The sequence below is a fragment of the Phacochoerus africanus genome, chromosome 3, assembly GCF_016906955.1.
Source record: "Phacochoerus africanus isolate WHEZ1 chromosome 3, ROS_Pafr_v1, whole genome shotgun sequence".
Taxonomy (NCBI): Eukaryota; Metazoa; Chordata; class Mammalia; order Artiodactyla; family Suidae; genus Phacochoerus; species Phacochoerus africanus.
In genome coordinates this window covers 110309428-110448613 of record NC_062546.1, presented here as the reverse complement: position 1 = coordinate 110448613, position 139186 = coordinate 110309428, and the positions used below count along the sequence as shown (strand labels likewise).

The 139186-nt window shown below is 41.0% G+C and overlaps 2 protein-coding genes across 3 annotated transcripts; one reads left to right on the top strand and one right to left on the bottom strand.

Moving 5' to 3' along the window:
* Window positions 1-26898: 26898 nt before the first annotated feature.
* TRAPPC11 (trafficking protein particle complex subunit 11) lies at window positions 26899-76832 on the bottom strand. Its single transcript, XM_047772319.1, is given in 31 exon segments — window positions 26899-27886; window positions 32034-32201; window positions 33915-34048; window positions 35592-35612; window positions 35615-35682; window positions 39684-39795; window positions 40901-41057; window positions 41166-41231; window positions 44468-44587; window positions 45422-45543; window positions 46225-46373; window positions 46483-46670; window positions 48408-48563; window positions 50081-50211; window positions 50792-50924; window positions 51017-51078; window positions 51488-51633; window positions 52236-52290; window positions 52381-52459; window positions 52555-52634; window positions 53721-53814; window positions 56211-56358; window positions 57000-57133; window positions 57672-57768; window positions 59910-59983; window positions 60596-60695; window positions 70006-70120; window positions 71197-71267; window positions 72100-72269; window positions 74643-74867; window positions 76726-76832. Coding segments are annotated over 31 exon segments (3474 nt in total). The 5' UTR covers window positions 76780-76832; the 3' UTR covers window positions 26899-27841.
* Window positions 76833-78043: 1211 nt separating this feature from the next.
* Window positions 78044-90871, top strand: RWDD4 (RWD domain containing 4). 2 transcript variants are annotated; one of them, XM_047772320.1, is made up of 8 exons: window positions 78044-78324; window positions 81252-81332; window positions 84507-84616; window positions 84707-84854; window positions 86040-86157; window positions 89181-89230; window positions 89367-89369; window positions 90009-90871. In XM_047772320.1, exons 1-8 carry the CDS (start codon window positions 78301-78303, stop codon window positions 90039-90041), a joined length of 567 nt encoding a protein of 188 aa, XP_047628276.1. In that variant the 5' UTR covers window positions 78044-78300; the 3' UTR covers window positions 90042-90871. The 2 variants fall into 2 exon arrangements, with proteins under 2 accessions (XP_047628276.1, XP_047628277.1); XM_047772321.1 differs by lacking the exon at window positions 78044-78324 and having other exon boundaries at window positions 84511-84616.
* Window positions 90872-139186: the final 48315 nt, after the last annotated feature.

Here is a 139186-nt window from a genome sequence, read left to right as displayed (position 1 = left end):
TAGCCCTGAGACTGTAAAGGCAATTAAGACACAATTTCAGCCCTCCTGACGTATGTGTTCCAGCAGAGGAAACAAATAGATAAAGAGGAACTTACAACCCAGAGTAAAAAGGTAACCCAAGAAATAAGCCCTGGGGGGAGGGGTGGAGGTGGGGTGGTGTAGAGGCTGGGGTGGTGGGGAGGGGCTCCTAACCCAGTTGAAAAGATGGGAAGAAGAGTATTTTAGAAAGAGGAAAAGCCTGTGAGGACCTAGAGCAGAAGGAGGTGACTGAAACCTAGTGTCAGCCATCAAGCATTCCTCAAGTTTCCAGCATCGCACGGAGCCAGATAGGAAAGGTGGGTGCTGGCTAGCACCACTTCCTTTGTTTCCCCGATGAAGTGCTATGACCCTTCCTTAGGCGTTGACAGCCCCAGATTAATTTTTCCAGCTTGTCCCCTTAAGAATTCCCAAAGAACCTTTAGTATCGGCAATGGAAAGATCACGATGCATCTTTTGAGCTTAACACCTGGAAAATACTCTGCTTTCAGGACATGTCATCTCCCTTTCCCTGTGATTTTCTTCTTTGCTTTACACTGGGTGTAATGACACTGAAAATACCATGCAATAATATGCATTATGTGAAAGTAACCTGAACCCTCAAAAGCGTGATCAAAGGGCTGGCGATGAATCATCATAATTAATGACAGTATGCGTTGTCCAGTGGCGAGAGCAGAGTCTGAATGAAACCTTGGGTGTAGTCCCTCCTTTCTGACTCTGTGACCTGGAGTAATTTCAACACCTCTCTTGCATCTTGCCATTTTTCTCTGTCTTGTGCTCCATATTCTTTAGTATTTTATTTTGTTTATTTATTTATTTTTGGCTTTTTGCCTTTTCAGGGCCATACCCGTGGCATATGGAGGTTCCCAGGCTAGGGGTTTAATTGGAGCTGTAGCTGCCAGCTTAGGTCACAGCCACAACAACACCAGATCTGAGCCACGTCTGCTACCTACATCACAGCTCATGGTAATGCTGGATCCTAAACCCACTGAGTGAGGCCAGGGATTGAACCCACAACCTCATGGTTCCTAGTCAGATTCGCTTCCGCTGGGCCATGACGGGAACTCCAATGCTCCATGTTCTTAAAGAAATGTTCATTCCACAGTACAACACACACGTACACAGAGAAAGATGATGCAAATGTGGGGATAAGTTAAAATTCTTTCATATAAATGGCAGTCATCTCGGTGAACAGTCTACTATTCTTTTAATTTTTAATGTATGTTGGAAAAAATTTATAATACAAAATTTGAAAACAACATTTTTATCTTTTAGCCAGTCTTTCATCTGTGGTCTAGGACTTTCCCTTCATTCAAGGCTCCCTTGGGCTCCCTTGCAATTTCACGCCACCTCTTGCTCAGGAACAGATAGCCCTGTGTTATCACATGACCTTATGCTAATGTCTTGCCTTTTTAAAGAGCAGTCCTATTTTATCTCCAACAGTGACATAAAGGTTTTGTGACCTCATCCATGGAATTCCTGACGAACAAATAAGAGAAGAAGGGGGGACATGGGGACTGTCTTCCCAGAGCCCAGAAAGCATTTCACAGAGGCCCGTCTACCTGTTTGCACCTATGCTGACAAGCACGGTGTCCCTCTTTAAGCCACACATCTGAAAGTAGAGTCTGAGTTAAACTGGCTGCTGTTCTGAGTCCCATTAGCTCTCTAGATCACGCACCGCTCCTTTGGGAAGTAAAGCCCTTTATACCAGCTGGGGATAGAACTAACTCTTCTAGGCTGCAGGTTAAGGTATGAATTCCTTTTTTTTTTTTTTTTTTTTTTCAATCTTTTTAGGACTGCACCTGCAGCATACGGAGGTTCCCAGGCTAAGGGTCGAATTGGAGCTGTAGCTGCCAGCCTACACCACAGCCACAGCAATGCAGGATTAGAACCACATCTGTGACCTACGCCACAGCTCACAGCAATGCCAGATCCCTAACCCACTGAGTGAGGCCAGGGATGGAACCCTCATCCTCATGGATGCTAGTCAGGTTCGTTAACCACTGAGCCACAACGGGAACTCCAAGGTGTGGATTCCTGGCTCACACGCCCTGCTGCACGGGGTCAGCGACACCAGAAACACTGGACTGGGTGACCTCCAGGACTCCCTTGAGCTGTTGATATCAAAGGGTAGTATCCTCAGAGGAAGGCATCCCCCGTCCCAAGCCCCCTTCTCTCCCTCTGCGCCCCCCCCCAAGTCCATCATCAGAGTGTGGACCCCATCCTAGCATTCCAGAGCAGTGGCCTTCCTGGACTCCACAGATGTGCGAGCCTGAAACAAGGAAGTTCAAAAGAAAGGAGAATCAAGGCAGATATTCTAAAATCCAGAAACATTTTTTGAGCCATTTTTGAAAATAAAACAAAATTGCTCATCCCTCTCTCTCACGACATTAAAATATATTTTATAAGCCAAACCACCTTAACTATGGCTTGAGGTGTTTTCCATTGTTCAGAACTCTTTTTTATGTTTTTTTTTTTTTTTGAGAAGAGCTTTGTCAAAGCATATTTCAGTCTAAAAATATAAATACTTTCCTTTAGGAAGTCACCGCTCCCTTCCCCTTACATATTTGAGGAAATAGGGCAGATCTAGTCATGATGTTTAAAAAAAAGAAAAAAGGAAACCCAACCACAAAACAAATCCCTTCCCAGTGTTTTCATGGGAGCCAGTAACAGTTAATGCCAAAATGATGGGAGGTGGGTGGGGGCCTTTTTCTCCTCCTCCACCTTCCATTTTCTGTGGGCTGAATATTAACTAAATCTCAATGAGAGTTAAGAGCAGTCCTTTTCATGCTGGGGGCATACAAAAATGCAGGATTCCGGCCTGAAGTTTCAAGTCTCTTCGACTTTCCCCTGGCTGAATGAACTATAGGAATTCATGTAATAATCCTCTGGAATGAGCCTTCTTCAGAGCAGAGGTAAATGTCGGGCACCATCTGACTAGCTCCAGCACTGACCTCTCCTCTTCCTTCCCTGACTGTCCCCTGCCCTGACTTGTCTGGGTTATGTGATTATCACGAGACCAACTCCCCCCCTCCCCCCACCCCGAATCCGTGCAGGCACCCTGACTGCTTTCTCTTTGCTTCAGCAAGAAACGGACAAAAGCAATTGAGAAACAGTTTCTTTGCGACTGTGTGCTGCTTGGGCCACAGGTCCACGCACCTCGTTCTGACTGTCAGAGGCATCGAGTCAGCGCAAATAGAGGTTCCCAGATGCCAGCTGAATGGGCATGACTGGCACTGAGATGAGCCTGTACACACATAAATTCATATCATGAATTAGAGCGTCTTAGATCCAGTTGGAGGAGATAATTACCATAAGAACAACACAGGTGAGGGGCAAAAGAGTGTGAATGCCATGAAATACTAAAATCTGTGCTATCACTTGAAAGGAGTGTTCAGTTTGAAGTGGGCATTTGGGGGAGGGCTTTATGCAGAATAAACAAAGCAGAGGAGCAGTTCCTGCCTTCAGCTTGTCCAGAGCATTTATTAGCTGTGGGACCCAAGGCAAAATACTTAACTGATTTCTTTTTTGTCTTTTTTTTTTTTTTTTTTTTACCTTTTCTAGGGCCACTCCCCCCAGCATATGGAGGTTCCCAGGCTAGGGGTCTAATCGGAGCTGTAACTGCCAGCCTACACCACAGCCACAGCAACACGGGATCTGAGCTGCGTCTGCAACTTACACCACAGCTCATGGCAACGCCAGATCCTTAACCTACTGAGCAAGGCCAGGGATTGAACCCACAACCTCATGGTTACTAATCAGATTCATTAACCACTGAGCCACGACGGGAACTCCACTTAAGTGATTTCTACCTTAGTTTCCTTACCTGTAAAATGGAGCTAATCCACAAGTACTTATCTCAGAAGGCTGTCATAAGGAATGTACACACACACACATTTATACATACCTATGTGTGTGTGTGTGTGTGTATTTTAATGTATTTCCTCATTAGAAAGTAAGCTCCATGACAACAGGGAATACTGATCATTTGCTGTACAGTACAGTAGTGACTGTACTGTATAAATCTAGGCAGGTTGCAACTGCATCCCCAGCATTCTCTTCCCTGCATGCTTCTGGGGTCAGCTTGACCATAGGAGAAGTTTGCACAATATGTGGAAATCAAAAGTGAATTCTTTGCCATATTTTTAGGCTCTGAGAATCAGTGCCTCAGGCAGTGCATCAGCTCACACATGCTGTCACCTATCTGCTGGCACGCTGGGTACAGGGAGCCATGGCCAGGCTCAGGCTTCCCCACTTCCCACCAGATCTCTGAGTCCTGGGCCAGGCATGTGTCTGTCTATGGTGAAGACCACCAGCAGGTTACCTGTGTTATCAGGGTCAGGGCCAGTAGAGACAGGTTCTGGTTTGTTCTCGTGGTCACACTCTGCCTGTGCTGATCCCATTCCTGTCTAGCTTTCCTGCCCCACCCACCCCTGCTGTTGGTAACCTAGGTTACCCAGGTAACCTGTAAAGACTGCAGGTTCATCACCAGATATAGAGGCAATAGCTTCGCATAGACTCCCCCACTAGCAGCTCCCACTCTTCTGTAAGGTCTAGTTCCTAAAATACATCCATTACTTTGAGTCATTTATAGCGACTGTGCTTCTCTGAATAAACCCAGATTATATGGAAATTAGTACCAGAAACAGTTCCAGGGGATGTGTTCTTGGAGCCTGTTGTAGACTATCTGAAACTGGATCTCTGACCTGATTCAATTTAAAGGGACTGATGATCCAAGATCATTAAAAATGACTAATAATGGTAGTCCATGAGATGAGGTGGCAAAATTACTTTAATTATTACCTGCAATCAAAATGTCCAGAGAAAACAAGGCTTTGGATGACTAAGTGGTTTCTTCCATAAAAAGAACTTTATATACAATGGGCTTGTTCGACTACAGTCTATGGAACTTGGGGAAAGAAAAACGATGAGCTCAGAGCTTTAAATTTCCAGCTCAAGTTCTGGCTACAGGATGAGAAATCTTCTATGACTGCCCTAAAAACAAACACCCTTTATCTTTTAGCTACAGGGCCAAGATTTCTAAAAACCAAACCCAAAGTCCAGCTCAGTTGATTTCCCAACCTTACAGGCTCTCTGTTGCTAAAATTAAGACAATGATTAGAAAGGAACGAGACCCTAAAATTTGAGAAGGAGTCCTAGAAAGCATAGTCAGTGCAGCTGGGGGCCTTGAGTTCTTAGATTCTGCCGTCTTCCACACCAGTAGAAGAAATTCTTTCTCCCACGTCCTTATGCCAGAAGATCATGCAATGGTCATTTCCAAGGTCCTACAAAGGACTGATGACCCTTCGCAGGATGAACCCATTGGTTCTAGACCAGACTCAAGTTCCAGCATGTCCTAACAGTACAAAATAAGACATATAAAGTTGCAATGACACCAGAAGAACTATAAGGTTTTACCAATTTATATCAATAGAATTTGGGGGACATGTGCGGGAATCCAATAAGGGTGTTGGATCATAGTGGAAGGAATACGATGTTGAATTGGAATGAATTGATTTACATAAATATATAATAATGTGTTATGTAATACAATTTGAAATAGAGATTCACTTGTTCTTGATTCAGTGTGTTAGATCAAGTGGCTGGGAGTGGCTCTGACAGTTTCCTTATCTGGTTGACGAAAACCTGGACCCAAAGGTAGCAACACTGAAGCCTTAAAGAAATAGCAAAGAGGGACTTCTGGAAGAGAATGAACAGAAGATGGGAAAAGGTAATACCAGTTTCAGACACATTTAGTAGCTATCTTCTCACCCATGTCTAAGAGAGTCAGCCCTTGTGAAGTTTGTCTCTGCTTTTGACACTAATTCCAAGTCAGAACATTGTGGATCATTTTTGCCCAGCTGTATGTCCCATTTGCAACTTAACAAATACACTTGCATGCTAAAGTCTGGGAGACATGGTTAATTTTAATGAGATTCTAATTAAATCATTTTGCCATTCAAGCACAAAACCCTCTCTCTCTTTTTGCTTTTTACAGCCGCACCTGCAGCACATGGAAGTTCCCAGGCTATTGGAGCTGCAGCTGCCAGCCTACACCACACCCGCAGCAAGACGGGATCTGAGTGGCATCTGCGACCTTCACTACAGCTCACGGCAATACTGTATCCTTAACCCACTGAGTGAGGCCAGGAATCCAACCCGAATCCTCATGGATACTAGCTGGGTTTGTAACTCGCTGAGCCATGACAGGAACTCCCAAACCCTACCTCTCTTTTCAGCTGTCCTTTCTCCCATGGAACTAGCCCCTTTGGTTGAGTCCATTGGGCAAGTTCAGCCCCAAGAGCTATGGGACCCACAAGTTTGTGGTTTTCAGTTATGAATCCAAATTTCCTCTCTCTGGGTTCAGAAAATGTGAACCTCTTCATGTCTATGGTGGCTTTAATTAGCGGGCCTGGGGCCAAAATCCAATAGATCACATGAGCTGACACTAGACCAGGAAGAGAAAGGAGGGGCTTGGATTCAATGCCAGCTCTGGGGGCTTCAGCGTGTTCCTGGCTCCTGTCCCTAGAAACACTCCAGTCCTCAAGAGCTGCTGCAGAAAGTCTAAGAAATAAAGTTAACTGCCTGAATTTTTCTTCTTTTAAGCAGATTCAGTTCCCACCTGCTCTTTGTACTTTTAATTGTTTCTAATTTTTTTTAAAAAAGGTACATACTACCTCTTTTTGACAACTCTTTCTTATATAAAGGTCTTAGCCTTTTGAAGAATCTTTTAAAATGGAGACCAGTTATGCAATAGCCCATAGGAATCTAAATTTCAATGTGTGAGAATAATAATGACTAATTTTTTTTTAACCCTAGGTGTAAACAGAAAGATGAAAGTGTTCTGAAAAATCATTGCCCAACGTTGACATCACTTATACCAGTCATCATTTTTTTTTTAAGGCCACACCTTCGGCATATGGAAGTTCCCAGGATAGGGGCTGAATGGGATTTGCCACTGCCGGCCTACACCACAGTTTGCAGCAATACTGGATGCTTAACCCACTGAGCAAGGCCAGGGATTGAACCCACAACCTCATGGAGACTATGTCGGGTTCCTAACCTATTGAAACCCAATGGGAACACCCCATCCATCATTTTTATGTTATGTTAACATCACTTATGTCCCTTGAAATTATTCAAGGGGAGACATATGGTCTTTTTCCCTCAATTTATATGGAATTTACCAATTTAATTTCACTTTAATTTTTAATCTATAATTATTTATTTAGGAAAATTTATTGTTTATCAACCACCTATAATGGAAAATCTGGGCCATTACCATTTAAGGGGTTAATTCAACATCCATTATTCACTCAAAGTATTTAATTAAAGACCTATGGTTTGGTTAAATGCTGCATCACAGAACTCAACATATTCTAATCCCAATTTATCAAATTATTAAATTCAGAAAAATTTATGACAGTCTTATGTTTTCCCAATTGTAAAATAAGAAAACTAATACTGACTGCTATTACCACTGTATTAAGAGAGCATTGAACAGAGCTTTGCAGGCACCACCTGCTAATAATTGCTAAATAATCCTGCATTGATTTATGCCACTGTGGCAATTTTATGCTGGATTTTCCGGTATCAAAGCAGGGGTGTGGTCCTTCTGCAAAGATGAGCATTATGCAAGTGCAAACTTAAAGAATTCTGCTTACCAGAATTTGCAAACTGAGACAGCTCCTTAAAACAAATACAAGATCACCACTTGAAAGTGCCCTAATTTCTTCCATAAAGCATGAGAATCTTATAATAATCTTACAATCTTTACCTTATGATAAATCTCATTGTATAACAATCATTATGTAGTAAATATTTTATAAAAATTTCTCTTCTACTTGAACAAGTCAAAAAAATTTTTTTGGCTGCACTCACAGCATATGGAAGTTCCTGGGCCAGGGATTGAATCTGAGCCATAGCCACAACCTAAGCCACAGCTGCACAACGCCAGATCCTTAACCAACTGCGCAGAGTGGGGGATTGAACCTGCACTGCTGCAGAGACAATGCTGGAAATTTAACCACTGCACCATAGTGGAAACGCCCAGAGTCAAAATTTTTAAGATCTACACTCGTGAACTCCCCCCAGAATATTACTAATTCAATGGCAAAATTTATAAAATGTAAAGATTAGAAGGCTCTTATGAAATATCTACCTCTTGTCTCTTCTAAACATTTTCTATCATTTGGGGAAATTATTAATAATATGATTTAAAGGTTATTTATTTTCTTTCTGGATCCCTTTGCTTTGGGAGCTACAATAGATTTTTTTAAAGAAATGATTATCATTAAATCAAGAAGTCCTTGGTTTTGGTTAGTCGTTAAGCATTTTGATGCCAAAATCATGTAGATGTCCTCTTAAATCTCATTTAAATGACATCTAATGAACTATTTCTTCTTTCTTTTGCTGTCGATTGGTGGTTTCTCTGACATTTAACTGTAAGTAGAGTTGACAAAATATAAGACATCCAGTTAAATTTGAATTCCAAATAATAGTGAAAATATTTTTGATATAAATATATCCAAAATATGGCATCAGATATACTTACACTAAGTTTTTTCATGGTTTATCTGAAATTCAAATTTAACTTGGCATCCTAGGTTTTTGAAAATAGCTTTATTGAGATATGCATGTATCATAAAATTCTACCACTTTGTGTGCAATTCAATAACTTTTATTCACAGCATCGTGCAACCACTATTACAATCTATTTTTAAAACATTTTATTACCCCCAAAAGAAACCCTGTATCCATTATCAGTTACTCCCTTCCCTGCCTTTTGATTCCATAGGCATAGGTAACCACTCATTTAACTTCGGTCTTTATAGATTTTCCCATTTTGGACATTTCACATATATGGGCTCATAAAATATGTGGCCTTTTGTGACTGGTTTCTTTCACAGCATGATTTCAAAGTTTATCCATGTTGCAGCATGTAACAGTGTATCTCTGTTTTTATTTGCTAAATCAGGCAATCCTTATCATGAGGCTATATAAAATAAAGCCACTTGAACTGCTGAAAGGCCAACAACTGTCCTTTACTACCAGAATCAGGTCTGAACTGATCCCTGGAGCTATTCTTTCCAACTCTTACATCCTCTTTATATGTACTCTCAGACTTTGTCCTTCTGTCTTGGAGACCTGGCATCAGAACTGTCCTTAGGGCAACAGGATTGGGGCAGTTAGGGGAGAAGTTGCCCGGAGTCAGAGGTAAAGGATAGAGAAAGAGCTGGTGCTCAGGTGGTAGTAAAAACAAACAAACAAACAAACAAACAAACAAAAAACCTGAAAGAGCCTGAAATAAGCAAGTACACAAAACACATAAATACCAGGGGAGGCTGGAGCTGGATGTCTGCCTTTCACAACTCCAGGGCTTTTAGGATGTCTTCCGCTCTGTTCTTTCCTTTGAGATCTCCCCTTGATGTTGGTTCTCACCAGATTTTCCCTCTGTGAAATGTTGGAAATAACACAGAGGGGTTAACCCACCACCTAAAATTCCAGCTAGCCTTACTAGTGGTCCTGGGAGAGGAGGGTGGGATTCAAAGAAACAACATCGTTTTGCTGCACGGAATCTGAAGAGTTTGATCTCACATCTGCCAGCATTGCTCTTGCTCCCATCCCAACCCCAGTCCCAGCCTTGCTCACCCCACTGCTCTTTCCCTATTCACTCTGGCTGCCCCCAAGGACCGGGTGATTTAGGACCCAAGGCCCTGCTTTGACCCTCTAATCCATTCTGCTCGGGGCCTTAGAGAACCACTGCTCTAGTTGCTCCAAGATTTTCCTATCAGATTATGAAGGAGAGAGCTTTAAAACCTCAGTCAACTTAGTCAAATGACTTTCCTTCCTTCCTTTCTTTCTTTCTTTCTTTTTCTTTCTTTCTTTCTTTCTTTCTTTCTTTCTTTCTTTCGTCTTTCTTTCTTCTTTCTCTCTCTCTCTCTCTCTCTCTCTCTCTCTCTCTCTCTCTCTTTCTTTCTTTCTTTCTTTCTTCTCTCTCTCTCTCTTTCTTCTTCCTTCCTTCTTTCCTTCCTTTTTCTCTCTCTCTCTCTCTGTCTCTGAGCAACTTTATTCTTGGCCTTCCCCAGATTTAGAGAGTTGACTGATCTTTGTTTGGACAGGTCTTAGAGGAAGCTATATGACTTTGCTCCTGAGGGTGGGTGGTAGGATCTCTCCTCACCAGGGGTCTGAGGGGTAAGCTCAACCCCCCTCTCTGCCTTGCGTGACAGGATGCTCTGTGCATGCCTGATGGAATCCAGGACACCATCCCATGCCCTCCACTTGTAAAATATGTATTTCAAACTCAATGTATCTTTCAGCTTAAGCCTTCATCAAAGCTGTATCCAGCATCAAGAACTCTCCCAGAGGGCCTCACTCTAACACTTCTCTCTCCCACAGAGAAGGTAACCTGCTGTCACCCCACAGTATATGCTCAGCTGGCAGACTGAATCTTAATGATGTTAAAAGGAAAAAAAAGAAAAAGGAAACACTAACTATGATTCTCCAGAAACCCTTACAAAAAGGTCAGCTATGATGCAATGCCTGCCAAAAGCATTTCGAGGAATCTGGGGCTTGGCTGGCTTGTTCCCCAACTCTAGTTTAAGGTTTGGGTCTTTTTTTTTTCTTTTTTCTTTTGTTTCCAACCCACTTCAAATTCCAAATATTTATGGTTCCCTGAGAGTGGGCTGTTGTAATTTGCGATATGGCAACCCCAAGGCAGCATTTTCCCTGTCGGGATTCCAGAGGGAGAATGATAAATAGAGTTCACTGTGGGTGGGTTTTGTCTAAAGCAAGTATTGTTCCATTCGTGCCGTGGGACCCATGTCTGTGAGTCATGGGGTGCACAGGACCAAAGATGCCTCATAGCTCAGAAAGGTGCTGCCCCCCCAGCCCTCAGCTCCTCGCAGCCTCTGCACTGCCCACCTCCACCCCACTCCTGACCAGCTGAACAGAGAAAGTATCAGCATTTCCCAAAATAGATTTCATCGTGTTCACTAGTTATCAACAGCAAAACATACTGAGACTAAGTGCACATTGTATGTGTAAAAACTAAATGATAGGACCCTTAAAATGAGAAATGCATGAAGAACACAAAGCCACGGAATAATCTAAGAGATTGACATTCTAGCCCCCCAACCCAGTAATTTCAAAACCTATTTCCCTCCCTCAAGAGAGCATTGGTGAGTTCCCACTGTGGCTCAGCAGGTTAAGAACCCGACAAAGTGTTTGTGAGGGTGTCGGTTTGATCTCTGGCCTTGCTCAGTGGGTTAAGGATTCAGCATTGCTGTGTGGCTGTGGTGTAGGCTGCCAGCTGTAACTCTCTTTTGACTCCTGGCGCCAGAACTTTCATATGTTGAGGGTGCAGCCCTAAAAAGAAAAACAAAAAATACCACATGCTTAAAAAATGCTATCCATCATCTGAGCCTTTAGCAACTCATAGTCATTTTGCAATAGCAACGTCAAATATCACTGATCACAACAAATATTAATAATGAAAAAGAAATATTGTGAGAATTATCAAAATATAACACAGAGACAAGAAGTGAGCAAACGTTGTTGGAAAAATGGCACCCATAGTCTTGCTCTTTGTGGGGTGGCCACAAACCTTCAATTTGTTAAAACAAAACAACCCCCCCCAATATCTGCAAAGCACAATAATGTGAAGTGCAACAAAATAAGATATTCCTGAATATCCTCTATCCTACACTGAACTAAAATTAATCCATCAAAATTATCTCTAGAGGCCTTTCAGCTTGAAAATTCCAGGGCTCTGTGTTGTTTCAGCCCTGAGGGAACAGAACACAGGACAGGCCCTCGCTTTGCAATATGGGGGGGTCTGAAGCAGGAGGAACCCTCAAAGGGAATGAGTGCCAGGGGGGCCTTGGGAAGAGAAAGGACTGTCAAATAGGGGGAGGAATCAGGTGGGGGTTGTGAAGGCAGCAAAGTGAAAGTTGGCCATGACCATGGTTTTACCCTGAGCACCTGCAAAACTGGATTTAATGGCAAAGTGTCTAAAAATATGCTCAGTGAAAACAGCCTACTGACCCTCTTCTCAAAAGAAATGATTGCAGGACACAACGGGGTCAGTATCTGAGCCTTCGTTTTAATGCCTAGAAGAATCTGCATTTACACAGTCAATTTCCTCCTACGCCGCAATGCAACTTTTGACTTCTCTTTTGTTGAATCCTGGCAGAAAAAGGGCCGGAGGTTAATGGACTTAAGAATCCGAGGCTCAGTAATATAAGAACTGTACATTCCATTATCACTTAAGCTTCTACATATTATCAAACTAAGTAAGTATACTAACACCCCACTCATCTTACCACCCAACTACAGAGCAAATGCATAAGTGGGAATCGAGAAAGCAGAAAAGAGGCCTCAAGATAGTGTGGAGATTACAGACATTGGGAAAACAGTGCTTGGGTTAGAGAAAGAAGGAAAGAGAAACAGACAGATGGGGACAGAGCATTGGGTAGCCATTCCCGTTAACACGCAAAGGCAGCCCACATTTTGTAGAGTGTGTTGGAGGGAAGCAAAGTCCTCTGAAGAAATCAATTAGTGAAACTTGCATGCTCCAAGACCTTGCTTTGAACGAGTGTATAGAGCTGTGATTAGTGATATGAGCCTTAAAGAAAAAGAAAGGATTAGCTAGAGAAATGAAGAGCCAACAGTACAGACATAATGCAAAAAGGTCAGGCTCACGGCGACGCCACATACTTAACGCACTGACCGGGGCCCGGGATCAAACCCCCATCCTCATGGATACTAGTCAGGTTCATTATCACTAAGCCACAGTGGGAACTCCAATGTGACCTAATTTTGAAATAGGGTATTTGCAGGTGTAACCAGGTGAAGATGAGGTCATGCTGGATGAGGGTGGCTCTAATCCAATGATTGCCATCCATATAAGAAGGGGGACATTTGGAAACAAAGTCATGGAGGAAAGAAGACCACATGAAGACAAAGGCTGAGATTGGAGTTATGCTCTCACAAGCCAAAGAGCCCCAAGAATGGCTAGCAACCACTGGAAGCTGGGAGGAAGCAGACAGGGTCTTCCGCCAGAGATGTCAAAGAGGGCCTGGCTCTGCCGACACTTTGATTGCAAACTTCTAGTCCCCAAAACTGTGGGAGAACACATTTCTGTTGTTTAAAGCCACCCACTTTGTGACACTTAGTTTTGGCAGCCCCAGGAAACTAAAACAACGTCCCTGGTTCATGCCACTAATTCAGACAGTTGTTTTTTGAAATAAACAAACATCGTCAGTTGAGTGATAACCATTTTCCAGACACCATTCTAAGCAATTTGCATGGGTCAACTCATTTGATCTTTACAATAAACCTTTGAAGTGGTCTTGTTATTATGAGAACAATTCTCATAATATTTTGAAGCTCTGCTATTTTGAAGCTCTGCTATTACAGATAAGAAAATGAGACACCAAAAAATTAAAGGAACTTGCTCAAGTCCACTCAGCTAAGAGAATGTTGAAATAAGGATTGGACTCATGGAGTTCCCGTCGTGGCTCAGTGGTTAATGAATCCGACTAGGAACCATGAGGTTGCGGGTTCGATCCCTGCCCTTGCTCAGTGGGTTAAGGATCTGGCGTTGCCATCAACTGTGGTGTAGGTCGCAGACGTGGCTCAGATCCCACATTGCTGTGGCTCTGGCATAGGCCAGTGGCTACAGCTCCAATTAGACCCCCTAGCCTGGGAACCTCCATGTGCCGCAGGAGCGGCCCAAGAAACGGCAAAAAGACAAAAAAAAAAAAAGAGAGAGAGAGATTGGACTCAGGCAAACTGGTTCTAGAATCGTGCTCTACTGCCCACATAACACGCTTTGGAGCTAAACCAGATAATTCACTTAGCTTCATTGTGAGTAAGTCAGGTCAAAAGTTGGCAAAATAGGGAGTTTCTGTTGCGGTACAGTGGAAACAAATCCAACTGGTATCCATGAGGATGCAGGTTTGATCCCTCACCTCACTCAGTGGGTTAAGGACCTGGCGTTGCCGTGAGCTGTGGTGTAGGTCAGAGATGTGGCTTGGATCCGGCATTGCAGTGGCTGTGGTGTAGGCGGCAGCTGAAGCTCCAATTTCATCCCTAGGCTGGGAACTTCCATATGCCACGGGTGCAGCCCCAAAAAGAAAAAAAAAAGGGAAAAAAAAAAAAAGAAAATTTGGCAAAATAAAATACAGTGAATTTTGTGGCTGATTTCTGTCTCTCATCATCTACTCTATCAACATGGTGCTTGCTTGTCATTTATTCACTGATCCTGTCATGCTGTTCCTTTGCCATAGTTATTCCTACTTCCTGGAATGTTCTTCCCAGCTTTGGCACATTTGAAATTGCATCTTATGTTTCAAGTCACAGCTCACATGCAAGGATGTGGTTGAACAAATATGCATCTAACAACAGAGCTTCAAAATATGGGAAGCAAAAACTGACAGAACTTAAAGGCTACTTGAACAAATGTGTAATTTTAGTTGGAGACTTTAATACTCCTCTCTCAGTAATGAAGAGAACCAATAGAAAATCAGCAAGGATTTAGAAGAATTCAATAACACCATCAGTCAGCTGTGCCCAACTTGACAAATGTCAAGCATAAATATAGAACGCTCCACTGAACAACAATAAAATAAACATTCTTTTTACCTGCACATCAAGTATTTACCAGCAGAGACTATATCCTGGGTCGTTAAACAAGCCTTTATAATTCAACATAATTGAAAACATACAAAATATGTTCGTGGACCGTGATGGAATTCAATGTTAAGGCATAAGGAGAAATGGGTAGGGTACCTTCATCAGCAGTACACTGATAAACATATTTACTCTGAGAATAAATATCAAATGAGACAAATACTTAATACATTGCTAGGCCAACAAAAATGTTAGCCTAGAGTAGTAGGTATATCACAGATTTTAGAGTTAACCCGCCTTGGGTTCAGGTATAATCTCTTCTCTTTACCTGCTTTGTGACTGTGAAAAAATTACCCAACTTCTCTGAGCTTCAGTTCCTTCCTTTATTAAAGAGTATAATTCATAAGATTGATGTGGAGAATAAATAAGAATGTACCTGGCACATAGTCATCTCTAGGAAAGAAGAAATTTATGTCCCTTCCCCTCTCCTGGCTTTAAGCCAAGGCAGTAAATTATGGAATTTCAGGCACCAGTGAACCAGGAGGAATTTGTTGGGAACATGAGGGAAAGGGAAGACAACAACCATTCTGATATCCCTGAAATACACGTGGGGGAACAGGAAAGAGGCAGAGCAAAGAGCCCTGCTTCCCCTTTGAAGCTTGAGTGCCCAGGATGAGGCAGTACCATTTCCAGAAGTGGGGAAACTAGAGAGTCCACGGTTCAGTACAAGAATGACAAATTAAGAATTCAGTCAGGAGTTCTCATCGTGGCTCAGTGGTTAATGAATCGGACTTGGAACTATAAGGTTTTGGGTTCGCTCCCTGGCCTTGCTCAGTGGGTTAAGGATCCGGCGTTGCCGTGAGCTGTAGTGTGGGTCGCAGACACGGCTTGGATCCTTGCATTGCAGTGGCTATGGTGTAGGCCGGTGGTGACAGCTCCTATTCAACCCCTAGCCAGGGAACCTTCAGCCCTAGAAAAGACAAAAAAAAAAAAAAGAATTCAGTCAAATACTTGGATATTTAATCCACAAGAGGCCAAAGACGTGAACATTGTCCTGTATTTTGACGAGATATTAGGTAAACTTAAGAATTTTTAGCAAATGCATTTATTCTGTAATATAGATCACTAGATTTGAGTTAGAAAACCCACGTTCAGGAGTTCCCATTGTGGCTCAGCAGTTTAAGAACCTGACTAGTTGTGAGCATTCAAGTTCGATCCCTGGCCTCGCCCAGTGGGTTAACGATATCTGCACTGCCGTGAACTGTGGTATAGGTTGCAGATGTGGCTCAGATCTGGCTTTACTGTGGCTGTGGTGTAGGCCAGCAGCTGTAGCTCCAGCCCTTAGCCTGGGAACTTCCATATGCTGCAGGTACAGTCATTAAAAAAAAAGAAAAGAAAAAGGAAATCCAGGTTAAAATACTGAAACTGTATTGAATAAATATTTGTTGAATAGTTGGTATTGAGCAAGTACTGGTTGAATAAATAAAAAATCCTGCAAGATAACTACTATTACTCTCATGTTTCAGATGAGAAAACTGGGACTTAAAAAGGTTAAGTAATATGCAAAGGTCACACAACTTATATGAGGAAAAAAGTCAGGATCAGTGGTCACAAAGTCTGCTATTAATAGTAATGTCACAGTCTACAAAAATGCTAGCTAATTTCCAGTAAACCAATGTGAATACCCTTTACTGTAGTACCCCCTCTTTCACTGCTGAGTGTCTCTTGATGAATCTCATGCTATTCTTTTTTTTTTTTTTTTGGTCTTTTTTGTCTTTTTAAGGCCGCTCCCGAGGCATATGGAGGTTCCTAGGCTAGGAGTCTAATCGGAGCTATAGCTGCCAGCCACAGCCACAGCCACAGCCACAGCAATGCCAGATCCAAGCCACGTCTGCAAACTACACCACAGCTCATGGCAACGCTGGATCCTTAACCCACTGAGTGAGGCCAGGGATCAAACCCAAAACCTCATGGTTCCTAGTTGGATTTGTTTCCACTTGACCATGATGGGAACTCCCTCATGACTATTCTTACTTATAGAGATGCTTCCTCAGCCCTCTTCTATCCCTAATTCTTCTCTGAGCATCTTTGTGAGAGATTATTATTAGTGCCACTGCATGTGAAGGGGAAATGAGACTAGTTTACACGCGTTCAGAAAATCAACCAATGGGTAGATCATTTCCTTTTTCTTTTCCTTTTTTTTTTTCCTTCTTTTTCTTTTTAGGGCTGCACTTGCAGCATATGGAAGTCCCCAGGGTAGGGGTTGAATCAGAGCTGCAGCTGCCAGCCACAGTCATAGCCACAGCCAGGCCAGATTTGAGCTGTGTCTTCGACCTACACCACAGCTTACGGCAACACGAGATCCTTAACCCAATGAGCAAGGCCAGGGATTGAACCCACGTCCTCATGGATACTAGTCAGGTTCGTTACTGCTGAGCCACTGTGGGAACTCCCTGAGTTGAGCATTTTTAAAGCCTGCTAGATCCTCTGGGAATTTCCATTAATTTCTGAGAACCCACTTAGGAATCACCTTATGAATTTATATTTTTTTAAGTTGGCCACAGAAAACTCTGCAAATGGATCCACTGAGATCCAACGGCATGAGAAATAATTTGAAAGCCATAGATCTGGCTGCTTGGGGGCAAGAATATTTAGAAAACAAACTCCCTGAATGTGAAGAATAAAAACTGGAAACAAATTCTCCAGGATGTTCAAGGTCTTTATCACTAAGGAATGAGATTATGAGTTCTTTTTATTTTCCTCTCTTTATTTTTCTGCATCTTCCAAGTTGTCTGCTCTGCATGTATATTTTTAAAATAATATAGTAAAAATAAGAAAATGAACAGTCTAAGTAAAATTTTTACAACTTTTTTTATTTTTTTAAAAAGGAGATATTCTGGAATAAACCTATCTTAGCCCAGGTACTCTAGAAATCGGGATGGAGGATGATGTGTTTGTGCTAACACTTCATAGGAAGAGCAATGGTGAGACAGAGGGAGAACAAATATAAGAGCAGTACTGGGGGAGTTCCCTGGTGGTGCATCGGGTTAAGGATCCTGCATTGTCACTGCTGGAGCTGGGGTCACTGCTCTGGAGCAGGTTGTATCCCTGGCAGGGGAACTTCCACGTGCTTCAGGTATAGCAGAAAAGAAAAAAAAGAGAGCAGTACCAAGCCGGTCAGAAGCACAGCTTACTGGAGATATTCAAAGAGGCTGAGTAAACTAGACATCTTGAAACAGTCCGTGCGGGAAGGAAGATAGAAGAATTTATTCATCGACTACCATTTAATGCCTGCCAAAGTTTACCCCAGAGGATGTCAACTCCTCATCTTTGTTTGCTGTTGTTGTCATTTGGTTTTTTGGGGGGTGGGGTGGGGGAGGGAGTGGTTATCTCCAAGTAGCCACTGGGAAACCAGACACCAAGAGAGCAGTGGCATCCTCCCCTCCCCCTCCAACACCCCTGCCACTTGCAGCCATCAACCTCCAGGGCCCGGCCAGGGAGACAGTGAGTGTGGGCTCAAAGAGGCCCCTGGGGTGCCCTGGCTCCGAGGCAGTAGGAGGCCAAGGAGCGGGAGCGCCCCAAGCACCACCAAGGCGCACTGCAAGCAGGTAGCCCCCACCTGACACTGCTGTCAGCACGAGGAGGCGGCAGAGCTCAACAAGCTGCCTCCACCAAAGACTTGCTCTCTGGGGAGGCAGGAGGGGTAGAAGCAGGGGAGGGCCAGCCCCTCCCTCAGAGTACCCGGAGTGGGCTGTCACTACATGCTCTCCACAACCATGCTTCTCTGGGGCTTCAAAGTGGAAAATATCAGAGAGAGAGAAGTTCCCTTTCTATGTTTCTCTGACTCATCCTTCTGCCTTGATTTTGATGAGAAAAAATTTCAAAATCACCCTACGCTGCTGCATAAATAATAAGAGAGCAAACTCTTGCACTGAGATAGAGAAATGACTCTTGACCAGCAAGCTGTCTCAGGGTGCTGCTCAGATTCACTGGTGCCAGCCTCTCTCCTTCTAGTGCTTTCGCAGTGCTTGGCTCTAGGGACCAGCAGTCCCAAAATTCCATGTGGACGGAGCTGGGCAACATGGCAGCCCCATCAGGCTGCTCACCATTCCTTATATCCACAGGGAGGAGACCAGGACTTCAAACTCAGGAAATACAATTTTCTTACAGATTGGTTGCTGGTTCTGAAGACACCAGCAAAAGAACCACAGGAAGGAGTTCTGGCTGTGGAACAGTGGGTTAAGGACCTGGTATTGTCTCTAAGGCAGCACAGGTTCAATCCCCAGCCCAGGAACTGCCACATGTTGAAGGTGTGGCCAAAAATGAAAAATGAAAAAAAAAAAAAAGAATCGCAGAAGGGAGGGGGGTAAGTGACACTGGTAACAGCCTCTGTCCAGCTTCTACTAAGACTGTGCTGCTTTATGCAGCCCTCAGGCAGGTGATTCCATTCTTATTTTTGTGATGATGAAAATGCCATACAAATTTTTGAAGAAATTTCTAAAAAATTAAATAGCATTACTATCTGCATCAAATTTCACCTTACTAGCTTTTTCTAGAGCTTTCATTGGGTCACAGGACACAGAAACACAGCCTGTGGAGAGACAAAATGCTTTTGCAGAGGGAAATAGGATCCTTGCCTGTGGCATCTGAATTACATAAATGACCCTGGTCTCTCAGCCTGCAATTTCTGGTAAATCTTCTCCTTCTCACCTTTAGACAAAAATCTTTGGTGTCCCTAAGGTGTGTAATTGATGTTCTGGTCATTCTCACATTTACGCTGACCTAGAAATGACAATGAATGACACAGCTGGAATCATCTGGGTTTTGGTGTCTGCTCTTCCATGCCTCAAGACTTCCTTGTGATGGGACTTGAAAGCTTCCAGGGATCAGGCATGGCCGTGGCCTGTGGTTTTCGTTGTCATTCACATTGGTCCCTTTTTTAGTGAATGCCTGGATTGGTAGTGGGCAAATGACAAATGTGTATGGGGTGAGTATGGAAGGAAGTTCTCAGGTGAGTACGGAAGGAAGTTCTCCTTTATAAATGTAAAAGCAGAGTTCCTGTCATGGCTCAGTGGTTAATGAACTGGAGTAGGAAACATAAGGTTGCAGGTTTGATCCCTGGCTTTGCTCAGTGGGTTAAGGATCCGGCGTTGCCATCAACTGTGGTGTAGGATGCAGACACGGCTCGGATCCCACATTGCTGTGGCTCTAGCTCAGGCCGGTGGCTACAGCTCTGATTAGACCCCTAGCCTGGGAACCTCCATATGCTGCAGGAGTGGCCCTAGAAAAGGCAAAAAAAGACAAATAGAAAATAAAAAAATGTAAAAGGGAGAAAAAAAGAAGAAGAGGAAGAAAGGGCAAGAAATAAGAGAGAACAGGAAAGAGAAATCTGATACAAATTTCCAAAGAATAAGTCTGTAGTTTATCAATATACGCCAGGAATATTTACCAGTCCCTCCTAATGTGTCAGGAATGGTTCTAGGAGCTGGAGACAGATTGGTGAGTAAAACACATCTTTGGGGCACTTACATTCTCGTGGTTCTGTTGGAAGGCCCATTTAGGACAATGTGGCAAGAAGGAAGCCACTGGGTCTTATATAGTCAAGACCTGGAAGCTCTTTGGGTCCCTTTGACATCATCCTTGAGGTCAGAGATCTAAATCTAGACCTGCCTCCTACAGTCTAAAAGTTGAGACATGACAGAGCATCTGCTATGAGAATCCCCTGCCCCATAAAGGACGGGAGACTGGAAGAGAACCAACTCAGTGGACATGTTGCCAAGCAACAGATCAGAGTCACCAACATCCTCAGGAAACTTCTGGGTGAGAGAAAAGCACCATGATTATCACTGCAGTGGTGGCTCCTTTCTTGAGTGGCCTTGGGGCAGGAGCAGATCTCTATCTTTAGCAGGGCAGAATCTCTCTGGGAATCCACACGGGTAGGTACATTGATGCATCCACCCATGAATTTTCTTCTCACTGGTGCTATGGTACTGGTTTTTTGTCATTATTTTTGTTTCTTTTGTTTGTTTTTTTCCAACCACACCTGCAGCATCTGCAATCTACACCAAAGTTTGTGGCAACTCAGGATCCTTAACCCACTGATGGAGGTCAGGATTGAACCCGTGTCCTCAGGGAGACAATGACGGCTCCTTAAACCACTGAGACACAATGGGAACTCCACGATACTGCTTTTTTTTTTTTTTTAAAATAACATTTGTCATTTTTTTTTTTAGAAAAAAATCCACTTATTGTCGAAAACACTTTAGAACAGACAATATGAAGAAAATGAAAATTACCTATAATCTAATGATTAAAAAAAAGAATTTGGTGCATATACTTCTGGCCTTTTTCCTTTACATAATATATGAGCTTTTGCAGTGTTTGTTCTGCTTTGTCTTACATAACAAGATCATACCACACAGTTTTGTAACTTGCTTTTTTCCCCCATGATATATAGCGACCGTTTTCCATGTCATTAAGTATTTCTCTTTGACCAGACCTACATAACCGGATAAAGGTGATTTCTCCGGGGAGGAGGGCCCTTCTTACAAAGAAAGGTCTGTCTGTGGGGGTTCAGGCCCCACTGAGAGCTCTATGTCCTGCCAAACCAAACAGAAAGAAAAGAATAAAGCAGCGCTGGCCTAAGCAAGGCAGGCCCCTCTCCCTTCGGGGAGGGGACATTCCAAAGGTACCCGAGTTTGCCAGGAGGCCACCAGCCCGCTGCTGCTCTCACCACCCCCTGGCCTCCCTTTCAGATACTAGCTGAGTCTTTGGGAGGTGGAGAGCTTCTCCACTCTTCAGCTCGGTCTCTGTGGTGGGTGGTCGCAGGGGGTGGGGATGGGGGAAGACCAGGGTGTTAGGACATGAAGTGAGGTCCATGCAGTCCCCGCACACCTGCGGGTGGCCCAGAAGTTCAAGGCTAGACACAGCCTCTCTCTTTTTGGGCCGTGCCTCCTTCTGGGAAGGAAAGATAAATTTGATACTGCTTCACCTCCTGGGTGGGCTTCGCAGAGCCCTTAGCAGAAGTTTTGCATTCTGCTTTGCCTACGCCCAGGGTGCCTGTGACAGCTGTGCCCGCTTTCTGGAAGTGGCTGCACCGTGTTTTAGCCAGAGGCCATCGCAGCAGGGTGATCGGCCACCTCAGAGATGCCAGAGGGCTGTGACCTCGCCCGGGCTCAGCCCCGCCGCGGAGACACCGCATCATCGCCCGCGTCGCCGCAGCGAGCGTCCCCCGGATGCGGGGATTCGCACCAGGGAGCGTGCGTGCGAGTCCCGGGCTCAGCCACCCCGCCTGGGTTTCTGCAGGTCAATCCAACAGGTACAAGAAAACCTTTTCGCTCGCTCGTCGTCACAGCTGGGTTCCGGATTTTAAAACATAAAGGCTTCTTGTCATGAAGCCACCCAGCCTGTCTAACCACTTTAGAAATTTCTTTCCGCTTCGCAGCACCCAGAGGCAGTCACCCGACATTGTCCTGGGTAGTGAGTGAGCAGGGATTATTCCTGCACCAGCCTCTCAGAAGGTGCAGCCCTGGTTTAATTTTCTCTGAGGGAGAGGGAAGCAACACTTGAAAGGTTCAACTTGCCCAGCGCGCTCAGACAGACTTGACTTTGGGAATAGTAAACACCCTACTGCCTAATAGAGGAGAAGGAATGATTAATCCGAAAAAGAAATTATTGTGGTTAATGGTTGTAAAGTGTGTATTGACAGACTCTCCTTTGACCAAATCAAGGTTCCTCTGAGCAATTCTGCTCAACCAGGCTTGAGCTTCTCTTCCCATTTTTGGAGAATCATGTTAAGCAAGAATCCTGCTAGATCAGGGAGTTGCCTTCCTGGCTCAGCGGCTTAACTAACCTGACTAGGATCCATGAGGATGTGGGTTCGATCCCTGACCTTGCTCAGTGGGTTAAGTTCCAGCATTGCTGTGGCTGTGGTGTGCCGGTGGCCACAGCTCCAAGTAGACCACTAGCCTGGGAACCTCCATGTGCTGGGGGCAAGGCCCTAAAAAAAAAAAAAAATCTTTCCTTCATCTCAGGCTCTTGCACTGATTCCCCCAAGGGATGTCAGAAAACCTTTACACCAACCTGACATTCCTGTTCTCCAGCCTTTCATTTACATTTCATGAAAGGGGACAAAAGAGTGGACCAGCAAACCAAAACAAAAACCAGAGCTCTTGAACAACCAGGGAATTAGTGAAGGCACCAGTCATTATCCTGCAAATTATAAAGAGAAAGCATCAAGTTATTAAAAATTCTTTCATTCCTATAGGAACTCTATTTTAGGGTAATTAAGAAGACCTTGTGGAATGGTTGGGGAAGCTTCTAAACAGCATAATTCCAGGCAATAAATGCAGGACAGTATTTTAAAATTACCTTTTGCAACTTCTAATTAAGTAACTGATTCAGACAATTGCCACTGATGGATGTTTAGCTGAACCTTATAATAAAGGGATTAGGCTGTCATCCCCTAAACACACTGATCAATCTTAGCATCACTACCAGTGAGGCAGTTAGACCTTGTGACAACAGGATGTGTAGCATATCATCTGTGAGATATTCTTATAGGAAAAAAAAAAAAAAAAAAAAGCTGGGGCAGGTTGTGGGGGTGGTTAGAAAAGGCAGGTGGAAGGGGACTTAGGCAAGGTTTGAACTCTCACTCCCAGTCCACAGGAAATCCAGGAGACAGAGAAACAAGCTAAATGTCACCCTGGGGAAGCAATCAGCCAACACCAGGATGTGGAATATTTTACAAGGCAACTGACTCTATTTCTTCACCAGGTCAATGATAAGAGATAAAAAGAGGAAAGAGACTGTTCTACATTAAACTCAAAAAAGACTTGAGACATAATTAAATATAATGACGTGCCTTGTTTGGATGCGGAATCAAACCAGCCAACTATAAAAAGACTGCTTAGTCAGGGAAAATTGAATATATATTGTGTATCAGGCAACATTTAAGGGATTATTGGTAATTTATCAGATGTAGTAATTCATTGTGGTTATGTTTTTTAAAACATCCTTTTATTTATGGGTGAAACTGTATAAGAGGGGAACAGATGTGGGTATAAGACTATGTAGGTGGTAGGTGGCAGAGTATTAATGGCTATAGAGCTGAGTATAAGCATGGAAGTGTGTTATAGTTTCTACTTTTATGTATGCTTGGAAATTTTCATGATAATAAAGGATGGCAATCATAAGTGAAGAAAATATTGTAAATGTAGTCTGAACAACTGGTGGGCACTTAGCTCCTCTGAGAAAAGCATGAGGTATCAGAGTTCCTCCTGCCCTGTGTTTAAATCATTCAATATTTATACACATCTTGACTGTAAAGGCTTCTTATTGTTTCCTCTTAAACTTGACATTTGGGATTCAGTCCTTTGTCGAGACAATGGTTTCTGATTATCCCTTAGGGTTAAACATTCTTCAAGCTACGGTTTTTCAATAATCTGATGAGCATTATACAACTAAAAAGAAGACAAGCTTTGTTCAAAATCCTTGAATTCAAACAGAAAAGGCCCAGCTCTCCAGAAGCAGCAAGGTGGTGACAGCAGCTGGCATTCTTTTGGTTTTAAGTGAGTTCCATTCCTTCCCTGATTCTCTTATCACTGAATGTGAACCTGTCAGGTAGGAAAATTCAAAGCTAGCTTTACTCAGCCGTGGACAAGTCTGTCTGCACTAAGAACGTCTGGCGAGCCAGGGGCCAGCAGGGATGGACGCCAGCCAGCATCCCTTTATCACCTGCCAAGCTCTTCCTTGATCTGTTTATTTTACAAACTTTTATGTGTCCTCAAAAGCCAGCTCGCCTAATATTTTCTGTTCAAGGATGATGGAAATGCATTTCCATACAAGAAAAACAGAGAACAATTGCATCAGGAATCTGAAAGCAACCCCAATGTCACTCCTGGAGGAAATGGAACCTCTCTGTTGCTTCCTCGCTCACATCCTACAGTCACCTCCACTGGGTTCCATTCTACTTTTATCTTTTGTGACTTCTTTATCACGGAAATTTTCAGACACATCCCCTATCTGGGCACCCTCTGCCCACCTTAAATGGTTTTCCAATCTTGTTTCATGCACTTCTCCCTGACCTGGTTTGGTTTTTATTTTCTGGAGCATTTTAAAGCAATTTCCACACATGCCAACAGTTGAGCAGTCTTGTACCCATTTCTATTGCCTTAATCACACTGTAGTGGGCATTGCTACACTATTGCTGGGCCGATGGTCTTCAGGAATAGGATTCCTTTATGCTTTAGCAACCAGCATAGAAACTGGTCCGTGGCAGGAACTCAGTAAATACTTGGAATTCAACATGAGATTAAGGGCGTCAGTTTTTACTGCCATTGACTTGAGAACAGGGCTTAAAGTCTAGATCACCCAGACTGGAGCTCTGAGCTGCTGTGTCAGCACCCAACTACTCTGAGACCGCTGTGTGGTCAGGAAGCCCAAAGACCACATGCAAAGGTCCTGAGACTAAAAGGAGAGATGCCTGGCTAGCCCCATGTTGCTCCAGCTCCCTCGTTCTTACAATCCCCACTACCCTAACTCTAGCTACTGTCAGACTAGCAACTGCATGTGTGACCCCAAACCAGGACTGCCCAACCAAGCCCTTCCTGAATTTCTGACCCACTGAAACCATTTAAAAAAAAAAAAAAAAAAAGTTGTTGTTTTAGGCCATCAAGTATAGGGATGATTTGTTGTGCAGCAATAACCAAAACATTGGGGCAAGTTACTTAACTCTCTGTTAAGGAGTTTGCACATCTTTAAAATGGGACAATAACACTACCTACACCGCACTGGGCACTTACAAGTGTTAAATGAATTCAGACATGGCATACTGTAGCCCTTGGTAAATGCCAACAGCAATCATTTGGGAAACATGCATGGTGTAGAGATCCTGACCAACCTAATAAAGATACTCCTTGTAAGTTATATGCTAAGCAGGCTGATACATTCAGGTGTTTTCCTATAAATGAAAAACCACCTTCAAGGTGGCTTTGAGTTTTACCACCTTTCAGTGATGGGGGAGAAAAAAGAATTTAAAACATGGCTTGACCCATAACTTGCACGGTGTATATCACCTGAGATGCAGGTGTGCCTGGCAGGTTTGACTTTGGTTCTGAGCCCTGTCTGGTAAAACAGGCACAAAAGACCCACTGATCGCTTTCTCTTTTGTTCTCAGGCACAAGTAAATTGAGTGGAAGGGAAAGTTTCCCACAAATTTGACCTTTGAAGAGAACCTGAATATACTTAAACTAGGAATTTCTCTTCTCTTGCATAAAAACATGGGGTTCTCTACTGATTTAGTCAATTGTACACAGTTCTTTAGCAGCTGCACTCTCTGCTAAAATTAAAGGAAGATGGTTATGGAGCTCTCCAAAAAATAGCCTGAGCATCCCTTGTTAGAAATGTTTCAAGACAAATCCACAATCTAGAGAAAGTGCACATTTCTATTTGGTATCATGTTTGTTCAACAATCTAATCATTAATGTCACACTGAGCTGCTTCTTGGAAATTAGTCATTACTATTTCTCCAACCATTAAATAATACAACCCATCTCTACATATTTTTTACACTAGGAGTTGGGACACTTTGGGTGTCTTTCCTGGGTTTTAGGTCAAGAGGGGGAGCTTCAGAAAGGTGTGTGTTGGGACCAGGTGCATCCTCCCCATTAGAAGAGTGGGCTTGACTTTTCCACTTGTTTTTTCCTTAGAAGCACTCCCTCTCTCACTGCAATGCCAGTGCGGAAATTACAGCTCAGAATTCTTAACTACAGTTAGGGACAGTAGCAAGAGAGAGACTTTTAGTATTCTGGCTGGAGGTATTAACGGGCCATGAAAGAAATGACTGAGTTTTATTTCAGCAAACTTTTGTTTACAGTTCCTCTCATATGTTTCATTTTTATCAGCCTCCTAAGAAGCCTGTGAGATAGTATTATTAGCATCTACATCTTATGGGTAAGAACCCGGAGACACACAGAGGGTGAGTAACATGAACAAAGTCACTAACATGACCGACCCTAGACAACCTGCCAAGCTCCCATGGCCTCCACCTGAAGAGCCATGATGACAAAGAACTCATGACCTCCCAATCCAGCCCATCACTGCACCAGCCTCCCCAAGGGTGAGCAGAGCCAGCTCCAGTCCTACACTCCTTACCAGACCCTGTAACAGCTGTTCCATGAAGCTGAAATCAGAGAAGCTCAAAATAACTAAAAGATACATACAAGCATATTTGAAAGAGAACATTTTTATTTACAGCACTCATTTCCTTTTTACAACTCCTACACTTTTAAATAATAAAAATTTCCAGGAAATGGGGTCATTTTAAATTAAGATATTTTAACAAAGAGGATTTTCACAATGATACTTATTTACATGAATTTTCAAAAGTTTTAGATAGGTCTTTTCAAACTGCACGACATAAATGAAAGCTCTTATTTAGATCTTCCATCTTCCTCACAAATTTTTGTTTAGGAAATAATGCTTATAAGCAGAGCCTTGTGGTAGATCCTGACAGATGTAGAGCTTGTTAATGCACTTGTACATACAAACCTGCTTCATAAATGAACCCATGTTGGCTGCAGGCTGAACCCATTTGACACAACATGATGGTAAACAAAGGTATTTTTGAGACATCTTAAATTGCTCTGATTAGAACTTTCTGGAAGTTTTCTGAATCAGTCACGCAACTGCTTTCCACTTCCTGAGTTTGTACTCTGAGCTCACATTAAATTCAGGAGGATGGATTTATCTCCAGTTTAGCCAACTCTGAAAGAGACTCATGGGGATTCTGAACTTCACAGGGGCAGATGCTGGTGCATTTCCCCTTGTCCAGTCCTATTTCAGATGCTGAATTCTCCTCTGCTATTGCACTTGCAAATCACTTACTGTGAAAAGACTGGACTATTCATATATTGACTTTCAACAATAACAATGGGCTGACATCCTTTCATGAAAGTCACACTGACAGATTTCAAATATTTATTAGAGAAACTGGAAGAGAGGATAGATTTTCCTAATATTTTAAGCATGAGTTCCTCTGAAGAGTTGGTATAACATCCATTAAAAAATAGAAAAGATTTAACTTTCACCATGATCAAGCTGCAGTTCACTATGAAAAGCTTAGAGTTCCATCCGATGTCTCTGTAAGAACAGCCGAGGCCCGTCCTGAACGTCACGCAGCGGCAATGGAGGTGTCATCCATGAGTCGACCCTGTGGCTTTCAAGTGGGAAACAAAATGGGTTTATGAAATGACAATGACAACAGAAGGGCTCTTAAGTCAAGAGATTTTTCAAAATTCCTGGTCCAGATTTTTCCTGGAACTGTTTCACAAAAACAGAATAAACGTGTGCAAGTATCCAAACAAAATTTATCCTCCTTCTCTCCCCACCTTCCTTCCTCACTCGAGCCTGGCGATGGTGACCGCGTGGCCTCCCTCTGTGCCACCTGCTCCCCGTCACCAGTGGCAGACGTCACCAGCTGATCACATCCTCCACCACTGGGATCTCCCTTGTCACAACCTTCCTCTGAATGAACCTTGTGTTCTGGCAGCTACCGCCAATCTAAACTGGGGCGTGTAAAGGGAACCTACCACCATTCCTGTACTAGTGGTAAAGTTTACTCTCCCTTTTGCTTAGCAAGTGTCCCAAGCTTTAAGCAGGCCACAAACCTGGGCAGACAGACAAGTTCCTTGGGATTCAGTGTCTCCCAAACTCCTGTTTGAGAAAAAGTGACTCACAATGAACTCCAGTGCATTAACAACAAATACTACAAGGAGTGAACTAGCAGAGAAAAACAAAATGTCCCTTTCTTGAAGGCTGCTGATTTAAAAAAATGGAAAACATCAGAAGAAGAAAAGCTAAGTGTGAATAACAAGTATCAAGGGGTAAAATTTTTAGGTTTTTCTTTTTCTTAGGTGTAAAATTTATGACAGGTCACCAACTCTCAAGAGAGTCATGGAGTTAACTAAAAGAGTGAAATTCTTGTGAATAATTTTATTACACTGATGTACTTTAGCAGACCTTTGTGGGAAAAGATGAGAGATGTTTAGGACATTAAATAGATCAGTGTTACAACTTTAGCACCAGAAGCTGATTGCTGTGCTTCAGGCAGAATTATTCCAATGGGTTCCCTGAGGCAGTGAAGGGGGCCTCCTGCTTTATTCTGTGGCTGGGTATGTATATATTCCTGCATGTATATATGTATGTAAGTATAGATTCATGCATGAATGTGTGAGTCAGGCATCTGATGACCAGAGCAGGAATGGAATGAATGAAAGAACACGTTCCTGATCTTCCACACTTCATGTAATTTTTAGGACTGACAGAAGACGTTCAGTTTTAGAAACAGAATAAATGGCTCGACCAGGTCAAATCCTTACCAAACACAGCTTTACGACAGGGGCAGAGGACAAGGGAATCACAGATCAGAAAATAAATTATTTTTCTTTCTTTCTTTCTTTTTTTATTTTATTTTTTTATTTTTTGCTTTTTAGGGCCGCACCCGAGGCATATGGAGGTTCCCAGGCTAGGGGTCTAATCAGAGCTACAACTGCCAGCCCACACCAGTCACAGCAATGCAGGATCAGAGCCTCGTCTGTGACCTTCACCACAGCTCACGGCAATGCTGGATCCTTAACCCACTAAGTGAGGCCAGGGATTGAACCCCCAACCTCATGGTTCCTAGTCAGATGTTTCTGCTGCACCACAACAGGAACTCCAGAAAACAAACTATTTTTCAAAGGAAGAAAAATATGGATCCAAACCTGCTCTAGGACAGCACCGTCCAACACAACTCTCCACAAGGACGGGAATCCTGCACATCAGTGCTGCCAATATAGCGGCCACTAGTCACATGCCACTGAGCACTGAAGTGTGGCTAGTGCAACTGATAATTAAATTTTAAATTACGGTGTAATTAATTTTAATCTCAAAATGCATGTATGTGGCTCATGGCCACCATATTGGAATAGCACAGCTCTAAAGTCTAATAAAGGTATGAAGGGATGTAAAACTTTAGTCAGTGATTGTTCACAAGTGGGGAAAGGGTAATCCTTAGTGCGACAGGGAAAAACACTTTAATTATTGAGTTTCCCCAATGATAGAGCAGCTGGCTCTGAGAAATCCAGTCAACACATTTAGGTAGTCAAGTTACTAGTTGATGATTCTTATATTTAGAAAAAAGATCATGGCAGCTAGAAAAGGGTGTGTTAATTAGGTTAAAACTTATGAATGTTTACTTTTCTGGAACCTTTCTTTATGAATTTAAACACTACTCAGAAGAGGTTTACTGTGAAAGAATATCAGAAGGTGGAACCAGCCAGCTTAGCTAGGATTAGGTCTGGTGTACTGAGCAGCTTCAGGGAAAGGTATGAAAGAGATTAACTGATGGGAAGGAAATGCTGGTTTCTTAACAAGATCAATGCTTACATCTCAAACAAGCTATGTTTGTGTGGCTGGAATAGGATCAGGACTGTATATTGATAAACACTTTCACACTTATTAAAGCCATACTTCGGAGCTTAGGAAGAGCAAACTTTCGGAAGGTCAAACAGCTAACAGGACTTCAGAGACCACTTATCCCCACCCGTCATGACTTTCCCCTTGCAGGGCGACGACCTCAGACATGACAGTGAGAAACGGCAATGGAAATGTGTTTAGTGTGTGACCAGGTGGAAGTGTTTTAAAAAGTCACTGTTGGTGGAGACAGGGGAGGCGAGTATGGGAAATCTCGAATTTCCCTTTCAATTTTGCTATGAACCTAAAATTGCTCTTAAAAAAAAAAAAAGAACTCTTAAAAGTCATTGTTTAAACACAGGAGATCTAAAATTATGAGATTTAAAAAAAATAATCTTAAAGTATGGTATAAAATAGGAGCTTATGAAGGGTTAATAAAATTATTTTTTTGCAGATGCAAAAAAATTTAAGTCTGGAAAGATAACAGGTAGGAAGATTATGACGGATACATGAACATAGGCTAACTGATAATTTACCAAATCCCAGATTATATAAACAGGTGGCAATTCCCCAAAGCTTAACAGATACAAAAAACAGAAATAGTAACCTGTCATTCCATAAACGGAGTATAAACTTAAAATGAAAAGAAGACACATAGGATTATATACAGTCATGTATCTCTGGTTACCAAGGTAATCAGAACTATCTGGATAAACAGCCTTAATTCAGGCATCCAGAGTGGCTTAACCTGGGGTGAGGCGCTGAGCTGCACCAGCCATGAGTGAGGCCCAATTCACTCTCCCACCCACAGACTACGACCATTCTAGAGTCCTCTACTGCGGGAACCTGGAATTGCCATCCATCATGGTAGAAAACTGAAACATTAAACCAGAGTATAGTTTCCAACTGGTGATCATTTTCAGAAAAGACCCAAATCCAGTAGTATTACATAGTTAGAAAAGTTCAAGGATTGTAATTACAAAGTTAATCCATTTTGATGAAAAAACTAGTTACACATTAACTACGATTTTAAAACATACTTTTAAGAGGTAAATTTTTAAAAAAGAAAAATGAAAATATACTTTATTAACCCAAAGAAAAAACAAGTTTAAGGATGCTATAAAGATAAATTTTTAGGAGTTCCCGTTGTGGCACAGTGGTTAACGAATCCAACTAGGAACCATGAGGTTGCAGGTTTGATCCCTGGCCTTGCTCAGTGGGTTAAGGATCTGACATTGCTGTGAGGTGTGGTGTGGGTTACAGATGCGGCTCGGATCCTGTGATGCTGTGGCTCTGACGTAGGCTGGCGGCTACAGCTCCGATTAGACCCCTAGCCTGGGAACCTCCATATGCCACAGGAGTGGCTCAAGTAAAAGGCAAAAAGACAAAAAAAAAAAAGATAAATTTTTATCTTTAAGGGAATAAAAATCTTTAAAATTACATCTAGGAGTTCCCGCCTTGGCTTAGAGGAAAAGAATCTGATTAGCATCCATGAGGTCGCCAGGTCGATCCTTGGCCTTGCTCAGTGGGTAAAAGGATGAGGCATTGCTGTGAGCTGTGGGTGGGTCACAGATGTGGCCTGGATCCCATGTGGCTGTGGCACAGGCCAGTGGCTAGAGCTCTAACTCAACCCTTACCTTTGGAACCTCCATATGCCACAGGTGCAGGCCTAAAAAAAAAAAGACAAAAAAAATTACATCCAAAAAAAAAAACCCTGTAAAATAGAAATCTAAAGAAAAATCCATAAATAACAAAAGAAATGAACAGCAATATTGCCAAAATTATAGAGTAACAGTCAAAACTATCACTGTTAGTCTCAAAATATTATTTAGTGAAATTTATAGGAAAGAGCATCTTTTATTTGTGTTCAAGACAGGAAATTTAAAAAGTAGCAAATTTCTAAGCCTCACCTTTACAAAAATGCTGGTGGGTATAAAACGCCTGAGCAGTTGATTTGTGAAGTGAGGAAACCTGAGCAAGTTGATGTTGAGAGACGGCAGCTGCTGGTATCCGGCCATTAGAGGGTAGAAATTATATAGCATTTCCTGTTCGGTGCCAGGAAGGATACGTAATCGAATCTAAATCACAGAAGTTACAGAGAAAGATAAGCAAATATACTTGCAACATGTGTATGTCATTTATCCCTACGTTACTGGCAAACAATCGGACACCTCAATCTTTCTGGTGAAATATTCATACCCTCTCCTATTCTACCACACAGATACCAAAATGTAGGGCTGAATTAGGATGAAGCCAGGACCATGCAGATAACAAATGTTTTAAAAATATGTGCGTGATTTCTCAGTTTCTACCAACAACTGAAAGGCAACTTGGACCTGCTTAACAATGAGACCACTAGATGGATCAATATTTTCTTTTTCTTTTCAGGACCGTACCTGTGGCCTATGGAAGTTCCTGGGTCAGGGGTTGAATCGGAGCTGTAGCTGTGACCTACACCATGGACATGGCAATACTAGATCCCAGCCGCATCTGGCAACCTATGCCACAGGTTGTGGCAACGCCAGATCCTTAACCCACTGAGCGAGGCCAGGGATCAAACCCGCATCCTCAAGGAGAAAACACCAGGTCCTTAACCCGCTGACACACAACAGGAACTCCTGGAACGATTTTCTGTGTCTTAGATCAGGCAGGTTTTCCAGGGACAGTGTGCTATGGGTAACTAGTAGGAATGCATGTTTGTAAACTCTATGTCAATATAACACAAACCAGCTGTCTCCTGTGTTTTGTCTTAGCAATTTTTACTGTAACTTCAGGGATAAAAAAAGATGTTTGTTCTTTAGGAAACAACAAACTGGTAAGATTTTTGGTATCTACATTATCTAATTATTTTTAAGTCAATATGTGAAAGAGATCAGAACAGTAGAAAAGCTCATTCATTTCCAAGAGTATGTACAGGGAGGTGATGTGTCAGAGATAATATATGCATGTGTACCACATATTATAGCTAATTGACTATATTTAATATCTATTATAAATCAGTGTAAGGACTTACAGTATACTTCATATGTCACTCTACTTTCACTTAGCAGCAACCCCAGCACTCAGAACACGCACAGCCAGATCCTAAATCAGCATGGATACTGCCAGGAGATATGACACATGTGCTCCTCTAATTACATCCTTGTTAATGAAAAGCATTTACTCCACTGAGGGCTGTCACTGTTGCCACTTAGAGGAGGAAGTATTCTCACTGAAACATGGTTTTGCCTGAGAGTGTATGTCCCAGCCAAAAATGTGATGAACTTTCCTACCTCTGATTTGAACAGATGAATCAAAACACCTGAATCATTTGTACAGATAAAATTGTGCCTAAATGTACCAAAGGTAAGTAAATTCTATGCAAGATCAAAATCTCTTTAAAAACCGCACAGACAGTTCAAAAAAATTAGACTTTGAATCTGTGAAGTGATGCCTCAAAGCCTTAAAAGTCACCCATGTGCATGCACACACAGACACACTCATTAGGAATAAAAGGGAAATCTAAAACTTTTAGGAATTCTATTATAATAGAACAAAAGAGAATCTGTAAACTCTTGTTTTATGACGAGAAAGAACCTATATGAGTGATCTCAATGAGAAAAGGGTTGCCCATTTAACCCATTTCTATAGCAAGTTGTAATTAATATTTGAAAGTGACTGAAGACTCACCACTATCAAAACAATAGGACACAGCTTTATCAATTCATTTATAAAATCTAAAGGTACAGTGCTCCACTTCCTGGCCACACTTCTGTGTCTTCATAGGCAACCCAACGAGCTATGACCTGTACCTGTTTAAGACCCGAGAACATGAACGCATCACTGGGCTCCACAGAAATCTCCACATCTTGGACCAGGTTAGTCTTATTCTGGAGGTGGTACCTGACAGGTAACGACTCTCTGACACGCCCAAAAGATGGCAGATCTGCAGAGAAAGATGACACATTTCTCTTGGTCAAAAAAAAAAAAAGGCAGCTCACCATTTATGGGTCCTTTCTGTAAATAAATCGTTTTCTATAAGACATGGGACTCTTTAAATTAATGACAGCACTGCACTCTTGCTAAATAAGAACATTCTTTGGACAACAGCCACAGGACTATGATAAAATAGGCTAAGAAGAATCAAAGCGCTTTCTGCAACTGATGTGACTTAGAAAGGGTCTTGGCTATCACCAAGTCAATTATATTTTAGGAGTGATTTTTTTTTTTGTCTTTTCTAGGGCCACTCCCCCGGCATATGGAGGTTCCCAGGCTAGGGGTCGAATCAGAGCTGTAGCTGCCGGCCTACACCACAGCCACAGCAACGCGGGATCTGAGCCGCATCTGTGATCTGTACCACAGCTCTCGGCAACGCCGGATCCTTAACCCACTGAGCAAGGCCAGGGATGGAACCTGCAACCTCATGGTTTCCAGTCAGATTCAGTTAACCCACTGGCCACGACGGGAACTCCCCAGGAGTGATTTTTTAAATCTACAAAACACTTCCGTAAATATCAGTAATGGCCCAAGATGGAATGACAGACATTATTTGCCACTTGATGGGAGCACATACCATTAACTATGGTGTATTCTTGCCAAAAACTTTTAACCTAAATCTGATCCAGCCTACAGATCTAACCACTAATTTATAGGGACAGAGAAACATTTAATAATGATATAATGCAATCAGCAAAATCTAGATTATAGGTAGATCTACAGGACAAAGGACTCAAGTTTCTTCAACGAACTAATACCAATGAGGAGAGGGAGGGGATGGGGGTGGAAGAGGAGGGGATGGAAGAGGTGGCAGTGGAGTGGGGGAGGGGAGGTCTGTCTGCCTACAGATTTTTTTTTTTTTTTTTTTAAGGCCGCTCCCGCAGCTTAAGGAGATTCCCAGGATAGGCGTCTAATCGGAGCTACAGCTGCCAGCTTTCAGCACAGCCACAACAACATGGGATCCGAGCTGCATCTGCGACCTCACAGCAACACTGGATTGTTAACCCACTGAGTGAGGCCAGGAATCGAACCCACAACCTCATGGTTCCTAGTCGGATTCGTTTCCACTGCGCCACGACAGGAACATCTGCCTACAGATTTCTAAAGGATAGAGATCCTTCAGCGGCAACACACAGACCTTAAAGTAAAGAACACTAAGAGTCAGCTAAAGAAAGGCCAACACTAGAACTGGATAATATTAAAAATTACTGCTAATTTTTGAAGTTATGATAATGAGACTGTGATTATGTTTAGGAAAATAGCCAGTAGTATTAAAGATGCATACTGAAATCTTTATAGATGAAATAATATCTGGGATTTGCTCCAAAACGACAGGAGTGGAGGAGTGGGTAGAGATACAGATAAAACAAGACTGGTCACAATCTACTTGTAAATAGTGGGCATCTTTCAAAATAGAAAATTCCAAAAAAATTTTAGAAGCGAAAATAAATATTCTTAATTGGATCCTCATCAAATAAAGCTGAATGCCATACCTGCATTCACGTGGAGAGGATGTTTTCTACAATCACGTGTGGCAGCGTGATGACCGTGCTGATGACAGGGATGTCTTCCATGGCTGACGTCCTAGGGCAGAAAAGCGTACTTTAAATTCACATTTCATGTGAAAAGTTAACAAATCAAAAACAGGTAACATGTATAGTCACCAACTAATTATGGAAGAAATATAAATTATCCATTTTCTAAAAGTTTATTAATGGAGGGAGAGCTTTTCCAATCCCATTTTCAGTTTTGAGTGTTTCCAATGAACAAACGCAATTCAAGGTGGCTCTTTGGTCCCAGTGATGAAGTAAAGGATTGCGCCAGAGTGGACATCAACTGCACCATGAAGTGCATCATTGGACACGGTGTTCTCAATGTCGGCGGCAGTGCAGTGCCTGACACTATGACACAAACCCCTCTCCCACTCACAACCGAACCCAGATGAGCGCCAGACCACTCTCCATGGACTGCTGTAACCGCACCGTGGGCAAACAGCAGAAACCGAAGGGCTAACCATATTTTACCATCAATACACACAGTGGCACTCCATACTCCAACATTACTGACTTAAAGTGAGCAACATTGTGAAACTGTCAAATATTTTTTCCTACATTAACAGTTAGGGTGGGAACCACAGGGGCAGCTGGCAGCTATTGGCCTGCCAAGGCCAACCCGAAGGAATAGCCTGCATGCAGATGTGGAACGGCTTACACTACTACAATAGCACACACCATGCAGAGCAAATGCTCAAGGCAAGCACACCCAATGAGAAATACGTCTTTTCAAGTATTACAGTAACATGACAGAATAAGCGGTGCCTTCAAAATGCTGTTTTAATTTCTATATTTAGGGATTAAACTAAACATCAATATGGTAAAATCAAGACTGGAGAAAGGAAAAACTTTTTTTAAAAAATGAGACATTTTTCTTTTCTTTTCTTTCTTTCTTTTGTTTAATGGCTGCACCCGCAGCATATGGAAGTTTCCAGGGCAGGGACTGAGTCTGAGCTGCAGATGCTGGTCTATGCCGCAGTTGCAGCAATGCCAGATCCTTCAATCCACTGCACCAGGCCAGCGATCAAACTGGCACCACCACAGAGACAAGCTGGATCATTAGACTTCTGTGCCACAGCGGGAACTCCCTAAAATTACACTTTTCATTTCTCATTTTTAATATCTTATTCAGTGTTTTGAGATTTATAAAATAATTAAGCCATATCAAGAAAACACATGAAATACCATTTATCGATCTCCATGCCTAAGAGGACATAGCAACATAGCTGAATCTTCCTGTGAGCCCTTGCATGCTTGTACCCCCCACCCTCTGCTCCAGAAGTACATACTAGTCTGAATTTGGCATCTATCATTCCTATGTATTTCTTTACATTTTTCCACATTACATGTACAGCTGTAAGAAACCTATGTTTTCCAAGACTATATACATGCAATCGTCCTATTCTGAACATCTGCAGTTGCTTTGTTTCACTTAATATTAATAGGTTAATAGGTGTAGCTCTGGTTCCTTCATTTTCACTGATATATAATATTTCACTATATGGATGTGCCACAATTTACCCAACATCCTGTTGATGGACATTTAGTTTGTTTATAACTTTTTACTATTATATACCAGACCTACTATCAACATTTCCACACATGTGCCCTCCTGTATGTTTGAGACTTTTTCTGGGACTGCAGGGTATAGCCAATCATCAGCTTTATCTGATACTGCAAAAAGATTTCCAGAGCAATAGTTCTAATTTATACTCCCCCCTCCAGAGAAACTTTGTTTTTGTTTATTTGTTTTGTCTTTTCTAGGGTTGCACCTGCAGCATATAGGGGTTCCCAGGTTAGGAGTCTAATCAGAGCTGTAGCCATCGGCCTACACCAGAGCCACAGCAACGCAGGGTCCGAGCCACGTCTGCGACCTACACCACAGCTCACAGCAACACCAGAGCCTTAAGCCACTGAGCAAGGCCAGGGATCGAACCTGCAACCTTGTGGTTCCTAGTTGGATTCATTAACCACTGAGCCATGATGGGAACTCCAATTTTTTTTTGGGGGGGGGGCTTGCATTGTTAAACCTTTTCGTTTTTCCAAAGTAGGGGGAGTATATTTCCATCTCAGATTACTTGTAAGGGTGACCTTCTCTCCCTAGGTTTATGGGCCATCTGGATCCTTCTGTTCACTATGCTATGTACTCAAGCCTTTTTCTCAACTTTTGGTTACTAGACTTGTGTTTTCTTATGATTGGAAGAAATTTCTTGGTGTGAATTCTAATCCTTCATCAGTTTTATACACTGCAAATTGCTTTCCCCAGTTTGTATTCTGCCTTTTCAATTTCTATTTTCTTTCTTTTTTTTTTGTCTTTTTGCCTTTTCTAGGGCCGCTCCCGCGGCATATGGAGGTTCCCAGGCTAGGGATCTAATCAGAGCTACAGCCAAAGCAACGCAGGATCCGAGCCATGTCTGCAACCTACACCACAGCTCACGGCAACACCAGATCCTTAACCCACTGAGCAAGGCCAGGGATTGAACCCACACCCTCATGGTTCCTAGTCAGATTCGTTAACCACTGAGCCAAGATGGGAACTCCTGCCTTTTCAATTGCTTCATGGTGTTTTTCAATGACCTGAGAAACAATTTTAAGAAATCAAATTCATCAATTTTAGTGGCTTGTACTTTTAGGGTCTTATTTAAAGAAATTCTTCCTACCCCAAAGTCATAAAATGATTCTCTTATTTTTCTACTAAAAGTAATGAAATTTTGCTCTCTACAATTAGAACTCTAATAAACATGGAATCAATTTTGACATACAGTGTACAGAAGATATCCTGTTTTTCCCCAAGTTGATACCCAATTGTTTACCACCAGCTATAAAACAGTTAGTTCATCCTTCCCCCACAGATCTACAACACTACCTCTGTGGAATGTAATTTCCCTGTGGGAATCTGTGAAACTATTTCTAGACTTCCTCTTCTGTTCCACTGGTTTATTTATATCTCCCTGAGCCAATACCATGGTGATGACTAGTGTAGCTTTACAACAAGTCTTGGAATTCAGAGGGGCAAGTACCCTTGCCTAGTTATACTTCTGGAGTATTCTGACATTTTGCCTTTCCATATAAACTTCAAAATTGAGTATGTCAAGTTCCACAAAAACAAAACAAAACAAGCTGTTGAGATCTTGAAGGAAATTGCACTGAATCTAAAGAATAATTTACAGTATTAAATCTTATCCAAATCCTATCAGAGACTCTTTTGTATCTCTGACATTTACTTAGGTCTTTCGTTAATGTTTAACATTTTTTTTTTGTCTTTTGTCCTTTTAGAGCTGAACCCGTGGCACATGGAGGTTCCCAGGCTAGGGGTCTAATTGGAGCTGTTGCTGCCAGCCTACACCAGAGCCACAGCAACGCCAGATCCAAGCCACGATCTACACCACAGCTCAAGGCAACACCAGATCCTTAACCCATTGAGCGAGGCCAGGGATCGATCCCACAACCTCATGGTTCCTAGTCGGATTCCTTTCTGTTGTGCCATGATGGGAACTCCCTAATGTTTTAAATTTTTATAACTTTTTTCCATAAAGGTAATGCACATTTTCTATTAGATACATATTAGATACATTCCCACATATTTTTACATAAATACCTATTTTAAATAGGTATTTAAATAAATGCCTAGAGGTTTATTATGATATATAGAAACCCAGCTGATTTTTGTGTACTGATGTTATATCCAGCAACCTTGCTGAAACTCTCTATAATTCTAATAATTTGTTGACTCCCTTGAATTTTCTATGTAAATAATCCTATTGGACCGCAAATAAGGGAAGTTTCTCCTAATACTTTTAGTGGTCCTATCATCAGAATTAAGTTGGCTAAATCACAAATTAACAAACACAAATGAAAGTTTAATTATCCTTTTAAATCTCTGTGCATTTGACAAATGGTCAGTGACAGCCTGTGACTTCTAGTCTGCCCTCCAGGCTGTCAGAAGCTCTCAACTATTAAATGACAATGACGCATGATGAAGGCATTAGAATAACAGAAAATGAAAAAAAGACAGGGCTGATATAATTTTACCTCTTCCAGGAGATAACATAATGCCCAGTTGCTACTCCACCTTCAACATTTCCAACAGAGGGGCACCGAAGACAAAAGCACTCACTTGCGCTCTCTCCAGTCTGCAAGACAACTAAAAGAAAGAGTCTTCATAATCCTCATGCAATGACTTCATTCATGAAAAGAGAGCTTTACATCCAAGCAATGTAACAACAAAAAGAGAGTACCTTATCAATTATACATTATTTATAGAGACTTGGAATCTAAGGCTAAGAGATGGTTAATGACTTTTTCAAGGAGATAGATAAACAGAGCAAACAAAACAACTCATTTATATTTGGTCTTTAAGAATACATCATGAGAAACAGACTCACAGATTTTGGAAACAAACTTATGGTTACCAGAGGGGAAACGTGGTGGGGAGGGATAAATTAGGAGTTTGGAACTAACATTTACACACTACTATATATAAAATAGATAATCAATAAGGACCTACTGTATAGCATAGGGAACTCTACTCACTATTCTGTAATAACTTATATGGGAAAAGAATCTGAAAAAGAATGGATACGTGTATATGTATAACTGAATCACTTTGCTGGGTATACCTAAAACTAACACAAAGCAACTATACTCCAATAAAATAATATAATAAAAATAACAATACACAACTTTTTTTCCCCTTCCCAATATTTGCCCTTATAATCTATTTGAGAATAATTCTGCTTGGGTTAACCTTCAAACTAATTTTCATTCCCTCTAACAGCTTAAGAAATATACAAAAGCCCAAAGTATCCCGGACTGGAAAGGTAATATCTCTTCTATAAACTGTTTTAGTTGGATAACTTAAAGATCAATAATCTACTTTTCTATATTTTCCATAGTTTCTTTGATAAACATCTTTTCCCATTTCATATTATAAACAATAGTACATGTCAATTAAAAATTAATTAGAATTTTAATGAGAATGGACTTATCTACAAAAAAAACACACCAAATATGAAAACTTTTGTTTTCAAGTACATCTTTCAGAGTTAACTTTTTTTTTGAAAGAATCTGTTCTTTTAAAATTATCAGGGTATACTCAAGCAAATTGTAAGTGATGCTAATTCTACCTTAATTCTACATGTATTTGCTTTTGTGGGTATAAGTTTCAAGTTCCCTCCCTTAGCAACAAGCAAGGCTGGCCAGCACCGCCCCCCCCCAACTGCAAAAAACACAAGTGGGATGATCCACACCTTTGTCCACTTGGGATTCCAGCTGGTCCACAGGAGTCATGGAAGGAGCAAGCTGCAGCTCACTAGAGATGATGGTGAGGGCCCATGGGGAGGCACTCAACAGGTCTGTCATCAACAGGAATGGGATGTCAGCATAAACCCGTTCCAGGTGTTCAAACTGTGGCAGATGGAGACAAAGGTCTATCAGGAAGTACACTAATCCATTTTCTTTTTTCTGTTACTTTCTATAGCCTAGATGACTTCTAATAGGCTTCACGGAACATACCTTCGTAGAAACAAATTTCACTGCAACATCAAATGGAAAGACAGTTTCTATTGTTACAGTTTCATCCTGCAAGGCAATGTAAATGGCACATTCAATAGCTTTTCCTATCTTAAGAATAATACAGTTTTAAAAAGAGAAGGCATACAATACACAACTGATTACTGATCAATAAATAATTCCAATTTATACATCAAGAAGCTAGAATCTTTCTTTCCTTTAGATAGTATTTAGAAAAAATCTAGGTAGAGACCAGATTAATATTTCTAACAAGTTATCTATGGTTGTAAAACCATTTATATTGCAAAGTGCTTTCTCATCCATTATTTTTGTCAGGATCTAGTAAGAGCGGGCAGGGCAGGCACTGTCACCATTTTACAAATGAGGAGCCAGAGGTTAAGGAAGATAAGTGACCAGTTTTAAGCCATGAAGCTAGTGGAGTGAAGCCTAGAATCTGGGCCTTCTTTCTGTCTAAGTCTTTTACCTCGCTTCAACTCAAGACGACTAAAACAATGATAATGATAATAACAGTAATATTATAATTGACACAGCATCATAATCACTGGAGATGAAGTGGTCACAGAGCTAGTAGGGAACCAAGGCAGAAACTGAACCGAATCTGACCCTGGAGTCTGGTCTCTTAATCAACCTACTCCATCTCCTCTGCAAGAGTCTGTTGAAAAAATAGTGTGCTTCTTCTATCTTTAAACAAAAAGCAACACATCCTGTTGGTGAGAAACCTTTTAAAAAGATCATGTTAGTTAAAAATTCATGCTGTGAGACCAGATAGGTCTGGGTTTTAATCCTGGCTGGATACAAACCTTGAGAAGGTTATATGGTTGCTTTCAGTCTCAGTTTCATAAACCTCACAGGGATGTTACAATTAAATGAGATAATATACACAAAGCACTCAGTGAAATTCCTACATCATTTTCACTATTATTAAATGCTTCAAATTATTTCCTTTATCAATTATCAAGCTAACTTTTCTTTAAAAGTAGGAGACAGGATATACATCCTTACTCATTATAGTGACCGGAAAAAAGTGTGCCATGATTCTGTGAGCCTGAAACCTAGGACCTCCAGGTTTCCTCACAGAGATCAAGAAGCGACTCAATGATTAGCTCAGATATGGCCTACTTTTAATTTCCATACGGCCTACAGAGCAGATTCCCATGTAAGTAAAAAATGAAATTTAATCCACTGAAGGGGAAAGAATTTACATCTGAACTTCCAAAAGTCTTCCAAATAACACTATGACCTGTAAGATATTCCCTGAAAAAAACACTTCTTCGTAAAATAATTCTGAAACAGAATCACCACAGGCTTTTGTGAAGCTTCTCTATACACACGCAAATTAGATGCTGAAGAAAAATATCTTTTTAACACCTCTGAACCCAGTATTTTCCAAATGCATCTGACAAATTAATTTTTGTGTATGGAGTATTATTTCTACTTGTCAGAATCACATCTTAGGAATGAAGTGGTTGATAGAAGAGTCAATACATTCTTCTCTAAAAAAGCGGCAGACACCTGGATGATGTCCTGTGTTGAGGAGAAGAGCTGCTAAAAGATGTAGCAGCCTAGTTTGGGCCTGAGTCCAAGACAATTACTAGATATCAAACAATTATTTTAAAGTAGTTCCGAGTCTATCATCAGCTTCCTAATCAGAAGTAGAAATGACGTCCAAGACTTAGGACACTAAATCTGCACAGAAAGTTCACATTCCTATTTTATAGATAAGGATGCAGAGGCACGTGGAGGAACAGGGAGCTCCCTAGCTGCCCACATTCAGGACTCAGGAGATCTCCCTTCCTCCGAACTGGCACTATCAGCTCCCAATTCACCATCCAGGGTTCTTATCACATCAGGCTGGTGACATCTATTATGCTACAGGACATGCCTTCCTCCCTCCCACTTGGGAAATACTCCTAAACTCTCTTGGGATGGTTTTGCCTTCCAGGGACTTATAATACAGCCCACTGCCCAGACTCTGGGCAGTGGCCCTCCTATAAATCCCCAAATTCCTAGGTCTTCTTCTCTGCTGGCTTGTGGATGCCATTCCTGGGAAAAGGCTGAGACAGCACTGCTGCCAGGACTAAGAAGATATATCATAGATATACCATAGTCTTCCATTAGAAAGAGAGGATACGAGCACTACATACAATATGGTTAAATCTACATAAAAACACGACCCCTACCATCTCTAGAAACAGAAAAGAGCAATAAGAGATACATCAAAGAGTTAACAGGCACTGCCTCTGAGCTGCTGAACTACACCTTGATAGCTTTCCTACTTTCCCCTCTTTAATGTGCACTTACCAAAAACTATTTTTATAAGAATCCTTTTTTACTGATAGAAAAGATATTTCACAAAGGGAGATCTCCCTTCCTCCAAACCCTTCTGCATATAAGCCAACTTATATGTTATCTAATATGTGATTTTAAGAAGCAGGTAGTAGAGTTCCCATTGTGGCTCAGTGGGTTAAGAACCTGTCTATTATCCATGAGGATGCGGGTTTGATCACTGGCTTTGCTAGGTGGGTTACAGATCCACTGTTGCCGTGAGCTTCGGTGTAGGTCACAAATGTGACTTGGATCCAGTGCTTCTGTAGCTGTGGTGTAGGCCAGCAGCTGCAGGTCCAAACTGACCACTAGCCCAGGAATATGCCACAGGTATGGCCCTAAAAAGAAAAAAAAAAAAAAAGGAAAAGAAAAGAAAAAGGAAAGAAGCAGGAGTTCCCATCGTGGCGCAGTAGAAACAACTCCAACTAGGAACCATCAGGTTGTGGGTTCGATCCCTGGCCTCGTACAGTGGGCCAAGGATCTGGCATTGCCATGAGCTGTCGTATAGGTCACAGACACGGCTCGGATCCGTGCTGCAGTGGCTGTGGTGTAGGATGGCAGCAACAGCTCCGATTCGACCCCTAGCCTGGGAACCTCCATATGCCACGGTGTAGCCCTAAAAGGACAAAAGACCAAAAAAAAAAAGAAAAAAGAAAAAGAAAAGAAAAGAAAAGAAGCAGATAGGTTTAGAGTCTCCAAACTTTTTTTCAAAAGATCACAAACCTCTGGTTCTCTGTACAAAAAGCCATGTAGGCCAACTTCCTAATGTTTGAGCAATGAGTGCTGTTATTACACCATTTAAAATAAATACAAATGATTAAAAAAAAATTAGATGTCTAATTAAAAGTGCTAATGGACTATAAGCAGCTAAGCTGCTTATTTTAGTGGTCAACTAAAATAATACAAAAGAGGAAATAATCCACATATGATAGTTCTCAAAGAAGCTATGAAAAACATACCTTGTGACACTTGCAAACGATTTCTTTGTCTTCAATGGTTGTATTGATCAGGTAAGAAACATACACGAGAAACATTCTTGAACCCACTGTTCCACAGCGAACATATATCGTTTTTTCCAGCTGTAACAAAATAAAAATATATTAATTTCATTAATATTCCAAAATTTCCTCCTTATATTTTAGGATAACTCTCCCACCTTTTAGAGCTTACAATAGCAACTGCTAAAATCTTGAACAATTTTTACAGTTGTTCCTGCCACAGCATATGAGTGGGATCATATACTCCATCTTTTTTGTTTGTTTGTTTGTTTGTTTGTTTGTTTTTGTTTTTCGTCTTTTGTTGTTGTTGTTGTTGTTGCTATTTCTTGGGCCGCTCCTGCCGGCATATGGAGGTTCCCAGGCTAGGGGTTGAATCGGAGCTGTAGCCACCGGCCTATGCCAGAGCCACAGCAACGCGGGATCCGAGCCGTGTCTGCCACCTACACCACAGCTCACGGCAACGCTGGATCCTTAACCCACTGAGCAAGGGCAGGGACCGAACCCGCAACCTCATGGTTCCTAGTCGGATTCGTTAACCACTGCGCCACGACGGGAACTCCTTTTTTTTTAATCATTCTCAACTTCCCAAGAATTCTCTGTGCTTGGTTTGGAAATAAAAGTTGACTGAAAGGTTATTTCATTAAATTACAAATTTTGCATTATTTCGTTATTTTGGCAGGCAACTAAATTCTCCATCTTAGGATCTTGTTCTAAAAATCCTTTGTATAAAAACTGCTTAAGACACTTTACACATTTAATATGTGAAGTGTGTATAAAATGTGCATTAGTTACATCACTTTTTTAGTCTCAGCATATATATGCTGTGAAAATGCTCTAAAACTGTCTAAAACTCACTACATATTTAAAACCACAACCTAACTCATCTCCTCTCCAAGCAGGGTTGACCCTGTTCACCTGCTGCCCTGGGTGCAGGTCTCCAAGGGGAATGTCAGTGAGCAGCGCTGGGTAGGACTCATCACACAGCTCTGTTCCTCGAAGAGTCACATGCGTTTTCTGAGTTAGGTTGGCATCCTGTCCTAGAGTGGGAATGTTGGCATTTTAAAATACAGAAAATTCAAACATTACCTGAACAATTAAAGAGCACTATAGCATAACTTTTTTGGTTTGCTTTTTAGGGCTGCACACATGGCATATTGAAGTTCCCAGGCTAGGGGTCAAATTAGAGCTGGAGCTGCCAGCCTACACCACAGCCACAGCAACACGGGATCCGAAAAGAATCTGTGACCTACACCACAGCTCATGGCAATGCCAGATCCTTAACCCACTGGGCGGCACCAGGGACTGAACCTGTATTCTCATGGACACTAGTTGGGGTCGTTACTGCTGAGCCACAACAGGAACTCGTCATAACAATTTTTTTTTTTTTGGTCTTTTTAGCTATTTCTTGGGCCACTCCCGCTGCATATGGAGGTTCCCAGGCTAGGGGTCAAATCGGAGCTGTAGCCACCGGCCTACGCCAGAGCCACAGCAACGCGGGGTCCGAGCCGCATCTGCAACCTACACCACAGCTCACGGCAACGCCGGATCGTTAACCCACTGAGCAAGGGCAGGGACCGAACCCGCAACCTCATGGTTCCTAGTCGGATTCGTTAACCACTGCGCCACGACGGGAACTCCAATAACTATTTTTTAAACAAACTTCCTATGGTTGATACCAGTGACATTTACTTTCTGTTGGATTAATGAGGAATGTTTACCGGGTTTTAAACCAGCAGTGAGCTTCACGTCTCTGACTGGGGTCTTTTCGTTGGACTTAACAGTCACAACCAAACAGTACATTTCATTAGTAAGGGCAGGCGGATCATGTTGCAGATGGACAGAGATGTTTGGAACTCTGGAAATGATCCTTTGAGGAAAAAAACATTAGCTAAGTAACTGACTTTTTAAAAAAGAGAAGTATTCAAACTTTGAAAGAAGTAAGACGACCTTCCACAATCTGACCAGGGCCGACTTACATGGTACTGGCCTGGGTGGAGATGCTGTCCCAGTGAACCTCGCTGGCAGGGAGCTTGGGTCGTCTTCTGAAAGAACGCGAGGCCTGTAAGGCTTCTTGGGCAGAGGCAGCATCGCCCCCTCCTCCCTGCCAATTTAAAACCACACATCTTCCTGCCTCGTTGCCCAGAACCAGATCCACGGACGTAATCTAAAAGGAGGAGGTTGGTCAGAAATGCCACCTCATACCACACTGTCACCACCCCCTGCCAACACATCACAGGGAAGGCTGTGGGGCTACAGAGTTCCTCAGACCCAGGGTGTGACAGATCAGAATACCTCCTTGAGTCTGGTCCCGGCCACCTGTCAGCTGCGACACTGGCTAGCCATGTGCCAGGTTTCAACCACTTTACCTTTCCACAGAGATACACCTGACCTTCTAGCTCAGACACGCCGCACGGTACTGTTATTTCAGTACCTGGTGTAGGGCCCCAAGTAGCAAACACTCAATTAGTGCTTGTGGAGTAAAATAATCAAGTTTCTGATAACCACTGACATACTCAGAACCTAATTCCACACATATTTTTCCTGAAGACATCAACAGGATAAGCAACAGAAATCTTTACCAATTGAATGAATGTTCCTTTCAACTCAATCCATTAACAAAATATACTCAGAACAGTATTAATTATGATTTATGTCTAACAGTCTTTCATTAGGGATTCACTCAAAATCATAAAGACTTTTTAAAAAACGGATAAGCAAAAACTCTGGACATTGGTTAGTAATAATCAACAGGGTCAGAGAAGTGGTTATGGGAATATCGGGAGTATGGTCTTCTGCTTCTGTCTCAGAAATGGAACCAAGTGCAGACCACAGCCAACCATTCCCATTCAAGCCCCAGGAAACAAGCACTGCCAGAGACTCACCTTGTTCCAATTGCTACTCCAAGTCATTGACATTGACTGATTTATTCAGCACAAACACCAAGAGGTAGGTAGGTACTCTTATTATCCCCATTTTATAGATGAATAAAGAGACACAAAAAGGTCAAGGAACTGCCCTGGGGCCACAAGCTAGTAAGCAAGGGAGCTAGGAATTTAAACCCAGGTAGTTCGGCTCCAGAGTTTATGCCAATAAAAACATTACTTCCATACTTTCATCACATATTTTCTTTCTTTTTTCTTTTTTTTTAAGGCCGCACCCACAGCACATGAAGTTCCCAGGCTAGGGGTTGAATCGGAGTAGCTGCCAGCCTAGACCACAGCCACAGCAGCACAGGATCCGAGCCACATCTGCGACCTGCGCTACGGCTCATGGCAATGCTGGATCCTTAACCCACTGAGCGAGGCAAGGGATCAAACCTGCATCCTCATGGACACTTAGCAGTGTTTGTTACCACTGAGCCACAATGGGAACTCCCTCATCACATACTTCTCAAAGGGATTTTAATTACGAGTAAATGATTCCTTTAGAATATACACCTTAATTTTTCTCTTTAAAAATAGGCAATGAAAATGATACAGCTAATTTAGTCTGAATTACGTCATACCATGCAAAACATAACTGCTACATACAGTATATATTTATGTGTATATATATGTATGTGTGTGTATGTATATATATGTGTGTGTGTATATATATATGGGGGGGAGTTTAAAACTCCTCAATTGATTATGGAGGCATTAAAAATGAGGTTGATCTTTTGTATTAACAGGAAATGTCAAACATAACAGAATTAAGTGAAAAAAGCCAACTACTGAATATTATGTATAGCATATTCTACATGAAAGGAATTCTACCAAAAAACATAATGACTGGTTTTCCTTGAGAAGTCCAATTTTCATTTTTTATTTAATAAACTTCCACAGTATTGAAATTTCTTCTGACACACACACACTATTGCTTTTATCATTTAACTATTTTAAAAACAAATTTCATAACTGACCTCAATTTTCTTGCCCACATCTTCAGTTTTGGCAACAAATTTAAATAAAAACTTCCTTGTTCTACCAGGAACTAAGCACATCTTTCCCTGAGTCAAATTTTCTAAAACTTCACTTGCTTTGGATGCTTCTTCAATCACACAAAACTGGTTGTAGTCCTGAAAAAGAGGAGAGCAAGGTCACAGTTTAAGAACTCAAATGTCACATGTTAACACTAAAGACCAAATTATTTGGAGCTTATTTAGTTTAACTGCGCTAAAGCTGAAGCGTTATGGAGTGTTATTAATTTTCAAAAGTATTTTATACCAAACTGAAGCACCTATCCACTCACTCCTACCACAGGATAAAGACAGCTCATGACATACAAGCTGACTTCTGAAAACATCTAGCCACCCCTCTCCCTGGAGGGAGAAACAAAGATTTATTCTTTATTGCATAAGATGCTGTCCACCATCCCCTTCTTAAAAAGTTTTCTCTTTACTTGGCTTCCAGAACACTATAATATCTCTTGTTCCTCACCCCCCTTGACTGTTTCCCATTTTTCCCTCAAAGGTCTTTTTCCTTCTTTCTGTCGCCCCCTCAGACTTTCGTACCTGGACTCACATAAAGAGCCTCTGGCTGGCTCCTATACTATTATCTCTTTCCCTCTATGTTGCTACTGAATAAAGTTTCTTATACATACACTTCATGCTATTGCTTTAAAATTCTCAAACTAATTAGAAGGAATCCTTGCGTAATGGTTTGAAGTTGAATAAAAGAACCTGAAGTGACTCAGGTTCATTTAACTAATGCTATTACAGAGACACTGCTCAGTTCTTTAAAAACTATTATAACAGATAATACTCTTTCTTTACCACCATCCAATAGATAAACAAAATGAATAAATAAATCTTAAAAGACTTCTCCCTCCCAGCCTATCTCTGCTTACCTCTCCAAGTTCCCGAAGCCACCAGCCTTCCCTTCTACTAACCCCCATGACCCCTGTGCTCTGTGAGCCTGTCGTCTTCTCTCGCCCATAAACACAGAAGGTGCACTCCTGCCTCCATTCTGTTTTCTCATCACCATACATATTTTCTCCCTCTCATCTTTTTACACCCATCTTAATTTCACCTGCATTCTTATAACTTCCTCTCTTTTCTTTGGCCTGCTATAACTCTATTTCCAGCCTACATACATAATCTAGTCCTCATTACCTACCTATTTGGGAAATCTGTGAGTCTGTCCCGGCCTTGATCCCAAAGTGCTTTTATTTTAATGGGGCTGACATATGCTATACTTTTGCAGGTTCATCATGATGCTACAAATATTGTAACTCTCAACAAATGCTTGCTGGTTAATGGCTCAATATACTCTCAGGGTGACCAGGAAATTTTAAGAGCTCATAACTGAAACAGAATGTAACCAAGATCTTGACTATATCACACTACAAATAGGTTCAAATGTAGGAAATAAGAGTATGATCTCAATTTTGTAGATAAAAAAAAAAAGTTGCTTATATATGCATGCATGTAAGATGTCTAGACTATCCAAGAAGTTAACCGTGATGCCCCCTAGGAAAGGATTTGGAGACGCACGTTTACTATTCACTAAAATTCACTAAGCTAATTTTATCTAATTTAACCCAACCTACAATAAGAAACCCAGATGGTAAAAACACATTAAAAGGTGCCATTACCTGATTATTAAAGCTGACACAGAGCTTAGAAAACCTCATGGGATGTGGACAGTCAGCCTTCAGATAAATATCAAACTGCACGGGAACATCAACGTGAAAACTTGGGGCGTGGAACTTGGCTTTGCATTGCACTAGAAATGAAACACAAAGGGCTGAGTCACATACTACTAGACAAACATTATTCTCTGATCCAGGTCTGCTCTTCACAAAGGCAACATCTACACTGGATATTTTCTGCACTTGAAGCGTTGCAAAGGACATAAATGTAGCTCACTCTTCAAAAACAAGCCAAATTTAAATAAACTATAGCACCAAACCAAAACCTCTTTAATTTTAAAAACACAGCTGCTCCAGAAATGTAACTGACATAGGATTTTAAAGAAAAAAAAAGTCATTTTGTTATTTATTTCAAAATATCTGCCTAGATATTAAAGTATGAACCTTTTAAATAACTGTCTTCCTCAAAGCATTCCAAATAAATCTGAACTAAAATAAAGGAAATCAAGTAAACTTTAAGATTTAAACTACTTAAAATTTTGATCTTTATAAGCCAACAGGGAAAAAGTAAAAAAAAAAAAATCACAGTTTACCTAAAAAATGACCATATTTGGAAAATTCTTTGACTTTTATATTTACTATTCTGCATCTATTCACTTTGTAGAAACACGGATGATTTCTCTGAAAAAAATGCTGTAGATATTGGTTACCCACCAAATGGCACAAAGTCCTGTACGCCTATTGTGAAAACATTGCTGCCTGCAAGGGAGATCCGGTCCGCCCACAGCTTCTGAGCAGTTTTCACAGCTAAGATATCACAGTCAGGTTCAGGGTCAGGACTTTCATTCTGCACCAACATGGAGTGAAACATTTGTTCAGCTAGTTATTAAAAAATACCTATATCCAGATACAGATTTTATATAAAGAATTTCAACCTACCATTAAAACATTTATGAGGTTCTTTTCTATTCGAGATTTCTGGTCATCTTTCAGAGTTGAAGCTAATAGGAAGGAAGAAGGACAAAAATGAGAACTCTAAGATAGGCAAGTGAGCGCACTACCCCCAATTCAGGGTTTAAAATACCGCAGATAAATACCTTTCCTAAATGGCTAGGCACAACTCCGGAAAACTGACAGCACAGCTTTCTAAAAGTTAACCCCAGCACTTTATATATGTGCATTTGAATGCAACATGAAAAAAAAATTTTAGGCCGTATTTTTAAAAGGCAGAAGAAATTTGTTCTTCTCAAGTGTAGTAAGTATAAATTCCTTCACTCAGCAAGGGGATGTCCACGTGTTAAAAGTACTACCAGGTTACTGGAGGCCAAATTACTCTCCCAATTTTAAGAAGCTTAGAGATGCTACATAATTGTAAAGATTCAGAATTTTACTAAACAAACATCCAGTTACCTCTTCCAAGGAGTTCTAGGGAATAAGTGATATAATCTTTCAGTTGGGCCATGAGGTAGGAACACTTCAGAGCTGTGGTCAATATAGACGTGAGCAGCGTCCACCATCCTTCACTCCGATAATCACACATCACATAATCCAACAACCTAACAGAGGATAAAGTGTCAGATACACCGAGACAGCTTCTTGAGAAAGGGTTTGAAGAGTTCTTGGAGAAACTAAAACGAAGTGCTTTACTCATTTCATATGGAACTTCACAAAATCTTACTGAAATAGTTTTTTTTTTTTTTTGTCTTTTCTAGGGCCACACACTTGGCATATGGAGGTTCCCAGGCTAGGGGTTGAATCGGAGCTGTAGCCACCGGCCTACGCCACAGCCACAGCAACACCAGATCGAGCTGCGTCTTCAACCTACACCAGTTGACGGCAACGCCAGATCCTTAACCCACTGAGCAAGGCCAGGGATCAAACCTGCAACCTCAATGTTCCCAGTTGGATTCGTTAACCACTGAGCCACGATGGGAACTCCTTATTGAAATAGTTTTAACAGGTATTTTCACATTACATAAATGTGGGGTTTCCTAAGACTCTGAAAATGACTATACCAGCAAACAGTACTTTAAAAAATAACAGAAATGGAGTTTAATAGAAATATGGAAATGATAAATCCTTCAATACAGATTTCCATTCTAATTTTGCTGTAAGGCAATCAGAATACTTGTAAAAATAAATGGTGAACAGGACTCACTTCAAAGCTTTGGTATAATCCTTTGCATAATAATACTCTTCTCCCATCTGAACCACTAAAATGAAAAAAAAAAAAAAAGATTTTAGGGATTCAGTTTAAAACTACTCAAAGTTGCATGAAATTGTAGCATGTTCTGGATACATACTTAGATGACTTTTCATTCTTGGACACTTATATTTCTTAAATTGTGCAACAGCATTGCTCAGAAGAGTTATTATTATTTCCTGTTAGAAAAGACAAAGTGTGAAACACTCCAGTAAACATCATCTCGTGTTTTCCTTGAATACTGTAAACAAGTTTACAGTGGAAAAAAACTTACAGAGTGAACAACACTTCTCTCCTTCAGCTGAATGGCAAGAATCCCCACCTTCTCTTTCTCAGGATCGGAAAGATCAAAACCTGTGTAAGACAGAACACAACCCATTTTAGACAGCTCATTTAACATAAATCTTTCACACGGACACTGGATGTGAACAATCCCTGAATCCTTTAAATACGATGTACTTAAGATTCTTAAACATTCTAGAATTATAAGGATTCTAAGAAACAGCTTTATTAGCATGGCAACTTCTCTGTGATCTCTGTTCTGCAGGGAAGTTACTGAGCGCACTACTCTTTTGCCCAGTGGAGTCCTCAAGAATAATAGCATCATTCTCTAGATAAAATACATTTTCTGCAGATTAAAGTATATAATTTCTGAACACTTAAGGTTTAAAGGCCACAGAAATTGCTCAAAATAAGTGTATATAAAACAAAAAGCACATAATTTCTGAACACTTAAGGTTTAAAGGCCATAGAAACTGCTCAAAATAAGTGTGTATAAAACAAAAAGAGCAAAGAAATTATTTTTAACGATGTTTTAAAATGTAAAATAAAAATATCATTAAAGTTAACTGGAATTAAAATATTTAATAGACCATAATGGCTTACTAACTGTGTTATTTAAGACAACAGATATGCAAATGTTTTAATCACATTCACAATTTTAAGTTATTCTAAAATGCAGTGACATAAACTAAACATTCTAAAAAGTAAATGTTAAAAAAATGTTTAAAAAGTACATGTCCTGGAGTTCCTGTCATGGCGCAGTGGTTAATGAATCCAACTATGAACCATGAGGTTGTGGGTTCAATCCCTGCCGTTGCCCAGTGGGTTGAGGATCCGGCGTTGCCGTGAGCTGTGGTGGTGTAGGTCGCAGACGCAGCTCGGATCCCGAGTTGCTGTGCCTCTGGCGTAGGCTGGCAGCTACAGCTCCGATTGGACCCCTGGCCTGGGAACTTCCATATGCCGCGGGAGCAGCCCAAGAAATGGCAAAAAGACAAAAGAAAATTAATAATAAAAAATAAATAAATAAATAAATAAAAATAAAAAGTACATATCCTTTAACTCAATATAATTGGTTATACTAATGTAGTCAATGGAAAACTTATGATAACAATCTTTTGCTTTCAGAGATAGAAAGAAAAGGAGGAAAACGTTATTTACTTAGTACTCCTTGTCGCCATGATCGTTGTCCATAAAAGTCAAGAGCACCTGTTTGTGTTTCTAAGGGATCAGGATTAGGATACGTTATAGAAGCCTGTAAATTAAAACACAACCCTGAATAGGTTTACATAATCCATCACAAAGCAATTCTTCCTTAATCTTTGTTAAAATAAAAAGGCTTTCACAAATACAAATACCAAACACATTCAAATATCAAAGTTGGAAATATTTTAACATAAATTCTCACAAAATTAAACAAAAAAGTTTCCTTTAATATCAGTCCTATAAAAATTAAATTGAATAAGTCAACATATTCTGAGAAGTGACTTCACAGTAATTAACTTCGCTACATTTTAATTTATAAACCAGTAAAAATATACTACAAATTAAACTTGATAGTTACTCCATGTGTATAAGTACTTTTTTGCAAATAATGTTATACGGAGTTTTAAAAAAGAAGATACGGAGTTCCGTTGTGGCTCAGTGGTTAATGAATCCAACTACAAACCATGAGGTTGCGGGTTTGATCCCTGGCCTTGCTCAGTGGGTTAAGGATACGGCGTTGCCGTGAGCTGTGGTGTAGGTTGCAGACACAGCTCGGATCCCGCATTGCTGTGGCTCTGGTGTAGGCCAGTGGCCACAGCTCCGATTGGACCTCTAGCCTGGGAACCTCCATATGCCGCGGGAGTGGCCCAAGAAATGGCAAAAAGACAAAAAAAAAAAAAAGAAGATACTCTTTTCCTTTTTTATCACATGGATATTAAACCTTGGTATTGGTGGGGGAAGGATATTTTTGGCACTGGAATTTACAAATTTATGCTGCTTTATAATTTTTTTTAATAATTTCTTCCCTTAGAAACCAAAATGTAGTACAAATAATTGCTGAAAAATGCAGAAAACTTCCAAAAGGAAAAGGATAAAAGTTTAAATTACCTTCAAACCTACTACTGTGAGAAGTATATACATTATCCTTCTAGATTTTGTATGCAAACACTTGAATCATCAGCTGAAATAATTTTTCAACCTGCTTTTTACACTTAATACATTCTGCACATCACACCATATCATTAAATATTCTTCTAAAACACTTTTCATGGCTGCCTGCTGTTCCACATTCTAACAGATTCTCTATACTTGTTCACACTGTTACTTTTATTTTACATTACAATTACTAAGTCTGTCCAAACATCTTTAAAATAAATCTTAATACTTATTTCTTAGGATCTCTTATCTGCCTTAGGCTTCTTGAATAAGAAATTCTGGGTCATAATTTTGAGGCTTCTTAAATTATCATTGGACAGAAATATTATTGCACATTCCAGCCAATATTCATTAATGCCCATTTCTGCATATCCTTACAAGACCTAGTTTTTTAATCATCTTTTAAAATAATATGCTTAAATTATTACACGCCAAACTTTTAAAATACAAAACATTCAATAAAGTCATATATCATATACAAATAACATGGTAGAAAATAGTCTAGTTACATCATAATTTGAGGGGAGAAATATCCAAACATTTAAAGTACTTACTAATATGCAAACTGTTTTTCAAACAATTTTTAAGCAGTACCATTGTTAATATTAACCTATCTTCAGAATAGAAATCTGAAGTTTTAAGTGACAATAAACTGATATAACTATATGAATGTAAATCTAGCTTATCTGCATACACATATATATACACCATTTATTTTAAAGATGTTTATGGTATCTAAATATAATCATCCAACAGAAAGGCAAAATGACATGCCCAGTTTAAGAAACTAGACAATTAACATGCCTCAAATAAATTCTCAAATAGAGTTTTCCACAGAGGAAAAATCCCAGGAAGAAAAAGAGGTCCAAAGTTATCCTTTCCCGTAGGTCAAAATAAAGCACATCCCTTCAGCTTCTTTCCAACAGTGATCATAGAAACAAAACAATGGACTGGTGTGTGACATGGACTGAACTATGGCTTTTAATTTTCTCATCTATATTACTAACTTATTGCCAATCATAAATGAGTTCTTCAAAGAAAAACTTCTGGGAGTTTCCTTCACGGCTCAGCGAAAATGAATGTGACTAGCATCTGTGAGGAAACAGGTTCGATCCCTGGTCTCACTCACTGGGTAAGGATCTGGTGTCACCCTGAGCTATGGTGCAGGTCGCAGACATGGCTCGGATCTGGTGTTGCTGTGGCTGTGGCATAGGCCAGCGGCTACAGCTCCTGATTCGACCTCTGGCCTGGGAACCTCCACATGCTGTGAGTGTGGCCCTAAAAAGGAAAAGAAAAAAAAAAGAAAGAAAAACTTATGCTTAATTCACATGTGAAAAATAGAGTACTCAGGCTAAAACTGAATACGATCCTAATTCCTGAAAATGTTAAAGATAAATATTTATTACACACAAAGGCTTAGAAAAAATTTTCAACACCAGTCTTATCTTCTCTCAAGAGAAGATTCATAAATTTCCTAGATACCAGATAATACAGGAGTCAGTGACTTACTTCATGATTACAGAGGGTTTTTGCAAGCTGCTTGCGTTCCTGGGCATAGTATGCTGCCTGCTGGTAATAGAAACCAGGATTCTGAGTCTGTATAGCTGTCAACCCCAACTTAATAGCTTCATCAAATAAATCTCCAAAGGCCTGGAATCTTAAAGGAAAAAAAAAAATCAAGAAATAACAAAAAGAATGAGAAAGAAAAAAGAAAAAGCTTACTTCCAATATTTATTCATCATAGAACCATAACCTCAACAGACTATATCAAAATAATGCTACTGACGAATTGTGAATTGTGAGGATTTCTTTGTAAATTCTAATACACACTAAATGTAGTTACAGAAAATTTCTGTTTAAGTCAACTCTTCTGTGCCAGCAAATCTTTATAAATATAAACTAGATGTCAACACTGTTCCCACTACTCAAATACATCCATGGTTCTGAGGAAATTTTCCATTTTAGCAATTTTTAGTCATCAGACTCAGAGAGCAAGTTCCATGTCAACAGGTATGTTGCCCATTCACTGGTATATTCTCAGTATCTTGACACATGGCAGAAACTCAATAAATACATGTTGAATAAAAAAAAAAAGTACCATGAATTAGCTGACTGCCACTGAGGGACCGTATGAATCAATATCTACCATTACTAGAATCACACTTACGCTGGATCATTTTAATGATCCTAATGACAAAAATCTTAGTTCAATTAGATCCAAAAGTCCATGCTAATTCCATTCCTCCAAATCCCAAGATTTCATTTAAAAAAGATTCTAAAGTACGATGTAAAACATACTGTTTAGACATCCATGCAGCATGCTCAAAAGACAACTCTGCACTTCCGATTTTTTTCTTACACAAGTCAATGTGCTTTCGGAACTGAGCAATTGCATCCAGTGGGGTGTTGTGCTGAAAACACAGCCTACAGATCTGCAAAATGTAAAATCAAGTAAAGAGGAAAATCAAAGCCAAAAGGCATATTCATTTAAAAATAGGTAAAATTGAGACTAACTTTAAAAAGACTATGGAATTTATGGAACTTCCTTCTCTGAAGTGCAACAGAACTGACTTTCTCCATTAGAAAGGTTATGCTAAAAACAGAGGTTATGTCTTTTTGATAAATGAAATAAAGTTATTCACTATTTGTAACAAAATCTATTCTACAAAATTCAATACTATAGGCAGCTTTCTTCTCACTCCTGCCTGTGCCCACCTAAAAACAAACAAAAGAGCCTCAAAGACTTTTACAAAAATAAAGAGGCTCTAAATGAGACCCATTCAAAACCAAGCGTTACAAAAAGGCTGCTGGGAACCAGGGTGCTCTTTGAGATAAAGAATGTGAAAGAGCACAGCACAATTAATCAAATACTCACTTTTCAGAGCAACTGACTAATCTCGAATTTCAAATTTCAAAAAGATAATCCAATATTTAAAGCCAATTTTCTTTATTTGGAAGTAGAGCTATTACCTTGTAGTTTACAAATCCTGCCATGGTCTTAATTTCCAGAATATTAGTTTCATGGGCTCTCAGCTCATGTACAAGATTATATGCGGTCCTATAATTTCTAATATAAACATGAAAAAGTGGTTAATTATGATATAAACTGATTTTAAGAAAAGATTTCTAAGAGCAAAATTATTAGAAACAACAAAGATTATTTACTCAACAGTTCTTAGCACTCAGCAGCTCAATAATAATATACACATGGCAATCTCTCATTTCCTGAAAACTGATATATTGACTCATTACGTGTGGGAGGAACCAATGACTTTTCACTAAGAACAGAACCACTGCACACTGTTCTGTCATTAACATCTGTCTGTAGCTGACAGGAAATAAGTTGAAAAATCAAAGTGGAAAACTGTCCAGAGATAGGTGAAAAAAAAGTATCATTCTGTTTTTTTTATTACTCAATGAACTTTATTACATTTATATTTGTAACATTCTGTTTTTTTCTTAAAAAGTATTTTTTAAAAGCACCATTACAAGCTTCTCAAATAGAAACTGTATTAGCAAAGAAGGTGCTATTAGGACAGAGGTGGCTCAATAGCCTTAAACCAGTATCTGTACAAGTGAAGTGGGTGTCACTGTTCTTAGGTGTGGGCTGCAGTGAGGTGGCGAGTGCTGAGGAGAGAAGGATGTGAGAGTGGGAAGTCTGGTAGAAGGGGGAAGGTGGAGTTCCGTTAGTTGCTCAGCAGTAATGAACTCAACTAGCATCCATGAGGGCGGGAGTTTGATCCCTGGCCTCGCTCAGTGGGTTAAGAATCTGGCGTTGCTGTGAGCTGTGGTATAGGTCACAGATGCACCTGGGATCTAGCATTGCTATAACTGTGGCAAAGGCTGGCAGCTGCAGCTCTGATTCCACCCCTAGCCTATAAACTTCCATATGTAGCGGGTTTAGCTCCAAAAAGCAAAAACAAAAGAGAGGGGATGGTAATGAGAACGTGAGAAAGTCTGTCTTTTCCAAAAAAAACCCTGTGTGCTCCTAACTTCTCCAGTAACATTTTTCTCTCCAGAACTATTTCTGAACAGAACTGGAATTGAAGGCATTTTACTAATACCACAGATTTAAAAAAAACTACATTAAAACCAGCTATAACTATACGAAGTTGGTGGGATTTATAGATCACAATTTGGTGCTTATCGCCTCCTTAACAACAACAAAAAAGGACATTTCTGGAAAATTCCGCTCAATGACAGATTTATTTATTTCTCTATTTCCTTCCCCCTACTCCCCGTGTATGTTGCCTCTCCTCAATTTTAGGGTATATAGCTAGTTTTTATCCCTTTGCTACACTGCCACTGTCAATCTTAAAAAACTGAGTTAAAGCTACAAAGAGATGTTTTATTAAATTGTGCTTAGAAAAATAAAAACAAAGGGATAAAATGCTTAAGCACTGCCAATACATCTGCAACTATTCTTCAAAGCTCTAAACAGAGTCTTTGAATGAAAAATGATGCTACTGGCAGGTATTATAATTTAAAAAAAAAAATTAACTGGGAGTCCCCTTCACAGCTCAGAGGTTAACGATCCCAGATAGGATCTATGGGGATGCAGGCTCGATCCCTGGCCTCACTCAGTGGGTTAAACATTTGGTGTTGCCGTGAGCTGTGGTGTAGGTCGCAGACGAGGCTTGGATCCTGCATTGCTGTAGCTGTGGTGTAGGCCTGGAGCTATAGCTCCAATTAGACTCCTAGCCTGGGAACTTCCATATGCCATGACTATGGCCCCAAAAAGCAAAAAAAAAGAAAAAAAATATATATGTATATATGAAATAAAATCATAGTTGAATTGAATAAACGTACTATACACCTTACAAAATTCATAGTCTGACTCAAGTAATATTTAATATATATTAAACTCTGAAAACCAGTCTTAGCACAACAATTTTACTGATTACAAATAAGAGGTAGGCTACAGAATGAGAACAATTTTAATATTATGTTTCTGTGAATCATGAAATTTAATTAATTAGACCAGAAAGCTTTCTGACGCTATAAAATTTACTTCTGATCATGAAATTAGGTTAAAAAAAAAAAACCCAAATATTATATTCCATTTACCTCTGGACAAATTAAAGTGAATACTACAAACATGAATCTAACAAATATAAACATTTTAAAGTCTGGTTGTGGTTCAGAAATTGCCACTAATGTTATTGTTAACATAAAGAAAACTTAGTTTGATAACTGTTAGAAACTTACTTCAGAGCATTCTGTGTATCTTGTTTCAACTCACTGAAGAAAGCTATCTTGAACTGATGTCTAACAAATAAAAGCTGAAAAAAAAAGGAACAGAAAAAAGTTAAACATGTTCTCCTAAAATGTAAAATTATAATGTTTCTTAAGAGGAGATGTAAAAGCATGAAGGAAAATATTTAAAATTAAAGTTCAAGAATTATTCCATATAAACTAATTAAAGGTATAAAATCTACCTTTAAGAACATTAAAGGCAAAGAGGACAAAAGACAAATTTAGCTTTCTTTATGCTTTTGGGGCTTTTTTTTTTTTAACAGCCACACCTGCGGCATATGGAAGTTCCTGGGTCAAGGCCTGAGTCTGAGCTGCAGCTGTGACCTATGCCATAGCTGCAGAACACCAGACCCTTTAACCCACTGCACCTGGGCAGGGGATCAAACCCATGCCTCCACAGTGACCCAAGCCCTTACTGTCAGATTCTTAACTGACCAGAGTAGGAACTCTAAGACAAATTAGTTTTTGAGAGCTTTTAAAAGAAAAAAAAAAAAAGAAAGAAACTTTTTCAAGTACAGAAGCCATTTAAAAACATCCAAGTGTTTAAGACATTTAATAATCTCTTCTACAACAATCAATGATGAATCATCTGCTCCAGAATGCAGCTATTATTTCCTTCTTTAGGAAAAGACATGTACCTGGTGCGTTGTTTTATTCAAAAATTCTTTATGAGATTTCACTCTTCTGATCTCAGTGTAGTAATAAGTCTGTGCATGTTCATAAAAGGCATTTTCTAATCTGTTAAAAAAAAAACATTCAAACACTACAGTTATTTTAAACCAAAGTGTTTTCAAGAATTGTATTTATAAGACCTGAAAGTGAAATCCTGACAGAAGATTACTTCATTACTTCATGAAGTCTGGTTTACTTCATTAGATTAAGATAAAAAGTGATGCAAAATATAACCTGATTTTTTTAGGTAAAAAATCCTAAAGATAAGACCTTTCAAAAGTCATTTAAAATTATTTACAACCCAAGAAATAACTAATAAAAATAACTTTCTGGTAATCTGTATAAACTAGGTAATCTCGGAGTTCCCATCATGGCTCAGTGGAAACGAATTCAACTAGTATCCATGAGGTTACACGTTTGATCCCTGGCCTTGCTCCATAGGTTAAGGATCTGGCGTTGCTGTGAGCTGTGGCGTAGGTCACAGACAAGGCTCGGATCTGACATGGCTGTGGCTGTGGCGTAGGCTGGCAGCTGTAGCTCCAATTAGACCCCTAGCCTGGGAACCTCCATATGCCTTGGGTATGGCCCTAAAAGGCAAATAAATAAATAAATAAATAAGGTAATCTCCCACCCTTATTATTTAATAATTTTATAACTTCATAAAAAGCATGAAAGAGACAGATATCTAATAATCAAATTTGACCATTTTTTGTGACTTTAATATTTAGGGTCTAAAGAATAAGAAAACTTTTTTCCCATTATTATAATGGGAAAAGGATGAAAAATAAGAACTGGCAAAGGAAGTGAAAAATAATATTTATATAAACTGGAGTTCCCATCATGGCTCAGTGGTAATGAATCTGACTAGTATCCATGAGGATGCAGGTTCAATCCCTGGCCTCGATCAGTGGGTTAAGGATCCAACATTGCTGTAAGCTGTGGTGTAGGCCACAGATACAGCTTGGATCTGGCATTGCTGTGGCTGTGGTACAGGCCAGCGGCTACAGCTCCAATTCAACTCTGGGCCTAGGAACCTCCATATGCCACAGGCAAAGCCCTAAAAAGACCAAAAAAAAAAAAATTATAAATTAAATGCTGCTTCATTCAAAAACTATGAAATTACAGAGAAACCTAGAAAATATGACCAGAGATGGATAAACATCTCAAAGTCCCATTTGTAAAAAGAACTACATAATAGAAGTAACTTCCCAAGGGCATGAAAGAAAGCTGAATTCAAAGTCAGATAAATACTGGACTTCAATTAAAAAAAAAAGAAAGACTGAACTTCAAGGCTCTTCCTCCTTAGAATAAAATAGAATTTTGAAGCTGTATTCAAAGGGTTTAAACACATCTAAGGAAAATATGTAAGGGAAAAAAAATGGATTAGTCAAAACTTTAAAATTCAATATACTTCCTAGGTTAAGATTTTTAATTTTTAAAACTACATTTTTTTAAATGTTAAAATATGAAAATAATTAAAATCAAATTCTAACTTTGAATCACATAATGTTTGAAAGATTAAGCCGAACTGTAGAGTTCTACTAATAGGAAACAGAAAGTCTAACCTTTTGATAGTCAGAAATATGTCTATAAGTTATTCCGAATGACTAATATACAAAAACAAAAAATTCTTCTTAATGGAGAAATCTAGATTATGTCACTAAAGATGAAAGACAAATTTGGTTTTGGTTTTCAAGTTGGATGTGTATTTGGTGATAAAACACTTGTTGAACAGTTAATACACAGAACTGAGCACAATAGGCCTGATAAATCCTATTATTTTCTTTAAACTTAACACAAAATAAAATCCCTCCCTCCCTTTACATAAGAGGGTTGTTACAGAGATATCTCTGAATATAGGCTAAGTGCTCTAAGACTTTATAACTTAAATCAAACACTTCCGTTCTATTTGAGGGTAGCAGTTTTTTAGTTGTTTTTTTTTTTCATCTACACACACACACACACACACACACACACACACACACACGACTTGCTCAAAAAACAAAAAGGAATGACAATCTAATCAAGAAATGAGGAGGTTAGTAAAAAGGCCATTCTTTTAATGGATATCCCAAGATTATACTGTTAAGGTACCAGCAAAAAATTAAGAATGCTTTTCTGAGGAAGCAGACCTTGAGTTTGAGCTGTACAACCAGAAATCCAACTAGTTCAGTCTTCCCATTCAGTGATTTAAACTAGCTGAGTGTTAAGTATCCAGGCTTCTCCATGACATTCCTCTGCCTCCAAATAGCCACAACTTCCCTCCCACTAACCTACACCTTCACAGCATAGCTGTGGACCTTCCTGGACCACATCTGTCCATGTGTTCCCTGAAACCCTAGAGGACTGACAAGCTTGATCATGATTTCACGGTGCAATGCTTTCTGGTATTTAGCATGGGTGTTTTCACTCTCACCAACTAAATTTAGTTCCTCCATGAAGGGAGGAACCTACTCAACTTGTTCAGAACCGGACAAGATATTCCCACACTCACCACACGTGGATATATACATATACACATGTATAAAATGCATACAGACACTTGCATTTTTAATTTATTATCTGACCTGCCTCAAAAGAGAACTGATTCTACCAGGTATCTTTTTTTTTTTTGGCTTTTTTTTTAGGGCCTCACCTGCAGCACATGGAGGTTCCCAGGCTAGGGGTTGAATTGGAGCTATGGCTGCTGACCACAGCCACAGCAACACAAGATCCGAGCCGCATTTGCCACCTGTACCACAGTTCACGGCAATGCTAAATCCTTAACCCACTGAGCAAGGCCAGGGATCAGACCTGCGTCCTCATGGATGCTAGTCAGATTCATTAACCACTGAGCCACAACAGGAACTCCTCTACCAGATATCTTAGATTAAAATTTTCAGAAATAGCAACAACAACAACAACAAAAAAGACAAAAGACAAAAAAAAAATGGAGTTCCCGTCGTGGCGCAGTGGTTAACGAATCCGACTAGGAACCATGAGGTTGCGGGTTCGGTCCCCGCCCTTGCTCAGTGGGTTAACGATCTGGCGTTGCCGTGAGCTGTGGTGTATGTTGCAGATGCGGCTCTGATCCCGCGTTGCTGTGGCTCTGGCGTAGGTCGGTGGCTACAGCTCCGATTCAACCCCTAGCCTGGGAACCTCCATATGCCGCGGGAGCGGCCCAAGAAATAGCAACAACAACAACAACAAAAAAGACAAAAGACAAAAAAAAAATTTGATTACAGGGAATTCCCTGGTGGCTCAGCAGGTTAAGGATCTGGCATTGTCACTGCTATGGCTCTGGTCGCAGCTGTGGCACATGTTTGATCCCTGGCCTGGGCACAGCTGGGGGAAAAAAGTAGAAAAAATTTTTGATTACAAGCAGTTCCCTACTCTAGTGACTTATCAGAGAATACGTGGTATTCATCTCAGCCAAATTAGTACAAAGGTACCATAATCTGCTGCCACTGCCCTAGCACATCAATTAGGCACAGTTTTTAGAGGATGCAAACACACCTTAGCCGCTACAGCTGAACTCTGAAAAGCTCTCACTAACTAACACTCAAGAAACAGAGCTATCAGTTTTCATGTGAAGGACATTCAAGCTTCCAAACTACAGATGCAGGAGTTCCCCTCGTGGCTCACGAAAATGAATCCAACTAGGAACCATGAGGTTTCGGGTTTGATCCCTGGCCTTGCTCAGTGGGTTAAGGACCTGGTGTTGCTGTGAGCTGTGGTGTAGGTCAGAGGCGGCTTGGATCTAGCGTTGCTGTGGCTCTGGCGTAAGCTGGCAGCAACAGCTCTGATTCGACCCCTAGCCTGGGAACCTCCACGTGCTGCAGGTGCAGCCCTAAAAGACAAGGGGGGAAAAAAAACCTATAGATGCAGATTTAAGTCCAAAAGAAAAGATGCTTTCCTGAATTTTGCCAGCCATGTAATAGGCAAAAATATCCCCACAACTCTGGGGGACAGAGGAAGGAACTCCTGAATACTTAAAAGGAAGTTACTACTGAAGTTAGGTCGTGGGCTAAAAGCTGAACATACTGAGGATAAGTGGAGCAGAAGCAAATGTATCATCCCTCCCTCTTTCGCCCTTTAGCGGGAAGGGGAGTACGGGGGAGAGTCACGTCCTGCTTCAATACCATTCCACCCATCACTGCCCACAGCAGTCCCAATTCCTACCTCATGGAAAGGCAAACAGATCAGAGATCCCAAATCCAACTGTATGGATCTGTGTACATGTGTGTACGCTATTTCATCTTTTTAACGAGTTCAGACCCATTTAAACTTTGTCTGAAATAGTTTTAAGCTAGTTAGAAAATTCTTTCCAATGTATCCAAGAGTGTAGCTGATGATAATGATGACAGCAAATACTCATAGGGACCACATATTTAAATCAATCTCAGGGAAAAAAAAAAAACCCACATAATGATGAAATACTTCATTTTCAGCACATTCTCTATAGCACAACTTTCCCCTGAAAAGCAATCACTTTCTTACTTGTTAATTAAAATGTCACCTTTATTTTGAAAGGCAAAGAATGATTAAAAAAAAAAAAATCTGCTGGTTAGCATGACATTGACAGCCTAATATCCCAAGAGGAAAGTTCTGAGAATGTTCAACACTTGCCTTTTTATAAAAGAAAATTGCTTAACTCATGTCAAGTTTGACATTGTTTGAAGTATTTTGCCTTGCAGTTATCAGTGAACCTCTGAAGTACAAGAGTCTCACAATAACTCAACACATTACAAAAGTTTTAAAACCATTCTAGCACTTCAACACTTCCAAAAAGAATTTAACCAAATCGCTGACATCTTTGTAGCTCGTACACTTAATACATCAAAATGTCCCAAAAGCACGTGACTGGTGCCCCCGGCAGCCCTGCTGATTCCCCCAGATCAGATGCTGAATGTGAAAATTTACTGCTACTCAGCTTTCCTCTCTCTCTTAGGATAAACTACAAATACGAAGAAAGGATCTAATAATGCCTTCCCTCTTCCCAGTGGACTGTCTCACGCGCCCCTGGTGCTCACATCCGTACTTTGGAGGTCTGGGATCCAGAGCCCTTGCTTTTCACGTCAGTCATTTTGACTCTACATGCCTTATTTCAATGTTTCATTATCCCCAATAAGATCTGAGTGGTTGCATTTCTGTTTCTCTTGTATCTGTCATAGAACTAAATGTGAAAGCTGAAGAGGGTGGGACCACTAAGAGTTAAGGAAGGACTGCTCAACCTCAGCACCACAGGTATTCTAGACCAGGGAATTCCTTGCTGTGTGGGGCTGACCCGTTCACTGCAGGATACACAGCAGCATCCATGGCCTCTCCCCAGTAGCAGCCAGCAGAGGAAGCCCTGGGTCATGATGATTGTAAATATCTTGGGGCATTACCACATGTTTCCTGGGGGGCAAAACCACCCCAGTTAGGAAGCCCTTGGATTAAGGAATGGGATAGAGGACAACCACTTTTTAAAGAAGACTGCCTGTGTACTAAACCTTAAAGGTTGAGTATGAGAGATGGGCGTTCCCTGATGGTCTGGTGGTCAGGATCTGGCACTGTCACCACTACAGCAGGTTCAATCCCCAGTCTAGGAACTGAGATCCAACATTCCCACCTCAAATTGCTGCACACCATATTTAAAACAAAGTTAAGTGTGAGAGAGCCCAGAAAGGGGAGCTGGAAGACAGGAGGTACCATGAAAGCCCACTGATGAGAGAGAGCATTGTGAACAAAATGCAGAGTTACCAGGAGGAATTATCAAATCTGGAGACATAGCCCAAAGCCAGCCGTGAGGCCAGGTGGGGGGGGGGAGGGGAGCCGAGGTAGAGGAGAGGGAAGAACACTCGTGGGGCAACCAGTCACCTAAAAGCAGCCCCTCCCCTCTGGGCTCCTGTGGGCTATACGCTCACACTTAACAAAACAAAGCTCCCTGTCCCTTTCCTCTGCATTCTGGGCCATCGGCTCAATTTTACCCTCAGCATGACCCATGTGACTTTCTGTGGTGTCACTGCTACTGATGACCACTATTTTGCTAACTGCACTGAAGCTGTCTGCGGTTCGTCTTTCCCTCTGACCGTCTTGCTACTCCAAGCTCTCTCCTCAGAAGCCAGGTCACTTATGCACCAATGAGAATGCCAGGCACCTTCCTGGGACAGATCACTGTCAGCAGTTGGCTTCTGAGACATAGGAGCAAACGCAAGAGAAACAATAATCAAAGATGAACTACACTATTCTTGACTTGAAGAAAGATACATATGCAGAATAAAAAGGAAAACCATTTTATAATTAAAATCAGTAAAAAATATTCATGTTGAAATACATACTAGTCAGAAATTTAATACTGTAAAACTTCTCTGCAGAACTGAATGCTAGAGTGGGCACAGAGGTAACCTACCTCAACATAATAAAGGCTGCATATGACAAACCCAAAGCGAACATCATTCTCAATGGTGAAAAGTTGAAAGAATTCCCACTGAGATCAGGAACAAGACAAGGATGTCCTCTCTCACCACTACTCTTCAACATACTTTTGGAAGTCCTAGCCACAGCAATCAGAGAAGTAAAAGAGATAAAAGGAATCCAAATTAGAAAGGAAGAAGTAAAACTATCACTATTTGCAGATGGCATGATATTATACCTAGAGAATCCTAAAGACTCTACCAGAAAACTATTAGAGCTCATCCATGAATTTGGCAAAGTCACAGGATAGAAAATTAATACACAGAAATTGACTGCTTTTCTATATACTAACAATGAAAGATCAGAAAGGGAAAATAGGGAAGCAATTCCATTTACCATGGCATCCAAAAGAATAAAATACTTAGGAATAAACCTACCTAAAGAGACAAAAGACCTGTACTCCGAAAACTGTAAGACACTGATGAAAGAAATCAAAGATGACACAAACTGATGGAAAGACATACCATGCTCTTGGATTGGAAGAGTTAATATTATCAAAATGACTGTACTACTTAAGGCAATCTACAGATTCAATGCAATCCCTATCAAATTACCAAGGACATTCTTCATAAAACTCGAACATAAATATTTTAAAGTTTGTTTGGAAGCACAAAAGACCCAGAATAGCCAAAGACATCCTGAAAAAGAAAAATGGAGCTGGAGGAATCAGGCTCCCAGGCTTCAGACTATACTACAAAGCTACAGTCATCAAAAACCATATGGCACTGGCACAAAGACAAATATAGATCAGTGGAACAGAACAGAAAGCCCAGAATTAAACCCACGCACCTACAGCCAACTAATCTGTGACAAAAGAAGTAAGAATATACAATGGAGAAAAGACAGCCTGTTTAATAAATGGTGCTGCAAAAACTGGATAGCCACATGCAAAAGAATGAAATTAGAATATTCCTTGATACCACACACAAAAATAAACTCAAAATGGATGAAAGATCTAGATATAAGACCAGATACCATAAAACTCTTAGAGGAAAACAGACCAAACACTATTTGACATAAAAGACAGCAACATCTTCTCAGATCCACCTCCTAGAGGAATGACAATAAAAACAAAAATAAACAAATGGGACTTAATTAAACTTAAAAGTTTACAGGAAACTCTAAAAAAAAACGAAGACAACCCACAGAATGGGGGAAAATCTTCACAAATGAATCAACTGATAAGGGATTTAATCTCCAAAATTTATAAACACCTTCTGCAGCTCCATACCAAAAAAACAAACAATCCCATAGACAAATGGACAGAAGATCTAAACAGACAATTCTCCAAAGAAGACATACAGATGGCCAAAAAACACGTGAAAAGATGTTCAACACCACTCATTATTAAAGAAATGCAAATCAAAACCACTATGAGGTACCACCTTACACTGTCCAGAATGTCCATCATCAAAAAGTCTACAAACAATAAGTGCTGAAGAGGGTGTGGAGAAAAAGGAACCCTAATACACTGTTGGTGGGAATGTATATTGGTGCAACCACTGTGGAAAACTGTTTGGAGATTCCTCAGAAAATTAAAAATAGATCTACCATTTGATCCAGCGATCCCACTCCTGGGCATCTATCCAGAGAAAACCGTGACTCGAAAAGACACGTGTGGTATTCCCGTCATGGCACAGTGGAAATGAATCCAACTAGGAACCATGAGGTTTCAGGTTCGATCCCTGGCCTCCCTCAGTGGGTTAAGGATCCAGCGTTGCTGGGAGCTGTGGTATAGGTCGCAGAGATCTTGAGTTGCAGTGGCTGTGGCACAGGCCAGCAGCTATAGCTCCAATTAGACCCCTAGCCTGGGAACCTCCATATGCCATGGGTGTGACCCTAAAAAGACAAAGAAAAAAAAAAAAGAAAGAAAAGACATATGTACTCCAATGTTCACTGCAGCGCTATATACAATAGCCAAGACATGGAAATAACCTAAATGCCCATTGACAGAGGAGTGGATCAAGAAGATGTGGTACATATACACAATAGAATATTACTCAGCCATAAAAAGGAAGAAATAATGGCATTTACAGCAACTTGGATGGACCTAGAAATTAAAATGCTAAGTGAAGTCAGTCAGACAATGAGACACCAACATCAGATGCTATCACTTACATGTGGAATCTAAAAAAAGGACACAATGAACTTCTTTGCAGAACAGATACTGACTCACAGACTTTGAAAAACTTCTGGTTTCCAATGAGACAGGCTGGGGGGTGGGGGGATGCACTGAGGGTTTGGGATGGAAATGCTATAAAATTTGGTTGTGATGATTGTTGTACAACTATAAATGCAATAAAATTCATTGAATAATTTAAAAAAATAAAAAGAACTGAACACTAGAAAACAATGGACAACAGTCACATAATTGATGATAGGATACCATGTATATCACACACTCTATACACAAAGGCTTTATAATGATGTTTAAGACACGGTGGAGCTCAGACCTGTCTTAAGTAAATACATCAACACATCACAAATGAAGCAAAACAGAGGCCAGAAATAGAGACACTGTCATATAAAGGGCACATGGAGTTATTGAAAAGGACAATGGAAAAACATGTATAAATATTTTTAAATGAAATTGACCTAGATGTACACCTGGTATCAGTGAGATGATGCTAAGTGGTAGTTCGGTATGTATTATGAGATTACATTTGTATTTGTGTGTGTGTGTGTGTGTGTATTATAAATGTTACATATATTTGTTCTTATATAAAAAAACATATTCTTGAAGGAACCTTAAGAAATTGTTGATAGTGGTTACCTCAAAGAATTGGGGAAGCTTAAGGAAATAACAAAGACTTTTATTTTCTGATCTCCTCTGTATCACTGGAACTTTTTCCCATTTTTTTAATGAATAGGTTTAGGCTACTAATATCTCAATACCTAATGAACACTCTAAAGAAAAGTGTTAAAGGCCTTCATTTACCTTATAATATAACCCACAAGGTGGTCCGTATGGGGCAGTACAAACAAAGACTTTCCTGAGAGTTCGCAGGCATTACATAAGGCTGCAGCTCTTTCAGAAGCAATGACGTCTTCCCCTGGTTACAAGTTCCATAAGGAGAGAAAATAATTAATGTATTTTTCTAAAAGAATATTTCCCCAAATCGGGACAATAAGGAAAAAACCCAAACCACTTTCCCCCATGTCTATAGGACCCCTAGGTCCTCAAGAGCACTATGGCGTGCTTAGAACTTAGGCATGCAGGGAGCTCCCATCATGGCTCAGCAGTAAGGAATCCGACTAGTATCCATGAGGATGCGGGTTCGATCCCTGCCCTCACTCAGTGGGTTAATGATCCAGCATTACCATGAGCTGTGGTGTAGGTGACAGATGCAGCTCGCATCTGGAGTTACTATGGCTCTGGTATAGGACAGTGGCTATAGCTCTGACTCAATCCCTATGGGAACTTCCGTATGTCAGAGGTGCAGCCCTAAAAGACAAAAGAAAAAAAAAGGAAGAAGTTACAGTATACAGAGCTGTCAGGGGAACACTGGAATTCTCCACTGCGCCAAGATGGGCCAAGTAATGCCAACAGATACACCACATAATTGTTTCAAAAGCCATAACTAAAAATGGAAGCAATAATTCATGAAAGTGGTTCCCAAAACTATTTAAGATGCTTCGAGTTTCAACATAGAAACAAACAAAATATTTTCACTTCTAAAAGTCTGAGATGATAGAAGAAACAAGCATTTAAAACTAAAACATTTCTCACAGGAAATTAGAAATCCTACAGCATTTTTCTCTGCCCTACTTCAAATTAAGAAAACAATATTACACAAAGGATAGAATTTTAAATAGATCTCAGATAAGCAAAAAAAAACCCTCTTTTAAAAAAATCAAGTCAATAACTATTTTGTCAAATGCTATGTGCTGATATGGGGAGGTAAGTGGAACTGGGGAAGCAGGGCTTAAGATCTGCATTCTTTAATGTTTTTCTTTTTTTTTTACAATAAGCCATTTATTCATGCATTACTGGTACTTTTTAAAATTAACACATCATCTTTTCCATAACTGATCGCACAAAAGATTTTAACATTAAAAACTACGTCTCTTGGTAATAAGAATTGGAGGGGTGAACCAATCAATTAGTTGTTAATTAATCTTTTGCTACCTGGAGGCAAAGGGGTTTTCTTCTGAATGAGAACCACTGCAACTTTTGTGTTTCTGCCTTGTAAACTCTGCCTGCAGTGGAAAAATAACAATAAAATTAAGTTGTTTTAATTTAAAAAATGTATTCAAGACTTTCGAAAAGTATAAGCTTGATAATTCAACCAAAAACAGACAAATTTCCATTTAAAAAACCCAAGATTAGGGGAACTCTTTTCCTGCACACATAGAAACATATTATGCCACAACAAATTAAATTTTAAATGTATAATTTCACATCAAGCTTCTATTCCTTACAAAAATCTGCCTTAAAAGTTTAGTAACACACTTTGTAAATCAACTATACTCTAGTAAAAAATTTTTTTAAAAGTTTAACATATACTTTACTGTAAAAGTTACACAACTTATTTCTTTATAGTGATACATTACAAAGTAGTCATCCAAAAGAATTATTATGAATTAATAATTACTTAGTAATAATTCTTAATTACTATGAAACAAATGATAAAGCAAAAAGTGTTTTATGATACTAAACAGCAAATCATTATATCTTTGAAAAAAAAAACACTATAAGAGCAAGAAAAAGCATTTGGAAACTCAGACCAATTTGTCTTCCAATTTCTTCATATTGCTTAGCATTATTTAAGTTAACAGTAATGCTACCAGTCATGCAGACTTTTTTTTTTTGCTGCACCCCAGCATGCTGAAGTTCCTGGGCCAGGGGTCAAACCCAAGCCACAGAGTGACACAAGCCACAGCAGTGACAACACCAGACCCTTAACCTGCTGTGCCACCAGGGAACTCCAGGACTACTGTGATTTTAACAGCAGTCAGTTGCCTTCAATAAAGTCAGTAAACTTCAGATGTGGGTGACTCCACACAGTCAACCTGACAAATGGGACCATACCTGACTATTTCCACTCTGGTCGCACACTCAGACTGCTTCTCTTTCCACTGGGGCTCATCCCAATCCAGTTCATAAAACACAACCACCAGAGCTGGCACCAAATTCAGATGTTTATTCATCCAGCCCGTCTTCAAAATCCCTTTGGGAATGTACCATTCATACGAAGTTCTCTGCAAACACGAGCCAAAGGTGAAGAGATACTTGATTACAAGAGCAGCAAAAACCACCTGGTACTGAGTTTCGGGCATTTTATGTGCATTTATCTCATTCAATATATACACACACTGCATTTTTAAGATGTGAATGTTCAGGCTTACAGATCAAGGTAAGAGCTAGCAAGCACTGGAGGTAGAATCTCAACCCTAGAGCTGCCATTTCCATTCAAACAATGACCAAAGCCAAAGCATGTCTAATGATGTCAAGGCTTTCAAATACCTGGAAGTAAGGAGTCCCTTTCCTGCTATCTACCTATATTCCTCACAGTCCCAGTTTCTGTTCTTGTAAAAAGATGCTCAAATATTCTCTAAATCCAATTTGGCTTCATTTGATTCAAAGGACGAAACACGATGGCCCTGTACCTCACTTGTGGGCGAAGGAAAAAAAGGGCAATTCTTAAATACTGGAGGGTAACAACAGTCCCCGGGGGTCAGCCTGAAGCCCACATCTTGGAAAGGGGACTTGAGAGACATGTTAGCCCTGCAGAGTCCAGGTGCAGTCTCAGTAACTCCCAAAGCCGCTGCACTGACTCAGACTGCTGCAGCTCATGCTGGTCCAAGGTTTTCTTCACAAGAGGAAAGACAGGATGGGAAGGAAACCCAGCACAAAAAAACCTTGCAGACTCAGAAGAACTGAGAATGGTGAAATGAGAATTCAGGAGAATGAATCCAGTAGGAAAGGGAGTGAGCTACGCTACATCACTGGCCTTTATTGACAAACACCACATTAAAAAAAAAAAAAAGTGTAAAGGTCAGGGGAGCCATGACTCCCACAACTGCAGAGAAAGCTCAGGGTTTCTAGGGCTGCGTATATGAAACTGTGTCTCCAGTATGTGAATCTCAAACACACATGCAAAAGAATCAGCTGGTGACCAATCAACAGGACCTACCCGCCCTGTTTAACCAAGGACAGCCACTAATGACATATTTAATAAATGCCCCAGGTGATGGTGATATACTTGGTCCAGAGAACAGTCGGTAGGAAATACTGCTCTAGAAGTTAAAAAAAAAAAAAAAAAGTGGGCAGTTTATTCTGATCCATGTGTCTTATTAACTGACTTTCAGACCCACCTTGCAAGATTACAATAAATCTTAACCAATATACATAACTTTCTTAAAAAAGTAAATTGACACAAAAAGCACTGTACATAATAAGCTGTTAGTATTAATAAAAACTATCGTCAGTATAATTATTATTTTTCCAAGTAAATCAGAGTCTCTACCATGATGTTCACCCTAAAGTCAGTTTTGAACTTAATACCTTTCCTATTCCATTTAGTTTATGCGGACCTTACCCAGGATGGAGACTATGTCTTAATTAAATTTCTTTCTTTCTTTCTTTCTTTCTTTTTTTTGCTTTTAGGGCCACACCCGGCATATAAAAGTTCCCAGGCTATGGGTCAAATTGGAGCTACAGCTGCCGGGCTTATACCACAGCCACGGCAGTGCCAGATCCTTAACCCAGTGAGCAAGGCCAGGGATTGAACCCACATTCTAATGGATCCTAGTGGGGTGTGTTAACCATTAAGCCACGAAAGGAACTCCTTATTTAAATTTCTACCACCAGCCTGTTGCACACTTCCAGGTACCTAACACAGAACAAGTGTGCAAAATATATGTGTGAAACTGAACCAAACTGCAAAGACTATGGATTCTCTAATGATACCGGCAATGTGAATGAGACCTTCCCTTCAGAGCGGCCTTTGTTAAAATCATGGAGACTTGGGTTTTTCCAAACAAATTTTTTTAAAAAAGGAAAACCTAGGAGTTCCCATCATGGCTTAGTGGTTAACGAATCCAACGAGGAACCATGAGGTTGTGGGTTCTATCCCTGGCCTTGCTCAGTGGGTTAAGGATCCGGCATTGCCATGAGCTGTGGTGTAGGTCACAGACACAGCTTGGATCCTGTGTTGCTGTAGCTCTGGCACTATAGGCTGGCAGTTATAGCTCCAATTCAACCCCTAGCCTGGGAACCTCCATATGCTGCGGGGGCAGCCCAAGAAATGGCAGAAAGACCAAAAAAAAAAAAAAAAAAGGAAAACCTAGTCTTGTAGGATAGAAATCATAATAATTATAAAGCAATTATTCCTCTGGGGGGGTTAAAAAAAAAGTGATTATTAGATACACCTGGCCTGTATTACATATGTGAAAATGCCTCGCACTTTCTTCATGCACCACTGTAACCATATCCCTGATAAACTCAGGGATTTTCCTGCACAGATACAGGAACAAAAAAGATATACCTATATAAAGAAGGGAAAAGGAGAGAGAGGAAGAGGAAGAAAGAGAGAGAGAAAGAGAGGCACTGTGCAACCATAATGCTGTTACCTTGGGTCTACATTTGGGATACTCGTGGTCACCTGGGAGCACCTTGAAAGAAATTGGTACTCGATCGGCCCTCCGATTGGCACAGAAAGCATCCCAGACGGCTCGATGGACAGCATTATAAACCACATCCAGGCCCGTGAGAGTAACAAAAGCCATAGGCCGACAACATAATTCCACAGGGAAGTCCCACTGTGTAGGGCTCATGTTCAAGGCGTCACAAAAATTCTGAAATGCAAACGTTAACATATTAATAGCTAATTTCTTTTCTTTTTTCCTTTTTGCTTTTTAGGGCTGCACTCACAGCACATGGAGGTTCCCAGGCTAGGGGTGGAATCAGAGCTACTGCTGCAGGCCTACACCACAGACAGAGCGACTCGGGATCCAAGCCACATCTTCACCCTACACCACAGCTCAGGGCAATGCCAGATCCTTAATCCACTGAGCGAGGCCAGGAATCAAACCCACATCCTCACAGATACTAGACAGGTTCGTTTCCACTGTGCCACAATAGAAACTCCAATAACTAATTTCTTATAAGCTCACATCCACATCTAACATATGAACCTCCACCACTTTAACAACATTACAAAAAGGTTTTGAGTATGTGCAAACTACTGAACAAATAAAAGAGGTGAAATTTTTCATTCCTGAGTTGGACCTATTAAAATTGACTTACTATTGGTATTTTTTAAAAAAAATCTTTCATATTACAAAGCCTTTAGTCAACTTTAAGACAAATCAGTATTTTCAGTAACATCTCAAAACGCACTGTACAGAACTTTGGGATGAGCAGACCAAGAAAGCAGGAATGTGCTCAAATTACCTATTACAGTTACAAAGAAAAATAACTATTGACTTACATATATAATAAATACAACTCTAATTTCTCTGTCTAATTTCTGATTTCCTCAGATATTATAAAATAACAGGCTAATTAAATAACTACGTTTTCTCATTTCTCCACAGTTAACACAAATGTACAATTTAAAGGGAAATCTACAAGGGAAAAAACTAATAATCAATGGAAACCTCTAGAAGGACATGTTTCTACTCTGTCATTATAAACCACATCCAGGCCCATGAGAGTAACAAAAACCACAGGCCAACAACATAATTCCACAGGGAAGTCCCGCTATCATAAGGTTCACTTAAAAGGTGATGTTAGTTGGATGGACTGGGAATCTGGGGTTAACAGATGCAAACTAATGCCTCTGGAATGGATTAGCAATGAGATCCTGCTGTATAGCACTGGGAACTATGTCTGGTCACTTATGGTGGAGGACAATGTGAGAAAAAGAATGTATGTATGTATGTGTGACTGAGTTGCTTTGTTGTACAGTAGAAAATTGACAGAACACCGTAAACCAGCTATATTGGAAAAAATAAAAATCATTAAAAAAAAGGGGTGAGGGGTGATGTCCACCAGTATAGCATACAGGACTCAAATACAGTTTCTGTGAAAAGTGAGAAGCACTTCTGCCACCAGCTGATCACCAAAACAGTATTTTTAACTGAAAAGTTAATTTAGGAAAGGCTAATAGGCTTTTCCATATTTAAGTACTGAAGGGACAATGGGTATTAGATAAAAGGTTTGGAAAGCTTACCAGGACAACAAATGTCCACAGTAGTTAGAAGTTTAAGAATTATTTAAACAGATATTTTGAGGACAGAATTAAGCTTTGAGGGCTAAGGACTGCACGTTCAGAAAAAGAAATATTCTAGTTTGAGGTAATTTGGGAAGTGAAAATAAAAAACATAGTTAAAACACAATTTGGGTACCAGAGAGTCTAGACAGGGTCCCAAAAGCCCCTTTCCTTTAATAATCCCAGGGGCTCAAGAGAATTAGCTGTGGTCTTTGAACGTGGAGTGGAAATAAGGGGAAACAGATATGACTTTTAAGCATTTAAAAATCACAATTTTGCCCAAGAGAAATATAATATAAACCACATAATTTTAAACTTTCTAGCAGTCATATTAAAGAGAAACAGGAGAAATTAATTTTAATAATATTCTACTTAACCGACATGTCCAAAAACATTATCAATTCAACATTACTATAAAAGTTAATAGCAATATGTTTTACCTCTTTTATGCTAAGCCTTCGAAATCTGGTGTGTACACTCAGAGCACATCTCATTTCGGGCTAACCTATTCCAAATGCTCAATAGCTACATACTGCTTCTGGCTACTACACCGGATAGTGAAGCTTTAAAATACAGTACCTGTACAAATTTGCCGTACGAAAATTTTACCGGAGATTTTTGCCACATTCTACCTTAGAAAGCTTTGTCATTTGAAGTGGCTGCGCCAATTCTTCAGCCAAAAAAATGGGAAGACTATCAGCAAAGGATGAGTGCAAAGACTGTATGGATCTCGATGACAGCCTATGGGAGAAATTTCCAGATCTCCTAGAAGAAACCAGTGAAGCAACCAAGACATGGAAGAAGGTGCGCAAGTAGTAAGTGAACACTCTGGATGGGACATCTTGCAATGCGAAGGAAGTCGCCCGGAAGCTGGCGTGGTCATAAAATAATAAGAAACATTCATAGAAAGAATAACAGATTGCAAAGAAAAGTGATCTAATCAAAGTGGCAGGTTAAAAAATGCATTAACTATTTTTTAATTAACGGAGGTTCAGAGTGCAGGACACAAGGCCAATAAGGATGGGAATCCAAAGAAGTCCGACTATAAAACGATTAAAAGAGGAACGACAGTTTGGGGCAGGGATGGTAAAACAAAAGCTGATGTTGAGGATGTGAAGCAACAGTCTGACTTAGGAAACGATGCCGTCCCCAGGGTCGCAGAACTCCGCCCTGGTAGTTCCAATGAGCAAAGGCGGAAAGGAAATGCTGCAGCCCTTAAGACAGACGCTTTCTCCTTTCCTTTCCTCCCCCTTAACCCAGGAGGCCCCAGAAACAGGTGCATCTTTTCTTCAGAAACTAAAAAAGAAATGCACTCGTAGACTCGCAGGCCCCCCAAACCAGCATTGTTAAACTCTAGCTCCCTCCCTCGGCAGTCTCGCCCGGCCCTGCTGGTCTCCCGATCGGGACTCACCCAGGCCGCACGCCCGGGCCCGCTGCAGCAGTGGTGGGCCGCCGCCAGCCGGGGGAGGAGTAAGGGGAAAAGGCAAAGATGTCAGAGGACGCCAGAAACCTTGAGACCGCCACCGCCCCAGAGCCAGAGCCAGCACCTCAGACTTCCCAGTGCCCACCTGCGCAGGCACAGGAAGCACTTTCTGAGCCTGAGTGATAGTGCGCCACACCAATCGCCATCCCGGAACTTTACGCTTTTCCGCAAAGCGTAAGAAGACGCTTCATATTTTATAGGAGCAGGAGTTGAGGGCGGGGAGAGAACCAGCCAATAGGAAAAGCCATAAGGAGGAGGCGGGGCCTCTGTCGTTACCGCTCGGAGCCCCTCCTCCCACGCTCCGGTGCCCCAGCTGCCTAGGCTGTCGGGTCCCCTCCCACAGCCCCCAGAAGACTGCTTTGCGTTGCTCAGGGGCCGAGGGCGCGCGTGACTCTCGTCCTCAATGTGAAGGGTGTGTCTCCGCAGCCGAGGGCGTAGAAGTGGGGACGCTGCATCCTCGGGGCCGCTGCACTCGCTTTCCCTTCGTTGTCGCGAACTCAGTCAGCCCGGGAGGCACCCCGTGACCGGTGCGATGAGTGCCAACGAAGACCAGGAGGTGAGTCCCGGGCTGGACGCCCCTTTCCCGCGCAAGCGCGGTTCCCCGGCTGATCCCCGCGCCCCAGCCTGGCACTTGTCCTCGCCCCTGGAGTGAGGGTCTGGCTGGGGTGCCTCAAGTTTACCGGTGTCCTGCGAGGAGAGGCCTGGCTCGCCTCATGGTTAAGGAGTCGCCTCTGTCTTTCCTCCCCCGGCAGTTTTCTGCTTGGCAAACCCTGGGGTACCCCCAGGTCTCCTGCTAACAAGGACGGGTGTACTTGGTCCGCGATCCCGTACACTTGGCTGGCCTTAAATCCCGCGTGTTGTTTAGCGCGTGTTTTCTGAGTTAGGATCTTTGGAATCTAATGACCTTTAAAATTTAAAATCTGTTGGCTGGTAGATAAAGTTGAATGAGTTAGGTTTCTGGTGCAGGAAAATGATGACACCAGTGTCTTCTGGCCATATTGTTTGGTGGAATCATTTAATTTAACCACCTGGTGGTTGTCTAGTGGATACAAAGTCTATTTTGAGCTTACATGTGATACTGGAATTGTGTGGTTTATTTACACTTAGGTATTTTCTTTGAAATGCCCTTTGACATTAAATCATATATTCGAGTTGGAGGGGTCATCTCTAGGGGAACCTTCTAAATTTATAAGGTGTGTCGATAAGAAGGGTCTATAAAGTGATTGCCCCAAGGCATCAGAGTGAGTTTGCGGAAGAATCAGGACTAGAGTCAAAGTAGTTCACTCTGCATTTAGAATATACAACTTGAAAGCACTTTGACATGATAGATGTCCTGGAATCTCTGGATCAGAAGTTGCCTTTAAAGAAGCCTGACAAGCTGTGGTATCTGAATCCTTCTAGACCATTCTTGCTTGGTGAGTTTCGAAGCTAAGGCATGGGCAGTTCTTACTGTGAAGCTGGGAGCATATAGTGTAATGTTTCTCCAAGTTTGGCCCATGGACCACTGCCTAGAACCACTTGATGATGGTTGGAAAAACAGACACCTACACTCTACCTGAGATTTGCTGGGTCAAAATTCCTGTGTGAAAACCAGGGACCTCCATTTAACAATAAAGTTCCATTCTTCTTCCACAGGGCTGATTTTCAGACACTTGAAGTTCATTTTTATGCCTGGTTTTTCAGACCTCCTCCTTATACTAACTGGTTCTTTAGCTTTTTTCCATTTATTCATTCTATTTAGTCCTTCACTCTTCTGGAATTGTGTGTCTGTGGACAGATTATAAGTTTATTTATGTTCTGTTTTTAAATTGTGGCATCACAGTTTTCTACACATGGATTTCCTGTCAACTAGAACCCTCAAAGTGCTTTATGCAGAGTGGTTTGTCTTTTTTTTATTATTTTTTATTTTTTTATTTTTTTGTCTTTTTGCCTTTTCTAGGGCTGCTCCATATGGAGGTTCCCAGGCTAGGGGTCTAATTGGAGCTGTAGCCACCAGCCTACACCACAACCACAGCAGTGCAGGATCCAAGCCATGTCTATGGCCTATACCACAGCTCACGGCAACACCAGATCCTTAACCCACTGAGCAAGGCCAGGGATTGAACCCGCAACCTCATGGTTCCTAGTCGGATTCGTTAACCACTGCGCCACGACAGGAACTCCTGGTTTGTCTATTATCCTCCACTTTGTATGTTTTGGTATCTAAGGACAAGTTCTTCTACTTACCCTGTAAAGTTTCATCTTGTTAGGTTGTTTCTCAAGGGCTTTTTACATTCTTCTGCCATCAGCATGATTCACTATCCCATCAAATAGTCATCCACAAGTTTGATAGGCCAGTCTTCAGTTTATGTTCCTGTCCAAGTCATTTAATTGAAATATGGGAAAGGATTAAGGACTAAAGGAGCAGCAGTGCATTTTGAGCAAGGTTGTTTGTTCCTGTCTCGTCTCAGTTATTCTTGAATCCAGTTTGAATTTATATATGTGTGTGTGTGTGTGTGTATTTTTTTTTTTTTTTTCTGTGAAGGTAGCGAGAGAAACCTATGAGGCCTGGCTGAAATCCAGGTAGACTGTTTTGTGTATTTCCCTAATGTCCCAACCCGGTCACCCTCCCTGAGAAGGACTGTGTACACATTCCTTGTCTTTCATATACTTGCCAAGGCTTAGGCGCCACTCCGTACTCTCCTGGGGCCTTACAAACTCCTTCTTGAATGATCTGTCCTAAAATGTTGTCCATGTAGATCACAATCACCATCTTTAGTTCGTACAACTAACTAAAGACATGCATGTTTTTGGAAACTAAAATACATACCCAAGTACAGCCTTTCTTCTTTATCTCTTCTTAGGTATTTGTCAGTAATCACAACAGTGATTGGGTCTCCTCATTTGTAAGCCCACAGTGTTCTGAGAAATACTTCCAGTCAAGGATTGCTGGTTACATATTTTCTCTTGTAGTCTTTTTTCCCATCTTAGATAGAAACTTGTCAGCTCTTTTCTAACTACCATTTTGAAAAGTTCTTTTTATTGTCTCTAAGTCTTTTTTCAAGTTTTGTATCATTCTGTAGTAGGCATTACAAATGTAAATAATATACGTAAATAATGGGGAATTACTGAGTTTCATATTTCTCTTAATACTCTTTCTGCCCCAGACACAGCAAAAGGGCACAGGCTCTGGAGTTGCTTTAAACTGAATCTTACTTTCCTCCATGGTAGGAAGGAGAAAATAATAAGATCTTCACAGGAGTGATTTAAGAATTAAGCAAGGTAATCCCCTGTAAAATGCTTCACGGTGCTTGGCACATGGTGATCAAGTCAAGATTATCATTGTGACGTGTTAGTATATGCACAAGTGTTAGAAACATTGAAGGCCATGTAAGTTAGTCAGGTTATATGTGGTTTGAGTGGGCTCGAATCAGAAACAACAGACTCTTTGTTTCTAATCCATTTATATGACTAAACCACGCTCACTTGATTCCTTTCTTTCAGATGGAACTGGAGGCATTGCGTTCCATTTATGAAGGAGATGAAAGTTTCCGGGAATTAAGTCCAGTTTCATTTCAATATAGGGTAAGACCTGGCATGAGCAGGAGCTTTTACTGCTTTGTTGGGAAAGACTGAAGTTGCTTTTTAAAATGCTAGTTTAGTTCTATTTATTTATTTATATAGTTTGCTTTTTAGGGCCGCACCTGGCATATGGAAGTTCCCAGGCTAGGGGCTGAATCAGAGCTGCAGCTGCCAGCCACAGCCACAGCCACAGCAACTCAGGATCCGAGCCGTGTCTGCAACCTAAACCACGGCTTATGGCAATGCCGGATCCTTAACCCATTGAACGAAGCCAGGGATCTTACCTGCATCCTCATGGATACTAGTCGGTTTTGTTTCCACTTTGCCACAACAGGAACTCCCTAGTTTGGTTTTTTAATTTGGTGGTGTGCATTTATTATGTCTTTGGATTTGCTGAAACATTTAAATGAAAACTCATCGCCATGACAGCCATTATTTTTAACCTTTGAAAACTTAATTCAAAACTTTTAAAAACTAAGATAAACATATTTTTATTGCGATAGAATTATAAAATGTTAGAAATGGAAGAAACATTGGAAATTATGTGGTTTTACCTTCCAATCTTAAAGGTAACTTCTCTCAGTCCTAACTTTCTAAGCTCCCACAGCTGATACTGATAAATATTAGGATTAAAATCCAGGTCTCTGTTCCGAGTCTAGCATTGTTTTTATTACCCTATAATTTAGTCAAGAAAAGTTGATGTTCTATGTTATCAATATATGTGAATATTTTTTTACATATGTGAAATGTTGATTTTTCTTTAAAATAAAGGTAGCTTATAACTCTTTTTCAACAAGAAGCAGTACCAGTATTTTATTTAGTAAATAAATAACAGCCCATTCATCCAAACGATTTTAAGTAATCGTGGGTGGTTGAGGAAAGTATTTTGTAGATTTATGAGAGACTTAACAGTTATTAACATTGTCACCATTTAAGATAAATTGAGGGGTTCCCACTGTGACACAGTGGGATCGGAGGCGTCTCTGGAGTGCCAGGGTGCAGATTTGATCACCAGCCCAGCACAGTGGGTTAAAGGATCCGGCATTACCGCAGCTGCAGTATAGGTCTCAACTGCAGCTTGGATCTGATCCCTGGCCCCCAGGAACTCCCTATGCCACAGGGTGGCCAAAGAAGAAAAAATAAATTGAGAAATGGTCCTTATGCACGATTGTTATTGACTTCACAGGAAGCAAATCCTTTATAGTTATTTCCTTTAGAAACTCCCCTCTCTGCTCAGCGCTTCTCAATTCCTTTTCAAGCTCCAGAATTCTTACACCATTCCACTTATGTAATGACAAAGAGACTTTTAATGGCCAAAGTTAACTGTGAAGTTAAGCCCTAGGCCCTTCTATTTGAATACAGCCTCCTCCCCAGACCTCCCCAGCCATGGCCACTCTCCCCCAGCAAGTGGGAGAGCCCCCTACACTTTGCTGAATGTCTGTGTTGACACCAGCAGGTACTCATGGAGCACAGCTTCCAGGATGCTGCAGGACATGTGTGTCCTATCTGATGGACACTGCTGTGACCCGTAGGATAGTTTACTCATAAATATTTAAGACCCTTCATGATGTCTGCAGTTTACTTTCAAATGGTTCAACAAAAAACCAAAGGGAGAAAATCCCATACATTGGGGAAGGTTTGTTGATCTGGTAGTAAAGCGGAAGAAAGAGAAGGTAGGTGGAGTAAAAGGTATGTGGTGAATAAGATACATATCAGTGAGTGTTCATTGGTCTATTCCAGTTTTTCTGTAATATTAAGTATAAAAAAGCTGGAGAAAGCAAAAAAAAAAAAAAGAAAAGGCATCTTTAAATAATTCAGGTCAAATAAGGAGTCAAAAGATAGGAAATTTGAATTATAAAATAAATAAGTCCCGGGGATATAATGTACATCATGGTGACTTAGTTAATAATGGCCTGTTATGTATTTGACAGTTGCCAAGAGAGTAGACCTTAAAAGTTCTCATCACAAGGGGAAAAAAATTGTAACTGTGTGGTGATCAATGTTAACTAGACTAACTGTGGTGATCATTTTGCAATATATACAAATATTGAATCATTATAATGTCTACCTAAAACTAATATAATGTATGTTAGTTATACCTCAACAAAAGAATAAAAAAGAAAAAAACTTACTCAAAAGTCGCTGTCCAGGGAGTTCCCTTCATGGCTCAGTGGGTTAGTTGATGTCTTATATTTGTCCTCAGAAAGCTTTGATGAAACAAAAAATAATGGACATAGTCTTGGTGCTGGAAAAAGCTGGAGGCTGGCCAGAGAGGCCATGGACATCAGCTAAAGCTGTTAAAACAGAGTAGGAATGAATTGAGGATCAGCCTCCATTTATACTGCTCTCACTGTCTCCTGGGTCTTATCCCATACCCCTGAACTTCTCAAAATAGTACACTTCTAATCTGACCACAAGCATTGGAAGGAATTCATAATTTTATTTTATTTATTTATTTATTTATTTATTTATTTATTTTTGGCTATTTAATATGTCCTCTTTTGGAGAAGTATTTGTTTAGATCCTTTGCCCATTTTTGGTTTGTTTGTTTGTTTTTCATCTTTTTGCTATTTCTTGGGCCGCTCCCGCGGCATATGGATTTTCCCAGGCTAGGGGTCCAATCGGAGCTGCAGCCACCGGCCTACGCCAGAGCCACAGCAACGCGGGATCCGAGCCACGTCTGCAACCTACACCACAGCTCACGGCAACGCTGGATCGTCAACCCACTGAGCAAGGGCAGGGACCGAACCCGCAACCTCATGGTTCCTAGTCGGATTCGTTAACCACTGCGCCATGACAGGAACTCCGGAATTCATCATTTTAAGATGATGATTGGAGAACAGACTTGTGGTTGCCAAGGGGGAGGGGAAGGGAGTGGGATGGACTGAGAATCTGGGGTTAATAGATGCAAACTCTTGCCTTTGGAATGGATAAGCAATGAGATCCTGCGTATAGCACTGGGAACTATGTCTAGTCACTTATGATGGAACATGATAAAGTGAAAAAAGGAATGTATATATGCATGGATGACTGAGTCACTTTGCTGTACAGTAGAAAATTGACAGAACACTATAAACCAGCTATAATGGAAAAAATAATCATTTAAAAAATAAAGATCATAATTTAATATTGTCTTTGTATTTCTTTTTACAAGTCTAAGAGTTCCCTTTTTTTCAGATAGGTGAAAACGGTGATCCGAAAGCCTTTTTAATAGAGATTTCCTGGACAGAAACCTATCCCCAGACCCCTCCAATCATATCTATGAACGCCTTTTTTAACAACACCATGTAAGTATTGTTTTGTTTTCATTAGGGTTTTCTGGTCACTCTCTCTTTTGTTACTTTTCTCTTAGCAGTATATTTCTCGTGCTTTTCTAGATCATCAGCTGTAAAGCAGAGCATCTTAGCCAAGTTACAGGAAGCAGTGGAAGTTAATCTCGGGACTGCCATGACGTACACGTTGTTCGAATACGCCAAGGACAATAAGGAGCAGTTCATGGAGAATCACCATCCCATTCATTCTGCTGTGAGCCAGGCATTTGTTTTTGCCACATTTTGTTTATTCGGGTTTAACTCTGCTAGTAATTCATTTTTACTAGTTATTATTTTTTTTAATTGGAAGGAGACTTTGTGTTAGGTTTAAAAAGAGAGTTACGTCCGAGTTAAGGCCATGAATTTTAGATTTCTTAGTGTGTGTTTATCCTTAAAAATGGAATTATATTCTCTAGACCTTACCCTTCACATAAGATTAGAATGCTTCATGTGCCCACCAAAACCAAGATATGTAGAACTAAATTTTTTTTTTTTTGGCCAGGCCTGCAACATCTGGAAATTCCTGGGCTAGGGATTTGGATCAAAGCTGCACCTCAGCAGTGACCTGAGCTACAGCAATGACAATGCTGGATGTTTAGCCACTAGGCCAGCAGAGAATTCCTGTTTTTTCAAATTTATTTAATATCTTCACAAAGCTCAGAGCATTCCTTATGTAGTGGTGAAATACATATGAAATTACGTACTTTCTCCTTGAGGCTTATTTAATTGTGAGTAAGCCTGCCACAATTCAATTTGAAGATGTTGCAGCTTAAGGAGCCTCTGTTAAATAGGAAAAGAAAATGGTTATATTTCTAGAATTATTTTAGGAAATAATCATCCTTTATGACCTTAAGTAGGTGTGTGTTGGACCCCTTTGCACTACATTGTGCACTGACAGACTTTCAGTGGTCAGTATCAGTTGAGTTTTGTCTATGAACCAAAGATCATGAGTAGTCCTGGCATCCACCTTTCCAGCAGAGTCCAGGCAGATGCTGAGAGGCAGCTGGAGAAGCAGTGGCGAGTGGCAGCTCGATCTCTGGTGTAGGCACAGATGGTTTTTCTAAAGACATATTTAAACTTTCAAATACTAACAAATGAACTGAATTGTAAAATTATCTTGGCACTTCAGAGCTTAAGCATAATGCTGACATCAGACCTTCTTCCTCAGGGACCTGGTTCTAGCAGTGTACCTAATATCATATCCCTTAATGTGAACTTTGAGGAGAGTGAAACCAATAATGGGTTAAAGTCACCTGATCTAATAAATGAATATAATAATAAAGGATTCTGCTACTTCACACACTTAAAAATTGTTAACTTATTGCAGGTTGTAGCCATATGTAGTATAATTTAGTAAGTTTTAAGGCTTGAGTCCAAGAATTATTTCTTTTTTTCCTAGACATCCATAAGCAATATCATCTCAACTGAAGCTCCAAACACAGCCCCATCCAGTAAGAAAAAAGACAAAAAAGAACAACTTTCAAAAGCCCAGAAACGTAAGCTGGCAGATAAAACAGGTTTGTGTTACTTTTTTTTCTTTTATAACGTATGTAACCATGTTTCTTTTTGATGTGACATGGATGCTTAATAGCAGTTATTTAGATTGAGAAGATTAGTTCTCTATAGTCTATTCTTGGAACATTTGGATCAGCGACTATTTTAGGTCACAGACGTATACTGAAAATATTTGTTACTCCTTTTACCACAAGAGATAAACATTTGAGAATAAGTTAACCGAGTGGCAGAGTAACTATGAATGAGTCTTAAGACTGTGGGACATTAGAGTAGTGAACAAATGTGTGTCCCACTGGTACCTTCTCAGACATGTTCCAAATTGTTTACCTTTATGACAGATAAGTATATTATTGAAGTTTTTTTGAAATACACCTCTAATTTGAGGTGAAGCCTGGTATACCATTAGATCTTCACACAATAAATAATTTAATGCTTTTGTCTATAGTTGACTTTATTCTTACATCAGTGAGATTTAAGAATACATATTTGATTTTTTTTTTTTGTCTTTTTGCCTTTTCTTGAGCCGCTCCTGTGGTGTATGGAGGTTCCCAGGCTAGGGGTCTAATCGGAGCTGTAGCCACCGGCCTACGCCAGAGCCACAGCAACTCAGGATCTGAGCCACATCTGAGACCTACACCACAGCTCACGGCAACGCCAGATCCTTAACCCACTGAGCAAGGCCAGGGATCGAACCCACAACCTCATGGTTCCTAGTCAGATTCGTTAACCACTGCGTCATATCGGGAACTCCCTTGATCCTTTTTTTAATTTAATCTAAAACTTTGCAAATTGACATTAATCTGACTTTTTTCCCACTTAAGGAAAATATTATATGTGCATTTATGCATTTATGTACATATACATGTGTGTACCTAGGTCTGTGTGTGTGTGTTATTGGTATAAGGGTACAAGCTGCCCTTTATTAGAAGAACTGACCCTTTTACTTTGGTGAAAAGATTTAAAATAATGCCCTTTCTTTTATAAAGTGATGGTAGTTTTTTGGTTGTTTGTTTTGTTTAATGGTATTTGTGGTGGGATAAAAAGAGCAACCTGTGTTGGCCCTCAAAATACATTTTTTAAATTGTGATGGTTTATGAAATAAAAAATCTGAGAATCCGGAGTTCCCATCATGGCGCAGCGGAAATGGATCTGACTAGGAACCATGAGGTTGTAGGTTCGATCCCTGGACTCACTCAGTGGGTCAACCATCTGGCATTGCTGTGAGCTCTGGTGTAGGTCGCAGACTTGGCTCAGATCCCATGTTGCTGTGGCTGTGGTGTAGGCTGGCAGCTATAGCTCCTATTAGACCCCTATCCTGGAACCTCAATATGCAGCTAGTGTGGCCCATGGAAGAAAAAAAAAAGGCAAAAAATTAAAATAAAAAAAATTAAAAATCTGAGAATCCATTAAGTCTACTGACAGCATCCAAGGATAAACAACAGAAGCAGTAAATTGTAGCCATTACAGTCTGTGTTTTTTAGAATTTTGGTTCTTTTCTTTTTGGATGTTTAGCATTTATGTTAGTTCGTTACCTCTTATTTTCATCCATAGTGACCTGTGGTCAGTCCCTTTCATTAGTATCTCCCTACCTCCCTTTCCTCGATGACAGCCACCTTATCATCCTGTAATTTTGGTATAGGAGCTTATGACTTGAGACTTGCATTCCAAATACAGCTTTAATGGGACAATCATGGCACTATGGGTTAAGTTTTAGTTACCAGCATTGCTGATCTGTCCCCATGCCCCTTATAACCAGTAACCAGTGAGAAAAGATTCTAACTGGCATGAAGGGGAAAGAACCATTAGCACCTAAAACTGAGTTCCAGTGATCCTGCTTTTCTCCTGTGAGAATCACAGGGTTAATTTTTGTTTCTCTTACTATAAAATTAGTGTACCTGGAGTTCCCATCATGACTCAGCAGTAATGAACACGACTAGTATCTGTGAGGACAAGGGTTCAATCCCTGGCCTCACTCAGTAGGTTAAGGATCCTGTGTTGCCATGAGCTGGGGTGTAGGTCACAAACAAGGCTCAGATCCCACATTGTTGTGACTGTGGTGAAGGCGGGCAGCTGCAGCTCTGATACAACCCCTAGCCTGGGAACTTCCATATCTTCCATATACCGGGGATATGACCCTAGAAAAGATAAAAAATAAATAAATAAATAAATAAAAATTGTACCTGATTTGAATGTAAATTTTGAGGATTTCATAAAATGAGACATATAGATACATCAAGCAAAGAGACAAAATCAAACAATTTTAAATTGAAAAACTTTTAGATTGCATTTAGTAAACTGTTCTTCAAATTTCAATATTAAAAGAGTGGAATTACTTCATAAACTGTAAATTGTTATAAAAAGATTGAGCTACAGCTCCAATTTGACCCCTAGCTGGGAACCTCCATATGCCACGAATGCAGCCCTAAAAAAGCCAAAATAAATAAATAAAAAGATTGAGCTTTCTTTGAAGCACTCACAACAGATTAAAGCCCTGATTAAAGAAAGTTGGATTAAATAATGGATATTTTATTGGAGCACAGCAGTTAATAATAAGTTGTCTGGCCTCCTGTTAGGTTTGAAGGCAGACATTTGTTGAGAAGGCCTCTTGTCTCCAGCCTGCTTCTTTGTGTGAATGCTAACCCTGGAAACAGCAAACACACAACTTCTTATTTCCATAAGCAGTGAAATTGTGCAAAAGCATAAAACTAAGACACTGATTAGCTCTTTTTCCAGGCGTTACCAGCTCACCTCCATATTTTATCCTCGCTATCAGGTTTTGTCTTCAATGAAAACAGGGTAAATGTGAAAAGAGGTACACCTGAAATACTTTGCAAGTATCCCCAGGAGAACAGTGCTTGCGGTTCACAATGATGGTAAACTACTTTTCCAACTTAATAATAAGTTGGAATAATAAGTGATTTAAATCTTTAACCCATTTGTTGTAGAGAATAGTATATAAAATCTTCCTGAAATTTAAATGTCATTGATTGGTCTTAGAAATAAAGTTACTGTTTTTATCCTCTAGATCACAAAGGAGAACTTCCTCGAGGATGGAACTGGGTTGATGTGGTGAAGGTATATAATATTTATAATCCAGTCTTCAAAAAATTGTTACAATCATTGCCTTCTAATAACAAAATTTGTATCTTCCATTTTCTCCCCATCAACCTTTGGATTTTACCTGGATGTCTGTTTCCTTTTTCACATTCAGCATGTAAGTATTTTTGAAATATCCTTTACATTTTTCTCTTCCCAACACCCTCAGTTTTAGGTTTTCTTTTTTTGAACAATGGAAAACTGTAGAAATGAGTTTTAACTACAGTAAAAGATGTCTGTTGAAATACCTCTTAAGAGTGGATGAACTTAAATATGACTATTGACAATAGGGAATTTTCAGAAACAAGTCATGAAAAGGAGTGGCTTGATCTCTTAGTAGAAGTTTAGTATTTTTTAGGGCAAACCCTAAAATGTAGTTTCCCACCATTGTCCAGAAAGATTTTCTATTTTTGTTGTTTAAAATTGCTTACTTTCTACTTGGAATTTTTTGCCGATTTCTCTCCGTGTTTTTCTTGCATTACTCATCAACTGATCTTTAACGCAGTGCATTCATTCCCCATGTGAGACATCACACAGTGAGGTTATGTTTTCAAAGAATCCTGTTTAAAGTAGCTGAGCCTGAAGTTGGGAGGTAGTTGCATATGGTGAAAGCCGTAGGTGGTGCAGGTTACTTGAACCTTGTTGCCTTTTGTTCTATTAACTGTAAATGTTTGCTTTTGCTATTAAGTGGAAATCAGGAACTCTACTACTATGACAGCTTAAACTCATTGAACATTTCTCTCCTCTTTTTTTATAGTTAAGCAAAACTGGCTCTAAAGATGATGAATAGTTCTTGGAATTTGAGACGAGGGAAGCGCATCCCTTAAAAAGTAAACGGGGTTCAGAATCTTTCATTACTCTTTTCTGGAATTGAGGTGACTTTTTATAAAACAATTTTTTTGTATGTTTCTTATGTAAAAAGAAATGTTTTAAGCTGAAAGTTCATGAAGAGATCTGGTTGTGTTAAATTATTTTCACAAACTTGCCTTAATAAAAGGTGAACATTACTACTGTTTAGTATGCTCTGGAAGCCAGTAGGGCTTTGTAAATGGACACATATGAGCAATTATAAATAATGTGCTAATTTATATAATCTGATTCTAGTGGATGTGATTTTTTAAAGGAATATGAAGCCCTTTTCAGTGCTCATCTCGATGGAGGGAATTCTGAGTGAGCAGTGAGTCCAGCATGTGATCCATGTCAGTAGGCTTCTCGTCTTTTAAGTCCTCATCCGTTCTTTCTCTTAATGACTGAAGCATAAATTGCTTCAGAGAAATTTAAATACTAGAATTTGAACTTTATACATACTATTTGTAGTTCCTTTTTATTTTTCAAGGGTGAACTGCTTTTTAATAAATGAGTATTTGTTTATCCATTTCTCTTGGTTTGGGTCATGACTTTTGATCACAGAGCTTTCATGGTATGTGGAAGAGGAGAAAGAAAAAAACCCCAAATCTGCCAAATACATTAGAAAGCATTTGAACAGAAGTGCTGTTTCCTATTTAAAACATTTCTCTTTGCTACATATACCAAGGTGGGGATAAAAGATGCCTTAATATTTAATTTTTTATGTTACTAGAGACAGTGGTTTTAATAAATTCCTATTTATCTGTCATTGTATATTTTTAGTTGTTTGGTAACAGTTCTTCTAAACGTTTTAATAGAAAATCATATTTCAAGCCATGTTTGTTTTCGAGTATCCAAATATATGTCTCAGGAGTTCCCACTGTGGTGGGTGGAAACGAATCTGACTAGGAACCATGAGGTTTTGGGTTTGATCCCTGGCCTTGCTCAGTGGGTTAAGGATCTGGCGGTGCCATGAGCTGTGGTGTAGGTCGAAGACTTGGCTAGGATCTAGCATTGCTGTGGCTGTGGTGTAGGCCGGCGGCTACAGCTCTGGTTAGATCCCTAGACTGGGAACCTCCATATGCCATGTGTGTGGCCCAAAAAAAGCAAAAAAACAAAAACAAATGTATGTCTCAGCCCAAATGGACATAGAAGTCTTTTAAATGCTAAAGCTATAGTACATGCTTGATTATTTTTTAAGTCATTCATAGAGGAAACTATTAGTGTAGTGTTATGAGGAAGTTACTGATGTGTATGTGTGATTTATGGTGATTCTGTATGTGCTCCCAGCTTCAAAAACCCTTAGAACTACTGTTGTGGTGTCTGGAAGGGTCAGTTGTTGGTTCTTCAAATTATACCTGTGCAGCTTGGGTCTGAGTTTTTAAAGAATATTTAACTAAGAGGTTTCCTTAGCAAAAGGAAGTTTGAATTGTATCCTGGGTTTTTGCTAGGTTAACATTGGCTTCAGTTAAATCGTTTGAATTATAAAGGAAGTATAATTATGGTGAAGAACTTCAGTCTCATTTTTAAATGCTGAATCCCATTTTATTTCTTGAATTAATATGGTAGGTCAAAATTCAGGACCCCTGGAATATGCCAGCTTTGGTTTGGGGGTTGTGTGTGTGTTTGTTATGTTGATTTGTTTGCCTGATTTTTAACGAAACTGAAACCACTAGATCTGCCAGTGGAGGAAAATGCTTTGCTCTGAAGATTCTGCAATTGTTCAGGTGTATCGTGGTTCATAGATTACAAAGAATAACGCTAGTTACATGCCAATGAACTATTTTTACTCTTTTTATATGAAATGTACAAAATTTGGGGGGTGATGGTGGCAGTGGTGCCTCTTATACTACCTGATGTAAAACACTTGAACGTTCTCATCAATATTGCCATCATCTGTATAATACTCCCAGTATATTTTCTCAAAGTCTGTTTACTTAAAATTGTATGGAATGACATAATAAGCAATAAAATCTGAATTACACACAGTGATTTTTCTACATGTTTTGTTTGGCATCACTTGAGAGAGAATTGTTGGTTTTATAGCTTTGCACGGACTTAGGGTGCACGATGTACCATCCTGCTAGAAACTGTTCAAAATGTTGGACTAAAAAAAAAAACTTTTTAAATGAGCTGATGAGGGAGTTCCCGTTGTGGCTCAGCGATAAGGAACCCAACTAGGATCCATGAAATTGCAGGTTCTATCCCTGGCCTTGCTTAGTGGGTTAAGGGTCCAGTGTTGCCGTGAGCTGTGGTGTAGGTCGCAGATGCAGCTCGGATCTGGCATTGCTGTGGCTTTGGCGTAGGCCAGCAGCTGTAGCTCTGATTTGACCCCTAGCCTGGGAACTTCCATATGCTGCACTTGCAGCCCTAAAAAGTAAATAAATAAATAAGCTGATGGAGAGGGTGAGAAATACCCAGAGCCTAAAAAAGTAAATGAAAGTTGGAATCTTGAGGTTAAAGACAGCTTTCATTTTTCTCAGCTCCTGGGGACCCAGAGGACAGGAGATGAAGTTCTGGAACCATCCATCCAGGGTCTGGACAAGCACAGGATGCTTGAGGCTGAGACCTGTCCCCCGTGGGAGCCCTGAGGAATTGTTCTTGTCTTGAACTTTGGTTCTGGGTGGAGTGGAAAGATATAAGTTTGCATACATGCACTCTCCTGCCGGCTCATAGCAAGTTACCTCATGATGGGTTTCAGCCCAAGCTCCTCCCCCACATGGGCAATCTCAAAAAAATAAAATACCCTCAAGCCAAGTTGGTACCAAGTGGGTAGAAGCTCTGGTCAACTAGTAGAAATGACAACAAATCCCCTCTGGAAGGTTGGACCCACCTTCAACCCAGACCTCCAGAGAAGCCCACAGAGTGAAAACAGAACAAGAGGCATTTGGAGTGTTTATCCAACTGCAATTTGTGATCCATTAGTAAAGAAATTAATTAAGGGCCTTTACCAGCAGTTTTGCTAATGAAGTGGACTAAAGTAGAATTAAACAGAAAATACCAGCATACACTATATGTTGTAAAGGGATTTGGGGTGTGTACATGTAATTATTATGTAAAATGTATTTCTTAAAGTAATAGTTAAAAAAAAGAGTTGGAAAGCCACAGTTAAGAGCACACAAAAGCTGGAAAAAATTTTATATGAAGACTATTCATTTTTAAAAATACAAAATGTGCTTTTCAAAGTGCTAGGAACATTTGTCATTGATTTTGCATTATTTCTGAAAACCAGTTAAGTCACATTGCTTAGTATAATGAGAGAGGAGCAAAGCGTTTGATTTAGAGAAGGATATTTTTTTTTCCTTTTTAGGGCTGCACCTGCAGCATGTGGAAGTTCCCAGGCCAGCGGTTGAATTGAAGCTGCAGTTGCGGGCCTACTCCACAGCCGCAGCAATGCCAGATCCAAGCCTTGTAGAGACCTACACTGCAGCAACGCCAGATCCTTAACCCCACTGAGTGAGACCAGGGATCAAACCCGAAACCCCATGGATACTAGTTGGGTTTATTACCACTCAGTCACAACAAGAACTCCTAGAGTAGGATTTTTAATGACTTTGTAAACTTACAATAAGGAAAATTCTTGCAGGACAATATTCCATTATATGAAGAACTTAAGAGGACATATAAGAACTAATATCTGAGTAAATAAATAATTGTAATAGTGGGAGTTTGTCTTGTGGCTCAGCAGAAACGAATCTGACTAGTATCCATGAGGACACAGTTTCCATCCCTTACCTCACTCAGGGTTAAGGATCCAATGTAGTCATGAGCTGTGGTATAGGTCACAGATGTGGCTCGGATCTGGCGTTGCTGTGGCTGTGGCGTAGGTCGGTAGCTACAGCTCTGATTGGACCCCTAGCCAGGGAACCTCCGTATGCCACGGGTGCGGGCCTGAAAAGACAAAAAAAAAAAAAAAAACATTAATTTTGTAATGTTAAGAAACCAAAAATTAAAAAATTAGTTCAATTTCCGCACCATTTCTAGAGGAATAATCATTTTCTTCCTGGATTTCCTGTATAAATCCAGTTACCAAAGTAAATTATAATCTGCTGATAGTGGTGATAAAATAGTCCGGAAACACTCCCACCCCTGCCCCTTTTCCCTGTCTGTTTCTGCTAGTAGCTGGGAAGCTTAAAATGACCTTGTATGTTCCTCTGGAGCCTTCTGGAGCTACACTAGGTCTTTTTCTGTGGCTCCCACAAAGATTGGCCTGTTGGGACACTCTTCTTGACGTTTTAAACAACAAACCATCTCTATGTTCCACTCTTTCTTCTTTTACTCATCAAAGAGAATGCAAGTTATAAAAGGAGGAACCTCCACCAGGAGTGGGGGGATGCAGATAAAAACATTTTGCGTCACAATTAAGAGGTTAGAAATTAGCCTTGAAAGTTTTCATCCGTGACAGTGTTTAGAGTACAGAAGGAGATGAGGAGAAAGGTCTTCATTTCATGTGTGGAATTTCAGAGGACCAGCCTTGCTAGCCTTACTGTTATTCAGTGTGTAGGCTGAAGAATCCTTTGCTCCATTGCTTCATCACGCTGCTATTGCAGGGTGACACTGCATATTCGTTTTTCCAGAGGGCAGTAGGTATTCTGAATCAGTTACCGTCCACCCCATTTGTGAAGGAACATACTAAGGCTTGGACCCTTGAATACTGGGAAAATTGTATGAAGGTTATGAAGATTAGAGAAAATGCGAAGAGCCTAAAACCCTAGTGGTTACAAAACCAAAGTGGATCTCTCTGAGGTTTCGGTAGAAGCAAACACTTTATTAATTCCTACATTCTTTTCACTGTCTGCTTTGAATTCTTAAAACCACACCTCAAATTCTACCCAATAATATGATATTTTACAAAACCCACTAATGTGTAGAGTTCCCTTGGTGGCTTAGTGGTTAACGAACCCAACTAGGATCCATGAGGTTGCGAGTTGGATCAGTGAGTTAAGAATTTGGTGTGCCATGAGCTGTGTAGGTTACAGACACGGCTCAGATCTGGCATCACTGTGGCTATGGTGTAGGAAGGCAGCTGCAGCCTCAAATTCAACCCCTAGCTGAGAACCTCCATGTGCCTCAGGTGTGGCCCTAAAAAGCAAAAATAAATAAAAGAAAAACAAACAAAAAAAACCCTGCTAATGTGAGGGAATTTCTGTTGTGGTGAATCTGCCTAGCATCTATGAGGATGTGGGCTCTATCCCTGGCCTCACTCAGTGGGTTAAGGATTTGGCATTGCTGTGGCTGTGGTATAGGTCGGCAGCTGTAGTTCCAATTCGACCACTAGACTGGGAACTTCCATGTGCCACAGGTATGGCCCTAAAAAGAAAAAAACAAAACAAAACAAAAAAGATACTGATGTGAAATAAATTAAAAACCACTGAAACCTTTTCCTCCTTTTTCTGTCCTATTTCTCGAAGATTACTACATCTAGAATTTGCCAGTTGGCCATTTCACTTGACAAATACTAAAGAAACTAAATACGCCTTACCTTCCAGGAGCTGCTCAAAGATAAAGTTTTAAATTAGTGGATGTTATTTATTTAAAATCTTGATGATAACTGAGAAACCATGGAGTTGGGTTACAAGTTGTCTATCCATCTGCTAAAAGTAAAATTTTACTCCCACTACCTGCTGACAGATGCTGTCTATTACGTTTTTCCCTGCAGCTTCTGTTTTTCACTCTGAGTCAAAGTTGACAGCCTCTAGAGGGCATTTGCCCCAGAATGAAGCAGAGGTATTAAAGGTATGTCCACATTAAATACATGATGTATTTAAATACATGATGTATCTTAGCCTCAAGTACTTGACTGTGAAACAGGGACTTGCTGGGACAGGCAGTGACCATGAGGCCCGAGGACATTGGGTGTCTTTGCTGAGATGCTGACCCACAAGTCCTTCCCATGCTATGTCCTGAGCCATTTGTGTAGCCATGGCATATGGGCAACCACACGGGGACCACAGATCAGAAGTCTGGCCCTGGGTTCCTCAGCGACGGCACAATCCATGATGTGCATCGTTGCCCCTGGGCCCATCCCATGGGATGTGGGCTCTGTTGTTCTGAGCTGCTGTCACTTGCTGTTCTGAGAGTAATAAACTCTCTCACTCTGGTCCATGGAGTCTTGCTTACTTACAGCAAGTAAGGCAGGTTAGGCAGGTTGACCAGTATGCTTGCTTTGTCACATTTGAAGCCTCATTACTTCTTGCCATCCTCTCTGAGGCTGGGGTTCTTCCTTTAACAGGAATAATAAATAGTTCCTTGAACTGAAAGGTTGTTATGGAAGTTCCCATTGTGGCACAGCAGAAATGAATCTGACTAGTATCCATGAGGATGCCAGTTCAATCTGTTCATTCCCTGGCCTTGCTCAGTAGGTTAGGGATCCGGTGTTGCCGTGAGCTGTGGTGTGGGTCGCAGATGTGGCTCAGATCCTGCGTTGTTGTGGCTGTGGTGTAGGCTGGCAGCCGTAGCTCCAATTCAACCCCTCGCCTGGGAACTTCCATATACCGTGGGTGCAGCCCTGAAAAAAAAGGTTATAAAGATTAGAGAAAATGTAAAGAGCCTAAAACCATAGTGGATACAGAGTAGGTAAGAAGCGGTAACTGTTATTTTAAAAACAGGCGTTTCCTGGTGGCCTAGCAGGTTAAGGATCTGGTATTATCACCGCTGTGACATGGGTTCAGTCCCTGGCCTGGGAACTTCCACATGTCACAGGCACAGCCAAGTGAATAAATGCCTTTGTAAACTTAGTTCTTCAAATCAAATATCCTTAAAGATCAATGTCAGATGTTTTCTAGTTTATCATCCTGGTTATCTGTCATTCCACTATATAGATCAATGAAATAGAAAAAAATACATTTTTAAAATTTATTTTCTGGAGTTCCCATTGTGGCACAACAGAAACAAACCTGACTAGGATCCACGAGGACACAGGTTCAATCCCTGGCCTCCCTCACTGGATCAAGGATCTGGTGTTGTCGTGAGCTGTGGTGTAGGTCAGAGACTTGGCTTGGGTCAGGCGTTGCTGTGGCTGTGACGTAGGCCAGCAACTGTAGATCCCATTCAACCCCTAGCCTGGGAACTTCCTTATGCTGTGGGTGTGACCCTAAACAGCAAAAAAAATTTAAAAATTTAAAAAATAAAATGTATTTTCTGTTAGGGTAACATTGGTTTGAAGCTTGATACACGCATTAGACTTCTACTTCTGTACACCCTGCAGTGTGCGCCCCACCACAACTCAGTCCCATCCATCACTGTACAGTGGAACCCCCCCACTTTGCTCTCCCCACCCCCACACCTTCCTCTCTGGTAACCACTACCCTGGTCTCCATATCTGTGTGTATTTGGCTTGGTTTAGTTCGAAAAATGCATTTTCCAAACCCATGTTTTTCTGATTCATAACCTGAACTGTAAGTGAGTACAAATTCATTTTTTTTAAATGAACAGAACAGAGTAGAATAGAATAGATGAGAACACCACATACATTTTAAGAGTAGATAATGTTCTGTGAAATATTTCCACCTTCTTTTACACATTGGGCTGTGAGGAAAATGTACTACAAGTTCTATTTTCTAAAAATTGAAAGCTGCTTTTCTAAATCCTAAATTGCTGCTTGGCTCCAACACCTGTAAGGAATTCAGTGGAATCCAATGAAATAATCTTGTATTTAACCCGAACCATGCTTACATGGGACCAAAGGTGGCAGAAAGTCAGTGAGAGTGAATTCCCACAAACCAGCTGACCAGGGTGCGTCCGGGGCGCTTTGTTCTGACCCAGAGAGTTCAGAGTAAGAGATGACAATAAACACATTCTACCAGTCTCCTTGTCAGCAAATGGATTCTTGCTTTAAATTTTTAGTTTTCTTGGGATTGAGAACAGAATCATGCACTTTATTTAAGCTTCCTGTGCCTTCAGTAAGCTGCTGAATTAGGAGTTCCCGCTGTGGTGCAATGAGTTAAGAATCCAACTATAAGCCACTTGGGTCAGTACACAGGTGTGGATTTGATCCCCAGCCCAGCACAGTGGGTTAAAGGATCCGCTGTTGCCGCAGCTGTGGCTGAGCTTGCAGCTGTGCCTCAGATTCGATCCCTGGCCCAGGAATTTCCACATGTTGCGGGTGCAGCCATAAAAAAATAAAATAAATTACAGAATTAGCTTGTTTCCTACCTGAGCTGTCCTCCTGAGTCATTCTAACTCATTATGCTTTAGGGTAGAACCCCTACTTAACTACAGAGTTGAGTCAGTGATCAAAAAACAGAAATAAACCCCGTTTTGCCACCCACATTGTGATTCTGCAAGCAAAAGAAGAATGTCATTCAGAAGCAATCTCATAATCAATTTAGCATTTCTTTCTCCATCTTCCTAAATTTCACCCTTCAAAGATGTCCCTTTCCTGTAGTCAGTGATGATACTGACAAGTGAAAGAAATGCTGAGGGACAGTGATTAGGAGGAAAGGCCTGTCAGTCATCTCCACTTGGACAGCGGTCCCAGGCCTGGCTTCATTGTCTCAATACCTGGTGGCAAGGACTCCTATCTCTCCTCCTTGGACCATTGATTGGGCCAAGCCCCATTTTCCCCAGCACTCTTAACATCTCTTGCCCGTGAGGACTATGCTTTTTTGATCTTCATTGATGAACTCAGTGGAATTTGGGTTTCTGCAAGGATTTACAATTTAAATCAGAAAGAGGCAGTCTGTGGACACTTCTGTAAAAAGTTCCGGTGAATATTCATGAGCTTGGCACTAGCGCAGGCAGCCTAACTAAAAACCACAGAGAGAAAACTGTATTTCCCACCTCTTTTCTGGTGTACTCCCTTCCTGTTTCCCTCCTCCGGTTTATAGACAGTTGGAATCCACATGCTTCTAAGAAACCCCAAAGTTCCTACTTCCTGCCCCCACCCTCGTACCTGCCCATATCCTAAGTTCCATGTCGACATTACCTGTGAAAACTCACATTAATGCCTCTGATTAACTGCTACTCCTCGATTTGGAGGAAACCCACCTGCCTAAAGTAACTCATCTTCCCACCATCACGCTACCCCCGGGCTGCAAGTGTACTTGTGTTTATGGACGTTCCCGGATGCACTGAGTAAAAGACCTCTGTTCTAACCAAGGCCCTCTCCTGACTTGCTTGGGATCCAAATCCCATTGCCCCATTGGTCTCCAGATCTTTTGCAGTCACCTCTTTCTCACTGCATCATCAGTTGCTACCCACTGAATCCTTCCCTTCTGCCAGGAAGCCTGCTCTACTGTCTCCTCTCAAGTGAGGAAAACGAAAGCCCTTCTTTGTCCCCCACCCACCTCCCCCTCAGTGATCCATCTTTTTCCTCACCCAAACCTTCTTCCTAATAACTGACCTTTTTTTTTTTTTTTTGTCTTTTTAGGGCTGCACCAGCGGCATATAGAGGTTGCCAGCCTAGGGGTCCAATTGGAGCTGTAGCCTCCAGCCAACATCACAGACGCAGCAACACAAGACCTGAACCATGTCTGTGACCTGCATCACAGCTCACGGCAATGCCGGATCCTTAACCCACTGAGTGAGGCAAGGGATCAAACCCGAGTCCTCATGGATATTAGTCGGGTTCATTAACCGAGGTGCCATGATGGGAACTCCCCTAATAAACTTTACTGAATGTCATTAAGTGCCAGACCTGTCCATATCCACGTACGGCAGAAGCCCTTACAATTCCCATTCTACATGGATCCATTTATTTCAGATTGCCTGTCACTTGCCCAGACCAGTGTGTCTTGGGGCATCACAAACAGATGGCAGTTTGGTGCCACTGAATACCTGCCATTTCATTGGGTGCTCACTGCATGGTGCTGACCAGCAAGCATCTTCCTTGATTTTAAAAAAAGAGACAACTTAGCATACACAGAGGCTACTGGAAGGCTTATACGATATTGGGAACACTGGAATACTGGGAAACCCTGACCCCACTGGCCTCTGATGTACACTGAAGGCCAGAAAGTGTCAAAGTCAAAGTCAGGTTTCCTTCTCAAGACTAAATACATTTTCTTGTTTCATATTTCTTGGGAGATCCCTACAATTTGGCATTCAGCCATCAGGACAGATGGCCTTTATTTCAGCAAAATTTCTGGCTGAGTGCTTATAGAAGCTGTGCATCACAAATAGCATCAGTCTCTGTCAAGAGGGGAGAAAGACATAGCCAGAAAAGTCTTAAAGAGGGCGGGCAGCGCGTTTTCTGCCTGACCCTGTGCACTGTCTGTTCCTCCTTGTCGCATCCCCTTGATCTGAAAAATTCATCCAGCCCTGGGTTCCTTCACTCTCCCCCAAATACAGCTTAAGAACAATGTCCTCCTAGAAGCCTTACTCATCCCAAAATCTAAACACAACGTAAGGAGTTCTTGTCGTGGTGCAGCGGAGATGAATACGACAAGGAGCCAGGAGGCTGCATGTTCGCTACCTGGCCTCACTTGCTCAGTGGGTTAAGGATCTGGCATTGCCATGATCTGTGGTGTAGGTTGCAGATGTGGCTTGGATCCTGCATTGCTGTGGCATAGGCTGGCAGTTGTAGGTCTGATTAGACCCCTAGCCTGGGAACTCCCTATGCCGCGGGTGCAGCCCTAAAAAGCAAAAAAAAATAAATAAAAAATAAACACAGCGGAAGCCCATTATCCTTTCTTCAAGCCACCATAGCCCTAAAGACGTGAAAACTGTGGAAGCGCAAACAAATGGAAGCAGAGAAAGGCAACATTCAAGGCCTGCTTCACATGCTGTGGTAAGGTTTGGTGTGGCCCTACGAAGAACCAATAGTATCCAGGGAGGATGGATGGCAGGACTCAAAGAGATGCTCTTGCTCTTTGGCCTAAAACTGAGAGTCTGTAAGGTTAGAACTTGCTGCTGTGTGTCACCTCATGAGATTGTAACAGGGACTGAATGCTTAAGAGCCTTTGGGGAAGGATTCCCTCGTGGCTCAGTGGGTTAAGGATCTGGCATTGTCACTGCTGTGGCTTGGGTTATAGCTGCGGCATAAGTTTGATTCATGGCCCAGGAACTTTTGCATGCCGAGGGCACAGAAAAAAAAAAAAAAAAAAGCCTATGGGGCTGGGCAATCACAGATATGAGTGAATCTGGTCAGGTTTAGGAAAAACAACAAAGAGCATGAGGAAGACACTTTCTACTGTGACTCCTGGTGAGGAGGAACACGGAGGTATGTAGAGCAAAAAGCAGAGTGGCTGGACTCCAACCTGGTGTTGCCATGGGAGGAGGAAGGTGGAATACTACCAGATCTTTAAAGAAAAGCCAAAAAATCCGTATTTTTCTATAGGCTCTCCTGAATTTCAAATATTGGTAATTAAAATATTTTTCTTTTTTATTTTTAAGAGTGCACCTGTGGCATGTGGAGTTTCCCGGGCTAGGGGTCAAATCAGAGCTGCCACCACCAGCCTACACCTCAGCCACAGAAACGCCAGATCCAAGCCACATCTGTGACTTACACCAAGGCTTGCGGCAACACCAGATCCTTAACCCACTGAGCGAGACCAAGGATCAAACCTGCATCCTCACAGAAACAACATCAGATTCTTAAGCCACTGAGCCATAACAGGAACTCCTGTATCAGTCTTTTCCCCCAAACAACAACTGGGGGGAGTAGGGAGTCACCCCTCACCTACCACTTTAACATCTTTGCTGTATTTGTGACTCTCTACCAATTTCTCCTAGCCTGACCCAGTTCTTCTCTAATCTCATACATGAGTATCATCCATACATATAACTGATTTGAACTGTTTTCATAAAAATTTAGGAGAAAATGCTCTTTGTTTTGCTAAAATTTCCCCTTTCTTATTATATAGTTCTACCTGCTATTTTTTTTTTTTTTTAAGGGCCATACCTGCAGCATACAGAGGTTCCCAGGCTAGGGGTTGAATCTGAGCTGTAGCTGCCAGCCTACACCACAGCCACAGCAACACCAGATCGTTAACCCACTGATCCACTCTTACTATGTTTGAGCCACCTTGGTCCACAGAGGATGTGTGGCAGATGATGTTTAAATACACCGATAAAAAGGCAGGGTGAGGGAAATATAAAAAGCCCGCAACCAATGGGGGTACATAGAACACAGAGAATTTCCTATAGGATCCTATATGGTTGCTATAGTTACCCAGAAATTTAGCTCTGAGCTTTTTGCAGTTCCAAGTGAGAAGGAAAACAGGTATGTTTTTAAAAAGAAACACGATACAGTCTTTGGGGGCAATCAAAGCTTTTCTGGTTTTTAACTTAATAACAATTTTCTGATATTAGTTTCACAGGAGGGATGTGGAGAAGTTTAAACCTCCCACAACAAATGTAATATTGGATTTCATAAGTTTTTTTTTTATTATTTTCTATTTTGAAGTCATTTTGGACCTACAGAAAAATGGCCAAAACTGTACAGTCCTTTATATGTTCACCTAGATTTCTCCATATGTAACATTTGTTGTATTTTACCATACATATACCATTCTCTTTCTTCCTCCCTCCTTCCTCACCCCACCCCGATCTATTTCTCTTTATATACAAACATACATATATATATATTTCTTTTTTTTTGCTTTTTAGGGCCGCTCCCGTGGCATGTGGAGGTTCCCAGGCTAGGGGTCTAATCAGAGCTACAGCTGCCTGCCTATGCCAGCCACAGCAACACAGGATCCCAGCCACGTCTGCAACCTACACCACAGCTCACAGCAACGCCGGGTCCTTAACCCACTGAGCGAGGCCAGGGATTGAACCTGCAACCTCATGGTTCCTAGTCGGATTCCTTTCCACTGTGCCGTGATGGGAACTCCCATATATACACATTTCTGACCCCATTGGCAACATTATGTCCCTTTACTCTTAAATACTTCAGTGTGTGTTTTCAGGGACAAAGACAGTCTCTTACATAACCACAGTGCTGTGATCAAAATCAGGAAATTGGAGTTCCTGTTGTGGCACATCAGAAACGAATCCAATTAGTATCCATGAAGATTGGGGTTTGACCCCTGGCCTCAATAAGTGGGTTGGGATCCAGCATTGCCATGAGCTGTGGTGTAGACCAGCAGCTGTACCTCTGATTCAACCCCTAGCCTGGGAATTTCCAAATGCTGCAGGTACGGCCTTAAAAAGCAAAAAATAAAATAAAAACAAAATCAGGAAATTAATATTGATGCAGTACAATTATCTAATACAAAGACCATTTCAGATTTTGTCATTTTTTTCCCCAAATGTCCTTTATAGCAAAAGAACACAATTTTCTGTTCCAGGATCCCATCTACGATCCCATTTGCACTTCGTTGTCATGTCTCTTTGCTCTTTCCTCTGGAACACTTCCGTAGTCTGTTTTTGTCTTGCACGACCTTGACATTTTTGAATGGCATGGGCCAGATATTTGTAAAATGTCCCTCAACTTTGGTTTGTCCCATGTTTCCTCATAATTCGATTCAGGTCAATTTGGCAGGAGGATCTCAGTCCTATAGTGTTCTCAGCGCAGGAGACACAGAAAACCCATTCTTCTCATTTCTGATGATGTCAACTTTGAACACATGTTTAAGGCAGGGTCTGCCAGGTCTCTCCACTGTGAAGTCACTATTTCCTACCTTTATAATTAATAAATGTTTTCTAAAGAGATACTTTGATATTATGCAAATATTTTGTTCCATCTTTCCCCTACTAGCGTCTATTGCTGATTCTTGCTTGAAACAGCTACAACCATGGAAAATCAATTTGTGATGTTCTAATTCCATCATTCCTTCTTCATTTATTCCTTGGCATTCTACAGTATGGCAATCTCCTCCACCCATCAGTATGGACTCACTTCAATGCTGGATTTATTATTCTCTCATCCATTTATCATTATTTATTTTGCTGTTCAATTTCTACCAGATTTGGCCCATCAAATTGGCCCTTGTATCCTTTTGACAGGTCCACATCATACTTGAACAATTCTTCTCTTTCTGGCACAACAATACATAAGATTATATCTTAATGCGTTTTTGGACAAAATCCCAAAATGTGGTTCATTGAAAGCAGTTCTATAGAGAGAAGATGCTGTGATCTAAAGATGCTGCTGATGGTCTTTTGTGCTTTAAGGCAAAATCTCAAAGAAACCATAGGAATGGGCCCTCTTCCACCAATCTTCTGTAAATATTGCTTCTCCTAAAAAGGCTTTTGATTAGATTTGGACATCGAACAATTCAAGATTTTGTTGCCTGGCGAAGATCAGCAGCACTAAGATAACTTCGTGTGGTCATGGAAATGTTCTACACCTGCATTATCCAATGTGGTAGCCACTAGCTGCATGTGATTGTGGAGCACTTGAAGTGTGGCTAGTGTGACTAAGAAACTAAATTCTTGGAGTTCCTGTTGTGGCTCGGCAGAAAGGAATCTGACTAGTATCCATGATCCCTGGCCTTGTTTAGTGGGATAAGGATCCAGTGTTGCTGTGAGCTGTGATGTAGGCTTGCAGCTGCAGCTCCGATTTGGCCCTTAGCCTGGGAACCTCCATATGCTGCGGGTGTGGCTCTAAAAATACAAAAAAAATTTTTAAATTTTTAAATTTTTGTAAAAGAAACTGAGGAGTTTCTGTCATGGTGCAGGGAAACAAATCTGACTAGGAACCATGAGGTTGTGGGTTCCACCCCTGGCCTCACTCAGTGGGTTAAGTATCCAGTGTTGGCATGAACTGTGGTGTAGTTTGCAGATACAGCTCAGATCTGGCACTGCTGTGGCATAGGCCAGCAGCTACAGCTCTGATTTGACCCCTAGCCTGGGAACTGCCATATGCCACACATGTGGCATCTCCCCAAAAAAGCAAAAAAAAAAAGTTGTTTCGGGGAGTGCCCTAGTAGTCTAGTGGTTAGGACCGGGCATTTTCACTGCTGCAGCCCAGGTTTCAATCCCTGGCCTGGAAACTGAGATCTCACATCAAGATGCTTGCATGCTGTGGAAAAATAAATAAATACAAATTTTTAAAAAGTAAAAAAGGAGTTCCTGTTGTGGCTCAGTGGTTAAGGAACTTGACTGGCATCTATGAGGATGCAGGTTCAATACCTGGCCTCACTCTGTGGGTTAAGGATCCGGTTGCCGTGAGCTGTGGTGTAGATCCCAGATACGGCTTGGATCCTGCTTTGCTGTGGCTGTGGTATAGGCTGACAGCTATAGCTCCAACTGGACCCCTAGCCTGGGAACATCCATATACCATGGTTGCAGCCCTAAAAAGAGAAAAAGACAAACAATTTAAAAAAAAATCCAAAAGGAAAAAAAAATTATTTCAAATTGGCAACTTCTGAGGACAATGATAGAAAGGCGAGAGGACAAAAAAAAAAAAAAAAGTTCTTAGCAAAATCTAAACTTTGCTTAAGATAGGCTTTCTTTACAAATGGTCTATATACTCTGTGGAAAGACAAACAGGAATGTCTGACCCTGAACACTTAGGTTGTCTAGCAACCATCTGAATGGGTCCAGAGTCTAGGGTCCCCCAGTAGGAGGGGCTGTGCCCAAACCCAACTTCCCACAAGACCAACAGGTGCTGGCAGCAGGCGAGGCAGATAACTAACTCTCAGAACAGCTGCCATCTCACTCAGACTGCCGGATGCCCAGGCAGACATCGTGTCCCAGTTGGCAAGGCCACGCTCATGCTTGCTCTATAAAAAAGGAAAGCAACTCTGTGGGGGTGGGGGACTTGAGTCCTTCTCTCGGAGTCCAGATCCACAGTAGTCCAACTTGCCCCAGGCCAGGTGCCCCTCCTTAGGCTGAGATCAGAACCACGAGTAAAATCTGCTCCACCTTTCCTCATGTAGTCCCACCTGTAGCAAAAAACTCTCACTTTGTTTGCTCCAGCCTTTTGAGAGATACTTTTGTTTGCTTGTTTGGGCTTGTTAGGGCTGACCTTGTGGCATATGGAAGTTCTCAGGATAGGTGTCGAATCCGAGCTGCCGGCCACAGCCACCGCAACGTGGGAGAGAGAGGCGTGAAAGAGTGACAGCTCATGTGAAAATGACCTGTGTACCCAGCAGGACTAGCCCTTACCAAGGTAGAGAATGTACAGCAGACCCCACACACGCCGGGTGGCCAGAGAAACAAAAGCATCCATGGGGGGGGGGGGGGTGTTGGGGGGAAACGTAGGTGTCACATGGCAGCCAGAAGAGTGTGTGAGCATGCATGCTGTAGGAACCAGGGCCACCCAGACCCTCACTGTATCAGTCATTTTCTCCAGAGAAACAGAACCAGTGGGATGTGTATAGATGTACAGTTAGGTTTATTTCAAGGAACTTCACCGCCGTGAAGGCCCACAAGTCCAAAACCTGCAGGGCAAGCCAGTAGCCTGGAGGCTCAGGGAAGATGCAATGTTGCAGCTCAAGGTCAAAGGCAGTCTGCTGGCAGAATTCCTTCCTCTCCAGGGGACCTCAGTCTGTTGACTCAAAGCCTTCAACTGGTTGGGTGAGACGCACCCACCGTATGGAGAAGAACGTGCTCTATTCAAAATCTACTGAGTTAAATGTTCATCTGGCCAAAAAAAAAATGCCTTCATAGCAACATCCGCTCCTGTTTGAACATTATCTGGATACCATGGTCCTGTCAAGTTGATATGTAATATTAACCATCACTGGATTTAGGTAGGTCCTAATCCTACAAACTCAGAGAGGAAGAAGATAGCGTCCAAGTGGAAGCAGAGACGGGAGTCTGTATCTACGCACCAAGGAACGCCAAGGATTGCCAGCAGCCGCCAGAAGCTGAGAGAGACACAGGGGAGGATTTTTCTCTCAGAGGCTCTAGAAGGACCAGTCCTGCTAAAGACACCTTGATTTCAGGCTGCAGGCCTCCAGAGTGGTCAGACAACATCCACTTCTATTGCTTTAAGCCAGTTGGTAGGAAACGAATGCAGAGCGTTTTGCAGAGTTCAAAGAAAAGTTGAACAGAGTGGGCGTCAGGAAAGGCAGGAACCAGGGTAGCCTTCGGGACCCGGCTGCTGGCATGTGGACCTTCCAGCCATGCTCCTCTGTTTGGCTGACCCAGCTTTCAGTCTCAGAGACTCAATTTAAATGAAATGAGAGATCAAATTTGGCCAGAGATCTTCCCTTGATCAAGTCACCATGTCCTAGAAGAAAGTCCAGGACTGAAACCATGCTAGTCAAGACCCAGCCCTTGAGGATAAACGGCAAGGTCTCAGTAATGGGGGGTTCTGGGGAGGCTGGATATTCCCAAACCCCACCTACTGCCCTTCTGCAAAGTAACAGGTCATTGAGAGAGACCAGTGGCTTCTAATTCTGCCTGATGATTGTAATCCCCCAGGAAACTTTAAAAATTATAGATGACTGGGCTCTACCGCAAAATCTCCTCAGGGGAATCTCAACAAGTATGGCCTGGGATTTTTTTTCCCCAAAAAACTCAGGTAATTACAATAATGAGCCAGGAGGTTAGGGGTACCTAAGGTTGTCAGAGAAGATTCTTGATGTTGTGTGACTTGAACTTCCTTGGAGGAAGCATAGGACATCTTTGACCTGAAGGACTGAATTCCAAGCAGAACCTTAAAAAAATTCTATGAGTCCTTATAAATGCAACTGCTCTACGGACCCAAAAACAGCCGCACAGGGGAGACAAATGGGCGTGGAAGACAGATTTGATTTTCCACCCGGCTTTCCTGCAAGAGTTTGTCTTTGAATTTATTGCATGCTGTCATATCACGATCAGTGTAATGAATCAACCGATTGTATCCCTGCTTCACTAGAATTGTGTAACACCCTGGGAGAAGTCCGGGCACATGCACCCTTGAATTCAAAGGCTTTAAGGGAACACAGTGATCTGTACCCTCTGTCATCTGCATTTGATAACATCTTCTAATGGAAACACTGACATTTTGCCAGCAACTGGGAACACAATTTACTTAAATATCTTAGCCAAAAATCACTCATCAATTTCTGATTTGGAAAGATATTTTTTTCTTCATGCTTATCAAGAGCCATGACCCGGAACTTATCTATACATACTACTGTACTGATAGGAAGAATTGAAATCCTAGATGTATTTTTTTTCTAAATATTTGCAAAACGGAGGGTGGATTTCTCTAAATGTTACTCACGGACTTGCATAAACACACACCACACACACACACAGCCTCCCCTCCCCAAATTCTCCATCTAGCAGAAAGACACTAACCAAACTCACCTCTATCTAGCACTTATTAAGATTCTTGCTGTGGAGTTTCTGTCGTGGCTCAGTGGTTAACGAATCTGACTAGGAACCATGAGGTTGCAGGTTCAATCCCTGGCCTTGCTCAGTGGGTTAAGGATCTGGCGTTGCCTTGAGCTGTGGTGTAGGTTGCAGATGCGGCTTGGATCCTGCATTGCTGTGGCTCTGGCATAGGCCGGCGGCTACAGCTCCAATTAGACTCCTAGCCTGGGAACCTCTATATGCCGTGGGAGTGGCCCTAGAAAAAAAAAAAAGACAAAAAGACAAAAAAAAAGATTCTTGCTGTGAATGATATGGAACTGAGGTTTTTGCAAAATACTTGAATGCCCTTTGGAATTTAATCTGTAGGTAACAAAGGGGTTCAAATTTTATTTCACAAATGAGTGAGCCAGGGAAAGAATAGCCATTAATCACTTTCAGATTGTTTACTGTGTGCCAGGCACTGTTGTGTTTCCTTAACTCATTTAAACCTCACAACAAACCTATTAGGTAGGTTCTATTATTATTACCACCACTTCACAGATGAGGAAAGTGGGATACATAGAAATGACTTAATGAACCCAAGTCACACAGTTCCTAAGTCACAGTGCCAGGGTTCAAACCCAGTCTGACTCTGGAGCTGTGGTGTAGTAAGAAATACATACAGGACAGGTCCCCATTCTGGTTCTTGGAATTTCCTGAGTGCTAGGACTGCCTTTGTCATTCATCGTGAACCCCTTGCCTTCTTATCTAAGTTTATGTTAATGAGGTGATGAAGGGTGGAGCCTCTGGATGGGGCTGGTCACAAGAAAGACCAAGTTCCCAGACGGTTGGAGCTTTCATTCCACCCACTCACCTCTGGGAAGGGGGATGGTGGCTGGAAACCTAGTTCTATACAAACGCTTGAATAACAAGATTTTTTGTTTTCTTTTTTATTTTTTTGTCTTTACAGGGCCGCACCCATGGCACATGGAGGTTCCCAGGCTAGGGGCTGAATCAGAGCTGTAGCCGCTGGCCTACACCACAGCCACAGCAACACCAGATTCCAGCCATGTCTGTGACCTACACTGCAGCTGGTGGCAACACTAGATCTGAGTGAGGCCAGAGATTGAACCCACATCCTCATGGATACTAGTCAGGTTCTTAACCTGCTGAGCCATGACGGGAACTCCTTGAATAAGAAGATTTGATGAGTTTCCTGGATGGTCAACACATTGAGGCATTAAAAGGGTGACACACTGGAGAGGGCAAGGGGCTCTGGACCGCCTCCTGGACACCTTGCCCTCTGTCCCTTCCATCAGGTTGTTTCTGAGTTGTATCCTTTATAATAAACTAGTGAACCTAAGGGAAGTATTCCCCTGAGTTCTATGAGCTGTTCTAACAAATTATTAAACCTGAAGTGGGGGTTGTAGGAACCCCTGATTTATCGCTGGACCATCAGAAGTATTGGTGGGGAGGAATTATCATGAGGGTCTGAATGGGAGCTGTCTTGTGAGACTGAGTCCTGAAATCTATGCAATCTGATACTAGCTCCTGGTCATCAGTGTCAGATTGGAATCCGGTGGGTGTCTGAAGAAGGGGTTGATATTGTCTTGGCTTCTGCACTATTCCTCCTCTCCCAGAAATTTTTAAAAATTCTATTCTTCCTATCTTGGTCCGTTTGGGCTACCGTAACAAAGACACCACAGACTGAGTGGCTCATAAACAAGAGGAATTTAGTCCTCTCAGTTATGGAGGCTGGAAGTCCAAGATCACGATGCTGGCAGGTTCAGTGTCTGGTAAGTACTGGCTTCCTCACCTATGGTACCTTGTCATGGTGTCTTTACCTGGTGGAGAAGATGAAGGGCCTTGCTTAGGCCTCTTTTATAAGCACTAACCCCCATTACATGAAGGCTATGGCCTTGCCACCTAACCACTCCCAAAGGCCCCACCTCCAAATATTGTCACCTGTGTTAGGATTTAAACATAAGAACTTGGAGGGAGCATGTTCAGTCCCCTACTTGGCAATCTCCAAGTAGTTTCCATTCTTTCCCTCTCCTTACGTGTGATTTGGTGTGTGTGTGTGGGGGGGGGTATGGTTTTCTTAGTTTGGAGGTTTTTTGGTTTTGTTTTTTTCTGGTTTGTTGGTTGTTCCCCCCGCCCCCACAATGATCTATGTTGCTAAAACAGCAGAGGGAGCTAAAATTAATAAATTAGAATTGCTGCTATCATCCAATGCTTCTAGGGCACAAAATATTTGAGGAGTTCCCGTTGTGGCTCAACAGGTTAAGAATCTGACTAGTATCCATGAGGATGTGGGTTCCATCCCTGGCCATGCTCAGGGGATCAAGGATCCAGTGTTGCCTTGAGCTGTAGTGTAGGTTGCAGATGTGGCTTGGATCTGGCGTTGTTGTGGCTATGGTGTATGCCAGCATTTGCAGCTCTGATTTGACCTCTAGCCTGGGAACATCCCTATGCTTCAGGTGCAGCCCTAAAAAGACAAAAAAAAAAAAAGAAAGAAAGGAAGAAACCAGTCACGTCAGTTTTCCATTCCATTAGAAACGAGGTTTGAAATGGGAACAGAGGTGTAGAAGTTAAAAATCGGTGCTAGAGCTGAAATTTTGCTTCCATGTGTTGAGAAAGCCTAACTTACCTGCATCAAATTATTGTTCCAAGTAGTTGATGTTCATTTGGGTTTTCCCACCATGGCAGAAGTTCTCTTGTCCCTTCCTCCCAGCACATGGTAAAGTCACTCTTCCCCACCCTCTCGAGGTTAGACGTGATGATGTGAGTTGCTTTGGCTGACAGAGGGTGAGCATCAGTAACCTGGGTCTCTTTGGCGTGGAAGCCATCAAGGACCACTCTGCACCTTGCCATTTTCGTTTTCTCTCTGCCATGGCAACCAACACCATCTTGAAAGGCAGAGGCAACTTTCCAGAAAGAGGAACCTCTGTTAGCCTTCATCCTTGAGAAGAGGCCAGGTGAACCAGAGTCTCCAACCAGCACGCAGTGGACATGAGGCACATGGGAGGAGTGTGAGGTTTTGTTGTTTCAAGCCACTGAGCATTTGCAGTTCTCTGTCATCTGTGCTACACTGCTGCATCACGGCCTGCTGTGGCCGATAAACCCACATTTTTACCGCCTTCTTTGCTCTTCATTCCTCCTTACATTTCAGCCCTTCCGTCTGCCTTTACTTTGCTTCTGCTTAAAATAGATCCTTTCACATTTTCATTAGTGTGGCTCTGTGGCTGGTGAACACTCTCAGTTCAGTTTTTGTCTGAGTATTTATTTACTCTCATGCTTTAAAGATATTTTCACTAGGTGTAAGAATTCTATATTGGCGACTTTTATTTCAGCAAAAGAAAGACCTCATTGCACCATCTTCTCAGTTTTTGTTGCTCTTGAGACATCGACTGTAATTAAGCCACTCCTTGGAAGGTCATCTCTGTGTCTCTGAATTCTTCTCAGTGGCTTGGCTGGGTCTTCATTCCTTTACATCATCTTACTTGACAGGTACTGGGGCTTCATAAAGCCATGGCTTAGGGTTTTGATCCATTCTCAATGTTCTCAACCCTGACCTGCAAACCTAGGAGCCTGCACAACCCACAGCCTCTGGCCTCTTGTGCTATGTCATACAGTAAAATTACCTAATCAGCTCTCCTACTAATGGGCCTGAGATATAAAGCTGAGATTGAAATTATGTTCCAGGAGTTCCCACTGTGGCGCAGTAGTTAACGAATCCGACTAGGAACCATGAGGTTGCGGGTTCGATCCCTGGCCTTTGCTCAGTGGGTTAAGGATCCGGCGTTGCCATGAGCTGTGGTGTAGGTCACAGACGCGGCTTGGATCCTGCGTTGCTGTGGCTATGGCCTAGGCCGGCGGCTACAGCTCCAATTAGACCCCTAGCCTGAGAACTTCATATGCCGTGGGTGCGGTCCTATAAAGACAAAAAGACAAAAAAAAAAAAAGAAATTATGTTCCATGTCATTCGCTTTAAAAAAGCAGTTACACATCACCAATTATGAGAGAAATGCAAATCAAAACTGCAGTAAGGTATCACTTCACACCAGTCAGAATAGCCATCATCAAAGAGTCTACAAATAACAAATTCTGAAGACGGTGTGGAGAAAAGGGTACCCTCCTGCACTATTGGTGGGAATGTAAATTGGTGTAGCCACTATGCAGAACAGTATGAGGTTCCTTAAAAAACTAAAAATAGAGTTACCATATGATCTGGCAATCCCACTCCTGGACATATATCTGGAAAAGACAAAAATTCTAATTCAAAAAGATACATGCACCCCACTGGTCATAGCAATGCTATTTACAATAGGCAAGGCAAAGAAACAGCACAAGAGCCCATCAACAGATAATTGGTCTTAAGATGTGGTGTATACATACAATGGAATAATACTCAGCTATAAAAAGAATGAAATAATTTCTTTGCAGCAATATGGATGGACCTAGATATTATCATACTAAATGAAGTAAGTCAGACAAAGACAAATATCATATGATATCTCTTACATGCGGCCTTTAAAAAATGACGCAAAGGAACCTATTTACAAAACAGACATAGAATCACAGACATAGAAAAAACTATAGGGGAAGGAATAAATTAGGACTTTGGGATTAACAGATACACACTGCTATATATAAAGATAAACAACAGGACCTACTGTATAGCACAGGGGACTATATTCAATATCTTTTAGTAACCTATATGGCAAGAGAATCTGAATAAAATAAATATGTGTGTGTATGCCTAACTGAATCGCATTGCTATACCCCTGAAACTGACACATTGTAAATCAACTACATTTCATCAGAAAGAAGGAAGGAAGCAAAGAAAGAAAGGAAGAAAGAAAAGAAAGAAGGAAAGAAAAAATAAAAGCAGTTCCTATGTGATAAGTTTAAAGGGATTTCCTTTGAATAGATAAAATTACCATTTCAGAGCTTACAGAAATAAGCTTCAAACATTTGGAAAATCATCCCCTGATCATGATGCTGACTCCATGAGCTGTTTCTACCAGCTTATTAGTCTACTTATTAGTCCAAAGCCCCATCTCACTCTGGAAGGAACATAGCCAAAGTCATATAATAAGTGTCTGGTGGAGTAGGGGGTATTGCCTCAATTTTTTGATCTTCCATTTACTGATCCAGATATTGAACTAATTGAAGACAGCCGTTTTTCAGCTCTGAGAGCCTTCTCACCATTCTTTATCAGTGCCATCCTGAGAACGCAGAGAGGGCTACTGCATCGCTCTTTTTAATATGCTGAAAATATTTGCTTCTGACATCTGTCATTTTGCATAACTATGAATACAAACCACAGACACCATCTGGGATGTCAGAGCAAAGGGGAATGTGACTGTTTGAAATTCCCTTCTAATTTAATTTCACAGTTTTTAAAACCTCTTGTTTTTCTTCCAGGATAATCATAGGGGAAAATAATTAACAATTATCCTCTGAGTGATAAAATTACTACAAATTAAGAAACTGTTACGAATATAATTTGCACATAATTATGTGACAGCAGCATGAAAAGTGCAGAACTAATTAAACAAGATTAATTAAAGCTACTGAGCGATCCCTTTGTTTTTTATTTATTTCCTTTGTCCCTGAAGAACAGTCTGACCCAAGATGCTTTGCAATCCTGAGAACTACGATTCAAAAAGAAATCCCAAGAGCTTGCTCATAAATGAATGTGGCAAATGTGTTGGGCTGCATTGCACACATGTCACATGGTCTCATCAGAAACTTCAGGAAAACAGAGCCATCCTGATGCAAAATATTAAATTTATTGACATGAACGTAAAGTAAGGGCAAAATGTGTTGATGTCTAAACCAGTCCTTCCTTACTGGGAGTTGACATCAAAAAAATAAAGTAAGAAGTATTCTGTAAATGCAATGAGAAAATTGGTAAAAATGGTCACAATGTAGTCTTTTCAACTACTGGTGCTGGAACAACTGGACATACACATGCAAAAAAAAAAAAAAGAGAGACTCTAGATACAGACTTCATACCCTCCACAAAACTGAAAATAGATCATAGATCAAAATGTAAAATGAAAAACTATAAAGTTTCCTTGCTGAGAGCAAAAATTAACACATTGTAAAACAACTATACTTCAATTTTTTTTTCTTTTTTTGGTCTTTTTGCCTTTTCTAGGGCTGCTCCCGAGGCATATGAAGGTTCCCAGGTTAGGAGTCTAAATGGAGCTGTAGCCGCCGGCCTATGCCAGAGCCACAGCAACTCGGGATCCAAGCCGCATCTGCAACCTATACCACAGCTCACAGCAATGCCGGATCCTTAACCCACTGAGAGAGGCCAGGGATTGAACCAGCAACCTCGTGGTTCCTAGTTGGATTCGTTAACCACTGAGCCACGATGGGAACTCCTATACTTCAAATTTTTAAAAAATGTAAAATAGAAAAAAAAACTATAAAACTTCTAGATGACCTTCGGTATGGCTATGACTTTTTAAATACAATATCAAAGGTGTCATCTATGAAAGAAATGGAAAGCTGGCTTTCATTACAATTAAATTTAAAACTTCTGCTGTATATAAGGCAATACCAAGAGAATGAGAAGATAAGCCATATTCTGGGAGAAAATATTTACAAAAGACACATCTGATAAATGACTGTTTCCAAAATGTACAAAATATTCTTAAAACTCAACCATAAGAATACAAAAACACTGATTAAAATGGGCCAAAGGCCTAAACAGCACTTCACCAAAGAAGATATACAGATGGCAAATAAGCATATAAAAAGATGCTCCACCTGGAGTTCCCTTCGTGGCGCAGGGGAAACGAATCTGACTAGGAACCATGAGGTTGTGGGTTTGATCCCTGGCCTCCTTCAGTGGTTAAGGATCTGGCGCTGCCGTGAGCTGTGGCGGAGGCCAGTGGCTACAGCTCCAATTCCAACTCTAGCCTGGGAACCTCCATATGCCTTGGCTTTGGCCCTAAAAGGACAAAAAAAAAAAAAAGATGCTCCACAGCATGTGGAAGTTTCGCAGATCAAACTCATGCCGCAGCAGCGACCAAGCTGCAGCCAAGACAGCTGCCAGTTCCTTAACTTGCTGCACCACAGGAGAACTCCTGCATGTTTTGGTTTGGTTTGGTTTGCTTTGCTTTTGACTCTGGCCATCTTCAAGATTTTATCTTTCTCTTCATTTTTAGCAATTTGACCATGAAGTGCCTGGGTGAGTTTTCTTCTCCAGCTTAGAATTCTCTGAGTTTCTTAAATCCTTGATTTGTTGTCTTATATTAATTCTGGAAAATTCTCAATTTTCTCTTCAAATATTTCTTTGTTGCTATTCTCTAAGAATCTAGCTTCATCTTTCTTTTTTTCTTTTTCTTTTTGTCTTTTTAGGGCTGCACCTGCGGCCTATGGAAGTTCCTAGGCTAGAGGTTGAATAGGAGCTGTAGCCCGCCGGCCTATACCAGAGCCACAGCAACGCCAGATCTCAGCCACATCTGCGACCTACACCACAGCTTATGGCAATGCCGGATCCTTAACGCACTGAGTGAGGCCAGGGATCAAACCTGCGTCCTCATGGATACTAGTCAGATTCATTTCCACTGAGCCACGATGGGAACTCCTATCTTCATCTTTCTTGATCCTTTCCTCTTCCCAATCTGCTGATAAGCCCATTATAGGAATTCTCCATCTCTCACATCATGGGTTTTTTAATTGCTCGTATTTCCATTTTATTCTTTTCTTATAGTGCCTATCTCCCTGGAAAAATTTCCCATTTGTATGTGCTGTCCACTTTTTCCTCTAGTTACTTTAACATATTAATCATCATTATTTTAAAGACCTGTTTAATAGTTGCAACTTGTGGATCTGTTTTTTCCAATTTTTTTTTAAAGACAATTTGTTGATTTACAGCAAAATTGAGCAGAAAGTGAGTCCCCACATACTGCCTGCCCACACACATGCACAGCTTTCCCCACCATCAGCATCCCCCACCAGAGTAGAACATTTGTGTGGCTTTGACACACCAGTATCACCCAAAGCCCATAGTTTACATAAGGTTTCGCTCTTGGTGTTGTATGACATTCTATGGTTTTGCCAAGTGTGTACTAACATGTATCCCCTGTTACAGTGTCCTGCTCTGAAGATCCTCTGGCCTCCCTCCTACTCGACCCTCTCCCCCCCGCCCCCACTGGCAACTACTGGTCCCTTTACTGTGTTATGTTAACCTGTTATAGTTTTGCCTTTTCTAGAATGTCGCATAGTTAGAATCATACCTTAAGTAGCTTTTCAGATTGACTTACCTCACTTTATTTTATAAAAAAAAATTTTATAATGATTTTTACTTTTTCCATCATAGCTGATTTACGGTGTTTTATTTCGCTTTCGTAACATATATGTAAGATTCCTTCATGTCTTTTCATGACTTGATAGTTCATCTCTTTTTTTTTTTGCGCTAAATAACATCCCCTTGTCTGGATGTACCAGTTGATTTGTCCACTCACCCATGGAGGTATGTCATGGTTTCTTTTAAGTTGGGGCAATTATGAATAAAACTGCACAAACGTTCATGTGCAGATTTGTGTGTGGACATAAATTTTCCAATCTTTTGAGTTAATACCAAAGAATGTGATTGTATGTTAAGAGTATGTTTAGCTTTATAAGAAACTGCCAAACTGTCTTCCAAAGTTATTAGACCATTCTGCATTCCTACCAGCGATGAAGGAGAACTCCTTTTTCTTTACATCCTCACCAGCATTTGGTGGTGTCAGTGCTTTGGATTTTTCACCATTCTGATAGATCTGTGGTGGTATCTCATTGCTGTTTTAATTTGCAACTCCCTGGTGCCATATTATGTTGAGTATCTCTTCATATGCTTATTTGCCATCTGTACATCTTATTTGGTGATTCAGAGCTTTTCCCTCTTTTAAACACACTGTATTTTTTTAGAGCAATTTTAGATTCACCATATGTATATAACCCTCTCAGATTGGCTTCATTCTCTTAGTAAATAAGCATTTAAGACTCCTCCATGTCTTTTTATGGTTTAATAGCTCATTTCTTTTTAGCACTGAGTAATATTCCATTGTCTGTCATGACTTTGTATTATATGATATTATATGATAAATAATGATAATTTTAGAATGTGATATCTTGATTTCTGGCTGGCTTTTCTGTAAAGTCATTGATTAGATCATCAAAACTATATTTTTAGTGATTTCATTTTCAATCAATATAATTGAGAGCAACACCAGTCACTCTTGCCAGATTCAAAATCACTAATAATTTTTGAAAGTTTTTAATTTTGAGAAAGAAGAAACTATTTCTGGGGCTGTTAAGAACATTTGTAACCTATCACAAGAGTTTCTACTTTGGCACAACAGGGCTCAGTGGTGTCTCTACAGCGCCAGGAGGCAGATTCTGATCCTGGCCCAGCACAGTGGGTTAAAGGATCCTATGTCGCCATAGCTGCAGTCTAGGTCACAAATATGGCTCAGATTCTTGGCCTGGGAACTCCATATGCCACAGGGTGGCCAAAAAGAAAAAAAAAAGAGCATTTGTGGCCTAGAACAACATGATAAATTTTTGATGCATTACATATAACGTTTAGCACATCTAGAGATTATTCTCCACAGAATAATTTTTCTAAAAAAGATTTAACTCAATGCAAAATCGATTTTGTGTTAAGTCTGAATTAAGTTTTAAATTTTAAATTATGCACTGGTTAAGCTCTCCTCTAACTCACGGAGGCTTTTGAAACTGGCTTCATGATTCTTATATAGCTTAAAACATTTATTTATATTTATGCATTCTGTAATTATATTTTCAATTACAGTGAAAATTTAATTTTGCGAATTTCTTCCTCATTAATAATTGGCTTATTGGAAGCAACTCATGAAAGTAGATTTCTTTTCCATTGAATGCAATGACCTTTAGATTTAATTTCCAAGCCTGTGGATGTTTGCTTCACTCTGCAATGTTCTAGCAATTTTAAAAACTGGAGATCCTAAACTCCTGGAGAATTCTAATAACTCCCTGATATGCTTTGCTGCAGTTCCCAAGTGTATGCTTTCCTTTCGTAATAATTTACTAAAAATCTTTACAGTTCCTGTCCTGGTGCTCAGGCCTGAGAGTTCATATATTTGCAGACACTGCAATGACAGGCTCTGGAGATGGAGGGTCAAGATACATCCCATCCCAGGTGCTGGCACTGACCTCACATTAACCACTTTTTTCCCCCACGCCTGTAGCTACTGCCACTGCCATCATGGCTTCTGCTGTAACTGTCATCACCACCCATTAGAGCCAGGTGCTGGCCTGGCCACCTTAGAACACCATGGTGCTCAGACTGTCCAGAAGGCATATATATGTATGCTTGGCCATCAGGCCAATTGCTCAGTGCCTGGCCCCTGGCATATCTCTGCTGCTGACATGCATATTCCATTGTCCCAAAGGACTACACTTACACAAAACAAAGTCAAAAATAAAATTATCAGAAATTTCAAAATGGGAATTCCCGTCGTGGCGCAGTGGTTAACGAATCCGACTAGGAACCATGAGGTTGCGGGTTCGGTCCCTGCCCTTGCTCAGTGGGTTAACGATCCGGCGTTGCCGTGAGCTGTGGTGTAGGTTGCAGACGCGGCTCGGATCCCGAGTTGCTGTGGCTCTGGCGTAGGCCAGTGGCTACAGCTCCGATTCAACCCCTAGCCTGGGAACCTCCATATGCCGCGGGAGCGGCCCAAGAAATAGCAACAACAACAACAACAACAACAAAAAGACAAAAAAACAAAAAAAAAAGAAAGAAATTTCAAAATGGCAATAAGTAGAGCATTAAACCACACACACTAAGTGACCACATATCACATGATCCCATTTATATGATACCAAGTCACAGACTCAGGAAGGCAGCCCAGGCTTTCACTTGCCCATTTAGCAGTGTGGTACCACCTCCCATCAATAGCACCTGAGCGCCATTGTGCGGGGGTGGCGGGGGGTGAGGGCACCATTACCTTGTGTGACAACCCCCTTGCACTGTTGCCTGGGGCACTTTCCCCACCTCCCCCATGGGCTCTGCATGTCAGCAGCCCTCCAGAAGTGCTTGTGCCTGTTCTTCTCCAGGGGCTTTCAAGACTACTGCTCCAAAATACCGATGGGCCCTTCCAGTCCCACCCACCCTTCTCATCAGTGTCCTCTTGTGCTTACAATCTAGACACTGCCTATTTTGCCATAAAGAACTGACATCTGGGGCACAAACTGAGCATTCTTCTCTTGCTGCCCACGGCCCCTCCCTGCTGGTGGCAGTGTCTGGAAAGTAGGGGTGCAGACGACATTCAAAGAGATCACCTTCTAACAATGCAGGGATTACAGTCTAAGGAGAGCAAGAGAAGACATGTTTGGGTGATATCTTGTTCCATGTTTGAGCTATAACATTCCAAATAGAAAAGCTGACTTGGCCAGAAAACATGTTGTTGTTCACATTTTCCTGCATCTTCCAGATAAGACTTGCACTTGTGATCATCACCAATTGGAAGCCCAGTGGATGATGCAGCTTCAAGAGTAACAATGTAACCAGCATTCAGTATGGGGAACAGAAGAGGCTAAAGATCTATGTTGATTCAATACATCTTGGATCTGAAGAGCCAGGCCTTGTGAGTATGAACAGTGCTGCCTCCTTTTTCTCATGATGAGAGATGTGAAAGTAGAGAGGAATGAGATATCTGGCAATAAAGAACACAAAGAGATGAGTCCTGAACAAAAGAGATGGTGCCTAGACATGAAGAAGAATTTTCGTGGGTGCTGATGGAACAATAAGTAAATACTTCAATATATCCTTCTCCGACTATTATTCTAAATCTTCATTAATAAATCAGCATAGCCCATGTGGGTCCCTAAATTTTCTAGTACATGTTAAAAATCAAACTGTTTATATTGACAAAGGACTTGAAAAAGTCTTTGCCCAGAACATGCACAGGGTTGGGATAACTCTGACTTCCTATGAGACTACAAACATTTTGAGAATAATAATTTTGTCTGCTTTGCTTAATATGTAGCCCTAGTGCCATATTGAATTGAACGGGTTGTCCTATACTAATCAACTTCTAGTGAAATTCATGGGTGTCTCTAAATAATATGATGTGTTGTGTATAAATTGTTTTGCTGGAAACTGTTGCAATAATCAGGACTTTGAAATTACTTTGTTGGCATTCCTGTTGTGGCACAGCAGAGAATCTAACTAGGAACCATGAGGTTTCAGGTTCGATCCCTGGCCTTGATCAGTGGGTTAAGGAGGCAGTGTTGCTGTGGCTGTGGTGTAGGCCGGCGACTACAGCTCCAATTAAGACCCCTAACCTGGAACTTTCATATGCTGCAGGTTCAGCCCTAAAAAGACAAAAAGAAAGAAAGAGAAAGAAAGAAAGAAGAAAGAAAGAAAGAAAGAAAGAAAGAAAGAAAGAAAGAAAGAAAGAAAGAAAGAGAAAGAAAGAAAGAAAGAAAGGGAAAGAAAGAAATTACTTTGTAAAACAGAAATTGCTATATTGGTATTTGCATAAACCAAACTGGAATCATGTAGTTCTTCTCTGATTTAGTTAGTGCTTTATAGAATGTCTGCCAGACCTCAGGCACTTTTACAAGTATAATTTCAGTGCACCATTCTGACAGTCATTACACTAGCTGCTTTTAGGTGGAGTAAACCGACGTGACAGCTTGGTGTCACCATGTCATTAGCAGAACAAGCATGAAAACACAGCACTTGAGTTTCTAGGGCATTCATTGCCTATATCTGAGAGCCGCTAGGCAGCCCCTGACCCCCTGACGCTTGCCTCCATATCCTAGGCTACAATATTTTATTCATAACTCTTCAAATTAGTCCAAGCAGCCTCTAACTGCTGTGATGGCACCATTTTATTCAAACAGCAGTTAATGCATTCACCTGGGGATTATAATAGTGGCTATTCAGCCGTTTCTATGGCCACTGCAGCCAGGGCCGTTAAGTACTAACCTTTAGGCAATGAAATAGCATCATTTCTGAAAATGATTATTGGCAGATCAGCTATGCTTCTCTGCAAAAGTGGTTTGAGGTTATGTTTGCAAATGAGCTCCAAAGGGCCCTTTACAGATAATGAGTCATCTCTTCTGGAAGAGCCTCATTCAGACCCTGCATCTCTCCGCAGCCTCTGACTCCAAGCAAATCCTCCCTCATCAGGGTCAGAGTGGAGATGCCATTTGAAAGGCTTGAATCTAGAGAAATGGGTTTCCTTTTGGAGAGTCTGGATGTTCCTGGCTTTTAAGAACATCCCTGCTGAAGCATCACCAGGTAAAAATGGCAAACACTTAGCTGAAGCACCACTGACAGGCTTGTCAAACTCATGTCACTCTTTAGAACACCATCTTCCCATCTGGTAAAGAAGGATCAGAGACTGTTGGAAGTGAGGTGTGCAGATGTCAGAGGAAAGACTACTGATTCAGAAATGCTTGAATAAAACTGCACATTCTGCCACTCATTTTCTGTGTCATAATTCACAACCAGCCTTACAGGTAAAATACACTTCAACTAGGATTTAGACATTTCTGCAGAACATGTGTTAGCACACAATCAAGATAAAGTTCACAATTACCTACAAGCCACTATTTCCTCTTACAGGAATTTCTTTATTGACCGTCCACTAGCTAATGAATGTATAAATGAAATGTGTATATCCACACAGCAGTGTTATTTATTTGGCAATAAAAATAAATGAAATACTGACAGATGCTACAACGGATGAACCTTGAATACACTATGCTCAGTGAAAGCAGTCGGTCACCAAAAACCACATATTATATGATTCCATTTCTGTGAAACATCCAGAATAGGCAAAGCTGTATAGACAGAAAGTAGATTAATGGTTGCTTGGGGCTTGAGGAGAGGTAGGGGGAGTGGAGAGAATCAGAGATGCCATCTTATGGGTACAGGCTTCCTTTTAGAAGGGGCAAAAATAGTCTAAAATCTGATCGTGATGGTTGCCCAACATGGTGAATGTACAAAAAAGCACCGCATTATGGACTTCGAAAGGGTGAATTTTAGGACATGTGAATCATATCTCAATAAAGCCATACAAAGTTTTTTGTATTTGGGTGTTAGAATATTAATGTCTTATTACAAATTATAGGCAGATTTCATTTTATTGCACTTTGCAGATACTGTGGGAATTGTTTGTTTGTTTTTTACAAATTGAAGAAGTCTGTGACAACCCTGTGTTAAGCAAGTCTATTGGCATCATTTTTCTAAAGGCGTTTGCTCACTTTGGGTCTCTGTGTCACATTTTGGTAATTCTCTCAATATCTCAAACTCTTTCATTATTATATATTTGTTCTGGTGATCTGTGTTATGGTGATCTTATGTGCTTGTGGTTCATGGCTCCCCAGCTATAAGACGGCAAACTTAATAAAGAGTGTGTGTATTCCGACTCCTCTAACCGGCTGTTCCTCATCTCCCTCCCTGTCCTCAGGCCTCCTTAGTCCCTGAGACACAACATTGAAATTAGGCCAGTTGGTAACCATACAGTGACCTCTAAGTGTTCAAGTGAAAGGAGGTGTCAGTGGGGCAAACTTCATTGTCTTATGTTAAGAAATTGTGAAGGAGTTCCCATCGTGGCGTAGTGGTTAACAAATCCGACTAGGAACCCTGAGGTTTTGGGTTCGATCCCTGGCCTTGCTCAGTCAGTGGGTCAAGTATCCGGCATTGCTGTGAGCTGTGGTGTAGGTGGCAGACGCTCGGCTCGGATCCCGTGTTGCTGTGGCTCTGGCTGGCGACTATGGATCTGATTAGACCCGTAGCCTGGGAACCTCCATATGCCACAGGAGCGGCCCAAAAAATGGCAGAAAGACAAAAAAAAAAAAAAAAGACATTGTGAAAGTCACCCCATTCTTCAGCAACCACCACCCTGATCAGTCAGCAGCCATTAATGACAAGGCAAGACCCTCTGTCAGCAAAAAAAAAAAAAAAAAAAAAATTGCTGAAGTCTCAGATGATGGTAAGCGTATAACAAGGTATCTTTTTTTTTTGTCTTTTTCTATTTCTTGGGCCGCTCCCGCGGCATATGGAGGTTCCCAGGCTAGGGGTCGAATCGGAGCTGCAGCCACTGGCCTACACCAGAGCCACGGCAACGCGGGATCCGAGCCGCGTCTGCCACCTACACCACAGCTCATGGCAACAACGGATCGTTAACCCACTGAGCAAGGAGCGACCGAACCCGCAACCTAATGGTTCCTAGTCGGATTCATTAACCACTGCGCCACGACGGGAACTCCTATTTTTCTATTTGTAATTTTTTGGCCACATCCACAGTACACAGAACTTCTGGGGCCAGGAAGGGAACCTGTACCACAGCAGCAGCCTGAACCACAGCGGTGACAACTCAATATCCTTAACCTGCTGAGCCACCAGGGAACACCAAGTAAATAACGTGTTTTTTAATCAAATTATGTATACTGTCTTTTAGACGTAAGACTTGCATACCTAATAGGTGACAGTGTCGTGAAAACATAACTTTATATGACTAGGGAGCCGAAAAAATGTGGGGGCCTCACTTTATTGCCTTATTTGCCTTATTGCAGTGATCTGGACACAAACCTGCAATATCTTGGAGGTCTGCTTGTATAATTTAACTCTAAATATTGGAAGAGTCTCACTTCAGAACTGGGTAATTTAGACCAATAACTTTAGGTTAAGGCTGTGTTGGTAGTACAGAATGTGACAGACAAAAAGGGCAAAGTTATAAATAGGCTGGCTCTCAGGCTCCTCCCCCTCTGTAAATTTACTGCTCTTCTTCCCCGACATCTGGTCTAATCCTGACTTGAGCATCCCATGGAAGCCTTTGGAAGACTGGAGGACTGGGAGACTTGTGTAGTGTGGCGTGAGCCTGGCAACTGAGGCTTGTAAATCAACCTGAAAGGGGGTGAATCCGCAAGATTTATGGCTCATGTGAAAATATGCTAAGTCAACTGCAAACTGATACCCCACCAAATGGAGCTCCATCTTCTTACGTAACACTGCTTAGACTGTCAGGCAATCTTTGGGAGAATTTATTGCAACACACCCCATGGAAATGGAGTCTCGGGCGACTTGACGGAGCCCTTCCAGAGGCAGCTCAAAATGATCTCAGACCAGCTTGCAGAAGAGATGGACAGAGTCTCCAACATGTGCCTTCAGCCAAAACAGCAGAGGGGATTTGAAAAAAATTAATTCATGCAGTCCCTAAAACAGGGATGGGAATTTCTGGCCTTAAATTGCCCTTCATTTAACCCTTTAGGAAAAGCACCAAGGCACCCTATGCCTTTACTTACGAAAGCAACAACCTGGCTCTAAAAAGTCTTTTGAACACTATCCAAAAGGGTCACAAATGAGGAATGTTGAACCAATTAAGAATCGTGAATGTCTTTGTCACCTTTTTGCCCCCTTCTGTTTCTCTAATGGAAATGACAGCATTTGAAATTGCTTCTCAACATAGCTGGACTTTCAGCCATCTTTCAGGAATCGCCCTTTTCTGGGCAAATCTTGTCTCCCAATCTGAGGTGGAGAGGGCATGCACTCTCTGTGATAAACCATTCAAGATGTGTTCATAGCCTACCTCCTCTGGTCTTCATATGCCACAGGTACAGCCCTAGAAAAGACAAAAAGATAAAAAAAAATAAAAAAATAAAATTATGCTTCTGGCTCACTCCGGGGGGACTTCAGTTCTGTCTGTTGGGTGTCTGGGTGTTTCCTCGAGATGACTATCCGTTGTGATAGTCAAGAGTCCTATGTGCACAGCTCTGCTTACATTATGAAGGGCCTCCAAGGGAGTTCCTGTCGTGGCTCAGTGGTAACAAACCCAACTGGTATCCGTGAGGACATGGGTTTGGTCCCTGGCCTTAATCCACTGGCCTCTCTCAGTGGGTTAAGGATCCAGTGTTGCATCGGCAGCTGCAGCAATTTGACCCCTACCCTGGGAATTTCCATATGCCATGGGTGCAACCCTAAACACCAAAAAATAAAAAAATAGAAAAAATAAGGGCCTCCAGGGAACCTCCTGCCTTCTCCCTCTCAATCTTTGATTTATTTATTTATTTATTTGTTTGTTTGTTTGTTTATTTGTCTTTTTAGGGCTGCACCCACAGCATATGAAATTTCCCAGGCTAGGGGTCGAATCAGAGCTACAGCTGCCAGCCTACACCACAGCCACAGCAACTCGGGATCTGAGCCACATCTGCAACCTGCACCACAGCTCACGGCAATGCTGGATCCTTAACCCACTGAACGAGGCCAGGAATGGAACCCACGTCTTCATGGATACTAGTCAGATTCGTTTCTGTTGCACCGCAACAGGAACTCCCTCAATCTTTGATATTTTGAATAATGACCTATGATCTCTTTTGGTTCACAAAATCCTTCCACATTCCGAATTCATGATATAGGCCTCAGGATTCTATACCCTGCATTTCAAATTCTCATTTTCTGTAGTTTAAAATAGTGTATAGTCTTCTGCTTTCAACTGCTAGATTGAGTTATTCAGTAGGACCATCTTCTTTCTTTATACACTGTGACGAGAAATTTAAGAGGCCTGTTTTTCCCAGATTCATGTTCCTTCCACCCTGACTTGATTGTATTTTAAGCGGTATTTTCAGGGCTGGTGAACACAGGTCTCTAAGATTCCAACAACCCTCTTCCCTCTGTCTCCCTGTCTCCTGCATTCATAGCTCTCATTCTCTTCTTCTGCCTGTTTTTTTAAAACTGGTCATAAAATTTAAAATGTAACTCACTAGGAGTTCCCTTGTGGCCTAGTGGGTTAAGGATCCAGTGTTGTCACTGCTATGGCTCAGGTCACTGCTGTGGCAGGGGTTTGATCCCTGACCTAGAGACATCCACATGTCATGGACATGACCAAAAAAAAAAAAAAAAAAGGTAGCTTACTATTCTATATATGCCCTAGGAGATTTTGTGTTCCCTCATCTTTTTTCTTCTTTTATTTATTTTTTTTTTATAGCCACACCTGCGGCATATGGAACTGTAGCTGCAGCCTATGCTGCAGTCATGGCAACACCAGATCCAAACTGCAGCAGTGACAATGCTGAATCCCTAACTGCTTGGCCACCAGAGAACTCTTATTTTGTTTTATTGAAGTATAGTTGATTTGCAACGTTGTGTTAATTTCTGCTGTGCAGCAAATTGACTGAGAGTTTTTGATTTCAAAGATCAGGAAAACCAATGAGATCTTGCTGTGTGGCACTGGAAAGTATGTCTAGTCACTTATGATGGAGCATGATAATGTGAGAAAAAATAATGTATACATGTATGTGTAACTGGGTCACCATGCTGTACAGTAGGTGGAAAAATAATGTATTGGGGAAATAAAAATAAACAAATAAATAAACAGAGCAGGGAAACAAAGTTGCCAAATCTGTGTTTGGCTAGTTATCAAACACAGGAAACATAATTTCATCAAGTAAAAGACCTTCAACCCTCAAAACAGTAGTAGAACTATTTCAGGCTGAAAGGTAATCTTTCCAATTTTACCTGCATGTTCACACACACACACACACACACACACACACACACACGTCACCTTTCTGTCTTTAATTTCCAGCACAAAAATCCTAGTTTCCCATATGGATCCCTACGACTCCTCTGGGGATGATTTCTGTTGGAATAATGCTGTTGCTACTCTCACAGGCCAGTGCTTCTCTGACAAGTCCACATATCCAGAGGCAGGCAGAGGGTGAATGAGCAGAGAGGCCATAGAGAAAGCCATATTGCACACACCAGAGTGAAGAACGTGTCTTCCTCTCCACGACCTCTCACAGCTCTGTGCTGCAAATACTGGCCCTGTGTGTCCTCATAACCCGAGTACAAAACAGTCCTCTGTTGACAGAGGCTGAGACCATTCAACAAATGTTGGTGGGAAACTTCATAATGCAGGGATCAGTCTGACAATCTGGCCCATAATGATCACCTTGGCCTTTCTCAAAGGGGAACAATAAGCCATTGTGTCCCACGTGATGTGATGCCAAAAGAAGTACACGGCACCTCCTGTAAAGGATTCTTCACTATTGACTTGAACCTAAGTTCATGTACAGGAAACACACGGGTTTGCAGGACAAATGAAATGACACCATGAGAAATAGTCAGCTAATACAGATTGTGGGAAATTCCATGGTCAAATGACTTATTTTCTTTTACATACATGTAGCATGTAGAAAAGCAACTCCTACAGTATAAAAGAGAGACACAGCAACCAAATGGAAGGTATGATGCTTTTTTGGATTCTGATTCAAACAAACAACCTGTCAAAAGGCATTTTTAAGATCAAATGAGGCATTTCAAATATGCTCTGAATTTAGATTATATTAAGGAATGGTTTATTTTTTTTAATTGTTATATATCACTATATTAGTTTCAGTTATACAGCATAGTGTTTTTGACATTTGCATATATTGTGAAATGATCACCACAAAATGTCAAGTTAACATCTGTCACTGTACATGATTACAGAATTTTGAAGGAAAGGTTATTAATCTCCTTAAGTGATAAATGTCAGAGTGGTGATTTTTTTTTAAGTTTTTCTTAATTATCCCTTAGACATGCACATTGAATTGTTTATAAAAAGACATGTAGTTTGAGGTTTGTGTCACAATGCTCAAGAAAAAAGAAAAAAAGAAATATGTTGTGGAAATAGAAGACTGGGAACACCGTGACAGTTACTAAAACTGCATAATGGACATATGGGGACTCATTATACGGTTCTCTTTTCTGTCATGTATGTTTGAAAGAATCCATAATAAAAAGTTACATAATAAAATAAACTTTCCTCCTAGGAAAGAGATGTAGATTCAGATTTTATTTTATTTTATTTATTTATTTTTTTGTCTTTTTAGGGCCACATCCACAGCATATGGAGGTTCCCAGGCTAGGGGTCGAATAGGAGCTGCAGCTGCCAGCCTATACCACAGCCACAGCAACGCAGCATCCGAGCCACATCTGTGACCTACACCACAGCTCACGGCAACGCCGGATCCTTAACCCACTGAGTGAGGGCAGGGTTGCTAGTTGGGTTTGCTAACCACTGAGTCACAAGTGGAACTCCCCAGATTCAGATTTTAAAGTATATGGTTTATTAGGGAGGAAAATGAATGGGAGAGGGGTAAACACATATTTTCCTGTACACTATTTTTTTGCATTGTTTTGAAGAGATAATTTGGTGTTAAACCACTGATTCAAATATGATAGGTGCTCATAACTCTGTAAGTCACCAAAAGATTAAAATAAGACAAAATTCTCTCTGACTAAATGAAAGGCAAAGTATGGAAAAAGTCCCAGTGATCAAGCCATGAAAAGGGGGTGTCAGGACTAAAAGCCCAAGAAATACCGACTGTGTAACTTCATGAAGCCAGGGGACATCAAATTTTAACCCTGGAATCACAAAATGAAAAGGTTTTTAATTGATTTTTTTTTCCACATTGATCCCCTAATCCTGTTACTTTGCACCATGACATTTTCTGCTCTAGGCTAAGGTTATACCTTCAGTTGAAGAGAATGAATGGCCTTGGACTGTAATGTACACAAGCTCTGGAATTCAATTCTGTTCCCCTGGCAGGAAGTTAACGTAACTTGAAGCCTGTCCAGGAACCTCTTAGGCAGCTGGCTTCCCAGGCAGAGAGGCTGTGATCAGAAGCTAGTCAGTGGCTTGAATCTTTACTAACACCCAGTTGCTTAATTGGATGACATCTGAGGGAGGTGGTTAGTTCCTCACACCAATGCAGGTGAGATCAAGTGCTCTGATGAGGTAACTGGGCAACAAGGAATTGATGCCAGGAGACCCAAAGCCAGCTTCTAGATCAGTGCTGTCGATTAGAAATATGGGAGCCACAAAGGTGATTCTAAATATTCTAGTAGCATACTTGAAAAAGTCAAAAGAAATAAGATTAACTTTAATAATATAGTTTATTTAATCCAAGATATTACTACCTGTACATGTACTCAATATAAAAACTATTATTGAGGCATTCCCGTCATGCCTCAGCTATAATGAAACCGACTAGTATCCATGGGGAACTGGGTTCCATCCCTGGCCTCACTCAGTGGGTTAAAGAGCTAGGGTGGCCGTGGGCTGTGGTGTAGGTCAAAAAGGAGGCTTGGAACTTGTGCTGCTGTGGCTGTGGCATAGGCTGGCAGCTGCAACTTTGATTTGACCCCCTAGCCCGGAAACTTCCATAGGCTGAACAGCTCTTAAAAAAAAAAAATTACTGAGATATTTTACACTCTTTTTAAAAAAACAGGTTTTTACAATCCGCTTGTACTTCATGTCTAAGCACATCTCACTTGGGACGAGCCCCATTGCACATGCTTAGTGGCCATATGAGGCTACCATACTGGACAGCACATTTTTAAATGATGGTGGAATTGCATAGCTAAAACCCAAAACTGGAAGTTCCCACTGTGGCACAGTGGGTTAAGGATCCAACTACAGTGCCTCGGGTCTCTGTGGAAGCAGAGGTTCAATCCCTGACCTGAGGCAGTGGGTTAAGGATCCAGCGCTACTGCAGCTGAGGTATAATTCACAGCTACAGCTTGGATTCAGTCTCTGGCCTGGGAGCTTCCATATGCCGTGTGTTGGGGGGGGGGGGGAAGGACTTCAGCAACGCACAAGTACAGATTGAATATTTTTATTATCGGGGGAAATATTCAGTATTAAATATGCATTCACGTCTGTCTTGTAGATGGTGGGATGAGGTGGGAAATTCTAGTCAGCATTAGACAAGAGCTAAGCCTTCTCTTAGGTCAGAGGACTGTGCCTTGTACATGAAAAACTGCAGGAATGAAAACACTTGTTCATACGTGCTCATAAATGTGGGTCATGGTAAATACATCATTTGTAAGTCCCAGAAGAAAAAAGAATTGGTAGAGAATTATTAAAAGAATCAGATAAAAAACTATTTCCCAAACTTCACTGTTTAAAAATATTTACAGAGCCCAAATTTTGGCTAAGAACCAAGATCTACCTGGAAAATTACAACACGCAGATATACCCTCGCAGGGGTTGGTTCACCCTTGTTCTTTTGGTTATACTGCATTCCGTAATCACCCTCTCCTCTTACTGCACACTCCCACCAGCACCCCTGCATCCCTTGTATGTATGCCCCGAGTTTCCAAAGAGTGTATTTTACTGGCTGTACTCCCATGTCTGGAATCTTGTTCATTGAGACTCAGGAAAAGACATCCACCTCTCTTGCAGGAATAGTCAGGTACCCTGTTGGACCATTGCCTGACAGTCTGAAAAGACTGGGCACTTTAAAGGTTGGGCAAAGAGAGTACGTGAACCAACTAAATTCGAGCAAGTTAAATGGCCAACATTGCCCTTCTGAGGGCAACTGCCTACTAAGCCATGAGAACCTAAATAATGACATTTTTTTTTTTTTTGACTGATAAAAATTACCCAGGATTTCCTGTTGTGGTGCAGTGCAAACAAATCCAACTAGGAACCATGAGGTTGCAGGTTCAATTCTTGGCTTTACTCAGTGGGTTAAGGATCCGGCGTTGCCGTGAGTTGTGGTGTAGGTCACAGATGCGGCTCGGCTCTGGCGTTGCTGTGGCTCTGGCATAGGCTGGCAGCTGAAGCTCCAATTCAACCCCTAGCCTGGAAACCTCCATATGCCATGGGTGCGGCCCTAAAAAAATAAAAAGACCAAAAAAATTAGCACATATCAAAATATAATGCTTGGTAAATTTCATGAGGACTAGAATTGTCATTTTGGACTCAATGAACTACGGCAAATTGGGAGCGAATTCAATTTGAAGACCATTTTTATCAAGACCCAACTGAATTGAGGCAATCTTATCCAGTATTATTTTAAAATTTAATACAACATCTGCTTCACATTTGTGAATAATGGCTTGCCGGGGGCTATTGTCACTAGTGGATGGAATGTCACTATCTCACTAGTTCTATGACACTGCTAAGACAGAAAGACACAAGCTCCCTTCTTTCACTTTCCTATAGGAAATGCTAAATAGGAAAATGCTAAATAGGAGGACTTACCATATATTAAGAGTATTGTGCCTGTCAGGACTCATCCCATGGGAAAAAGTGAAGGCAGTATAGGACAGGAAGGACCCATGGAAAAGACCTTTTAGGGGCTTCTAAGCTATCTGCCATCTGTGAGCTCTCCTTGATCAGGGAAAATCTTGGCTTGATAAAGTGTTGCTAACTGTTCTAAGAACATGATGTTGCAAGGCCTGGGCTGTTACATTCCCCAAGGATGATTAATAGAATTTGTAACAAAGGAACTAGTACAAAGTATGAGAAATTCTGCAAAACTTTTTCACCTAGTCACAAGAGAGCATTCCCAAACACTGTTTTGCAAGCACAGGCAAGCATGTTTCACTTACTGCCTCTATTAGAAAATAGAGCTGGCCTGCTTTCCAGTGTCCCAAAAGAGAGAAAAAGTTCCGTTTGGATGTTGTCATTGTCTTTAACCACAGCTTTTTTTTTTTTTTTTTTTTTTGGTAAGGATTAGAAGCTCACCAGGAAGAGGGACCAGTTCATAGCCTTTAAGACTGACCAGGGATAAATTTATCTTTGCTTATTCTATTCCCAGGATAGAAGGAGACGTCACTATTTGCACTTTTATTTATTTTATTTTATTTTATTTTATGTTTGTTTTTTAGGGCCACACCTGAGGCATATGGAAGTTCCCAGGCTAGGGGTGGAACTGGAGCTGAAGCTGCCAGCCTGCACCACAGCCATAGCCACACCAGATTTGAGCTGCGTCTGTGACCTACACCACAGCTCACAGCAACTCAGATCCTTAACCCACTGACTGAGGCCAGGGATCGAACCTACATCCTTGTGGATACTATTTGTGTTTGTAACATGCTGAGCCACAACAGGAACTCCAGCATTTTCACTTTTAAGACAAAAAGAAAGAAACTAGCAGAGAGTGGAGAAATTGGTGTGTGTGGCATCACACTGCATAGAAAAAGAGATCTATGAAGAAAACAGAAATGGGGTTCCAACCTTAGACCATGTACTAAGATAGACTCTATAGGAACTGAAATCGTGGGTGTAAATGATAAAAGCTGTTGAGTTCAGTTTAGGAGAGTATCTTTGTGAATTAGAGATGAGGATAAAATTTCTTAAACAAATCCCCAAGAGCATAAATCATAAGGCAAAAAACATAAATGTGGTGACATCAAAGTTAAAGGTTTTGATTCAACAAAGAACACCACGAATAAAACTGACAGACAGGTCACAAATTAGACAATATTATCGATATTGGTCTAAACTAATATCTTAACTATTTTAGAAACTCCTGCAAATCAACAAGAGGACAATAAACCCAATGGTAAATATGTAATGGATTTGAACATACAATCCACAAAAGCAAAAATCTGTATAGTTCCTAAGTAGATAAATACTCAAATTCATTGGTAACAGAGAATCACAAATTAAACACAGGCAGACCTCATTTTGTTGCACTTTGCTTTATTGAGCTTGGCAGATACTGTTTTGTTTTTGTTTTTGTTTTTACAAACTGAAGGTTGATGGCAGCCCTACCTCAACCAAGTCTGAGTCATTATATCAGCAGCATTTGCTCACTTCTTCTCTCTGTCTCACATTTTGGTAATTCTTGCAATATTTCAAATTTTGTCATTACTATTACCTGAAAATTCAGGCTTTCACTCTTTAGTGGATCTTGGTCAATTCTTTCTGTAGATGAGGTGAAAAACTATACACACATATTATACATAGTAAGGATAAAGCATAAGTATTTACTTCAATTCATTTGTTCACTTGTTCAAAAAATAAATCTTGAGGGAGTTCCCTCATGGCTTGGAGCATTAAGGATCCAGCATTGTCACTGCTGTTGCTCAGGTCACACTGGGGCACAGGTTTGATCCCTGGCCTGGGAACCTCTGCATGTTGAGGGTGTGGCAAAAAATAAAAAATCTCTTGAGGGCCTGCCAAGTACCAGGCACCACTTTGGACACTTGGAATAAGTAAGCAAAGAAAACGAAGATCCCACTCTTCAGGAGCTTACAGTCTAGTGGAAGGATTTAGACTACAAAGGTAGAGTTTGACCTTGAAGTACATCCTTTTCTAAGAGACACACTGCTAACCATTATGGAGACTGTTGTCATGGTTACTCATGTTTGGCCATTCACTGTGATAGTGAAGAGCTTTTGGTCACCCAGGCTGTACTGCTGGGAGAGAAAGGCTTTTTGTTTTTGCTTTTTCACATTAAAACTACCCCCTCACATTTCCTAGCCTATCTCCTGAAGAGCACTTTGAGATATAAAAAGGCTGATTGAACTGTGTTACTCTGTATTGCAATAGCATTGCCTGATGAGCTCCTTGGAAAACACATTTTTCTCATATGAACCTGCTTTTTATTCATTTTTCATTTAGTATTTACTTTTCTTTTAGCTTTAAATTGAAGATATGTAAAATAGGTCTTGCACTCAAGTTCTGTTATTACACTCAAGTCCTGGCTTCCTTTTTAAACTTTTTTTTTGCCACACCTGCAGCATGTAGATGTTCTGGGGCCAGGAATCAATATTGCAGTGACAATATCAGATTCTTAACCTGATGCGCCATGTGGTAACCCTGGTGTCATCCTTTAAAAAAAAATCTGCTCTGTGTACAACTTTCAGCCTATTTTAATCTTTCACAATCCTCATCATTTTCCACTTAATAATTAATTGTTACCAATCTCACACTAATTTTTTTCAAATTTCATCCTTATTTAGAATATAATTTAAGGAGTTCCCATCGTGGCTCAGTGGTAACGAACCTAAGTATCCATGGGGATTCGGGTTCGATCTCTGGCTCCACTCAGTGGGCTAAATATCTGGTGTTGCTGTGAGCTTCAATGTAGGTCACAGCTTGTGGCCATGCCATATGCTTAACCCACTGAGCTAGGGTTCAAACCCCATATCCTCATGGACACTAGTCAGGTTTTGTTTTTTTGTTTTTTGTTGTTTTTTTTTTTTTGTCTTTTTGCCATTTCTTGGGCCGCTCCCACGGCATATGGAGGTTCCCAGGCTAGGGGTCGAATTGGAGCTGTAGCTGCTGGCCTACACCAGAGCCACAGCAACGTGGGATCTGAGCCATGTCTGCAACCTATACCACAGCTCATGGCAATACCGGATCCTTAACCCACTGAGCAAGGGCAGGGATCGAACCCGCAACCTCATGGTTCCCAGTCAGATTCGTTAACCACTGAGCCAAGACAGGAACTCCTAGTCAGGTTCTTAATCCACTGAGTCAATGGGAACTCGTCCCAGTATATTTGAATATGATCCATCTTTTCATGTTATGGTTTAGGGCAATATTCTCAAAAAGTTTGAAAGGCGCCCTACTTCCTAGGGATATAAGTAGGTATTATACGGGAAGTGGGTGTTATAAGTATGAGTAGATATAATATCTGAGAAATCTTTTTTTTTTTTTTGTCTTTTTAGGGCCACCCCTGAGGCATATGGAGGTTCCCAGGCTAGGGGTCAAATTGGAGCTGCAGCCACTGGCCTACACCAGAGCCACAGCAACACCAGATCTGAGCCACGTCTGTGACCTACATCACAGCTTCCGGTAATGACTGAGTGAGGCCAGGGATTGAACCTGCATCCTCATGGACACTAGTCAGATTCATTTCTGCTGAGCCACGATGGAATCTCCCAGAAATCTTCCCCAAACCTCTAACATGTACCTTCTGAATTTCCAAGAGGTGGGGTGTAACATGTGAAGGATCCCAGTTTTCTTGGGCCAATTAGCACTCCAGGATCCACAGAACACTTTGGGAAACTCTGGTCTGGGGCATAACTCCACCCCAAGACAGAGGGTATTGCCCAGTTACCACAGGAATGCCCTTCTCGTTCTGTGCACTATGCTTTTACAAATTACCTTTTCAGGCTATTTAAATCATCTTTGAATTGTCTTATTAATGTTAAGAGTCAGGATGAGGTAGAGCTGAAATGGGAAAACACATCAAGGAAACATATGACACTGTTTATGCCTGGGGATTACTTAGCAAATGATCATGTACAATAATATTCTCTTTTATAGTATAACTTTTGCCTCCTTGCCCCTCAGAAGGACAGACCTCAGTGAAATCTTACAGGTAAAAGAAAGAGTCAAGTATCTGATATAAGAAACAAACAAAGTAATCCTCCAGCAAATCATCTTTTATGATCCTATATGTAAAGTAGTTTAAAAAAGAAAAAAGAGGAGTTCCCGTTGTGGCACAGTGGTTAACAAATCTGACTAGGAACCATGAGGTTGCAGGTTTGATCCTGGGCCTTGCTCAGTGGGTTAAGGATCCGGTGTTGCTGAGAGTTGTGGTGTAGGTCGCAGACGCGGCTCGGATCCCTCGTTGCTGTGGCTCTGGCATAGGCCAGTGGCTACAGCTCCAATTCGACCCCTAGCCTGGGAATCTCCATATGCCTCAGAAGCGGCCCTAGAAAAGGCAAAAACCAGAAAAAAAAAAAAGAAAGAAATAAAAGAAAAAAGAAACATACCTTTCACTACTATTTTGCAACTCCCTGGATTTACAAACCACCTGCTAAGTTATTTAAAGTATTTAACCACCTGTTAAAGTATTTGAGCAGGTACTGCAAACTCTCTCACAAAGTACTTCTTCATGAAAGTGCCTATCCACAACCCTAAATGCACTCTTGTTAGCACAAAAGGACGGAAGTCTTGTTTCAGATCTTCAAATGACGTGAGAGTGATGTTTTTTAAAAAAACGTTTAATATCTTAGTTCTGGATGATTAATAATTTAATCTACTACCAGAAAGAGAAATCTAATTAATTTAACATGAATTTTAATAAAGACAAATAGAAAGACAATAATTTAGATCCTTCTATATTTTTCCCTTCTCTTAACCAGCCTTGGACAGCTTCTTTATTTCGCATGGTGCAATTACAAAAGCCCCACTCAAAGACATCTTAAATTTAGTCAGAATTATCCTGAAGGAATGCTAAACTGAGGTAGAGGTAGAAAATATTCAAAGCAGTACTCAAGCACCATAAATTCAGGGTGAAAACTACAACAAACTTTGTAGTAAAAACTGAGTGACTTTCCAATCGCTCTTTTGCTGTGGTTTATAGTCACTTTTCTTCATCTGTGGGAATTTATCTAACATATCTCTTTGCTTCCCCTAAGGCAGCTTTTTAAGTATTAATATTCTTATTTTAACATGATTAAATGCAATGTTTCCAGTTGTAGAAAATTAAGAAATAAGAAATATGAATTAAGAGAGATTTCATTTTCTCTTAAAATGAACGTTCATTTATATTTTAACCAACGACTTTAGAGTTAAACTTTTGACATACCTTTTAAAGAAACTGAATTAGGTTTTAATATATATTATGAATTAGGAATACAGCTTTTTTCATGCATATAATTATTTGTATGATTTACCTTTTTCAAATTGATGGGAAATGTAAGTTTATAATGGCCAAAAGGCAAACGTGGCCTAAAGATCACAGAAGAAACTTTCTGCCATTTGGAGAATGTTGTGTCTCAGGAAGGCACAAAAGGACAATAAAAGTCTGTTTTGAAGGCCTGGAATTGTTATCTGCTACCATGTTACATCCTTGGTAAGTAAAACAACAAGTTCATCTCTTGGAACCAAAATCATTCCTTCCCACTGAGGCCATGATCCCACATCACTCACCTAAAACTGGGGAGAAAACTAGCCAGTTGGCCCAACACCGTTGTTTATATGTGGGAAGTTTCTAAGATTAGTGTACTATATAAATAAGCTAAGGACCCCAGTCAAATAAAGCAATTAGATATTGCTATTCAAAGCAAGGATACAGCAAAACAGTGCTAAATCTGAAGACAGCCAGGAACAGGGAAGGAAAAAAAAATCCACATATTTTTTAAAAATCCTGGAGTTCATATTGTGGCACAGATGGATAAGCATCTGACTAGGAGGGTTCAAGGAGGATGATGGTTCAATCCTTGGCCTTGCTCAGTGGGTTAAGGATCCAACGGTGTCGTGAGCTGTGGTCACAGATGCAGCTCTCTTTCAACCCCTTGCCTGGGAACTTCCATATACTGCAGGTGGGGCCCTAAAAAGACCAAAAAAAAAAAAAAATTCCAAAACCACATATTGATGCTCAGGTGCTAGAGCCTCTCTTAGAATCCACTCACTTTTAAGCTAGACCCAAATTTGACCAGATGGTTTTCCAACACATAACATAAACTAAAAGAGGGATTACAAGCTACTAGGTAAGAGTTTTAGAAGCAAGGAAGAATAAAAGTCATTCAAAGCGGCCACATTTATTTTAAAAACCAGTCTGAGGCAAGTAGAGGGAAGAAGAGTCCTCCCTCCTGGGGCAAGATCGAAGGATATCGCTGCATCGATAACGATGGGCAGACTCAAAAGATAAGGATGTCAAAGCTTTGTTTATTCCTACCAAATGCCAAAAAGGGCCGAAGGACCTATTTAAGATATCGGAGCAATTTTTTTTTGTCATTTTTTTTTTCTTTTTAGGTCCCCACCCATGGCATATGGAGGTTCCCGAGCTAGGGGTCGAATCGGAGCTGTAGCTGCCGCTGGCCTCCACCACAGCCACGGCAACACCAGATCTGAGCCATGTCTGCAACCTACACCACAGCTCACAGCAATGCTGGATCCTTAACCCACTGAGAGAGGGCTGGGGATGGAACCTGTGTCCTCATGGATGCTAGTCAGATTCGTTTCCGCTGAGCCATGACAGGAACTCCAAGAAATCGGAGCAATTTTTATCCAATATAATTCAGATGTGAAAAACTTAAAGGTGCACAGCTACCCAACATAGCAAAACACACCATTACACCAAACGTCTCATTCCTTCACTGTTTACAGCAGGCATGGACATGGTGGCGTTATCCAGTTAGGAAAAAAATTGGAGTTTTCTAAAAATAATGGAGACTGCTAAAGCAAGAACTCACCAACAGATGGGTTAGGAATAACTGAGGAAGTTATTTGGAAAATTTTCAGGATCTCTTTGGGTGTATGGGCCCAACAATGACAAGTCTGCCCAGGAAATCTCTCTCAACTCCCACAGAGTGACCCTGGAGGGGCTGCAGTTTTTTTTTAACCTCAGATTAGAAAACAGACAAAAATAAAACTCCTGTGGAGTCAGGATAATGTCAGTTACTCTCATAATGGTACAGATCATGATGGCCAACACCTCACAGAGTTTGCAGAAACCTTGATTAAATGGCATATTCCATCTGCAAGTAGCTAGATACAGGCCTTTAAATTAAGACATGTTAACATTTCTATTTTCTACTGATGGACAGGACTGAAACTGCAGTGGTTAATCTTCTGTTGCATAAAATGTATCCCAGAATAGGATGGTTTAGTAGTGCTCAAAACGCTCTCGAGGTGTTTCTGTTGTGGCTCAGCGGAAACGAATCTGACTCGTATCCATGAGGACGCAGTTTCGATCCCTGGCCTTGCTCAGTGTGTCAGAGATCTGGCGTTGCTGTGAGCTGTGGTGTAGGCCACAGATGCGGCTTGGATCCTGCATTGCTGTGGCTGTGGTATAGTCTGGCAGCTACAGCTCCGATTCGACCCCTAGCCTGGGAACATCCATATGCTTCAGGTACAGCCCTAAAAGACAAAAAAAAAAACAAAAAAAACAAAAAAAACACCTTTTGATTACATCATGTAGAAAGACTCGGTTTGGTGTTTATGTCTTTTTTACCTTTACCGAAGACACACACACATACACACATTTTACTAAGTACACTTTTTCAAAAAGGGAGGTAGACTCTGGGCTCCATTTTCACAGGCAATATTACACAGTTGGAAGTTGAGAACACAGCTGTTTTCATGATATTTTACAATCTTTTACTCACAGAAAGGGATACGGATATTCTGTTTACCAGAGTGATATGTTCCCTTTTAAAAATAAATTGACATCAAAAAGTCTGTCACTTTTTAAGAAACATATTGAATAAGTCAAATTTTTAAATAT

Coding starts and splice junctions, on each gene's coding strand:
- RWDD4 (XM_047772320.1), top strand. CDS start 78,301: ATGAGTGCCAACGAAGACCAGGAG. Junction 84,855..86,039: donor ACCATCCCATTCATTCTGCT/GTGAGCCAGGCA, acceptor TTTTTTTCCTAG/ACATCCATAAGCAATATCAT. Junction 86,158..89,180: donor TAAGCTGGCAGATAAAACAG/GTTTGTGTTACT, acceptor TTTATCCTCTAG/ATCACAAAGGAGAACTTCCT.